The 144,179-nt window shown below is 45.3% G+C and overlaps 1 protein-coding gene across 4 annotated transcripts; it reads left to right on the top strand.

The window, feature by feature from the left end:
• Nucleotides 1–30,608: 30,608 nt before the first annotated feature.
• On the top strand, nucleotides 30,609–114,950 carry LOC146834952 (CXXC motif containing zinc binding protein-like). 4 transcript variants are annotated; one of them, XR_014960673.1, is made up of 9 exons: nucleotides 30,609–30,786; nucleotides 34,218–34,301; nucleotides 51,668–51,724; nucleotides 53,582–53,663; nucleotides 62,410–62,441; nucleotides 69,829–69,906; nucleotides 97,954–98,019; nucleotides 102,262–102,420; nucleotides 114,203–114,950. XR_014960673.1 is itself a non-coding variant. In XM_085602591.1 (8 exons), the coding sequence occupies exons 1-8, from the start codon at nucleotides 30,781–30,783 to the stop codon at nucleotides 114,278–114,280; spliced, it is 483 nt and encodes a 160-aa protein (XP_085458717.1). In that variant the 5' UTR covers nucleotides 30,609–30,780; the 3' UTR covers nucleotides 114,281–114,950. The 4 variants fall into 4 exon arrangements, 3 of the variants coding, with proteins under 3 accessions (XP_085458717.1, XP_085458720.1, XP_085458719.1); XM_085602591.1 differs by lacking the exon at nucleotides 102,262–102,420; XM_085602594.1 differs by lacking the exons at nucleotides 69,829–69,906; nucleotides 102,262–102,420.
• The last annotated feature ends 29,229 nt before the right edge of the window (nucleotides 114,951–144,179 follow it).

A 144,179-nucleotide genomic window follows, 5' to 3' on the forward strand; every position in this document is an offset into this window, starting at 1 on the left:
CAGTGTGCACTGAAGAATTACGCTTGTGCTGCGTGGACTGCTGCTCCGATATCTCTTGGAATTGTAGTCGCCTGTCGTGACAACATGGGGGAGCCTGACAAGACGCAGTCCAAACTCTCCTTTGAATCGAAGAAATCCACTAAGGGTGCAACTGCCACATCGGACGTTGAGCCTGTCCCGGAACCAGAGGCGCCCACTGGCATGGAGGGTGTTCTGCATGCCATACAGAGTAGTCTACAGGATATAAATAATAAACTGGACACTATCACTATCCGGGTTGATAATATGGCGGCCAAGCTGGACAGACACGGTGAACGTCTTGTGGAAGCGGAGACTCGTATCACGGCGGTGGAGATTGAATCACATGGCACCACAAAAAAATGCTCTGAAATGGAGAAGCTGATGGAAGCCCTCAGAAATAAAGCGGACGATTTAGAAGCGCGCTTCCGGCGCAATAACATCCGAGTCGCGGGAATTCCGGAGTCCACGAACACAGGCCGCATGGAAACATATATTGAGGAAATGATTTGTGCTGCATTTGGTGCGGAGTCCCTCTCTCCACTCTTCGTGATAGAGCGGTCACATAGATCCCTTGCTCCGCGACCACAGCCTGGAACACCTCAGCGTCCTATTGTTGCCCGCGTCCTGAATTACAGAGATCGCGACACCATACTGCGGCTGGCTCGCGAGAAGCGACAGATCAGCTACCAGGGTAATGCGCTGGAATTCTATCCGGACTTTATTCTGTCAGTTCAAATGGTGAGAAAAGAATTCAATCCAGCTAAAAAGAAGCTGCGCGAGTTGGGGATCGAATACGCTATGCTATATCCGGCGCAGCTGAGGGTGTCACATGAGGGTCGCCCTATGCTTCTTCAGACGCCAAAGGCAGCGCAGGATTTTATCCAAAAAAATCGTCAGCAAACGTAGGGAGGTGAGGAGAGCGGAACAGCATCCAGACTGAGCCATCATGGGGTAAGGCTGACTGCACATCTTGGCAGTGCGACATGGTAAGCTTATGGCTGTTCCGCTTGACGTGCTTGCTCCGTTGCTATTCTGACCAGCCCGGGTGGCTGTATGACTGGCGTAAGCACAGTATTGTAGCGAACAGGAGTGTGTGGACCTCTCTTTTGTTCAACCTGTGCTGCTCCTGCGCTCTGGACTGATGATGCCACCAACGCTCTCCCTCTGTGGGGGAGACTCGTGTGGGGGAGGAGCGTCTGGTGACGGCCACGCTCCTCTGCACGTTTGCTGTTGTTGGATTTTATGTGGCGCGTAATTAGGTACTTGTGGCTGCGGAGACATGGGGGCTCTAAGAGGTTTGTGCCACTGGGATTGTACTGTACCTCTCGAGCTGCTCTCCTGGCCTGTCCGTTGCTACAATTCATCTGAAAAGATGTCCACTCGGAATGTGCTTTCCTCTATGATATATTGGGCAGGACGTGTAGCGCTACATAGAGGTCACTCCGATATCACTAGGGTGGCAAGTCGGAAGCAGATCGCTTCACACACGTATACCTGGCCACATCCACTATGTTGGATGGAGTCGTGTGCTCCTGGTGGACCCCCCACGTGGGTGTTCCCCATACTAAGTTTGGTTATGTTGTGGTTTTATTGTGGGAAATGTCTTTGGCATGGTTGGGATGCTGTGGTGGGTGGTGGGTGGATGGGGGGATACTGGGACATGTTATATGGGCCAGGGTGCCTGAGAGACATGGCTGAACTCCAGAATTACATACGGTTGCTATATGCTGTTACGCTGTTCATATATCAAACAAGTAGTGCAAGCTGCCAACTTAGAGATATTATGTTCGTGGATTGTTAATGTCTACTGTACGGTTACAACCTCAACACCTAAATTTGTTATTGTGGAATGTACGAGGGCTTAATAACCCCCCAAAAATTAGGTTGGTGCTTACATAGCTAGACCGATTACACATTGATATTGCCCTACTACAGGAAACGCACCTCGCACCCACCTCTAACATTCACATAGGGCATACATGGGCCGAGGCAACCCATGGCTCTAACTATTCCCGAGGGGTCATTATCCTCCTTAATAAGGGTTTGCAATTTGTTCTAGATACTACAGTCCGGGATGACGCTGGGCGTTACGTTCTTATAACAGTGACATTGCCTGGTCAGAGGCTAGCTATCCTGAATATATATGGTCCAAATATTGATGACCCTGACTTTTTCCACAACTTATGGCGTACGATTAATACCTTGCCGGACATCCCTTTAATTTGGGGGGGGGCGATTTTAATATAGCAATGAATGCCACACTTGACAGGTCGGGTACCTCGGTTGAACCTCATAGGCGGGCCCTGAGTAAATTGCAAGGTATTATACAAGATAGAAAACTTGCAGACATTTGGAGAACCCTTAACCCAGGGCGTATGGAGGCTACCCATGTATCTGCTGCGCATAACAGCTGGTCGCGTATTGATTATTGGCTGAGGTCTGACGACCTACTGCTCTGGACGAAGTCTATAAGCCACCTCCCTAGAACACTGTCTGATCACAATCCGGTGTTACTGTCACTGCAGATGCCGTATTATACGCCGCACCCTTATAGTTCGAGGTTCAACGCCAAAGCTCTACTAGATGCCGTATACAAAGACACTATCACTAAAGCTATCAAGGAGTACTTTGATCTCAATGCACCCACCACCGACGACCCTGGTTTGCTATGGGAAGCCTTTAAGGCTACTATTCGGGGTATTTGCCTTCGTACACACGCTGGCATTCTTAAAGACATAAGACGGCAGCTTACTATCAGTGAGGACAAACTGCGCGCCCTGGAAAGTGAGTATGAGCGAACACAGAGCACCACTTTACTGGGTGATATTAGGACTGTATTGACAGAACACCAAACATATGCAGAAGAAGAACTTAAGTTTATGACGAAACGGCAGACAGCAAGAAGTTATGGGGAGAGTGGCAGGTCCGGTAAATGCTTAGCTGCAAAAATCTGCTTTGGTCAAGCGCCGCAGACAGTTCGGGCAATAAGGGACGCCACGGGGGTGCTGAAATATGATGCCCAGGGTATACTGAAAGAATTCATGGGTGCGTATGAGGCATTGTATGAATCGCAGCCTACAGCCCCACCAGAAGCGTTAATGGATTATCTGGCAGATGTTTCCATTGCCTGGCTCTCAGATACACAAAGCCTACCTGTCCCGACCTGTTACTGTGGAGGAGGTAACAGAAGTTATTAAATCCCTGCCGAATGGGAAAGCCCCTGGCCCAGACGGGTTTACGTGTGAATTTTACAAGGCTTTTGTTGATCGACGCACCTTACCTGGTCCAGATGTACGGTAATGCACATGAACGGGTACTGCCGCCAACACTGGGAAGCCATGTTGATTGCATTACTAAAGCCAAACAAGGACCCTGAATATTGTGACTCGTACAGACCATTGTCCCTCATTAACGTAGACAACAAGATCTTGGCAAAACTACTTGCAACTCGGTTGAAACCTTTAATGACTGATTTGATACTGCCAGATCAATCGGGGTTAATCCCCTCCAGATCAACAGCTCATAATACCAGAACATTATTTGCAGTGTCGCATTACCTGCTGCCCACTAATAAAGCCGCTGCTGTACTATTAGATGCGGCTAAAGCATTTGATTCTATTGAATGGTTATACCTCAACACGATTCTACAGCGGATGCGCTTTCCCCTTATCTTTCTCCAATGGGTACAATTATTATATAGAGACCCAATGGCTCGCATAAGGGTAAACAAGTATATATCTGAGCCCATCAATATTGCGAGGGGGACGCGGCAAGGGTGCTTGCTTTTTGCATTGGCATTGGAGCCACTGGCTTGTAAAATTAGACGACAACCATTGCTCAGCGCTTCAATTCCCACAACGTCCCTTACATATATCCTTGTATGAGGACGATATGGTGTTATATGTACGTGACCCTGAGGTACATCTGAACCCTTTGCTGAGAGAATATATTAAATTCGGGCAGCAGTCAGGCCTAAAAAGTAATTGGTCTAAATCGCTGATTATACCATTAACAGACACCACACACCCATGCTCCATAGACTATCCGCTGGTGTGGCAATCAGAGCCGGGGAGGTATCTGGGGGTCTGGTATCACCGTGATCCCGAAATTGTTATCAGAACCAATTATGGGAGAGCAATTGAGAGGCTGGAAGGAAAAATAGGGCGTTGGATTCATTTACCGCTGTCGTTAGCGGATCGGCTAGCCATTGTAAAGATGGTTATCTTGCCCAAACTTCTCTTTTTAGCAATATCCCGATCCGACCGCCGCAGGAAGTTTTCCGTAGGATCTCTACTATGGTCCTTTGGTTAATATGGGCTGGTAAGCATGCTCGCATTGAACTACGCACTCTCACATTGCCCTATGCGCAGGGGGGATTTAAGGTCCCTGATTTTTTACTGTACTTTCTATGTGCGCAAGCGCAATATGCACATTTTTGGTATCACCCAATCCCCTACCTCACACATGCGGCAATCGAGGAGGGGGATGCACATCCGATCCCATTAAATGCTATTATAACTCATCGTAGGCCTCCACTTCATAATCGGAATATTAACACTATAGACGTGACAAATAGTGCCTGGCGCAAAATGGGTAGGAAGGCGCGTAAATTACCGTTGTATGCCCCGGCGTTGCTGATCCATCATCACCCTGAGCTATCTGTTACGCAAGAAGAGGTGGGGATGGGGCTGCTAAAACAAGTGGGTTTTAGTACCATGGGGGATTTATACAGTGATGGCTCTTTTAAACAGCTTGACGAGCTGTCCTTTATTAGTAATCTGAATGATGACGTTTGATTTACGTATTAAAGGCTCCAAAGTGCACTGAAGAACTTATACCCCACTCACCCAGCGGAATCACCGCAGCTATTATCTCTGCAGTTAATGATCACAGCACCCACCACTAAACGACTAATATCTACACTATACGCTAAACTGCAGGAGGACATTGCGGACACGGCACACAAAGCGCTGGCGAAATGGAATAGTGGCCTGGATGTTCCGCTGACGATAGAGGATTGGACTAAAGCGTGCTCTATCACGGGCTTGTTGACATCTAATGGAAACTTGCGTGTATTACACTATAAATATCTTCATCGAACTTATTACACTCCGGCTAGACTTCATAGATATGGGCTGTGTGAAGACTCCACCTGTTGTCGTTGTCATGCAGAACAAGCAGACTTCATGCATATGGCATGGCAGTGTGCTGCAGTGGCAGACTACTGGTTACAGGTAACACAGAGGTTGAACATTATGGTGTGCATTACCATTGAGTGCACTGTTCGTACGTGTTTGCTGGGTCTTTTACCTGAAATTCGTGCCAATAAACGGAAGTTTGTCATGATCGCGTTGCTATTGGCGAAAAGGAGAATTTCAATTTGCTGGGGTGGTGCTACGGTTCCGAAGACTGAGCAATGGATCCACGACTTGACATATTGCAGAGACACATTGCTCACATATGAGGAGGAACTGCCTCAATACTTACATACGTACCAAAATGGTTAACTGTGATTGACAGCTGCATTATGATGATGTGATTTATGGCAACATTGTTAAGTGATAAATACTGGATGACGGATGTTGTGGCACCTTGGCCTATGGGTTATTTACCTGTTAACACTATGTTTTTTGCAAAATGCTAATAAAAATAAAAAAATTTAAAAATTCACGCATTTCAAGTGCCCATTTGTACTCATTAATATATATTATTTCAGTTCTCAGTATTTCTATATCCTGACCTGGGTAGAAGACAAATGTGTAAATAGTTGCAAATGCTATAGTACATACTTTGTTTCTAATCTTCTTGATTCCCTTCATGTGTTTTCTGGCTTCTCTAGTCTCTATCCAAATGCCAGTACAGTCTTCAATTAATTGGTAGAGCTCGGATTCCCAAAACATGGTTAATCTTTCACACTTGGCTCTTTTCCTACACCTGTCCTCATCCCCATTAGCAGCCATCTGTTTCATTTCTGTGAGCTCAGCGTTTAGAGTTCGCACAGCTGTCTTATTGTTGAACCTTGCTACCATACATAAAAACCTGTTCCTAGGTAGTTTGTGCTTTTTGCCCGAAGATTCAGAGTACATTAACAAATCCTGGGCTCCAGGTATCAAGGCTTGCAAATCAGCTTGGTCTTAATTGGCAAGCTGGTGTTTGGAAAATCCATCAATCCCATTTCAGCTGATCTAGTCTACATTGTCAACTTCTTAGTAGCGGAGACTAGTTGAGGCAAGGCTTATCAAACCATAAACTTGTACAGATCAGCTATTTCCATGAAGCATCCGTACATCAATGGAAAACCGATGGGAGAACATCCGATCATATGTCGACTTTTAAAGGGAGTAACATTTTGCAATCTTCCTATCCCAAAATACAGTAAATTGTGGGATATTAATGTTGTTTTGAAATGGTTTTCCTGGCCTGAAAATGCTGATCTTTTCATTAAAAATGTTATCTGTAAAACTTACTATGCTGTTACGTCTTATTTCAATCAAACATTGATCTATTTAGATATTACTTCTCGACAGTTTACTTCCACTGGTGTTCTTTTCTCAGTTCACAAACGTACAAAAACAAATCTAACCACTGTTTTACCTTTATTTTCCTGACCAACCTAAACTTTGTGTTGGACAATGTTTCAAAGTGTACAAACACAAAACAGTTGATCTCCGAACATCCTCACGCTCCCAACTCGTCATTTCCTTCAGAAAACCCCACAGGCCTGTTTCTTCTCCAACCCTTTCTTGTTGGGTCACGTGGGTTATGTCTTCAGTAGGCATTGATACTTCTGTGTTTGTTGCCCACTCTTCCAGGTAAAGATCGTCTTGTGGGACGTTAGGGATATCCGGGATATTATAATCGTCCCATGGGTCTGGGGATCCTGTGGGAGTGGGGTCCCCTGTAGGTGTATCTTGGGGCACATCCCCTATGTCATCATATGGATCCCCTTGATCATCATCATCCGGGGATGGGGTCGGGGAATGATGAGGTGGGGGTGGAGAAGGTGGACGAGGTGGAGGAGGGGAAGGTGGAGGAGGTGGTGGATGTGGGGAAGGTAGTCTGAACGGGGAGGTAGCAGAGTCCTTCCTTTTTGGAGGTGGAGACGGAGCAGGTTTCTCTAACTGTCTCTTTTTGATAGAGAGCATCAAATGTCCAGTTTTGGGATCCTTAGTTAGTGTTTTCTGTAAGGGATCCGGTGCGAATAGTTCTGGAGGGGTTGGCTGGTCCGTCGGCGCCGAAGGCGTCGGAGCCGGTGGTTTCTTAGGTAGGTGACCGCAGCTGGTGGGGTGCCTGGTACCGGCGGGAGTCGTGTATCCAGTGGTAGAGATTTGAATTGGGTCCCCGAGGTGGCTGATAGCCTGGGAGCTGTGGCCAAGCAGGGGTAAGTGATGCGAGCAGGAGTAACAAAAGGAGGGAAAAAAGTGATGTAACGAGAAAAGTGAGGCTACAGAGGACTAGTGGGAGGGCAAGTTAACGTTATAGGCTCAGCAACGGTTTTGACGGGCTTACCGGAGGCTTCTTACGTGTTCTCGATAAAGTGACACAGGATGGCCGTGGGCTTGGAGACATTGGAACTGTAATGTATAGTTTTAGTTCAAGGCACAACATGGGTGGAACTTTCAGGGCGATGCTCTCCTGGACTTATCGCATGAATTGTAGACTGGACTACTACCTCTGTAGCTGTAGATGCATTTTATGGATGATTAGATGGAGACTAGGAGTTTTGCAAGGAATTCACAAGCCTCCGTTAAATTTACGTCCTGCTAGCTCCCCTTTATTCAATAATTCCATTTCTGCATAATATGACTTGGATACCAGCCGTAATCTCTCGGGTCTTTATTACCCATAGGGCATTCTAGACCCTAACCTGTCCTGGTGGGCGTGAATATGGATAGTTTCTCTTTTAATATAGTTTTTTATGTACTATTGTCCCCATAAACGTAGTCTTATCGCTCTCTCTTAATCTCGTTATGGAAGCTATGTTGCTAATTGACCCTTGTGCCCCTCTCTTCTCAACAAACAATCACCACCGTCGGAATGCCACCACTAACTCTGTACTATTGAGGCAGATTTACAGTGTATGAACAACCAGGAGTATGGGCTAGCGGCCACCCACCGTCCTTACCAGTGTTTGCACTCATGAAAACAAAGCGTGGAAAGCCGGAGTTAATAGCAGAAGCCTTTGTTACTTAGTCGTAAAAAATGGATCCCCAAATACTAGCTCTAACGGACATATACACCTATGTAAGGGCTATTTGATAGGTTAATTGGTATTGTGGAGGAAGTGGTCATACTGTGTCAAACGGGTAATTGTAATCGTTCAGCAATTTTATCTAAGCTTGGTGAAGTTCCAGCCACAAGTGAGTCCATCCTAATAGATTGCAGCAAATATCTTGGACACAGCCCGAGAAAACAGGTTCTGGCCAGAACTGTAATCACCAAGACTGTGTCCGTCACAAGTGTATGAAGATCTGAGGCTTAATGAGAACGTGTACTCAATTGATTTTCACCCAAGTTTCTGTTGAATCTGACTATTTGACGGACTCTCATGTGCCAATAAAGCTGAGGAAGAACAAGCTCACTTGCTAAAAACAAGCCGAATTTGGACATATAAGACCGAGAAAACAAAAGTTTACAAAGGATATAAAAAGACTCGCCAGATCCTTCTATTAACACAGCTCCACATATAAAGCTGGCCTGCAAGCCTTGCAAGATCATAGCAATAGAAAGGGTGAGCCTATTGTGTGATATGCTAAATGTGCAAATAAAGAATTCTATAAAAAATACTCCATTAATTTCGCAAACCAAATTGCCTAGAAGGAACTCATCCTGTTTCTCAAGATTTCACAGACAAACTGGCAAATCATTACACTGACAAAGCAGACACGTTGGACTCACTTAAAACAGAGACAAAGTACCAGCACTAACCCTTTGACAAAACAACAATCCAAGAATACTCTAACCCAGCCTCTCCGTTCCTTCCAACACAACTCACACAATGAATTTATGGACTTGGTCAAAGCAAACCGGCCTGCCGGCAGCACTTCTGACCCTTGTCCACGAACTTTCAAGACAATACTTTTAACAGCCTCTGCTGCCACTCCAGTAAGAAGAATCATCAACGATTCCTTAACTACTGGAATATTTCCAGAACTCAAAAAGTTGCACAAACGCCCTTTACTGAAGAAAAAAACGTGGACTCGCTGAACCGCAGACCTGCTACAAATGGAACTTTCCTGGGCAAACTGATAGAAAGAGCAGCGTTTACCCAGATGTCACAATTCATTGAAGAGAATGACATACTTTCAGACTTCCAAACGGGTTTCCGTCCGGGAAGAGGCACAGAATCTTCCCTCCTTGCCGTCTTGGATGACCTGAAGAACACCGGAGACCGCTACGGGGTTGCTGCGCTTCTCCTCTTGAACTTCTCGGCTGCCTTTGACACGCTTGACCATGACACTCTGAAACAAAGACTCTATGAAGCCGGCATAGAGGGGACTGTTCTAGACTGGATCGCGTCCTACCTTCGAAACAGAACTAATGTCATCCATACCCCACCTTTCTCATCCAAACCATACTCCACAAAAGCAGGGGTCCAATCAATTTCACCTCACCTGCTAGAACTATGCAGATGACACACAAATACTCCTTCAACTGGAATGCCCCAAAAAATTTGGAAACTCTCCAATTTTCAGTTGTTTCAAAGCCGTGGATCAGTGGATGACTTGGAAAAACCACAAATTGAATGCTTCCGAAACTGAAATACTCATGTATGGCGATTGGAAACATTATGACGCGCTTGCCGCCTGGTCTGATGAACTGGGATCACCACCTAAAGTATCGAAGGAAGTAAGAAACCTCGGAATGATCATGAACTCCGAGCTATCGATGAATGCCCAAGTGGACAAACTAGCAAGATCAAGCTTTGTCACTATTAAAACGCTGCAACAAATTGTCCCTCATTTGGGATTTCCACACAAGGTCCAAGTTACCATCTCCCTTGTTCCGTCCAAACTCAATTACGCCAATATCCTCTACCACGGATCACCTTTAACGACCATGAAAAGACTACAACGGATTCAGCACTCCGCTACCAGACTACTCTTGCATATCAAACCGCAAGACCACATCTCACCTGCATTGAAAGCCCTGCATTGGTTACCGGTTGCCAGAAGATCCACGTTCAAGCTGCTTTGTATCACCCACAATGCAATACATGGAATGGGACTGCTCTTCATCAGGAATAAAATCACTAAACACATTTAACAAAGGCACCTCCGCTCTAAAATGGCACCTCACCTCAAAATCCCAAGATACAAGAAAAAAAACATGGGTGGCACATCCTTCTCTGTTCAAGTAGTCAAACTATGGAACTCTTTACCCTCCCCTACATAAGATCCACAGACAACCACCATATCTTCAGAAAACTAATCAAGAATTGGCTCTTCCCCACATAAGCACCATACACAAACAGAAATTTACAGCATATCCCTCTGTATATAATAATTTATTTTTACTATAGATATGTACCTATCTTTGTGTGTTGCTTTGTATAAACATGTAGAATAATTATGTTAAAAAAAAAATTAAAGTACAATACCACTTGAAAATCAGAGTTTATCTGGTGCATCTTTGGTCTACGTGTACTTCTTCCATTGTGCCTCTATATATCTTCCATATACTTGGATCTGTGTGTTTAGGTCTCGCCTAGCAGAGTGCGCATGCGCAGCTCTAGGATAGGGCCTCTTGGAATCACTTCAGACTTCCAAGAGACTTCCCTGTGTGGGTCTGCCTCCTCCCACACATCCCATTGGCCTTTGCGTGTGGCTTTTAATAATGAAAGCATGCAAATGGCCAAAGACGGGTGCATGTCCCGCCTTTCCTCAAAACTTTCACTCCCATGGCCTAGGGGTCTCTGGAACGAGCAGCGGCGCGTATTGTACCAGCTACATTCCTCCCTGATCGTTATCTTGGCTTCCTCCCCGTGCCCATTTGCAGGACAGACAATTAGCGCCTCGTCACTAGAAGGCTCCTCTTGTGTTGCTATCTTTTGATCTTCCACCATAGAGTCTGCAACCCGATCCTCTCTGCCCCTTCCTCGTTTGGCTTCTCACGTTCGCTCTGCCCTTTTGTTATTCACACTCGCAGGGACCTTACTGTAGCTTGTGACGCCGCCATTCGCACCTTGGCCATGTCACAGCTCAGGTGTTCTATCTGCTACATCTCTTTAGAGGCTGCGCCTTTTGTTCAGAGTTGCCTATTTCACATCTGGTTTTCAACACTTGGTGCCGCTTGCACCTCGTTTCACCAGCTGCGGGGTGAGTTCACTATGTGTGACCTGAGAGTAGTGAAACATTTTGCACCGTTTTAAGTTTTTGAAACCACATCCTGTGCAAGGAATGTGCACGCCACAAGTACTACTTTCAATGTAAAATGATGTTTAGTTAGCCTGGAAAAAGTATTGTTGAGCGAACTTATGTAGGGCTGTGGCAGACGAAAATAACACAATTAACTTTATTTACATAGCGCAGCATACCATTTTTATTTGGTATCTAGGCACTGATATGTACATTACTACCTAACTCGATGTTACTCTTTTTATTGACGTCTGAAGGATGAAAGACTGAATTTGGAGCCTGTTATTATTATTTTGAGATTTGTATAGCGCTAGAACCCAGTATGAAAACTATAGTAAAACCTGACATAGTTATTCAATGTTTGTGGAGTTTACGACCAGCAAGCATTTTTAACAATCCACGAGGGAGTTTAGGGATCCTTAATATTCAAAGCCTGGTGCGATGACAAGCCGACATTCAAGAGGTTTGCCAAGAGTGCTCAGCGGATTAATGCATTTGCTGCAGAATCAGGCCGCCATACTAAAATAGCTTCGCAATATAAAATGACGCAATATAAAATGCCAAGTCATTTTACCTTCCACTGGAAAAACCAAGAAACTGGCAATAATGTGAAATAGTGTATGAACTTTCAAAGATCAACTAGGCCCGTAGGCTTTCACGCTCTAAAAGTCGATGACATGTGTACCGTCTGGTTGCAATAGTAGCACATGTTAAGTTCCAGCGCCTGGAAGCCGTCAGACTGTCGCAGGAACCGCTACATAGACAAGCTGGCAGAGTAACTGGGAGGGGTTTAGTTCATTTAAAAGGAGAAACTACAATATTTCTCTTACCTAAAAGAAAGGTGCACGCGGTAGTAGCAGATACAAATGTCCGCATACAGTAGAGAGCGTGGCAGATCTGTGCCCTTTACCTGACTTTTGGTTTAATTAAAACTGACGTGTCAAAAAGTCGACCCCCTCCTGGCTTACAAAGAGTCTTTTCTGTCTTTTGTGTTGTAAATTTGGTTTTGCTTGGTTGTTGCGCCTTTCTCTCATCAGGACTCCTGGTGCAGACGTCACGGCGCACCCCTCACTGTCAAGCGAGCTCACGTCTGTGCTATGTGTCTTGTGGCATTCTTTGCAACACAGCTCCAGAGGCCTTTCATCTGCCCCCTCAAACAGGGCTACTGTATTGTGTCAACTTGATCTCAGACCAGTCATTTGAATTAATGTTTACCCACGGGTTGTGTGAACAGACAGGAGTTAAAATAGCTGACCTATTACAGGCTTTTAGTGCCCAAACTGTGATAGCGCGTCATCTGTCTAAAAAAAAAAAAATGAAAATCTACCGCACTGACATCAAAATAAGTGCCATCCATTAGCGAATAAGATAGCTAAAAAGGCAAAATGTTTGCAAACTTCAGCAGGTGTGAATTTGCGAAGACCCACTCAATAAGTGTTGTGCAAGGTATGGAAATTGACATGGAATTGTGCTTGCTGCAGGCAATGCTTTTTTTAATATCTGGGAAATCCACAGTAAAAGCTCATTAGACCATACATTAGGCCCACAAACTGCCAAAAAACGGACCCTTCTCTGACTTGTCAGACCAGTCCTTCGAGTGCTGCCTATTGCCCTTGTAGGCCAGTCTGACCCTGTGCATAACTAAGGTTCAGATTCGGGTTTATTCTTCAGAACGTGACCCTCTTAAGATAAAATACTGGCTCTTTAAAAGCCATGTTTTCTGACATTCCCGACTTGACGGACGATGGCTGGGCAGAGGCCATCGCCAGCCCTCGAGGCGCGGCGGTATCTACACGATTCCGTCTTATACAATTCAAATATTTACACCACGCATACTATACCCGAACCAGACTCCGGGGAATGGGCGTCGTCCAATCCTTTACATGCTTGAGATGCAATAGGGAGGAGGGAACTTTCTTTCATACGGTATGGGGGTGTTCCGCATTGCAGCCCTTCTCCTCATGTCTTAGTAATATCCTATCATTGGAACTTCCATATGATCCACGACTCTTCCTCTTACACAGCACTGATGAGATGGGGAGCAACAGATATAATCAACATTTTCTCTTTTTGGCCCTCACTATTGCTAAACGCGACATTGCACAGCTCTGGAAGGGGACTTTTTTTCATATATAACTTTCGCACTATGGGATGGGGGCTGGCTTTTTTTTCCTACTTGCATGAGGGTCCATGGCACCCTTGCTAGGCCGCGGAATCACTGGTGACCCTAGCTTCACATGTTATAGTTTCAAGGAGGAACGTAGATTATTCTCTTGGTGACTGACTTCTTACATAGTTAAATGAAGAGGTGTTGGACTCACTGCTGCCTTGTAGGTATGGTTTATCCTGGGCTCTTTTGTGATTACAAACAACTCGAGCCATGTGCAATGACAGCACCTGCAGTATACAGAGGGCACCCAGGCCTTGGGCTAGGTCAGATCTCAAGGTAATTGCTTATGTTCCATCGGGGGTTTTCAGCTCATGTCTCATGGGAGCATCAGGTCTATTAGTCTAAAGACTTAAGTTGTGCGTCATAACTTATGACGCACAACTTAAGTCTTTAGACTTAAAAAAAAAAGCGCTTCAAACCCCATCGGTTAACATGGCTATATAAATACAAACCTCTTTCCCTCTTCTATCGTGCTGCTACCCTTCACTATCCAAATAACTGAATAACGTATCCACCACTCAAATTACTTCATATTTTGCTATACTAATTTTCAACACTAATCCTTTATGGGTGCCGGAGTAGCATGCTACTCGCCAGAAAAGCGCTTCAACACCCCTTCAGGGGTAACAAGCGCTATATGAATTCAAACCATTCTCCCCCTTCTATCCCTCCGCAATCCTTTTCACTCCAAATAACTAATATCCACCACTCAAATTACTTTAATATTTCACCATACTAATTCACCACTAATCCTTTATGGGTTTCCGGAGTAGCGTGCTACTACCCCAAAAAAAAAAGCACTTCAACACCTCATCAAGGGTAACAAACGCTATATAAATACAAACCTTTTTTTCCTCTTCTAGCCTTCTGAATCCAAATAACTGACTTACCTATCCACCACTTTAATTACTTTCATATTCGACTATACTAAATCAACACTAATTCTTTATGGTCCCGGAGTAGCGTGCTACTCGCCGAAAAAGCGCTTTGACGCCTCGTTGGGGGAAGTCAGCGCTATATAAATGCAATTACAATACAATCGTGGAGCCGATAACCAAAGTGGGTGACTTCTCGAACTCATCGACACTGCACTGCTGAACGGAACCGATGCCTCAGCGCTTACGCCACCTTACCTCCTGTGCCAGCCCGGACTCGCCGCCTCACCTCCTTGCTGACTCGACGCCTCGCCTCCCGTGGCAGTAAGGAGCTGGCCTCATCATGACCCATCGATGACTCACCTCTGTGATGCTGTGTTTTCTAAGGTACTGTTACATGGGGGTCCGTGTGACTCCGTGGCTGGTCTGTGCATCTCGCGGTCGGCACTGTACTCCCGGTTTGCGCCTGTCACAATGTCGTAATAGCCCCAGTTAGAGCTATATGTTTCCATTAGCTTTATTTTTGCAATAGACATTCTAAAAGTGATATCTTGATATATGCATGTTGGATTTTGGTCTCGTTTTTCGATAGATAATTTATTTTTCTAAACTGGTTTGGCGTCCATTTGTGGTGTTTTCACTGTTATTGTGTGTGTTGTACAAATGCTTTGCACATTGCTTCTAAGATAAGCCTGTCTGCTCGTGCCAAGCTACTATGGAGGTGAGCAGGGGTTATCCAAGTGTGTGATTCTCCCTTACTAGAAGGAAGGGTTCCTACTTGGACAAGGTGCATACGTCTGCCAACTAGAGACCACCATTTCTAAAAAGGCATTCAGAGATTAGCCGATTGGTCTAATGATGATGTTTTTCACACATTTTATTGTAAACCTGTTCACACTGCTTCATCTGTTGCAATTAACATGCTTTGAACAAGCATAATAGGATCCTCCGGACTTGCAATAACATTTTGATTTTCCTAGTAATTTATGACGGAAAGCCTTAATTTTATTAAAGATACGGAGGCGAGTATTATCCCACCTAAACAAATTGTTAACTTGGTGTTTTTTTCCCAACCTGGCAGTTGCTCCAGCGTTACCACCACCTTCCTCCTAAGGACGTTCCAGCACATAATGGCTCTTCACCTACCGGTTCTTCAAAGGCATATTTTCCTGGCGTTCTTCCTTCTGCATCACCGGTTTCCTCTTTGAGTCTCAAATTCAAGGACTTTTGCCAAGAACTCTTTTCATTTACTTTAGCTTTTTCCATTGTGTTATCTCTTTCCTCTGTTTTCTTATTATCAGTTTCTAACATGAGAAAAGAGGGCTGTTCACCGTTAAGCTATGGGTTATACATGTCACTGTTTGGTATGAATTATACTACGTTTTGTTTCCCATTGGCTAGTTTTTCCTATGCCTCTTTGGATTTATAGTTTTTGAAGTGCTTGACTGCTGCTGTTAAATAAATGCAAGATTACAGAATCATAATACTCTCCTTCATGTCTTTAATAAAATTAAGCCTTTCCTTCATAAATTACTAAGAAATCTACATTTAAAGATGATTATTATGGCAATTTAAGAATGGTGGTCAGTCCTGCATTAGGTTTTGATGACACCGATGGGAGTGATGATGTTTCATCAAGCTACTGACCAAAAAACTAAATATATTTCCAAATACTTTTTTGCCAGAGTTGGTATATCATGTCAGAGAGAATGAGTTTCCCTGCAGTTGAAAGACCTAGGACCTCAAAATACTCACTTAGTAGACATTCTAATGCCAGTTTACCCGTTAATTGCTTTGTTACGGAGGTCACTTTGCAGGAATGGAAGGATCCTGATACAGATCTAAAGTATACTCCATCGTTTTACCAGCCCTGAAGACATCCAAAGATTTTCGCCTAGTAAACTTGCTTAAAAACCTGAACACTTTTGTACACGGCTTACAGTTCAAAATGGGGTAATCACTGATTTCAGAGGGTCGTTCCTGCCCCAAAAACTATAACTTAGGGCCAAAGTAAGTGCATTAACGGTGGCATTTGTACCCTTATACAAGTCGTTTAAAGGCCCCTCTCTTACGGTGAAAATTGTTGCTGCAAAACTGTTACCCACGCTTGCCTACGGTTGTGAAGAATTGCTCAGCAGAGATTCATCACTGCTGGACGTCATAGATTCTAAAACTTATAAACGTCTTTGTGGCTTTTCAAAATGCATGGCCATGCACAATTACGTTTAGATTTCGGAATAGTTAAGCAAACCTTAGCAAGATAGTGAGCCTTTATGAAATGCTGTCACAATCTTAGTCACAAAACAAAAATCTCTTAACACAGTGCTATAGTCTGAAGTAGACACTAACCCGAAATGCTGTCCAGTCATACGTTACCTACAACAAAGTTGCACTTGCTTCAGATCAACAACCTCTGGGTATGCCACTTACCAAAGCAACTTTTAAGAACATGCTGAAAAGTGTGATTGGCCAACACACAACTACAGGATAAGGCAACCTGGTCTAAAAGGTCCCAAGCACAGATGCTCCTGAATAATTAAAACACCTTAAAAATGCAACCATACCTTTGGTTAGGTTATTCAATCTACCTAAAGCAAAAATGTATGTCTTTTAGATTCTGTGGTCTACCGTCGCTTGAACATGTTCCACCTTGGGTTAAAATCTCTGGAAGAAGGAACTGAAGATTCTGCTCTATAAAGCAAAGCCTGGTCCATCTGGATTTTATGTCTCCCTCTTTTATGGATAATAGGATAGAACTGCAATGTCATGTTTTTAGTCAAAGGAACATTCAGTCTTGCAGACAACTTTAATGGTCCGTTTTGATCCGATACAATTCTAAACTCATGTTTTATAAAGTTCCTGATCAGGATCAAAAACAGAAACCAAGGCATTTCCATAAATTCTTAGATCGAAATGCTGTAGTCCAATGTCGCTCTTCAGAGATGGAAATGGAAAAATAGAGAACTGTGATGTTGATGTTCCCTTCTCTTTTCAACAATTGCTGTTTTTATTGTTGTTTTACTACTGGTTGAAATTGATGTAATTAATATTCTGGTATTGTGATTTGAATATGCAATGATTTTGATTAATAAACTTGATTTAATTTTATTCAAAATCGAGACCTTTCAGGGGGATCAATCCTTTGATTCCTACCAATCATGTCCTGATAAATTTGCACCTTATGTATGCATATTTAGATATTTCCTATTTCAAGATGCACTACACATTTCTGAGATTTTGCGTGGAACATCAGCATTGGCAGTTTAAAGTCCTGCCTTTCAGCTTGAAGTCAGCCCTAGGGTCTTCACGTAGATGGCGGCTCCAGTAGTAGCGTATCTTCAGTATCAGGAAATCTCAGTTTTTCCATATCTGGATGAATGGTTACTCCATTAGAGAAAGGATCCTTTTGTATTTGTAATCCCAAACGGACAATCATCACTTGGCTAGGACTTCTGCACAGTCCCAAATGCCAACTACATCCTTCCAAAGACTATCTTCATTGGCACATGATTCAGGACCGATCTAGGGATAATGTTTCTTCTCTAGAAACGGATCTTACACCTTCGGACTTGGCTTCTCAAGTTGATGAACAGCCAAGAAGGTCCAGACAGATTATTCTTAGACACCCAAGCTCATATGACAGCATTTGTTATACATGTTTTGATGGAGAAAATGTAATTTGTGCCCACTTTTGTGGCATCTCAACAGGTTCTTTTCTCTAACAGACAAGTTGATTCATCTTTCTCCAGAAACCAGGAAAGACTTGGAATGGTGAGTAAATGAGGAACATCTAACCAAAGGGCTAGTGATGCATCTGGTTCCTGCATTAGTGTTGAGGCCAGTTACATCAGATAGGTAGCAACCTTGGACAACAAACTATGTCAATTTAGTCTACGTTAGAGAGCCAGAGTTCATCGAACTGGAGACAGCTCACAGTGATATTCGGAGCACTGAAGTACTTTCAAAAGGCAATACTTCACAAGAATGTTCTAATCAGGACAGACAACACAATTTCAGTCTCCTGTTTCAACCATCAACGGAGAACTTGATTCAGGTATCTCAATCAAGTAGCCACACAATTGTCTTCTTGGGCAGAGAACAACTGGTTGAATCTTGTAGAAAGTCACATCAGTGGGACAGGCAACAAGCTTGAGGATACTCTAAGCAGGAGGTTCCCTTCATCTCAGGAACATTCCTTGCCCAAAACGACTTTCAAACGGATTGAGAGGTTTGGAAACCAATTTTTTTTAATCTGTTCTTCTCGAACGACAATGCTCCAGGTTACCGGGGAAAAGAGCTTGGGAAGTGGACAGTCTGTTGATGAAATGGCACAAAAGACTTCTTTATACCTTTTCACCATTTTCTCAAACCAAAGTTCGGGAGGAGAAAGCGTAGTTGATCATAGTGGTTTCTTACTGGCCACAGAGCTTGCGATTTCGTCTTTGAAGTCTCTGCCAGTTCATCCTCCATGTGGGTATTTACTTATTACTTCTCCTTTCAGACCTTCCGCTGTATCTCTTCCATTCAAACCAAGTCTGTTGATTTGGAAGTTGAAAGGTTGAAGGTATTAAGTACAGGTTTCACTCCACAATTGATAGAAGCTATTCAAAACTTAGAGGTCTTCTGTCTTAAAATCCTAATCTAAACTCTAGGTGCCTTTTCGCAAATGGTACTCGGGGCGAAATCTTTCTGCTCCATCCTGAAGTAGTTCTGTTCTTCAATTCCTCTTGGATGGGTTCCCTTTAAATCTCTCTCTCATCATTGAAGTTACAATGGTTTGCAATTAAGGCTTTCAGGGAATGTGCTGGGCCTGTTATTGAGTTAGGAAAGCTTTGTGGAAGCTTTTTTGTTGCTAAACCCAATTTGTGCTCCATTTTTCTTGCTAGGCGTCTTTTTTCAGTCTTAAAAAGCTTTGCAGGTTCACCATTCTGTACCTCTGGAGGTTGCTGTGACTTCTGCCCACAGGACTGGAGAGTTTTCCACGTTAACATGCCACCCTACTTTCAGCACGTTTCTGGATGATGGTGTACTCCTTAAACCTCACCCCACTTACATTCCTAGGGTAAATTTTTCTTTTCTAATGCCGCAACGGGTAATTCTTCCTTCTTTATATCCATCATCTTTTTCGATTGAAGAAAAACTGTTGAGTACTTTGGATGTTAAAAGAACTCTCTTGATTTATATTGACAGGTCGCAACGCAAGATAACTGGAAATCAGGTCATTTATTTGTGACATTTGGTCAGTCTGGGAAAGGAAAGAAGGCTACAAAATTGACTGAGCAGATGGTCAGTAATTCTGCTAGAAGGACAACAAGGAACTGTTCAACTTCCAATTCAAGCAAGATGAACTTGAGGGATGGCTGCATCTTGTGCTGAGGTGCCAGGAGTATCTGTTCAGGAGAACTGCAGAGCTGCCACTTGGGCATCTGGCCACACTTTTGTTAGACTTTCGTTTGAATAATGTGACAGACCCACAGTCCTGTTTGATTACTGCAGTTCTCAAATCTGAAATGTTGTGATTTAATACTTAATATTTGGTGATTGGTTTCTTTTAGGCATTACACTTTTTGGTGTTGCATATTTTAGATTTATCTCCAAATGTGTCTTCAAATTCGTCAAAAGCCTGTTGCTTTGTTTTATCTTGAACATAATGACTGGGATGAGGACAAGGGGCACAAAGGTAATGACTCAATTACTGACTAGTAATCTTCATTGCTCTTAGTTCATCTCACAGTCCTTACATATCCTTTTAGTCCTTTTACAGGGCTTGGATATGCACTGGAGGAGTCTGCAAGTGCCAGCACCTTTGTGGCACCCAATATGGGTAGGGTGGCCACTTTTGTTTGAAAAAATTACTGTAAATGCTCGATGTCCCTGTTCTCACTCTTGAATTAAGTGACAGTGAAGTATATTTTGTCTACCATTGGAGTGCACACAAACACGTGTAGACGTTGATAAAATAAAACAGCACTGGCGGGCACTTACCTACTGTAGCCTCTGCACAGCCAGACAGTCTTTACATCAAGACGTGCAGCTAACCTTCTCTAGCCTTTCATAGGAAAATGTCTCTTCCGTTTTCATTCCTTTAGGTTTATACCATTTACCTCTAGTCACATTCAGAGACTCTGATCTGAGATGAGCTTCTTGCATTTAAGTTTCAAAGCGGGCGCAGTAACTTAGCAAAGCGAATACTGATAGATTGGGTTCAGCATGACCCTTTCAAAATTGTTGTTGCTGCTGTCACTTGTATAAAAGCTTAGGTGGTGTGGCATGGCACAACTAGCATACGGTCCATTTAAGCCAAAAAGCTTAGGTGATGTGGCATGGCACAACTAGCGATACGGTCCATTTAAGCCAAAATTGCTTTATTTTAGCTATATCCCACATAAAACTGCCTTTGCTTCAATATACATCAACAAGGAAAATGAAGTCTTCTGATTTGCTTTGCCCCAAAATCTCCCTCTTTCTTATGTCTAAATGTTAGCACGTGTGCTGTTCTGGGAAAAAGCTGACAAATTTTAACCTATATTTATTTATAGATTGTTTCTCAAACCATATCCTTGTCCCGAAAAGGGATGAGGGCCCCAGGCCTATCTTGGACCTCCGACTCCAGAATGCCATCCTGCCGAAAGACCCAATCAAAATGCTCACATTGTCTCAGATCATATCTGCTCTATACCCAGGAGACAGGATGTTGTCCTTGGGCTTGCTTGGTATTTCCATATAGCTCTCCTCCAGTCCCATAGACATTAGCCTGGGGTTCAAGGTGGACCAGGAACATTTTCAGTTTGCTGTTCTCTCTTTCGGCCTCACCATCGCCTTACATGTGTTCACAAAAGTGAGTGCTGAAGTTTGGAGCTCCTGTATCTCGACGACTGGCTGCTGAATCTGGGCTTGCTGCAGTTAGTCTTGGACCATCTCCAGATGATGGTGGTACTACTGGCATCTCTGGGATTACTATAAATTAGCTGAAGTACCACCTGGTTCCATCACAAAGGCTTCCGTTCACTGAGGCAATTCTGGGCACACTAGAGTGCATTATGTTTCCTTCGCAGTGAAGGGTCCTAGAAATTCAGGCTAGAAACCTATTATTTCAGACTCGATCCTAGATCAAGGTGAGGGTGGCTCTGAGGCTTCTTGGTCTTGTGCATCCGCCTTCTCAACTATACCAGGTGGCATATCCAAACCCTTTAGTGGAACCTGAAATTCCAGTGGGCCCAGCATCATGGCTGCCTTCCTGACACCATCCAGGTCTAGGAGGATATGGATCAAGATTTGCAGTGGTGGCTGACTGGTCAGTTTGTTCTGCGACAGACTGTTCTCCCTTTTCCACCCAGAGCCGACAGTGATGATGAACTCATCACTGTTGGGTTGCAGGAGGAGAGGTATCATGGGGGGAGATCAGTAGACTCTGGTCTCCAGTGAAGGACCAGCTCCAGCAACCCACTGGAGCTACGGGCCATTTGTCTCGCCATGGAGACCTTCCTACCATCCATTAATAAAAAGGTCTGGCGCAGGTTCTCACACAACACACCTTTGCCATGTAGTATTTAATCAAACGGGGCAAAGTGGGGTCCTAGTCCTGGGCTAGGAGGTGGCTAGAGCAAAAGGGCATTTTTAATGTTACCTCCTGGCAGAGTCCCTGAATGTCAGTCAGGTGGCACAGGGCACATTCCACCCATGGGAGGAATTTTAGCTAGGTCTTTTCCCTTCCGTTGAGAATGCAAAGTGTCACTAGTTTTATGCATTAAAGTATCAAGAACACTTGTTGGGAGATGCATTACAACTGGAATGGAGCAAGGGATCCTTGTCTTGATTCTGAAGAAGATCAAGAATCTTCAGGCCCATGTCATCCTGGTTGCTCCAGATTGGGCCGGGAAAGTGTGGTACCTGGTGCTCCTGAACATGAGCATCTGCCCTACAAGCAGGCTTCCACTTTGGGAGGAGCTCCTGTCTCATCAGCAAGGCAGACTCCTCCAACGGAATCTGCACAATTTACACCTCCCTGCTTGCAGATTGAGCAGGGACAGAATCTTACTGTCAACTCTACCATTCTTTCTTGTGTTGTGCGTACTTTCTTCCTAAAAACTAGAAATGGCTCACATTATCCTAATGCAGTTTCACTAGTAGCCGGTGGAAGCGTCTATTAACCCTTTATGCTGCTGGCAGAAACAACAGAGATGTGTGCGAGGAACTGATTGGTGGAAGGAGGAGGAGGTTCGGGCACGAACAACAAAGCATACTAGCATTGTATTCTAATTATGGTTTGTCTCCGACTAGTGACCTGAAAACATTGGGGACCATGTGCATCGCTCTGCTACTGTTGTTGCAATTGTCTACTTACCGTTAACTCATTAGAAGACGTGTTCTTTTGATGACCACAGCATTTTTTGTTTGAGATCGCATATGCACAGATGCATGAAAGCACACAAAAACGTGATGAGTTAATAGTAAAGAAGTGTTATAGCTGCTTTTGTTCTTGGGTAACATGACTATAACGCCAATGAGTATGTAAGTCTAGCTAGACAGACTCTCTTAGTAATATTAGTAACTGGTTGTTCATAACGTGATTTTTTTAAATCGGGTATAACATGTTATCTTGTGATTAACACGTTACCTAAATGGGTAACAAGCAGCTGAACAGAAGAAAGCTTCAGCTAGCAAATGCAGGCGTGAACATTAATTCACATTTGCAACAGTGCAGGCATATATAAAGATGAATTCCTACTTAAGATAGCATGTGCCCTTATAAATATTTAATTTCTATTTCACAAATGAGAATTAGTATCTAAAACAGTATGTGTACAGATAAACATGATTATATTTTAGATGCACAAAACTGGTTTGGGGTGTCTTTCTTTTTCAAGTGCCTCTCAGCTGTTCTGCAGGCCCACCTTTGTGCAAAGTGACACTCCTCACAGCAGGGTTGCCTCCAATTGGAGTACCCACAACAAAGGCAAAAAGAGGTATGAACTATCTGCACCTGTCTATGAACAGCCACAGGAAAAAGAGACAAGAAAATACACTTCTCACTGAAAAACAGAGACTGCAGCCCTGCCCTTTACCCCACCATCTACCAGGGCAGTGCTGCAGGAAGACTGAATGACAGACCCTCTCAACAGAAGGATCTAATTGAGTTTCTATTGGAGCTCTTTCTCCTTTGTCTCTACTTCAGTGTCTAGGTCTCCTACCTCTTACTTCTCTCCTGGTACTCTTCTAGTGTCTGGGAAAACAACCTCACTCCTGTCTTGTGCTGCCAAAAAGGACCCCATAGGCCTTTATTACTGTACTTCACTTATACACAAGATACATATATCACACTGGCCACAAACAACCTAGAATGGGACTAGGTAACAAAGCAAAGTATAAATCTGACTGTGCATTGGTGAGATGCTCTCAGCCAGTGTCGAATAACTCTTTTCTTAGTGAATGCGTGAAACTGTCTTTAAAACCAAGAATAGCAGATCATTAAATGAGACTTTTCTTAAAGAACTGGTCGGCGTCACTTCTTTGTGTGCATTGTACAGAACCTGTACCAAGCTTAGGACTATTTTATAAAGGGCTGCCATGGGCTTGGCACACAGCAAGCTCAGGCTCTAAATGATGAGCACACTCAAACTTGTGAAACACTATCCATATTGTTGTTTCTTTCTACAGTTTACATCCTCAAATTGCTTTTTTATGTCATGGAACCTTCGCCCACAATACTCCTAAACCCACCTCTTTCTTTCTTCAGAGTGGCTGTCTTCTTATCTTTCATCCTCTGCATTTCAATTTCTGATTATAGGATCCTTTCATGCATGTCTGCCTTAATGTCTCTTGTAATTCTGGAAAAGGATGCCACCTCATTTCATAGGTCACTACTTCTTCCTTAAAACCTTATTCCTCCAACCTAACACTACCTAATCTCAGCCAGTCTGTCTATCTCACCAACCATTCACCTGAAACTACCTAGCCCCTTCTAATGATCACTCGTAACTGGTTTTAAAAGTTATTACTTTGATCAATCTCATCCTTGTCATAATTACTTTTGAGGTGGCTTCCCCCTCAAGACAGGATCAAACCGGTAGGATGCAAAAAATGTAGGCCCCAATCACCCATACTTAAGGTTGCCATCCATTGCGCTGGCCCTACTGGTCAGTAAGGCTGGTGCTGGAATTTAAGAAATGCTGCAATATATTGGGCGGAGTAGTGAAGCGTTTAGGGGAGGGCGTTGGAGATTTGAACCAGGGAATTTATATCTTTGAATAATGGTAGTTTTGCGTGTTACAAGGCAGGATTTGAATCCATAATTGTAACTGTAATTGTGTGCGATTATTAGCCCTGAGAAGGCATTGAAGCGCTTTACAGTGAGTAGCACGCTACTCCATAATCCAAGTTAAATAGTTAATCCAGTGTTTATTTTTGGATATTGAAATTTTTATTGCGATTATCCATATGCTCACAAGAAAAATTCACAAATTTACTCCAGTTGCTTTGTGTGAGATGACGATTACAAGTAAATTAGTCGGCCAATCGCCGATGAACAAGTTCCATGGGTTAGTATTCACGGGGAGAAGCGTCTAAAATTGTTCCCCGTCTGCCAAATTTGAGGACACGGAGATGAAAGCAAGATATTATCGGTGCTGCATGGGAATGCCACGGGTATTTTGTAGCGTTAGACTCATAATTAACTGCAAAATATCGCGACAGATCCTGGAACATTGGGAACAAATATTTTAAACGCAAATCCTCCCGTTTACAAACCACAAAGTATTGAATGGTCCGATAATGACTACACTGTTATAAATTATGTGTGCACCGTGCCCTCGCTAAATTTTTCCATAACATATATGTAGCGGTCTAGTTGTTATCGCGTCACACTGACGTGACGCCTGCAGGCACGTAGGCGCGAGGATGCGCGCGCAGGTGGAGCGCGGAGAGAGAGGGAGTTAGCGCGCTGCAGCGAGTGCAGGAGTGTTGGCCGGCGCTCCTCGGAGTAACTGCTCTTGTGATGTAAATAAAGATAGCAAGGAGATCACACGTGCCTCGAGTGTTCATTAGACTACTTTACAGTGGCGACGAGGTCGGGACAGGAACCAGACCTACGGGAAGCACAGTAGAGGAAAAAAAAAAAAAGACTCTCCACGTGGCCCCACGAGTCAGAGGAAGACAGGCCACCAGGCCCCAAGCAGAACACCGCACAGGCCGCCTGGAGTGGGGGAGTCACGGGGTACGCCCCAGCCGACCGAGTTGGTCGACCCAAGGCACAGAGCAACCGAGGAGCGTGGCAGGGCCACGGTACAGTACCCGAACCACATACAGGCCACAGGGACGACGCCGCCCACAACCGCCAAAAGCACACGAGCCGCCTTCGCACGTAAGCAAGCACAGAGAGCGCTGCACTGGCTACCAAAGAGGAGGAAGAGGGGTCCAGTGATAAGAGCCCCCAGAGGATCAAGCACACAAGAAACAACGACAACACACCAGGCAGTCCCCCGAGCAAGGCCACCGACGGAACAAGCACCAAGGAAGCAAAGATGAGTACCCCGGCAGGGTATGCGATTGCACCGGTGCAATTCCTAACGAAACCCGGTGAACCAATGATGAAATGGGAGGACTGGAAGGAATACATAGACAATTTCATTGGGGTCTTGGAGGACGAGAACGAAGAAAAATTCACTCCTCAGAGGAAAAAACGCATCCTGTTACTAAATCTAGGGCCTGAAGGACTGAGAATATACAAGAGTTTAGTACCCACGAAGAGAGAAGACACGGACGATGATGTGTATGCGCACGCGGTGGAGGACCTAGATGAGCGATACCGCCCCACCGTCTGTGTCTCAGTAGACAGATACAATTTCCAGCAAAGGAAACAAAAGGTGGGGGAATCCATCGAAGAGTATGTAGCGGCACTGAGGAAGCTAGCAGCCCCGTGCAGGTACGCACTGTGGGAAGACGAATTTATAAAAGACCAGGTGATCATGCACACCACCAGTGCAAACGTGCAAGACAAGCTGTGGGCGAGCGGGGACACCACACTCAAAGAAGTAATGGTCATAGTGAAGAGGGCAGAACTCTCAAAAAGGTGCGCCGATGCTACCAGGAAAGAGACGGTCAACCCAACCATGGTGAACAGAGTACAGGAGGTAGATCACCGCAGGGACCAGAAAACTAAGCCACCCCTAGCCAAAGGGACCAGCAGATGGCAAGGGAAACAAGCGGACAGCGAGAATAAGAAAACGTGCTACAGGTGTGGAAGTTGGTCCCACGAAGCCCATGACAGACGTTGCCCGGCCTTCAGAGCCAAATGCATGCACTGCGGTATCATGGGTCACTACGAGAAGGTGTGTCGGAAGAAACAGCACAAAGGAGTGGTGAAATACATGGACCAAAGCACAGAGGACCAGGAAGAGGCCACGGAAGAAGAGGTGGTCACTGTTTTGTGCATATACGACCAGGTACTGAGTGTGGATGCCAAGAGATCAACCAAACCGGTCCTAGAGATGGCCATGGGCGGCATAACCATTTCAGTCGTGGCAGACACCGGATCCCCATTTACCATCATACAGAGAGCAGTGTGGGTAGAACAGTTCCAAACCAAGTTGGGCCCGGGGCTGGAGAAACTAGACATACGACCGGTAACATATAATGGTGATCGCATTCCCATGCTTGGCTTCCGACGTCTACTGTTCGAGTTCAGAGGCCGATCAGCGTGGTGCAAACTGTATGTGGCCGAGAAAGGACCCTCCGTCCTGGGATGGTTGGACCAGGGCGACCTGGGCATAAAGCTTGACCCAGGGGGGAAGGAACAGATCCTGCTCACAGACCAGGAGGAATGGCCGGACATGGATAGATGGAAGAAGAACTACCCTAAGGTGTTTGGGGGCACAGTAGGGAAAATGGAGAAATTTCAGCACAAAATAGTACTAAAGGAAGGAGCCACTCCAGTAGCACATAAAGTGAGGAATGTGCCCATTGCAGTAAGGGAAGCGGTCCAGACAGAACTCCAAGAGCTGGAGAAGAAGGGCATCATAGAACCCATAACCTGCGCCGAATGGCTGGCGCCCTTGGTGGTCGTGATGAAACCCAACGGGAAGGTCAGGCTCTGTGTGGACTTGAGAGAACTCAATAAGAACATAGTGGTGGAGAAATTTCCCCTTCCCAAGATAGAGGAGATGCTGGCGAGAACCAGAGGAGTCCAGTGGTACTCCACCATCGACCTCACATCGGCTTACCACCAGGTAGCCCTACACCCGGACAGCAAAAGTCTCACGTCGTTCATTACCCCGTTTGGGTGCTATAGATATTGTCGCATGCCGTTCGGGCTAGCCTCGGCGGCGGCCGTCTTCCAGAAGATGATGCACCAACTGTTCAGAGACTGCAAGGACGTACAGTACTTCCAGGACGATATACTAGTGATGGGCAGAGACAGGAGAGACCATGACCGGACACTAGAAATGGTATTACGGACACTGGAAGCCAAAGGTCTCACGGCGGAATGGTCGAAATGCCGGTTGGGACTGCAGTCGGTGACCTATTTAGGCCACGAAATAGGGCGACAAGGGATCACACCCAAGATGGAGAATGTGAAAGCCATCGTTGAAGCACCGCCCCCCAAGAACAAAGAGGAGGTCAGATCATTCCTGGGGATGGCGGAGTACTACAGCAAGTTCGTGGTACAATTCGCATCCAAGACCTACAACTTGAGGAGGCTGACCAGAGAAAGCACGATGTTTCAATGGACACCGGAAGCCCAAGCAGAATTTGAAGTCATCAAAAAGGGGATCCTAGAAGCAATACCACTCAAGGGGTACGACCCACAAGGCACCACCATACTCATCACGGACGCCAGCGACAAGGGGTTAGGCGCTGTACTCATGCAAGACCGAGGACGTGGGGACATGGAGACAATAAGCTTCGCCTCCAGAGCACTGACGGAGACAGAAGGCAAGTACAGCGTCATTGAGAAGGAGATGTTGGCAGTAGTGTGGGCCATGACGAGGTTCCGGCAGTTCCTATGGGGTACCCGATTCCTGCTCAAAACGGACCACAAGCCGTTAGTGAAGGTCTTAACATCGTGCGGACACGCCAGTGCCACACCCAGGATATCGAAGATGTCCCTAAAATTGTTGGAATTCAGATATGACGTGGAGTACATCCCTGGGAACAAGAACCGAGTGGCGGACTACCTGAGTCGTGCGGCGGCCATGGAGCCGGGAGAAGAAGACCCAGCGGACAGAGGAGAGATGGTGGCTCTCATGGAGGACCAAGAGAAGATCATCGGCATACAAGAGTGGACTGAAGCGTATGAAGAAGACGCTGACCTGATGGAAGCAAAAGTGCACATCACCCAAGGATGGCCGGATAAGAAAAAGGTGAAACCCAGCCTCAAACCGTTGTATGAAGTGAGAGAAGAACTGACAGTGGGAGACGAGGGCATATTCATCTACCGGGGAGACAGAGTAATCCCCCCCATGAACCTCATCAACAAATTGCTGGACTTATTACATGAAGGCCACCTTGGCATCGGGAACTCAAAGCCAGAGCGAAACAGAACTACTGGTGGCCAGGCATGGACATGAGAGCAGAGAGACACGTCAGGGAGTGTCCCCAATGCCAAGGGGCCGACAAAACGCTGAGGCCATTACGCCCGGCACTGGGAAAGTTCGACACTCCCTTAAACCCATGGGAAGAGTTGTCGATAGACATTTTAGGGCCGGTGCTGGATGACCAGAGCGTACAGAAATATGTGTGTGTCCTCATCGACCGTTATTCCAAATGGCCAGAGATAAAAGTGAGTGAATCCATGGACACGGAGAACATCCTGGAGTTCCTATCGGAGACATTCACCCGAGAGGGAATTCCCAAGTCCATCTTAAGTGACAATGGGCCCCAGTTCACATCAGAAAAATGGAAACAGTTCATGGGGAGAAATGGCATCTCGGTAAAGCACACGGCCATATACCATCCGGCAGGCAACGGGCTTGTGGAACGATTTAACAGGGTGGTGATGGGGGCCATACAAGCGGCCATCAACTGTAACCAAGACTGGAAGAAAGCGGTGGAGAATATGGTGTGGGCCTACAGAATAACGCCCACAAGTACGGGGTACAGCCCGTTTCAGATATTGAGAGGACGCGAGCCCTTCACGCACGACAACAGAATCTGGAAGGAGAAGGTAGTGACCAGTGAATGGTCTCCGGCGGTAGTAAGAGCAAATCTGGAGAGGGCACAAGCCATCTACACCAACAACTACAATAAGAGGAGGAGTGTGAAGGACACTCGGTTAGTGAGAGGAGAATGGGTGAGAGTAAAGTTGGCTACCCTACAAAGGAAAGGAGACAGCAAGTACAGCAAGCCCATGCAGGTCAAGGAAGTGTATGACAGAGCGGCCCTGCTCAGCGATGGGAACGTGTGGTCGCAGGACCGCACGGCCCGGTGCAACAAGATATTGAGCTGGGAACAGTGGGAACCGGAAGGTGAAGGAATGGGAGACGTGGATGAAGGGAACAAGGTGAGCGGAAGTGAAGAAAGGGAAGAAGCAGATGTAGGAGAGGAGCAAGTAGGAGAGCAAGGGGGGGAGACCCCAGTGGCAGAGAAGGACAGGCCGAGAAGTAATGTGAACAGCGGAGGAGCGATGACTGAAGGAACAGAACGTGAGGAAACACAGAGCCAAGTGGCTCGAGGGTACAGTGGTAAGGTGACCAGGAGCGGAAGGCAAGTCGTAAGGCCTTCCAGGTTCCAAGACTTTGAACTGGACGGCGAATTGTAAGTGACTGATCTTTGGGTTGGTAAAAGGGGGAGATATGTAGCGGTCTAGTTGTTATCGCGTCACACTGACGTGACGCCTGCAGGCACGTAGGCGCGAGGATGCGCGCGCAGGTGGAGCGCGGAGAGAGAGGGAGTTAGCGCGCTGCAGCGAGTGCAGGAGTGTTGGCCGGCGCTCCTCGGAGTAACTGCTCTTGTGATGTAAATAAAGATAGCAAGGAGATCACACGTGCCTCGAGTGTTCATTAGACTACTTTACAATATATCTGACCATTTCTCTCCTGTAAAAAAGAAATATCAGAACAAACATTTCCTTAATCGCACCGCTGTATTTGAATGGCCATAGAAGAACTCCACTTCAAGATGGCTGCCAAAGAGAGGGATTCGATTGCTTGGTTCTAACGTGAACCTCCCAGTCCCGGCAGCGCACTGGTTGATTGACAAGCGGAGTCTGGCGAAGTAGCCACAGACAGCTCGTGAATCAGAGAAGTGGTGTGCGGAGGTGCAGCATAGCCACAGTGCCCACATCAGTATTTCTAACAGGAAGGTTACAACTGCCCGAGGGTAGAGTAGGATCACTTAAAAGGCTGAAAACAGTCATCCGGCAATGGTGGTAAGAACTGGTGCACGCCCTCTTCAAGTTATTTTTGTGGTTTTACGTCGTGACCGCGTAGCTTGTATTACATTTTAAGCTGCTTTTTAGTAACAGCACATTGCGTGCTAGGATGTTGCGCCCGTACTGAAATTTCCCTGAATGCAACGTGCAGCAATGTTGGCTACAAAACACGGAGTGGTGGAGCTGTCACACATCACATGTTGCCGCATGGGCGGTGTTGTGCTGATAACAGCTGCTTGTGTGTTGCATTTAGTAAAATACTTTGCTTTGTGCGATGTGTGACCTTTAGATGTGCATCCCCTGTTGAAATCATTGCCCGTGTATGCCAGTATTGGTAAATGCTTTTTTCGTTGAGACCATGCTTCGTAGTGCTAACAGTTCTGTCACTCGCTATGGTTGTAATTTGGCAACTATTTTTAGCGTATTTGCCATGATGGATTTTGACCAGGTGGCTCGAATGGTGGAAATAGTTTTTGCCTCTGAGTTGTGGTGGTTGCTCTTAAATTTGCCAAGGGTTAATAGCTCTTGAATTTGAGTGTAGTGACAGCTCTTCCGGCCGTGTATTTTTTTTATTGTAGTGGCTGTTCTGCATATGCGTTATGTTTATGCTAGTTCTCTGTGTGCATTGTAGTTACAACTCTTGTGTGTTTTTTCTGAACACTTTCTTGTTTGGACGATAACGCATATACGAATTTGTCAAGGTGTCCGTCTACTTTTTCCTCAGCGCACTATGAAGAGAGCACTGTACTGTTTGTCTTTTGTTGATAGCTCTAACCAGTGTGGTGTTGTGACAGGTCTTGCCAGTGAGTGTACAGTGTGGTGACAGGTGTTACCTTCTTGTTGTATCAGCACCATTAGTATGGCCTCATAGTGCGGACCGTGCGGGCAGTATGTTTCACGATCCTATGTTTTCATACCACAAGGAGTCATGATCACAGCATATAGCTTTATCTGGTGAGCTGCAGTTTTTGAGTATTGTTTAGTGTGATGGCTGAGTAGGTCCAGATACGTGTATTTTTGTATGTGAGTCATCACTCCTAGGCCTGAGACCAAAATCTAGCAGTATGCTACTTTGTGTAAAAAAAAGAAATGGGACAAATACCTACATCTTGCTCGCTTGTTGTTTGGGATCTGTACCTTGTGCACCAAGAGTGATGTGGGCCCTAATGCTTGCAAGGAAACTGGCTCCCCACCCACCTTTGTGGTAGTAACACAAACTAAATTGGAGTGCTGTGCCCCACACCACCCCACACCGTTGCCCCAGTATCGCTGCACTAATAGTACTTATGGCCCCTTTGATAACTATGAGTCTCCATTTCAGTGGAAAGAATGTGGCCAAACGGCTAGGGCGGTTGACCTTGGTGCTGGGGAGCCGGGTTCAAGTTTCGGCAGGAACGCTCAACATTCTGTGATTCTGGGCAAATCACTTAATTTCCCCGTGCCTAACAAAAATGAATGTGTCTGTAACATAACTAGTGCTCATGTAAAGCGCTCTTACCTTCGGGTCTAGTTCATGGTATATAACTCCACAAAAAAAAGTTACAAATTCTCAACACCTTCTTCAGGCCATTTCTCTGAGGATGTGGGGAAGTTGTCTCTGTCCATTTGTAAACGAAATAATGAGAGCCCACATAGCACCCCCTTCTCAGGGCCATCTTTTTGACACTATGGATGGATTTCACTCATTTCCGCTTTTCCTGGTTTATTACCCTTAGACCCCAGGAGTCTGAATGATCAGGGCTCAGAATATGACCATTTTGGCCACCTCCCGACCACCCCCACAGCTCACCGGAAAGGAAATCTGCATGTAAACAGAGGTCGAAGTTGGCTTTGTGTATGGGTACTAAGGTCCCAATGTGTTTTTTAATTTTACAAAAAAGTTCCCATACTTTACCATTACTAATGTATTCTTTAAACAGAATTTTTTTTAATCATATACACGAAATCATTGTGTGGTAGCCTATGTTATACTGTGTCTAATACAATTTTAAAATAATGACTTGCATAGTCACAATGCTTTCTGTTACATGTTGGGACCCCATTGCACTATAGGTACACTAGTCGGTATTCCACACTGCGCCAACCAGGATTCAATTCTGTGACTCTGGTCTTACAAGCGGACATCTGCAGTTATTACTTAACCAATTGACATTTCATAATGTAAAATAGTGCATTTCTCACCAATTAGTTTAATTTGCAGTTATTTTTAATTTAAGGTGTGTGCATTGTTTTAAATGTAGTTGTTTTGTAAGTGAAAAAACAACAAAATACTTATAGAATATTTTGTTGGTTTAGCCATGTCTTTGACCCTGATACCAAAGGCCTCAGGATCACAGTTGCCATACTTTTATATGCCCTTCAACCACTTCATGTAAATAAAGATGGCCTGGAAACGCGAAATATAAACAGTTGTGCTAATAGGCCATCTTTAGTTACAATACTTTCTGAGGTATTTGCGCACCCCCCGGAATCCCGCATGAACCCCCAGAGGGGCGTGCCCCCAGTTTGAAGACCTCTGGTCTAGTGTGTTATGCTGGTGAGCCATAGGACTTTGCGATTTGATTTTCTGAACACTCTTTGTCTATCTTTTGTCTTTGTATATGTTGTGTTGATATCACACAATCAAGGTTTACTTAAAATAAATTGGGACTTTATCTCATGTTAAGGGGGTGACATGTTTATATGTGCGCCAACACACTCTGATCAGGAATAGAAAGATGACTACACCTACATGCTAACTATATTCCTTTATCCTCATAGCTCCTATTCTCTTCCTAATGACAGTCTCAAATATGTTAATCCCCTCACAGCACTTTATTCACAGTCGTGTGGTTTCCTTGGTCCTCCACACTCAGTAGCTTTCAACTCACTCATACTAACTTGGTCTTTGCACTCATCTACACCACTCGGGCCTCCCTCACTCATCTACAAGCTTTTACCATCACCAAGGTCATTCTTACTAATCTACATGCTTCTACCTTGACCATCACTTAGCCAGCTCTCATTGGTTATCTCATTATCACTAGTTCGCTTCTACATAGGCCTCGCTCCGTTCATTTATACACTCTCCAACCTCCCCCTGCTTTCAGTATTCCACATCATCACGCGTCTCCATGGTTTTTCACATCAGACATATGCATCATTCTACCTTCTGTCACCTATCCCCACAACCACATCGTTATGACTTTACCTTTTATTTTTACTCTTGTACAGTACCACCTCATCAGCTCATTTCAGTCCCCTCCACTTAAACACCATCATTTTGGTGACACCTTATAGATACTCACCCAGCTACCACTCCCATCACCGCTCATTTTATCTTGGTTCCTTTCTTCAGCTACACTATAAGCACCTCTTGTTATTCTCACTTGTTCCCATGCTCTGCGCTATCCCTTGTGCATTAAAAATTACTTCTCTTTTATTTGCAGAAAATCGGGTTGCAGTTTAAGGCAACATTGGAACATGTCACAAATGTACGACCCCTTGGAGACGATTTTCGCTGGTTCCTAAAGGTAGGCACGGTCTGTTAAAAAAATTAAAAAAAATTGCACAGTGTGAAAACACACGGAGGATGGTACAAGGGACATTTACAAAAACATATTCAGAACATATATTTTTGGCAGAAGAAAGAGTGGTAAAGATGAGTGACTCTGAGGACAAACAGTTTATTGAGTTTTGTACTAAAGTTTTCTGAAAATAAATTAGCCAGGTAAAGCTAACTGTCCCTGAAGACAGTCTGTTCATTGCTTAGTCTTATTTTTATATCACACCCTTGAAATTGCATGAAAAACATTAGGTACGCGTATACAGTTTCCCGTTTCACTCTGGAGAAATTTTACAATGTCTTTCATTGTCACGAAGTAGAAGCCAAAAATTGATGTACATGATATTCTACTGAACAAAAGTAATGTTGCAGTCTTTAATTTTGTTGTGTACAAAAAGTGACGGATGGTGTGCTTGGAATAATCCCAGCCACTGAGAATCATAATTTACTTCTTGGGCAGCAGCAACGCGGGACCACGGACCCTAAGCAAGTTTTCTGCATTTTTAATCTAGGGTGCAAGCCCAGTATGTAGTGCTTAAATGAGAAGATAACTATATTCCTGCTGTGGTTAACCACAAAGATGGTAAGCCCCCAGCTGAATGTTCCTCATATCGACCAATATCGCTCCTAAAGACGGAGGTCAAACTCCTTGCCAAAGTTATGGCTTCATGCCCAATGAAAGTATTTACGACGTTGGTCCGTCCAGAGCAATCCGGCTTTATGTCCAGCAGAAGTAACCTCACTTAACTTGTGACCCCTGCATGGTGTGCTGAGCCATCCAAGAAAGTGCCCTAGTGCTTTCACTTGATGCCAAGATGGCATTTGACACTATAGAGTGGCCCTTTATGTTTGAAGTCCTAGAAAAATTTGGCTTTGGTCCACTCTTTTTACAGTGGATACTCTTGCTACACTCTAAACCACTGGCTCACATTCAGGTCGATGGGGCACAATCTCATGTCTTCGAGCTTATCAGTGGCACACGACAAGGGTACTCCACTGTCGCCACAGATTTCTACATTAGTGTTGGATTCTCTTGCAGCCTGGATTATTCAGGATCCACTGATTCGTGGACTCTGTTGGACAGATGATTGGGAGAACAGAATATCGCTGTACGTAGACTATATTCTGCCATACATTGGTGACCCATATTTTACACTGGATAGTCTAATGCATTGACTTTTCCTGTTTGGCCAGTATTCAGCTTACATGATCAACTGGCATAAATCCCTAATCTACATTTTTGCAGGGTCCTACATGAAAAGTGCCAGGTGGCTGCAAAGCCACTATAGCTGCGGAGGGATTACGATCGCTCAGAATTTGTGTCACAACCAACCCCAACTTGTTTTTCATCTAAAAGTTGCTCCTCCTGCTGCAAAGACTAAAAGATGATGTTAAACATTGGAGATCCTTACCGCTGTCACTTCTTGGAAGGGCCTCCTTTTTCAAAATGATGTTCCTGCCCAGCTTCTTGTATGCCTTGCATAACACAACTTACCTGGTGCCAGACTCCTAGTTTAAATCCCCATAAAGCGAACTCCAAATGCTGTTGTAGGACGGAGGTCAAGGCGAGAATAGCGCTGCGAAATATTACGAGGGGGTGGTATGATGGTGCTATTGCCCTCCCTGATATTCAGAAATACTACTGGAAGGCCCAGTTCACTACTGTGAAGGGCTGGGTCTTTCGGCCCCCTGAATGAACCTTTGAATTGTATGCGCACTTGAGGATGCACCCGAGGGGACATCTGTACGTGCTATTTATTACTAGCCAAAAACATAAAGCCCACAATCCGTAAGTGGTGGCACGTGTTAGGCACTCGTCAATGAAGCCGATGGGCTGTAAGGGCAAAATTACACAAGCTACACCCCTTTGGGACTCGCCAGGATTTGGCTCCCTAGGACCACAAGGAGGATTTGGTTAAGGACCTTGCTCCCAGCTTGGCGATCTACTGACTTGAGGGGATGTCATCCCTTTTGCAGACCTGCAGTGAAAATACGAATTGGCTCCCTGTGAAGCTGGATGGTATTTGCAAATGCAACACACACTCAGAGCAGCACTCCCAAGAGGGGCGGAACTCCTGGTGTCTTCACCGTTAAAAGACAGATTGTTGGACGAGTTCATGCCACGCAAGGCCATATCTCTAACATACAATAAGCTGATTAACAACGTTCCGGATGCCTTGACGTACCTGCGAGATAGATGGACTCACGACCTAGGCGGCCTGAAAGACAATGAGTGACTGGAGGCCTTAGCATCTCCCAGCAAGATAGCTATAAGGGTGGGGTTTTGCCTCATCCAATAAAAAAGTTTGCATTGTTCCTACTACGCACAACTCACTATATTCAAAATGGGGAGCCAATTGATGAAAAATGTAGACGTGGGTTTGGGCATACTGGTGCCTTCTATTACAATCTGCGGGACTGGCCGTACATACGTTTCTGGGACTCAGTAGGGAGCTGTGGGGGCTCCCTCTGTACCCACAGTATTGCTATCTCTGCTAAATGGTGCCTACTAAATGTCTACGGGTAGACTGACCTAGATTGTACAGACAGAATATCTGTCACACTGGGGCTAGAAGTGGTTAAAAGGAACATTGCACGCCAGTGTGGGGTGGAGCATGAATCGTAATTGTTGGAGTGGAAGACAGACATGGATTGGTGCATGTTAGCAGAGAAGGTGGTGTATGAGGGTCGGGATGTCCCTAGAAATGAACCAAAATTTGGGGACACTGGAATGCATATAGGGGTTATATTTGTGATAAGAGTGCTTCAGTAACTAGGGAAAGGTCAGTGTGGGATTTGGTTTGCACATCGTTCACGCAGCAGGTGAGAGAGGTGGGAATGCTTCTTTCGACAAGTGCCCGGATGATGATATCTTGTCTACATGTCTCAGTGTGTAAGCAGAGCTACATTGTGCTTTGTCTCTTATAATACTATGTCACACAGGAGAGGATGGAGTTCTTCCTGGAGATGTATTCTTTGATGCTAATGTCATTTTTATATATGTCAAGCCATGACCAAATGTGTTCAGTGTTTTTCACTGCTTTCAATAAAAAAAAGAAAAAAAAAGAAAATAGTATTAAGCTTAATTATGGGGCGGGCACTGGCTCAAACAAGAGTGTTTAAAATGCCACTAGTTAGCAGAGGCTTGCACCCTGTCCAAAAAGGGACCCTTCCTTCTTGTCAGGATAAGGGAGTTACACAGCTAAGATAACCCCTGCTCACCCCCTTGGTAGCTTGCCACGAGCTGTCAGGCTTATCTCAGAGGCAATGTGTATTTGTACATAACACACACAGTAGCACAATAAAAACACTACAAATGAACACCACACCTGTTTAGAAGAATAACGTATCTTTATCCAAACCAAACAAGTCCAAAAGGACTAAAATCCAACATGCATATATCAAAATATCACTTTTAAAAGGAAAAAACAGTTCAGTCCGTATACAACTATGGATGCGTCACTTTTTGTACAAAGTGCCTGGGATGCGTCAAAATCACAAAGCAAAAACAGGTGCAGAGGAGGTGAGGTGCCGGAAAGTACAGAGAAATGTCGGTTCCTTACATTCAGGGAAGGTGATGCGTCGGTTCCTTATACGCAGGGAAGGTAATGCGTCGGTTCCTTACACGCAGGGAAGGTGATGCGTCGGTTCCTTACACGCAGGGAAGGTGATGCGTCGGTTCCTTACACGCTGGGAAGGTGTTGCTTTGGTTCCTTGCTCACAGGGAAGGTGATGCGTCGCTTCCTTGCTCACAGGAAAGGTGATGCGCCGGTTCCTTGCTCACAGGGAAGGTGATGCGCCGGTTCCATGCTCCAGGGGAGGTGATGCGTTGGCTCCTTACTCACAGGGAAGGTGAGGTGCTGGTTCCTTGCTCTAGGGAAGGTGATGCGGTGCCTCCTTAATGCTATGCAGGGGCGGGTTGCGTTGGTTTCTTACTGCGAGGGGAGGTGATGCATCGGTTTACTTCTGTGTGTGGGGGTGACGCGTCGATTCTCCAGACGCACGGCTTTTGTTCCTCACTGAAGCCCAGCGTCGATGCAGACATGGCACACGTGCGATGCATGGAAAATTTAGACGCTGCGGGTCGATGCGGCAGCAAAACAAGCTCTGTAGATTCCCACAGCTGCAGACGGGTGAGGTCGATTCCTTCAGATGCACAGCAGAGCCTGCGTCGGAATCAGGGCGGTGGTCTCGGACTTGGGTTCACGGTACGCTTAACTCAGACTGCAGTGGTTTTGTTTGGTCGATGGCAGGTGCTGCATCTATTTCTTCAGCCGCACGGTGGCAGTGTGTGGAAACCTCTCCCACACAGCATTGCCCCGCTGGAAAAACAGGTGCTGGAAGGGCGATGTCAGAACTCCCAGCAGTGGAGTTCAGGGATGCTGCAGATGAAGTCTTTGATGGTCCTGAGACTTCTTAACATGAGGCAAGCACACACAAGCCCTTGGAGAAACTTCACAAGCAGGACACACAGCAAAGTTCAGTCATTAACCTCTCCAAAGCAGAAGCAGAAACTGCAGGCCAACCCAGTAATGCAACACACAGCAAAGGGGCAGTTTTCCTCCTCACAGCTCTTCAGCTCTTCTACTTGGCAGAGGTTCCTCTTGATCCAGAAGTGTTCTAAAAGTCTGGGGTTTAAGCTCCAATACTTCTACCTCTTTTGGCCTTTTGAAGTAGGCATACTTCTAAAGAAAGTCTTTGTTGTTTGCAAGTTCCTGCCGTGCCTGGCCTTGGTTCCAGACTCACTCCAGGGGGTTGGAGACAGCTGTGTTAGAGGACAGACACAGGCCTATTCAGGTGTCATTGAAAACTCCTCCCACCACTCTAGCTCAGGAAGACTCATCACCCTGGTGATGGCCCATCAGGATATGCAACACACACCTCTGCTCCCTTTGTGTGACTGTCTAGAGTGCGTGCACAAACAGCCCCTGTCAGTCTAAACTGGACGTTGATTCCACAGGCAGGCAGAGAAACAGAATGGTAAAGCAAGAAGATTCCCACTTTCTAAAAGTGGCATTTTAAAACGCACAATTTAAAAACCAACTTCACTACAAGATGTATTTTTACATTCTGCGCTAGGGAGCCCGAACTCCAAATCTCTATAACTTCCCAATTTAAAGTTTCACTTGTATAATGTTACAAGGCGGCTCCAGTGATGACCTATGAGAGAGACATGCCTTGCAATAGCGAAAAAACGAAATTGGCAGTATTTCACTTTCAAGACATGCAAAATACACCAGCACATGTCCTACCTTTCACATACACTGCACCCTGGCCATGGGGCTACCTTGGGCCTACCTTAGAGGTACCTTACATGTAGAAAAAGGTAAGGTTTGGCTTGGCAAGTGGGTTCAATTGCTTGGTCAACATGGCAGTTAAAAAACTGCACTGCAGTGGAAGGCCTGGGACACGTTTACAGGGTTACTCGGGTGGGTGGCACAACCAGTGCTGTAGGCCCATTGTAGGCATTTGATTAACAGGCCCTTGGCGCACCCAGTGCACTTTACTAGGGACTTACCGTTAAATCTGCCAATCCTGGCTAACCAATCAGAATCCCAATTTAATCTGAGAGCACTTGCACTGATCAGCATTGCAAAGTGTCCTAAGTACCTAAACCAGCAAAAACGAAGTTCAGCACACTAACAAAAAATACAGGAGGTAAGGGCAAAAAGACAAGGAGAAACCACTCCAAAGATGCCAGGTCTAACAGTCACTTTTTGAAATATTGACTAAAGCAGCAAGAACATCAATCCCTGAAAGATATGCAAGCACCCGGGTAGTAGTAGCATTTTTGTAGCCACTATGCGGCTCATTATTGATAATGGAAGCCTCTTCCAAAAAAATATTTGACCGGTTTATGCCTTGAATGACCGTGTATACATCTTGTTCAGTATTGTGTCCTTGACCATGGGTGTCACGAACCCCTAATTAAGACTTGGATTGCCATGCTAGTTTAGCTCTGGTAGGAATTCCACAGCTCAGAATATGTGGATAATTGTTTTTGCTACTGAGCACAGTATGGTATAGTTTTGGTGTCCTTAGCCGTCTAGCAAGTTCATAACCAAAGAAAAGTATACCAGTGTTAAAGCTGCCAGGTTTAAACAAAGTGATAGCTAAATAGGGAGTATAAAATAGAATTTCAGCATCATAATAAATTCTTCCAACCACTCTGTAGTTAGGGCCGCCACTAGGGTTATGCAACAAGTTACTAAATTATGTAGCAAAATATATAACAAATGTTTTAAAAATCCATAATTATGTGTTGGAGCAGCAGCCACAGAATTGCATAAATCCACTGGACCTCATAATTGCCTATTGTTTTATCAACAAGTTTTTCGTGTAAAACCTATAAAAAAATTCTTTATTGACATGATACATTCTGAACATGATATGCATGTCATCATTGAAAAGTATCTGCAGCTTCCATAACAGTAACATTACATGGGGTGTTTCCGGCAGTAATTAGATCAGATATTTCAACCATAACATAAGCGATATAAACAATTGAAAGTGAGGCGAGAATACCACATTATCTCATGCTTACGCTTTTGAGAAGATTGTGCCCCTGATTGCATACACATACCCAAGTGTGTTAGGGCCCAACTAACGTGTTATTTTGTTTTGCTTTGAATGTTTCCATTCCTTCTGATATGAGTCTGGCAGCCAAGCAGTTCATGGGGGATTGTCATTTGGTAGCTCGCAGCAAGGGTTTCCAAGTGAACACTGCTCTTAGTCTAGACATTGTGCATGATTGGTGGCTGCTAGCAGCCATCTATGCTTGAGCACAACTCCTATGGTCTTTCTTCCATCAACTCCAGTCTGATGGCAGTGTGGATCTCCAATTGATCGAGATTAACCTCTTTGCAAGAACCTGATGCTAGATCAATGATTTTACTGTAAGACTTGTCATTTTTAGGTCGTGGCTTTATCTTGGAATTGCCTGTGTCTCGCTTGCTTGCCCAGTCCATAATCTCTGTCCACCATTGTCTGATTACCTCACACCAGGCAGCCAAATGTGACCAACTCTGATTTGCCCCAGCGGCAAACAAGTGTCACAGCCAGATACATAGTCTGTAACTGTGCTGGAGTCAGGTACATCCTTTGGACATAATTTAACTGCAGGATCTTAAGAACGAACGTTCTGGGACACTTTATGAATGTACTGTCTCACGCATGTTCAATTCAGCATCCAACAGGTCCTCTTCCAAACCTATAATCTATTTCATTCACAGGGCATCTACGTTCTTTCTCTTAGTGTTCTTGATGGACATGTAAGCTGTGTAGCAAAGTGCTGTTCCTTTCCCCCAAGTGTAGAGGATTTGTGTAAATGTACCTACCTATGGCTACGCACCTCCCTTACCCCTTCGTTTACTAAAAACATGGGATTATTCATGCAAGGTACTTGAATTAGGTGCTTACCTTTTTGATTTGCATCTTTTTTTAGCCACTGCACAGTTGTCCCTTCTGTGTTTGGAACGTCTAGCTGTTTTATTGACATACAGAGTAGTTTCACGAAGAAGGGAACGGCAACTGGCAAACATGCAAAACACCCCATTTTGTCATGAAGCTTCTAGCATGAAGTGACTGCAATATCTGTGCCAGGCATAAGTAATTCAATTGGTTAATATGTCCAATAAATGCAACAAACTGGCTGTTGAAAAACAGTTCTGTCAAATGAAGAAAGAAATGGGAAAGGAGTGATACCAAATGCATACGTTGGCAAAGCAAAGGATAATATCATCTGTTGCCTTCTTGTCTCAGAAGAGTTGACAGAAAATAGGGAAGTTGCGTCTTGTGGGATCCCTGATGCTGCACTATATTGAAGAATTGTATGGAAATGGAGGACCTTTGCCCTTCTGATAGCCTTGGAGAGGGTGTGACTTTGACTGGTTTAAGGTTTAAATGAACACAAATGCCTGTGGTTTGGACAGGTTTACTAATGTTGACATCTTGGGTTTAGTCAGTGTTGGCATACATTTCTTATTTCACTGTTTGTACTCCTAAAAAGATCAGTTATCTTGCCTTGAGATTGTGATCCCTAGTTTGGCACTTGTTCCAGACATTCCAGAACTGGCCCTACAAACTGATTCCTTCTCTCAATGCTGAACTTAACTGGGTTGATCTTTGCTATAAGCTTATTGGCACATCTTAAGGAATTTGCTGCAGAGACCAGTGGGATCTGGCAATTCTAGACTGATTTTAGGAAGCATGCATCCAGCATGTAGAATGTGGTGGTCTTGGCTAGTAAATCTACTTTGAAAGGTGCCTTGCCTCTGCTGTTTGCATTTGTGGAGTTTCAAATTGATTTTAATCTGATTGATGGCGGGTGCATTAGGCAAAAGCTTCTGTCACAGGAGAGTCTTATCCCATTCCTCAAGCTATAAATAGTGCGGGATACCTTTTTGTTTTTCTTTTCTTTACAAGAAGCAGCAAAAAGACCACCAAAATCGTAAAAAGACTACACATCCAAATGAACAACGATAGAAAGACTCCGCTGTTTCATGAATTGTCCATCTTTTTCAACTTATCCACTTCCCCCTCGCTAAAGATCATGAAATCCAATAACCCCCATCTTCTCGTCAGAATAACCAAACCCGTCCATACACAAAAATATAAGCTCTCATCCTAATTGTTCAGCAAAGAAGTTCAAACTCAAGGTTCTGAGAACTTCCGGAAGCATTAATTTGCTGATAAATACCACTGTGCCTTAAAAGGTTGTCTCAAAACTGACGTTCTTTTCTTCTTTCATCACTCCTCCCATTAAAAGACATCCTGAGGAAGGATCTTGAGTCATAGGAGGAAATTATTTGGATTCAACTCGCCACACTTCAGTTTATATCCATCAAAAAAATGGCAAAATATTGATCTGGCAGATGGTTTCCTGTTCAATACGCTTCTTAACTCTTTGAAGATGCTCTACATCAAACTCTCACCACGTATTCTGGACTCCAGCATTGCCCATCCCTTCAGTCCTTTTCATCCCCTCCCAAGCCCTGCACTATCTCTGCTCTTCAATCGTCTCTCATCTCTGAGTACAATGTGCTTAACCACTCGTTTCATCCTTTCAGAATGTGAAGAGACCGCTAGCTCCAAGCTTGATCATGGCATCCTCAGCCTCAACTCATAAATTGGTCACCCCCTCCATGTAGCATCTCCTTATCAACTACATTCCCTTCCGTAAAGGACTTTCCACAAACACTGGTTCAGTCGCAACCACTGTCCCTGCTTTGGCTCTCTAAATAGGAAACTCTAGAAGCCACTAATCAGACTTCTACCTATCGCAGTGAACACACACCGCCCTCAAAATCTTCGCCATGTATGAAAAACTAAGCTCTCTTCTATCAGAAGAAAAATCGTTTTTGTTCTCTTGTCTACTCCTGAATGGTACTGTAAATGCACTTTAAGGCAGTTTCGCCTCTCACCTACATTCTCTGTCATTTTCTTATTCTGTTACCAAACACAGCTTAATCCCTTGAGGTAAAAAAGATATTCCGGTCCCTCAAAATCTCCTCAGGTGCTATCTAACAATGAGCTAAAAGATCAGATTCTTTCTCCTTCACCACTCTAGACTCACTTGAACTTTCGGAAACTCTGTCCTACATCCCAGTCATCAAAAGAAAGAGCTGCTTTACAGATTGACCCACTTAGAAATAACACTAAATTTAGCACCCTTGTACAGATTCTGATTGCTTTTACCCAATTACTAGAATTGATTATTCTTCTATTCAACTGATATCTGCTCAATCATAGACCAGCGGGCAAACAATAAATTGAAATTGCAGAAACCATCCAGATTTATAACCTTCAACTTTCCTCATCTAGACAAACATTTTCAACACGTTAAATTCCGCACTTTTTTACTTTTACATTTCTCACTTCTCACCTAGAGATCTTTGCTCGATGACGATTATTAACCTGGGGTCCGCGACTGGTTAGAAATTTTAAATATTAGCAGATTAATAAAGTATTTATACATCAGTAAGGAAGGAACGTTTTTAATTGAAAATATTAAAACGCTCTGTAAATGTGAATTAACTTGATTCATGAGTATCTCAAGTACAGCATCTGGTATGGACAATTCGTGGCCTCAACTGAAGCATTGGTTGGTGGCGACAAAAAAATAGCATGCATTAAGAGTAAAAACAGACAGCGATATACTAGACTCTAGAATATTTTGTCTTTTAGAAATTAAATTAAGTTTTGAATAGCTCCGAACCGCCCATTCAAATTTTAATATTTATATATTTATTGTTGCTTAACTAGGTTTAATATTTCATAATTTCAGTATTCATTTGATGTATTCTTGTTTCTGTATTTTTGTTTGGTTTTGAGTTTCAAATGGTAGAAAATGCTTACGTCAGGTTAACTGAGGGCGGGAGGAGGAGCTAAGGCGGCACCCAGACATTTAATGCCGGCTGTATCGCGAGAGCCCAGCAGACGCGCCAAAGGCAAGCCCATCTGCGCCCGTCCGGGCCAGGGGCGTGTCATTATGCCCAATTTTTTATCTTACACCTCGTCTGAATTAAAACTCCTACATACTGAAAACTACCCACTTAATCCCTCTATCGGCCCTAGACTGATTAGGCATGGGATTATGGAAGCAAGGGCCTCCTTCCCCAAATTCTCTCATTCTCCCCAAGAAACAGGACACACCCAGAAATAGGATAAATATAGGCTCTCTGAGCTAACAATTCTCTATTTATACACTCTCTCCCTGGCAAACATAAGCTAGACATATTTCACCTACTGGACTCAAATCAACCAGATGTTCTCTTTCTATTGGAAACTTGGCTCTGACAGGAGTCCGCATCCGATATTTTGGCTTCACTTCCCAATAATTAGTACATCCTCCAGGCAAATCGCCCACCATGAAAAAGTGGTGGAGGTGTAGCTGCCACCATACGCCAGGAACTAAAATTTACTTCACTAACCCTGTTAGATTTAACTTTGGTGGACAATCTTGTCATCAAACTGGAGTCGGTCTCAGCTCCCCTAATCTGTCTACTACTATACAGGCCCCCCCCCAGAACATGCCCCTGTTCCCCCATTCCCTGGGTGAACAGATAGCCCACCTAATAACCAACCATGCAAATATCCTGCTGATTGGCGACTTCAATTATTGAGCCAGTGACACACTGGGTGAACCCCACTCTGCACAATTAAACGACCTACTTAATGGGTTAAATCTTATTCAGCAGGTAACCTCTGCCACACATATTAAGGGATTCACATTGGATCATGTCTGGACAGCCAATCTTGCAGTGTCTGTACTGACAGTCTCTTCTTGCACATGGTCTTACAACTACTTATTAAAGTTTGCCATCAACAACATAACTACGGTTAAACCCCCAGCTATTGAAGGGGCCATGGCAGAGAACTGGAATAGCATCAACAGAAATACTCTCTGTAACACGCTGGCTAACACAGTCCTAATTAACCAACCATCTATCGACCTCGGTGAGGAAAATCTCACCACATGGCTAACAGCAGCCAGCAACGAACATGCCTCCCTCAGGACAAAAGGGTTCAGCTAGGAGCCATGAGGCTCAGAGATGGTTCTCTACTGATCTAAAAACCCCAAAACTAGCCCTACGCCAACCTGAAAGGAAATGGAGACGCAATTATTCCCCTGATAAAAGAGAGACTTATTTAGTGTCACTGAAGGAATACAAAAAATCCATTTTAACAACCAAGGCTACCTATTTTTCTTCAAAAATCCTGAGCTCCACTGATAGATCAAAGGAAATATTCTCTATTGTCAATGAACTGTCCAACCCTGACAGTCACAATAAAACCTATACTCTCTCAAGCACTATGCAACTCCCTGAACACCTTTTTTATCAATAAAATTATCACGATTAAAGCCTGTATTCCTACCTACTGCACCCTCGAGGCACCACCATCAATGCCGAAAAATCCCTGTTCCCATGATCAATTCCCGCCAATAAGCAATTGAGCATTCTTGGACCTTCTGACCATAGTAAAATCTGTGTCCCTCATTGACAGCCTTCAACCTCACATTTTAAAATAAGTTTTTTCTGCACTCCCCATGCCTGCCCTCTCCCTCTTGAACAAGTCACTATCTCAGGGCTGTGTCCCAAGAGCTTTCAAATAAGCGATCATTGTCCCTCTTCTAAAAAAAAAAAAAAAAAATCAGGGGCCGACCCCCAGACTGACCAACTACCGTCCAATGTCTTTGCTCCCATACTTGGCTAAGGTACTGGAGTTCCATGTGGCCAAATGCCTTTGTGCCTTTATCGAGCAGTCTTAATACCTCGACAACCACCAAGCAGGGTTTCGTCCAGCCCACTCGACAGAGGCAGTGATACTTACAGTGCTAGACACACAGCGGAAGGAGACAGAAAAGGCTGTCCTCAGGCCCTGGTGCTGCTGGATCTTTCCGCGGCCTTAGACACAGTCGACCACAGTATCTTGGTTGACCGGGTCAGGGATGTGGGCCTCCAGGGATCGGCTCTTAGCTGGATTAGATAATTCCTGGAGGATCGCTTCCAGTCGGTCCGCTTATCCCAGTTCACGGCACCTAAAATGAGAACAACATGTGGAGTACCTCAGAGTTCCTCATTATCCCCGCACTTGTTCAACCTTTACCTCCTTCCACGGATTCGGTCCTTGAAAGAAAGGAAGGTGTGTACATTCAACTATGCAGACGACTTACAATTAATGTTTACCATTAATAACACACCTGACTCGGTGTCCGAATTCCAGGCTACTATGCTGCACATCCGCAATTGGATGAACAGCAACCATTCAAAACGTAACTAGGACAAGACTAAACTTATTCTGACAGGGGGTACTCATCACCCATGGAGTTCACACTTCTGGCCAGTTGAGCTGGGCTCTTCTCCCCCTCCCCCCCCCACTACTCCATCCCCCTACCGCAAGAGTCTTGGGGTGACAATCAATTGTGACCTTACTATGAAAACTCAAATTGGATCAGTAATCTCTACTTGCTTCTTCCAGGTAAGGAAGATTAGCAGACTCCTCACTAGGAAAGCTTTGATACAAGTTGTTTTAGCCATGGTTATATCTCACAGTGACTATGCCAACTCCCTATACTTTGGCATACCACTATATCTAACTAAAAGACTGCAACTGGTACAGAACCAGGCTGCTAGACTGATCTTCCAGCAGCCTAGATGGCTACACGTCTCCCCTCTCATGGGGAAGTTGCATTGGCTTCCCATACTACGACGATGCACCTTTAAAGTTGGCTGCCTTACTTTTAAGTCCCTGCATGGCACAAGTCCAAAATTTATCTCTAGCCTTATTCAAAGGCATATACCTACCCGCAATCTGCGCTCAGCCCACATGAACCTTTTGGTCACACACTCCTACAAATTGAAGTGACAGGGCGGATGTAGGTTTGCAGTGCTGGCACACATATTCTGGAACACCCTTCCACTTGACATCAGATCCTACACAGACCTTTTGAGATTCAGAATACTTCTCAAGACATGGTTATTCACCCAAGCATACGATTAAATCAATAGGGCTCCGGCATCTCCAAAAACAGCGGCAAGAAACCAATTGGTGTACGTTCGCTCTATAAGAAATTTTAACATACCATAACAGGCCTTCCGTAGTTATTCAGGGGGCATCTACAGAATTCAAAAGTTTAAGAACCACTGCCCTAAAGTCTTACTTGGATACTTGAGGAAGGTAGAGACCAAACAAATCAATTCTCATTACACATTTGGATATTTCTTTTAAGTCTCTAATGGTACACATTCCTAGAAGGTTGGAAGGCTGAGTTGGCAGCAAACATTTGGGTGTCCCCAGATTGCTGACGTTTGACCTTAACCTACGGAGCCATTTTACCAATCTATATATGCTGACTAAATGTATCTGCTATTAAAATTAGCTTTGAAAGTTACAGTGGCTGCTGCAGGGACTTGTTTGCAACATGCAGATCCTAGGTTACAGTGCTAGTCCTTGGTCTGGTGGCATCCTCTGCAGAAATCTGTGTTTGACCTCTTGGTCACTGGTTTGAATGCTGAAGCTCACTCTGCTTTGTATTCTTCTGAGGTTGATAAGATCAGTATGACTGAGTCGGAGAGCAAACATTTATTGTTCAATGCCAAGATGCCCCCCCGGTGAATCTGGGATCTGCAAATACATATGTCAGTTTATGATGTTACAATAGTCAATCAATCAGGACATTTATCAAGCGCACTACTCACCCGTGAGGGTCTCAAGGTGCTGGGAGGGGGGGGGAAAGGTGGGGGGGTTTGCTGCTACTGCTCGAATATCCAGGTCTTGAGTAGCCTCCTGAAGGTTAGTAGTCAGGTGGTTAATGCACTTACAGCCGAGACCTTGAAGTAGTTGATACGTCGAATCTTTATATCATCAAAAAACAGTTAATGTGCCTGCTGCGGAGCACATGCAGATCTGACCGTAGTAAGTTAGGTCAACGGTTTCATGTTTCTTGAGGAGGTCCTAGTATAACGTTTAGATCATATGTTTAGTGGGTTATATGCTAACTGCAAATCTTTTCACACCCCTTACAAGGCAATGTGCCTTTGCATCTCAACCTTTCATTCTTTCAATTTCAGTAAAATTAGCACCATTCAATGGAGTTGTGCATAACACCTAATAAGGCATACTAAACCAAATCAGAAAGTGGTGTGCAATATAGTTGACCATTTCTGAACCTCATACCTGCCCCGCCTCCTTCGTCAGGGGTTCGGACTGGCAGGGTTAAGGCACATGCCTACAATGCTATATGTACTCCGTATGTCACCTGCTCCTGAAATGAGTAAGGGGAAAAAGTATCCTTGGTTGGGGACAGACAAAAGGGAGAGCTTTCCTCCCCCAAGGTCAGAATTGTCAGTTAGCCAACTCAACCCAATGAGGATGCACTGTCTCCCTGCAAAAGGAATACCCGCAGACTTCAGCCTCGTGGCAGTTGTTAATTATTTCCAATTACAGTTGTAGAGACGGCTGTAAAGTACCTTTTCAGTGACCACGAAGCATGAGTGCCCTCACACAGGGAGGGGCAAGTGAGTCCATTAAAATATTTTTTTTATTACCAGCTGTGGTGGTGGGGCTCAAGGGGGCTGGCAAGGTCCCCTTGACCACCACCATTGGGATGCCACTGTCCCACACACTGTTCCTGTCAGTTGGATCTTGCAGTCATCTTTCCCGTTTGGGCCTTGCTCCTGTACTTTTTTGGCATTTCAGATTCCTGAAGTTCTGGTTATTAACAACGGACGGGGGTTTCCATCATCCAAAGCTTAGTTTCACCCCTTAATGAGGACAGCCTTCATGGAATGTCGTGTCACCGAAACACGTCTCTCCCTCCCCTCTCCCCACACACCCCACCCCCCAATGGTGTGAGATGTCTTCTCAAAGGTCAAGCAACAATGCTAGTTACTGGAATGATGTGGCCCTTATTTATCGTGGTTAGGAGGTATAGATTGCAAGCTTGTGTCAACCACAGTGCACCTTTATTCAAAAGTACACAATTCTCCAAGAAAATACAATTTGACCTTTGTCCTTGTCTTAGCAGGATTTTTACAGCAGCACTCATGGGTCAGAGCAGGGCAGAGCTGGTCCTGTTCAGGATGTGTATACAAGTCAGGCTGGTGCAGCCAGAGAGCCTCCTGCCTCTCACCTGTTTAAAAGAGAGACTGAAAAAGTCCTGTCAGGGTAGAGCCAGAAGTATGGCTCCCCAACAGACTTTCTGGACAAAAAGGCTTGTATCCGTGAGTGTAATTCACCGCCATCACCACCAGTCACCGCCTGATACAGAAGGCTGTTGCCATCTCCACTGTGGTTGGGAGGGCACTTATTATACACTCTGAAATGACGCTCCAGAGACCAATGTCAGCATGAAATGGTCTTTAAGATTAATCCGTGGCTGTAACCACAGCCTTTTCTGCAATGAAGGAGAAGATAGTTTTCAGTGTGAAAACTGCATGTGATTAGTAAATTGGTGCAGCCACCTGCTTAATGCTGCTTGCAATGTTCAACACTCCGTCCATCATCCCCTTTGGTTTTGCGCTGCTTAATAGATGTCATTTTCAATAGCCACAGCTGCCCAGCGGTTCTTTGCAAGGCTTCTCTCCATCTTGCAGCCGGTCTTTGGCAGCAGTCATCTGCAGGCTACCATTCCCTTCTGCTTTGAGAGCCTCAGTCTTACTTCTGTGATAGCGAGACGCGAATCAACCCAGATATTTAGAATGGACTGACTGTGGCGTCCACATGCCAGATGATGTTCCACATGTAAGGTTACCGCAAGTAATCATTCTGTCAATGTCTTGGCATGCAGCAAGTGTTATTCAGTTTTCCAGCTTAGGGTCTAAATGTTTGATTTAAAAAACGGTGCCATTGAGCTTGAAGCCTTCACAAAGTGTTTGTCGAAACCGAAATAGCGGCAATAATTTTTTGTTGTTTGTTTTATGTAAGAACGTTGCTGAACCACAAATATACACAGTTCTACTGCTGGCTGGGTTTGATTGCTTTGCGTCTGTATTGCTTCATATCTTTTCTACATTTAAACATTGGCGGGTCTCCTGTCCCATCAGCTAGTATTATTGCTCAATTGCCCCCTACATATTTTTTCTGATTTTAATGAAAAGTTTCTCCTTAACTAACATAGTTAATTTTTTTATAATACAAACTTTATAATACCTGCTTGTAGAGGAGATTCTCTTATGGAAACAGATTGCCTGCCCAGACGACGGAGCTAGGTACTGCCCTGAATACTGATTTGGGGCGGTGTATTGCACCACTTTGTTTAAACAGATGCTCTCCTCTGACTACCTGTAAACTACAGAACCGAGCCCCCAACACCTTCCGCTCTGGAATCTACTCCTATTCTAAATTCTATCGACTCGAGCACATTCATCACTAAACTGCTGGGATCTGTATATTCGATGAATGCATTAGTAGGGTAGTTGTATTGTTTAGAGTGAGTCATTCCTAAATATTGAGTTACGTCACTTTTTTCAATATCTAAATATGCAATATATACTTAAATATTCAACTTTTCCTGGAGTGGCATTTAGATTTTTAATCTGGTCTCCTAGTATGTGGGTGACTGTCTTCCTTTTGTGGCAGCCCAAAAGTAATTGATGGTAAGAAAGTGGCTCATCTGAAACAATCTTCTTTTATCTTAACCCCCAAAAAATGTTATTTGTTTGAACACAGGAAAGGATTCAGCCACTTCTTTTTTTGTAAATTGTTCAATGTTCATCTTGCTTGCTGTCTTTTCACAATGTTTCACATCATTCCTATGAAGATTCTTATGCTAACACCTATTAAAGTCTTCATTTCACTTTGTTCAAAGGATTGTGTTGGTTTTTATTCTAGTTCAAATGTGGAAATTGTAACGAGGTCTCTGAAAGATGGCAATATATTACCTTAATGGTAAGTGTCGACCGCTTTATCACTTTTACCGCTGCATATTTTGCAAGTATACATTTTGTTTAGTTCTGCTTATATGTTCTAACAGCACACATGTCTGATAGATCTGGGCTTTCGCTCTGCCCCCATCAGTCATCTGCTTTCTTCAAGCAGCCTCTTTCAGCCATTGTCTTTGTCATTCGCATCTTGGATCAGCATACAGGTCACAGCCTAGAGGAGAACTCCGTTTTTAGGTCTCGCCTGACCCAGCGCATGCGCTGGTCTGGCGAGACTTATTAAAAGGGCTCCAAAAAGTGCTACCAGGCCAGCCTAGAGCTACAGTGCATGTGCGCGGGCGCCGCTTTTACCGCGATTACTTTCACTGTCGCACGGCCGCTTTAATGTTTGATCGTGTTCACTTTCGCAGCCGCACGGCCGCTTGGCATAGCCAATAGGTCTCGCTTTAGGGACCTTATAAGTATTTATTTATGCAACTGTTGCATGGCTAAACACTTATAAGGTCCCAAAGGCGAGACCTATTGGCTATGCCAATGCGTGTTAACTAATGCCCTTAGCTTTATGGGTGACTCCCGTCTGCCTCCAGCGGCTTGCATTGCAGTGCACGAGAGATGACTCCTTGTTGATGCCCCTATCTTTTTCTTCCCATATGTCTGCTCTTTCTGCTCCATCCCTCTTCCCCTGTGTGTAAGCTCCTTGTTGCTCTCTCCCAGTTCTTCTCTTTTGTCCCGAATGGCAGCTCCTCATTTCTCTTGTTCTCCCTCTTCTGGCACCACCGATCCCTCCCTATTTCCTTTGTGGAACCTTCTGGCAGCTTCTCTTTCTCTCCACCAGGATTGGGGGTTTTTCTTCACTCCATGGCAAGGGAGCCATCACAGCTTCTTTTCTCATAGAAGCAGAATTAGAACTGTATTGAAATCTCACTTGCCTTCAGTAAACTTCTGTTTTTGTATCTAGATGAAATTATAGTTTGGTTGAAAGAGAGCCTTGGACATAGTCCTTTGTTTCTTTCTATGTCATAGAAGCGAAACAATAATTGTATAATGAAGGCTCCCTTGTCATCCAACCTTCATTTCATATAAAAATAAAAACACTGTTAAAGAAGGCAAGAGAGCTATCAAAGTATTCTGACTTTTGCTTCTTAACTTTGTCTTAACCCCTTGAGTGCCCATGACGAGATGGTCTCGTCATGGGCCGCGGTTGCGCTGTGCCCATGACGAGACTATCTCGTCATGAACCCCGCCCGCTAATGAAACGCCCGGCACAGGGCGTGGAAAGGGCGGGGCACTCAAGGGGTTAATGTGCTTACATTGTGTTTACATGTGGTAGCGCTTTAACTCAGACCAGTTGGCTACTGGACAGATAGCAGTCCAACACTTGTGCCACCACTACATCCCTTGCTGTCACTATCGTGCCTTTTCTCCAGTTTGAGATCGAAGGCCAACAATAGTTGCCATCCTCAAATAGTCTTAAATCCACACTTGCGCTGAGCTCAGGGATAAGCTTTTCACTTGGGTGCTTGTAAGACTGTCCCTTTCTTATCGTTCATTATAATTCAAATTCACATTAATGTGGGTCATAAACAGCTCTCCCTATCAGACTGCTCTGTCTACCTCTTACTGAAGAGAAATCGCTGTGGCCAAAAACTCCAAACCTGCATTAACTCGTCCTCCTCTCTTGAAATGGCGTGCTTGAAAGAAGAAAAAAACAGGATAACATAAAAGAGAGCAAAATGTAATATCTTTCCTAAATGGCAAACTTTGCTCTTCTGCTAATACATTGTATCCTTTATCGGTCAGCCTTTTCAGTATTTGTATTTTAAAAAATATGATGTGCATAACATGACTGTGTTTTTGTTGTTAGGACAGCGTCCCTCTCAAGGGAGGTAGAGGAAGTGCGAGCATGGTGCAGAAGTGCAAGCTGTGTGCTAGAGAAAATTCCATAGGTAGGTCATTGATTTATTTTGAGATTTATTTGAAACGATGAAAGCTGGAGTTAAAATAATTGTGTGCAGTGTGGATTGCCTCTGGCGGCAAGCTCTTTATCATTGTGGCTACAAGCCTTAGCTAGCGAAATAGAACTCAACATGGTACCATAAGCTGACAACTGTTAGGGGTGATTGCTTTGTCCACTAGCCATTGTTGTCTTCATTTATGTTCTATACGGAAGCTCAAGTAAAAACACAAAAAGAAGAGTATTGTTACACATCTTTTTGTTCTTTCCGCACTCCAGTTCAACATTCATTTTTAGATCTCGCCTAGCGACGCAGTGCGAAAGCGCTGTCGCTAGCGAGATATATTGTTACTGAGTTGCTTCGGAAGGGAGACCGGAGATGTGCACACGCAGGACGGACTGCAATTGTGAACGCGCCCGTGAACACACACGTACAGACACGCGATGTGCACATCTCCTGCCCCCCTTCCGTCCTCGCAAGCCTCATGCAATTTTACTTTCTTTTTTTTAATGCGCACGCACGCTCCAAGTGCGGCGCGCTTTACACCTACAGCATGCCTCCCCCCACTTACCGGCTCTTGTGGGGACCCTGCACTGCTCCTCGGCTGGTCTCGCGTCTTCAGCCGGTCATTCAAGTACGGCAAAGTCCGCACGTGCCGCCACTGAGCACGAACCGCAGGCAACGCGCCGCCAGGCTGACTCGATACGTTAGAATGCGGGCGAAAAGTTCTAGGTACCGCGCATGCGCAGGCAGCCCTCGCCCTCCCAGGTCTCCTCCCCGGCCCAGATGTGGAGCTGCTTTTAAAAGAGGTGCAGGGCGCGTGCGGCTCTGGCAGTGCTCGTCACCTCACAGCTCTCTCTGACAGCCCCACCGAGCCGCAGCCATGTCAGACCAGGCCCCCTTGGGTGGGTGTGGCGTGTTTCCCCTCTTGGGTGGGTGTGGAGTGTTTCCCCTCTTGGGTGGGTGTGGCGTGTTTCCCCTCTTGGGTGGGTGTGGCGTGTTTCCCGTCCTGGGTGGGTGTGGCGTGTTTCCCGTCCTGGGTGGGTGTGGCGTGTTCCCCTCCTGGGTGGGTGTGGCGTATTTCCCCTCTCCGCCCACTCTCCGCCCATATTTTTCATTGGCTTGTGTCATTGTCCACTGTAGACTGTGGCTGTTCTTTGCTAAATAGGCTTAGTAGTCCCTCCTTAGCACCACCTTGTCTCAATTTGTAACTTCCCATGGCGACACCACCTGTTACGAGTGTTTTTACTTGGTAGGCTTTGCTTTAATTACAGCCTCCCAGCACAGCAGGCAGGACATGTTCTCTCCTAATGCTTTTTAATTTTTTTTATAGCATGGGCGCTGGCATTTGCAATACAATCAGCCTCACATTTGCGAGAGTTTAAGCTATTGGCGTTGTAAATGACAATGCCTTTTATTTATCTGTTTAAAAAACAACACTTAAATAAAAGGCATTGTCATTTACAATGCCAATAGCTCAAACTCTCATAAATGCGAGACCTATTGCATTGCAAATGCTTGTTATTCTTTGATTTCTCCAACCTCTATAAAACTGCTGAACTAAGGAGTGTTTTGGGTGAATATAGTATTTTACCATGCTGCCATGGCCTTCAAAATAGTTCAGTAAGTAATACTGCCAGTCAATGGAATATCCCTTTTACCGAACTTGATCTATTTGTTTGCTAAATCAGGAGTTTCTAATTAGCCACTCACTGATCATATCAAGCCATTGTACAAGAAGTACAAGCATTTGTAAATCTAAAATACAATAATTTATTTTTCTATGTTGACTGCACCTGTGCATCATACTTCTTGCCTATAATCATCAAGAAATGCATTACTGCATGCAGCTAAGAAATATTTATTCACGTCCCGATGAACTCTTTAGTGACTCTCTAAGAATTTGCCTCTATGAAAGCTTTTTGCACAAACGTTTTTTTGGAGTCAGTACTGCTGCTCCTCTTTCTTCACATCATTTATGCATATGGACTAGTCTTTGCTTGCAACTCTGCTTCCCAGGGCATAGTGGACAAAGCTCTCTAATGGTACCCCTTGAGATATAATTTCCTATTTTGGCTTTTACTGCCACCTTTATGCCAATAATACAAAGATATTGTTCTCTTCTCCGCCTTTTATGCTTTCACAGCCCACTTTCAAAACAAAATACCCGGCTGCCTTATGATCTTCCAGCACCGGAGGGTACTCCGATCCCTGTTGCTTAAATCGTAAAAACACAGTTGATTTGCTTCCCTGCAAACGTTTTTGATATGTAATAAAAGTAGGAATCAGAATGCTAACTCTGTCCTGTGACTTAGGCATGTGCATCTCAATCCAGAAATACTGAGTCTAACTCACCGTAAAGTAAAACTCTTCAGTGTATTTTGTTTGGTATTGATGACACTCTTCAGGTGGATAATGTATGAAAATCAGTTGTAAGGCTTTTTCGAGACTCACTTTAGCTATATCGTGGATTTAACTGGCCTCACTACCCCAAATTAATTGAGCGGTACAGTTATTGACTATTATTAGCTAAGAAAACAGTTTTTGGGTATGGCTAAGTTCGGAATTATCTGTGTGTTTATGTTTTTAGACCTTGAGGTCATTTTGACTTGCTTTTCTTTCTTCCAGTCTCTGGTGATTTCAAAATAAACTACCTTAATGTCTTGCATTGCGCTGACCATGTATTGGCCTCAATTAAAAAAAGTTGAATCTCAGGACTGGAATACTTTCACATCTTGCAATGGCTGTACATTCAGAAATCTGTCCACTGCTTCTGTTCCACACTGTCAGATCATAAACACCCTGGTAATAAGTGGACCTGATTTGAACAAAGTCTTTAACTTGGCCACCAAGACTCTCATCAACCTTCAGAGACATACATCTACCTTGTCCCTAGACACTAAGCTGGATGTCTCTTGGCCCTACACATGCCCAGCCCAGCAGGGCCCTGCTAATACCCACTCCGACATCCTTCCCTACCATGTCACTGTTGTAAAAATGTATATACAAGAGACATTGCAACATTCAAATTGGAAATGTCTAATCTATCATCCCACCTCTCATTTATGACGCAGAATATATTTGTTTGACTTAACGACTCCTTTCCAATTGTTTTTTGTGCCGCTTTATAATTATGTTCAGCAGTTCTATAGAAAGGCTGATCAAGTGAAAAAATACAAATCCAATTGAAATTCCAATTCCATTTTTTTTTTTAAAGGATCTGCATAAATAATTACTGCACAATGAGCAGTCATGGACAGCGGGTGCAGTGAGGATTCCATTTTAGAGGGATGACTGCTCCATGGAGATGCATGTTCGTAGTCATTGTATCCTTAAGCGTGTTAGCAGCCCCTGTACTACCGCATCACATACCGCTTCATTTGTCCAGAGTAGCATTCAAAGCTACTGTGATGATGTATTTTATTGCAAGGAGTCCTGCAGTGTTGACATTCCCCTCCGAGGAACACATGGTCAAATTTAGGAGCGTCCTTACTGACCAGAATAGATACATTTTTACAAAACCCTTTCTTTGCCCATCAGCCGCACAGTGTGACGTTAGATTACCACAGTTCTGTGAAGTTGTAATTCTTCTCTAGAGTTGCTTTAGTAGGAGTGGAAATTGACAGGCCCCAGGAGCTACCAAACCGAGTGACCTTAGTCCTACAAGGGACATGCCTAATGATCTTAATAATGGGGCGCTATCCTTAAACATGCTGCTATAACTTTGCAAGGTTATCAGACTTGCCTGTGACTTTCAAAGAGAGGACCAATATGTCTTGTATAACTCCAGTTGGCGGGCCAGTGATATGCTAACAGGACGAGACAGTCTATATGGTTATTACCCCTTTCATTTATCCACCACTGCTTATGCCTCCATCTTTTGAACTACGGCATGACCTATATTCACCACGAACATGTTTACGAGTCTTGATACATATGTACTCTATATAATGCCAGAGTAGACAAGTGTCTGCCTAAAACGTACCCGATTTATATATTGTTACTTATGTACCTATTTGAAGCCATTGTCTGGTCGTACTGTATATGTCTCCTGCCAGCCAATCCCAAACCACTATGATGTTTATACTCATCCAACATTTCAGCTCCCTAGTGTTAAGCATCACAGGTATTGTAAAGCAAGAGTTAACACAATCGTAACCTGTGGCGCCCATCTATGGCACACTCCTACTACACATACCAGCAGCATGACGTTACAGCAGGCATAATCATTAACCTGTCGTATAGAGCAACTCGTAGACCTTAACAACATATTTTTTATTAATATTTGTGCAGTTATTAAGTATTGAGAAGCCATCTATCATTTTAAAGCATTCCAGAGAGACTGTGAAGGCCATACAAAACCCAGAAATAACATAGTAAAAACAAGCATGCAATATCTATAAACTTATAACCATACATTATTAAACTGAATTAGGTCACTCTCCACATTCCTGCTCAGAAATTGCAGCCATGCATGTGTAGAAAAAAGACAAATTGCAGGATTCGTATGTTTCCATGCACATGTAAGATGTGTCTAAAGTATGCAAGGAAATCGTTTTCAGTTACTGAAATGCATCCTTTGCACTCACTCGCAAGCGTAATGTGTGCCTGTCGCAACAAAAAACATTTTTCTTTGTACATCAACAACATTGGCTTTGGTTTGTTTTTTACAAACCTATATCTCTGAGCGTTCAGTCTGTTCCAGTAGTTTGGTGGTTTTTAAAACTGTAAAATGTTCGGCTGGTCTCCAGTCGTCTTTTCCATATCCACCAAAAGACAGAGTAGTGGAAGCCTCAAATCAGTACCAATGTATGGGTAAATGTGCCCTCTCTATTAAGCTGTAAGCCTATTCATTTGCTGTCTCAGTAGCAGTGGCTTTGTATAGAGACCAACTGCAATATACAAAGCAATATTGTAATGGTAGTTGGTTTATTTTTTTGATCAAATACACCTCCTTCTTAAAGGTATGTCTCCTCATAGTCCAGTGAGTCTAAGCTAGCCAAAACATCAATGAACATTGAAGAACTGGGTTAGGATCAAATGTCCAGTGGCCCTTTCCCAAAGAGCAAATCCCTCTGTAGCAACTGCACCAACTCTAGCCACAATACAGCTAGCCACATGGCTGTTAAATCAACCGTTGTGCAAGAAAGGTACTAGCGCCATTTGCTTAACACTAGTGAGCCTTTTTTGAGCAGTACAGCAGCCATAGATCACTTGTCATTTTCAGAGGCCACTGCCAACTCTGGTCTTGCTGTCACATCTTCTCACTCTTAAAAGCTCATTAGCACTCGCAGAGGAAGAGTGGTCACAATACAATGCCACATATACCCCGCAGGATTGACTCAAGAACATTGGCCACAGCAGAGTGTCATTGAAAGAGGAAGCCTGGACTAGTGAACGAGTCCTTAATGGATTAATACATTCACTATACAAACCTGCGTTTGGCATCATGTTACCAGCTTTGAATTCTTCTGGCTTCACTCAGCCTTTCATCCCTAGAAGATCCATAAAATGAGTGCAATTGAACTGGTAACAATAAACCTCTATCATTCAGTACAAAGTGCCACATGGGGTGAACATACACTTTATAAATACATGTTATGTTTATATTGTGCCTGAGCTACAGTGACAGAGAGTACCTATCAGGCACACCAAATCTTACAGCTGGGGAAACACAGACATGGCCACAATGCAAATAGTTCATCAGCCCCACTTGAGCCGTCCAAAGTGCCAAGGGTTGGGGGATTAGAGGGCAATCATAAAAAAGGGCGACACATACCACTTACATCAAAGCCTTGCAAGTACACAGGAACAGGGAAAGTAGGCTGCATCATTACCTCAATACTTGCATTGAAATGTGTTTTTTTTTTTTCTTCTTATGAGCAAGGAAGCGGCAAGATCCTGTTGGATATTGAGGAGCTTTCTTAGATTGTAGCCATCTTTTTATTGGCTCATCAGTACTTTCTATTTACTTAGTTTGAATTCTGCCAGTCACCGCGTTTATAAAGTGTCTTTGATTTTAGAGCACTCTTGTTGTACATTTGCAGAATTACACACATTACGCCTATAAAGCACTCTAAGGCTGAAGGCGAATTCACAAGATGGCGTCTTGCCGAAAATACCAGTTGAATGATATAGACCTTTTAGAGTCGCATTATAAAAGTTGAAAGTCGGTTTACTCCACCAGGATGACTGAATAAGTTGTGTTTATTGTGGTATAGTTTGCCATAATGAAAGCACAAAATAATCATTAAAACAACGGTACATTTGTATTCTGTTGTTTATTTAAATGCCAAGGCACTAGATAGCCAACTTTGTTTTATCTAGATGAGTGCTGTGTGTATGCTGCAATTAACTTGGGAGTGATACCCAGAAGAGTGTCTTAGAGATTGTGACTAGAACAAAACTGAGTTTATTATGAATGCGTACAAACTGTTATGCCAGGGAGCATCCTGGCAATAGGATCCAAAAAATGGATGAGAAGCACAGAAGGGTTAAAGCTAAAAAGCCAGGGTTTGAGGCGAGTCCAGGGTGTTTTGGAGTGCTTTTCATGTTTTTCTGGCTAAAAGCTGGAAGGAGCGACCACCCAGGTGACTCTTCTCAATAGATGGAATGTGGAGAAGGTGCATAGAATCTGAGCCGAGAGTGTGTTGTGGGGCATACAGCTGGAATTTGGATTGAAGTTAGCGGGTCCTTTCCTGTGGAGGACTTTGTGAACAAAGCAGAGAGACTTTGGGAGATGATCCTGTTCTTAACCAGCAAACAATTAAAATGTTTGAGCATGTCAGAGACCGAAGCTATGAAGCAGCCCGACTTCAGCAATTTTCATGACTGGGAGTGCACGGATCAAGTAGTCCTGGGTTCCTGTGAATAAAGAGTTCCCATAGTCCAGTCTGGTGTTAATGAGTGCATGGATGATTGTGTGCTTGGCGTTCTCCAGAAGGAAAGACTGAATTTTCTTCATCATCCCGAGTAGAGCAAAGAAGATGGCCACTACTTGCCCCATTTGTTTGGGAAAGAGGTGCTGTTGGTCAACTATGAAGCTGAGATTTTTGGCTGAACATGCAGGAGTAGAATTGAGGCAACTTCCTATGGCCTCCAACCCAGAGACCAATAGATCGAGTTTTTGACAAAGAAAAGAATCCCGGGTTTTATCTTTGTTGGGAGTGAGGCAGCTAGGCAACAACCAGTCTGCCACAGCTTGCACACATTGATAAGAAGGTAGCTGTAAGTGCAGGGTTCTTGGCGGCAGAGAAATAGATATGTCTCATCTGCATATAACCTCACTACTGTACCGAATGACCAGATGATGGAGATCAGGGGTCTGATGTAAATATTAAATCGAGTGGGGCTTAATGAAGATCCTTGAGGTACCCCGCAGTTAGATGCAGGGAATCAGAATGGTAAGGAGGATGGGATACAGTTTGAGTTTTTCCAGACAAAAAAATAACCTATGCACTTCTGGGAGCTCTTACAGATACCTTTGTTGAAGAGGCTGGAGGGGATGACGTACATTCTCCCAGGAAAAGGGGGTGGAGCAAGTTCTAATAAAATATTTACACAAATCTCTTAAAATAGGGTTGATGGTCTCTTTGCCAAGAGAGATGATGTTGGCAGGGCAGGAGTTTAAGAGAGATCCCGAACTGATAGTTCACATCGGGTCCAGAGTCTCATGTAAGGATAGTTCAGTGAAATGCACAGATGTCACCAACTCCTAGTTGTCATTGAGTACAGAGACGGAGTCTAAAGATGGTTGAGAGAAGGAGTCCTAAATTATCTACATTTTATTCCGAAAGAAAGAGTTTAGATTGTGACATAACTCTATGATGAGAGAGGAATCTTATTGGAGTAGGCTAACAGAGCAAAGCAATATGGTATCTTCCAAATGCAAAAATCCGTTTCAGTGCTTTAGATGATTTGATGATTTTTTTTATTTTGTACTAAAAAATCTTTTTTAGTAGATCCGATAAGGTGTAACTCTTAATCGTAGATCTAATAACATAGCAAGACTTTTCATCATAGGATTGTCTTTATAGCCATTATAACCGTTTAAATTTACGCGTGGCCTCCATTAATGCCTCTGTAAAGCATAGTGCAAGTGCAAATGGAGTCAAGTTGCTACAGGTGCAAGCAGGTGGATGGAGTAAGGGGGGGCTAGTTTTGGAAACATTCTTAGTGGCAAAGGACTTATCTTGGCCAAAGGTGAATAATTCCCATCAAGAGGGTAGAGAAGTTTCTCTTGTTTGATGAGCAACCAAACTGTAAAAGGCTTTGGTGAAGCTCATCGTAGGGAGAAATGGGACCTCTGAGCCTTCGTGCACTGAAAGACGTATACTTGGGTTTTTATGCTCTGTTATTCATTTGTATGCACTACTTTGGGCATAAAAGCATCATCCTTTTGATCCTGTCTGATAATAGTCTAATATGTGTATCTGCAATTGATTTAGGAAATTAATTCAATCCAGTTGAAGAGCTGTGGTCGTTGTGACCATTTGGGAATCAAGTCTTGGTGTTATGAGACCCAACAAGTGTAGCGAGTGGGCTCTTAACGCACAATGGGACTCAGCCATTAACTACTAGAGCTCTGCAAACCCCCTTCTCAGGATCTTGTAGGAATGAAACTCCCTAAGGAATGATATGAGCAGAGGATGGAAGTGTAGAAGAGGCATCTTCTGTTATATGGGCATATCTGTTTGTGATCAACATACTTACTTGTGTGTGTCTTTTTTTCTTATAGATATCTTAAGACAGACCATGAAGCCCTACAATGTAAGTCACTTTTGAAAGCATAAACGCAGTGCTTCAGTAGTATCAAAACGGTATTGCTTTAGATTAGCGTTTTACATGGATCATTTTAATAGGTGATTTGGGAACATAGATGCTGTTCAGTGAGAGAAAAGTGTAAAATATTTGTCTTTGTACATTACTTTTGCATTAATAATAAGCTCATTTGCATACAAGGTTAAATAGAAGGGGCTTATGTAGAGAACATCTGCGTAGCTGATTGCTTATTTATTTTTTTTGAGTTTAAAGAAAAGTTTATTGGATATAAATAAGAAACATAACAGTTCAAAATACATCATATACCATAATATAAATCAAAAATTGGTTATAGAACAAGAGAGATGAAAGAAAGAAAAGGAGAGAAAGAAAAGAAAAATAGAGAGGGAAAAGTGGGAAAGAGAGGGGAAATCAGAAGATAAACAGCGATATCGTAACTAGGATACAGTATGTAAACATTTCGGTGAATGATAAAATTAGTATGAGTAACAAACGCGCAATGTACATTAAAATATTAACATTAGATAAAGTAAATTTTCTGATTAAAATTCATGGAGGCTTGGGTACTTCTTCATTACAGGGAGTATGCAACGGTATAACACGAGCAGAAGCATTTAGGAAATTGGTGACTGGTAACCACAACAGATCTCGTTTAATGGCCAAAGCAATTGGATAAACATAAGCTCGGTCTAATCTGTGATTATAGCAGACACCATACCACCAGGCTTGGAATGAAATATTAGAGGCATTTTTCCACGATTTTGTAATTTGTTGAAATGCAACGGCTAAAAGTAAGTCCACAATAGAGGTGGAGGTTCCGAGAGAAGACCATTCCTCTGAGACACTACCTAGGAAAATATGAACATAAGAAAAAGGGATATGTGTGTGAAAGATTTTGTTGATTTGCTGCCAAACTCTGATCCAAAAGGCATGAACAGGAGGGCAAGTAAAGAGCATGTGGTAAAGGTCTGCATTGGGGGTAGGGCATGACCAGCAAGTAGAAGGAACAGTAGGATCTATACGATGTAGTTTGGTCGGGGTAATTAGGAGTCTATTGTAAAGAAAAAATAAAGTTTGTGTGATATTAGCTGCTCTAGACGACTTCCTTATTTTATTCCAGATCTTTTCCCATGTTAAGACTGAAAAAGATATACCCAAATCTACCTCCCAACTGCATTCTGTTGTAGACTTAGTACGGGAAAGAGATGTAGATCTTAATTTTTTATAAATAGTGGATGCCGAGGATGTGGTATGTATAGAAGAAAGTGTGAGAGGAGAAGCTATTGTATGGGTAGGGACTGAGGATAAATTATTGAAAGAATTTAAAGCAGTAGAAGTCAACAGTCGATATTTCGATAGGTAGGACGGAGGGAGAGAAAAGCGGGTGCGAAGTACAGAGAAGGGAATACAAGCGTCTTCTTGAAATAGTTGGTGGGTCCACTTAAGGTCAAGTGCCAGCCAATCTTTCCAAAAAAGTGTCCTATTTTTGATTTTAATATGTTTATTGTACCAAATTGGGGAATATAGAAAACGGGAACGATCATCAAGACCTCCAAACAAAAGAGGCTGAAAAGTTTTTCTGGCATTCTTAAGAATAGGGAGTGACATTTTCAATGGGACGAGAGTTAAAGACAAAAATTCTTCAAAGGAAAATGGATGGAAAAAGGAAGATTCTAATTCTACCCATAAGGGACGAGGATTAAAAGTGTCTAGATCTGTAGATAGTAGAAACGCAGAGTGTTTGAGAAAAAACGATGTGTGATAGGAAGAAAAGTCAGGGAAATTGACTCCACCCATATGCTTAGGTTGCTTAAGCTTGGAGAGAGACATCCGAGGATGTTTATTGTGCCATAAAAATTTTGATAAAATACCATAGATTTTTTTGAAGCAAGATTTAGGGATATTAACAGGTAGATTGGCTAAGTAAAATAAAATTATCGGAACTAACATCATTTTAATCGAATCTAATCTGCCCCACCAAGATAAGAATAAAGGGTGCCATCTTGATGTAGAGTTACTTAAGGTGAGTTGTAAATTTTTTAAGTTTAGAGCCACCGTATCTTTAAGGGAGGGAGTGAACCATAGACCCAGATATTTAATTTTAGAAGTGTTCCAGTGAAAGGAAGAATCTATAAAATCAGCGTGAAAACAGTATTTGTTTAGAGGGAGAATTTCGCATTTGTCAATGTTGAGTTTGTATCCTGAGACTAGAGCAAAAGCAGAAACTTCTGATAAAAAGGCTGGAATAGATGATTGAGGTTTTGAGATAAATAAAAGAATGTCATCAGCATAAGCTGAAAGTTTTAAATTGCTGTCTGCATAAGGAAAGCCTGTAATGTTAGAATTCAAACGGATTTTTGTTAAAAAGGGTTCTAACGCTAAAATAAATAAAAGTGGAGAGAGGGGACAACCTTGTCGAACCCCTCTATGGAGGGGAAAAGAAGAGGATATAAGGCCGTTGGCTAAAATAAACGATCTAGGAAAAGAATATAATAATGAGATATATGCAATAAATTTGGGACCAAAACCAAACCAACGGAGTGTGGAAAAAATAAATTGCCAGTTGACTCTGTCAAAAGCTTTTTCAGCGTCTAATGCAATGGCTGCTAAAGAACCTGGATGAGAATGGGATTTACTAAGAACATTAAAAAAGAGACGAGTATTATCTGATAAATAACGCCCTTTAATAAAACCAGATTGTTCTCTGCCAATTAACCGTGGTAAGATATTGTCTAGGCGAAGGGCTAAAATCTTTGCAAAAATTTTATAATCCAAATTTATCAAAGAAATGGGTCTATAGTTTTTGCACAGAGTGGGGTCTTTGTTGTCCTTAGGAAGAAGACATATTAGAGCCTCTTGAAAAGAGCCTTCAGATTTTCCAGAAGAAATGAAAGATAAAAACAATTGGTGTAATTTAGGAACAAGGAACGAAGCAAAGTGTGCGTAGAATTCCATGGTAAAGCCATCTGGCCCAGGAGCTTTACCCTTTTTGAGTGAATGAATAGCTTTAAGAATATCACTGGGGAGAATATCTGAGTCCAAAGCGGAGAAATCAACATCCGGGGGAGACGGGGAGGGGATAGAGGATAAGTAATGAGAAATGTCCGTCAAAGAGGGCGAAAACTCAGGAGTATAGAGCGTTTGATAGAAATTGACAAATTCTGAGAGAATATCTTTATCTATATGGACAGTTGTGTTATTAGAGGTTACAATAGAATCGATCTTTGTGCGCTCTTTTTTGACCTTAAGATAATTGGCAAGTAAATTGCCAGATTTATTCTGAGCGTTATAGTATTTAGCACTGGATTTTAAAAGAATTAGGTTTGCAAATTCTGTAGAGAGTTTATTAAAAGAGAGTTTGGCTTTAATAAGATCATTCAGCGTAGATTGATTTTCTGTTATATAATAAGAATGCTCCAATTTCTTAATTTGTGAATTAAGTGTTTGAATAGATTGCATAGATGCTCGACGCTTACGGGACACGAATGAAATAATGAAGTCTCTTGAGGCAGCTTTAAAAGTGTCCCAAATGAGTTGGGGGGATGTAAGGGGAGTGTCATTTTCAGCAAAGAATATGGTTGCAAATTCCAAAAATGATGATGAAAATTTGGGGTCTAATAATAGAGAGTTATTAAATCTCCAACGTTTAGTGCCTTTGTTGGGGGGAAGTAGATCTAAGCTTAAAATAACTGGTGCATGGTCTGAAATTAGAATGGATCCTATGTCCGAATGGGAAATATGTTGTGTGAGAGATTTGGAAATAAAAATATAATCAATTCGGGATTGGGAGGAGTGTGCCGGGGAAAAGTATGTGTATTCCTGGGTTGTAGGATGACAAAGTCTCCAGGAGTCTACTAGAGATCTTTGTTGAATAGTGGACGTGAACTGGTTGTGCATGGAAGAAGGAGAAAATCGGGATTTGGATCGCCTGTCTAAAAAGGGGTCTAAAATCATATTACAATCTCCGCCCAATATCAAGTAATCATCCGTATATTGCATTAAAGACGAAAGAAGGTGAGGCCAAAACGTTTTGTCCAAAGTTGTGGGGGCATAAATATTGAAAATAGTTAAGGGAATTTTGTTAATCAATAATGATACAACAACCCACCTACCCTCAGAGTCATTTTCTTGCTTCACAAGTTGAATGTCTAAACGTTTGTGACATAGTATAGTCACACCATTTCGTTTCCCTGAGCCAGGCGAAGCATATACATGGCCTACCCATTGACGACGCAGTTTAGATAATTCACCTTCAGTTATATGAGTTTCTTGCAATAACGCAATATCTCCTTTTAGAGTAGCAATATGAGATAACACCCTTTGGCGTTTAATGGGAGAACCCAAGCCTTTGACATTCCACGATACAATATTCAAAGTCATCTAAAATATAAATAATAACTCTTCAATTATCGTAGAGACAATCATATGTAATGTGTACTAACTGTACAATGCACGTTAAATTAATACCAAAAGGAAGTATCATAAAAAACTGTTGATAAAAGCTAGACATATTTAAACAAGAAAAAGAGAAGTTATAACACCAAAGAAAGAGGTAAATGTATAAGATAGAAACTGAGAAGTTAAGGAATAAAGTAGAATGAGGAAAGGAAGAACAAGAGAGGAAGTTATAGATTATTACGAGAATGCCAGTAGAAAAAAGAAAGAAGGAGAAGAGGCAGGACTGAGGTAAGAGATACAAGATATGAAAGAAATAACAGAGAGCCCAACATAGAGAACAGGATAGGGAAGCGAGGGCAAAAACAAAAGAGAAAGGGGGAAAGACAAGGAGGATAAAACTAGAGAAGAACAAGATAAAAGAATAAATAAAACACATACCACAAAAAGACATGGACAAATGGGGATGGTGGAAGCCCATGAGGAAAACAGCACACCAAACGCGGGGTACCCCGATACAGAACGGAAAACGAAGACATCATCCAGGCATTGGAGATACGATCACGGAAGGACGACGATACCTTGCTGCTTCTACAATAAAGAAAAAGGGGGAGAGGAAGACCAATTACAAAGGATATACGAGACTTATGATCACATACAATGACAAGAAACAGAAGAACAAAAATTAATATAAGCCACCAGCATTTAGAAAAGATAAAGCATTTAAAAAAAAAAAAAAAAAGATAAAACAATCGCTTAGTTATAAAGGCATAAGATATAAGCCTTGAATATCTTCAGGTCTTTGAAGTACAAGGAATTTCCATGTTGCCTTCAATACAAGAGTCAAGAAAGGCTTGTAGACGTGCTGGGTCTTCATAGGACGTGGTTTTGTTGTTAAGGGTGACTTTCATAAGACATGGGTGAAACAGGCCATAACGCGCATTGAGATTCCGTAGTGCAGGTCTCATATCCAAAAATTGTTTCCGACGGTCAGCAGTTGCTTTCGCATAGTCCTGAGCAAAAAATAAGTTGTTACCCTGCCAGGACACTCTCCCTTTACTTTTGGCTGCATGAAGAACTTTAAGTAAGTCTGTGTATTCTAAAAAATAAAGAATGACACCACGAGGCTTGGAAGTAGAGGAAGCAAACTTAGAGTTTGGGCCTAGTCGATGAGCTCTTTGAATGTTCAATTTTGGAGATTCAGGAATGTCCAGCAGGGTTGGTAAAAAAGACTGAAAGAATGAAGGCGCATCGGATCCCTCAATTCCTTCCACAAGGCCATAAATGCGTAGGTTGTTACGCCTATTTCGATTTTCCAAATTCTCAATCTGAGTCTTGAGATGAGCGACCTCTAGCTGTAATGGAGGTATTTGAGACGTGACAGACTGAATAGAATCAACCCGTTGAGAAAGCAGAGAGGACTGTTGCTCCATTTGAAACCATTTATCCTCAAGGTTTTGGAGACGAATGTTGGTCTCTTCCATATGAGGTTTAAGTGCGCGAATTTCCTGAAGAAGAAGTTCCATGGATAACATCGTTGTAGAGCCTGTTGGAGACGGTGGATCTTTTTTAACACGTTTTGTAGAAGTGGTAGATGAATTTTTAGGCAATTGTTTAGTGTTACCACGAGGTAAGTTGGGCTGAGTAGTAGCGGCATTGAACTGCGTAGGCTCAGGGTCTTCCGTACTGTCTTGTAATACACTGAAGGGATTAGAATCACTCATTGTAGCGTTGTCACCCAGAGTAGAGCTAGTACGGAGTGCACGTGCTTTTGCCATATTAAAACCACACAATAAGATGCAAACGTGTGGAGAAATGTGGATACACAAATGTTTAAATGCAGAAGTCCAGCCAAAAATGATGAAAGTCAGTGTAAAAAAGGAAAGAAATGAGGCAAAAAGGGCTTGGAAAAGTATGTTGCACAGGTTGTTTATAAACAGCAAATGCTCAGAAAAGCAAAGAGAGCGACCTTGCATAGGTAGAAAATAAAAAAGCCATGACCTCGAGTCAAATCTGAGGTGATAACATTCTGCGCCGAGATAAAAAACAAAATGGCGGCCACAGAAACGAGCGCGAACGAAAGTGCGCTGAAAGAGAGTGAAACAGCTCACCCTGAAGGTCGAAAATGAGTTCACATGAAAGCGCTATGATTCATATCATCTTGCCAGCGTCAGCATCATCCCGAGGTTAGAGAAAGGATGCCTGGTGAAAGCTCCGGTCTTCACGTCAGTGAGGAGCTCCGCGATCCGGCGGCCATCTTCTTTGGCGTCCAAGCCACGCCCCCCCTGATTGCTTATTTATGCATCATGTGAATATTTTATTTGTAATATAAAATGGTCATTGCCTCCTAGAATTTTCCCATTAAAATGTAAGTGGACTGAAATGGAGTAGGAGACCCGATTTTGCCAATATCACAAGTTGTCTTTCAAATGTGAACTAACATGGAAGAAACATTTTTATTTATAATCTATGGTTTCAAGTTACCAAAGGAGAGCAGATGAGGCATGTTCTGCACTAGCCAAAATCCCCTATTTTCTCTCTTAAGTCTGCGTGGGAATGATAGAACTAAGAAAGCCTTAGAAATGTATTGCTAGAGAATTTAAAAGGTAATTCTTTTGAGTAGTAGAATAATTTATGAAGGATAAAACCTGGGTATTTTCAAGAGCTCCCCACTCCCCACCCCACCCCCCCCCCGCCCCCACTTGTGGTAAAGTGGAACTGATCTTAATCATTTGCAAACAATCTGTGTTTATTCATTCTTGTGGATCATGATATAGGCTAAAGAATTGAATTTACACTTGAAATTTTATTTCTATGACAAATAGGGTTGTTTTGGCTGATGAGTCATAATATTTGATGATACACTGTTTTTTGGCAAGAACAGCATATTGATTGTTTTGCTTTGAATAGCAGTGTCTCATGCCAGGGATCGTTATCTGATATGTAAACATTTCAATAAAATCTCAATGTTACTTTTTAGGCTGAAGACAATGAAAGATTTAAGACTATTGTCGAGTTTGAATGTCGGGGCCTAGAACCAATTGACTTCCAGCCACAGGTAGGTTCTTCTTGGTAGCATAAACGTTAGTGAGGGTGCCGCCTCATTTTGGAATGGACAGTTGTGCTATAGTAATGTTTTTAATTCATTACTCTCTTGAACTAGATTTGAACCGCAAGACCTCATAGTTAAATGTATCTGAGGGGCACATGTACGACCGTTTTTAATTGTCGCAAACAGAGAATATGCCCGTTTGTGACCACTAAAATGGCTTTTGCAATATCCCAACCCAATTTTGTGAGTCGGTAATAGGGTTTGTGAGTGGCTATTAGGAAGGGGCGTACCAAGGGCATCCCTTCCTAATAGCGAGTCGCAAGGGCAAGTAAGATTGTTTTTTGTCCCACGGACCACTGCCTACTCTTCAAAAATGAAACCAAAAGGTTTTATTTTTATTTTTGAAACGCATTCTGTTTTCGTTTAAGGAAAATGGGCTGCATTTTCTTTTAAGTTGCTTTATTTAAAAGCAAACACAAATATGGTTGTTTGCTGACCCCAGCAGGCCACCATCCATATGTTATTGCCCCTTCCCAATGGGTAGCAAATTGCGACCTGCCTCATGAATATTGATGAGGCAGGTCATATGCGACCCAGTTAGGAATCGCTAATGTGTCTGAGACACATTAGTGAATTTCATTTTGCGACTCGCAGCTTGGTGTCGCAAAATGAAAGGGTCGTGCATGTGCCCCAAAGCCTCTGCCAAACTATAGAGCCACCAAATCCTTTGCTAAAGAGAATATTTTGATACAAACGTATTTGTACTTTAAATTATATATTCCAAGATTGGTTACCCACTAAATATGAGTAGTAATTCTCCCTACCCAAATGTTTTATTGTACCACTACTCTAATAAGAAACATACTTTTTACTATATGCACTATCATGAGAAATTATTTACTTAACACATTTTATTAGTACTGTGCAAGTTGCAAACAAATCATGCTTCTTATTCAAGTGCAAGGGCATATCTTGCTTCCTAAAATCACTAGTGTCACAAAGATTTATTTTATGGGAGAAGAATGGGGAGCACCATAGTGATAAGGACAATGGCCCTAGTAATTTTAAGAATTGCTTAAAGGACAGTTGTTAAGAGAGGGTTAGCTTACCTTCCAGATAGAGGTTGTCAACAAGGATGTGGAAGATGCACTTTAATGCACTGTTTTATCATTGTTTTTTAAAGTATTTGATCATATAATTAGAAAGTGCATTAAAAAAAATATATATATCTTTATTACATTTTATATATTGTTGATACATGGGTACAAACACATATGGCTTACAGTAACTTCACACTGTTGTTGAGGCAGGAGGTCCTAGATAGCACAGTCACATGAGACCAATCAGCCACCGGATCCATGTTCATTGGAAATATCCCCCATATTCGGCAAAACCCCACGGTCAGATGGGCCAAAATGCTTGATCCAGCAAAGACAAAGCATTTGCCAGCAGAGGCTTGAAAGTATGATGTTTGTTCCTGTGTGCCGTGTCTGTGTACATTGCAACAGATGCCGCAAGTGCATTCACATTCGAACTCAAGCTTTATCAAGTACCCATAACAATGAGATAACACCCCCCACCTCAACCCATGTATGTCCGATCAGTGCCCTATCCAAGAGTAAACCAGTTCCAGTGAATATCTGAATATTTAGTACTGTGCCTCACAACAGATGCCAAAATCTCTATCATCATACCCCCAAGGACATCCTAGAAGCGGGGTCCAACCCCTGCCCATCTAGTTTACCAACCGTGGTAAGGGGCCCAGCGGAGATTACCAAGAGGGGAAAACCCCTGCCTAAGCATTATCTCTCAGAGTAAAGGTTAATCGCTCAAGTTGTTCCATTCCAGTGGATCCATCCCCTCTCCCCTTGTGCACCGATATTCATTCAGCAAGCGCCCAACGGAGCATGTCTGCCCACCAACATTTCAGTGGGGGCGCCACAGTTGACTTCCAAGCCATAGTAATACACTGTTTAGCTAAAATGAGTGTTAAGTTCTGGAATCTCAACAAACCCTTGTTCTTCTTGGTGATAAGTCCCATGTCAAGGAAGTATCTAAGCGGGTCCAGCGGAAACAAATTATTTATCACCGCTGATAATCACCTGATACACCCGTTCCCAAAAGAGGCGAATTAATATGCAGAACTGCACCGTGTGACGGAAGTCCACATCAGTGGATCTGCACCTCGGACATACGTTACAAGCACCACATGTTGCTAATCCTATGTGGGGTGCGATTTGCATGATGCAGGAAGTGAAATTGTATTAGTCAAAACTGTGCGTTTCATGTCCCCTGTTTGACCGATTGCAAGCTTTGGTCCCACTGTTTGTCTGTGATATCAGTCTCAAGCGCCAATTTACACTAATCTCGTAACCGTGCTTGTTCTGCAGTTGGTCTACTCCGCAACGCATAGTATAGATGTGTGATGGCCCTTGTAGTGTTCCCCCCTGTTAAAGCCACTTCATCGAGTGACCTCGTGGGGGGTTGCTCTCGATCGGATCCCCAGGTCTTACGCATCACATTCTGCACGGCCAAATACAGTAAGAACTGCTCGGGACCTAGTCCATGATCTAACGCCAAAACATCGAAAGCACAGAAACCCTCCTTGGTCACCACATCAGCCCAAATTATGATTCCTGCTGCTTCCCAATCCCAAACCAGATGCGTGGTCCTCAAGCCTGTGCATTCTGGTATGACCCAAATCGGTAGACTGGGCGCATAAGGCAAATGGCGCTGCCCATCTCTGACATATCGTTTCCAGACGTATAGCCCTGTACGTAGCAGCACACTATCCGTGTACCGAGGAGGGGTAGTGTCAAAAAGCCTATGAAACAGTGGTCTCCCCGCCAGCTTATCCAAAATGCCAGAACATTCTAGAGACTGTTCTTCTGCAATCCGCATCAGCCACTGCAGTTGTGCTGCAGTATTGTACGATTCGTAATCCGGGGCTCTGATGCCACCTTCATCCAAGAAAGCAAATAGTTTATGTAGAGCAACCCATCTCCTGCCATTGCCCCAAATCAAATTCCGTCAACACCGTTCTTAGATCCAGGAAGAAGGCTTTATGGATAGTCAATGGTAGGGCTGCTAAAAAAAATAGCATTTTGGCAATGCCAATTGAAGACAAGGGTAGTTTGGCCCAAAAATGGAGGGAGAAGCGAATAGAAGTCACCGCCTTCCCTAGGTTCCCCGCTAGCAAATCATGTGGATCATTGTACACCTGCACTCTCAGATATTTAGTATGTAGGAGGCTGGTTTAGTATATGGTGCACACTTATTTAAGTGATGCATCTTGCACTAATCCAGACAACCCTTATGGTGATTTTAGTGGTCTTTGATAACTTTGGCAGCTGTGGAGAGCAGCCTTCAGGCTTATCTTGAAGGAGCGTAAAGCAGCTTGTTTTACCAGTTTAATCTGTAGTGTAGATTAGATGAAAAAGAGACCACACATTGTTTAGCAAAAATAAGCCTATTTATTACAACACACTGTCACATTGGTATATCTCCTATCCGGAGATATCAGCACAATGCACAAGAATACTTCAAAAGCAATCAGGTAAGCAGCACAAAATACAGTGGTCTCCAGGGGGAGACCCAACCATATATTAAGAAAGTGCAAAACGAACTGCAACGGAGGACAGTACTTGGACCAGAAGACCCAGAGGAGCTGGGGGACACAAAGAACCACCCAAAGTGCTGAGGAACCCCACTGAGGCGGTTTGCAGAGTGGAAACACAGCAACGTGCTCAATAGAAGTCAATGAAGAAGTTGCGGTTGCAGTTTTAGAGAAGGACCCTTCCCGGAGGACCCTGAGGAAAGCCTTTGAAAGACAGAAGGTTGGAGAGCCACCCCACCAGTGGATGCCCCAGGAACCAGGTTACCTGCACCAGGGAAGCTGGGTGCATAGGGGTGAAGTGACGTCGGAACCTGGCGTAGACAGCAATAGGAGACTCCGGAGAAGCTGCCTCTGGAGAAGACTGCGAAGGAGTCCGGTGGAACCCAAGAGTGGATTATGGAAGTAAAGAACCTGCAAGCAGAGGGAACAGATTCTATACCACTTGGACGTGAACAGGAGGCACAGAGACACAACGCTCACTGATGTCCGGAGGTTCTGAGGAGTCGACGGTGACCTTGTCGCTGCAGCTGTGAGGACCAGGCGACTTTGAGGAAGACTAGGAGCCGTGCACGAGCTGTCCCACGTCGGATGTCGATGTCTAGGTGGTTGGTGCCAGGCAGGATCACCAACAAGCCTTGGTAGCTTAGCTGCAACCGGTGTTGCAGATGAAAAAGGAGCAAGGTTGGGACCAGCACGGTCCAAGAGACTTACTCAACAGCAGGAGAGTCGGAGCAGGCCCAAGCAAGCAGGGGAGCCCACTGAAGCAAGAGAAGATCCTCGAGATTCATGACTGAATAATACTTGTTCACATCAAGCCGGATCGAGGGAGGGATAACCCTGACCAGAAGATGACTAACATTGTATATGTTTTATTGTCTAATTGTGCATTGCTGCATGTGGATCCTACTCTCATTTTGTAAACAATAAATATCTGTTTGAAAGAAAAAACAAAGCACAGGAGTTGCAAGAAGACCTTGAGCAGCTCACCAAAGATGGAGGTCCACGGTGCAGAGGATGCCGTGAGGGCGCTGATCTTGGAGGGAAGATGTGCTGGAGCTTCTTGAATCCCAAAGATGTCTGGAGTGCAGAGCCAACACGCCTTGGCAATGTCAAGTCAACGCAGTGCACAGGGATTTCGTCCCAGTGACTCCGAGGGATACTGGCCTCGAAATTGCAGAGAGGACTGGTAAGGCCTTGAGGGAGGTGCAGAATCGCCACCTGTGTTGCTGAGCCTTGGGAAGTCCATAGGCCGACAAGTGCAGCAGACCAGTCAGCTTTGTTGCGGTGCCTGCAGATGCAGGGGAGTGACTCCATCACTCCAAGGGAGATTTCTTAGGGTGTCCTTGATGCCCACAGGTCTGTTGAGGAAGCAGAGACACAGACGATGAAGACTACTTGAACAGCGAGACCAGGAGCTGCAGTCTCGGTTCCAGTCAAAGTCCAACGAAGTCCAAGTGTCCAGACAAGTAAAGAGCGATGTAGTTTCAGGGTTGAGTCTTGTCCCACAACGAATCTAAGGACCCACCCACAGGTAGGCCCTTAAGAACCCTAAGGGAAGGGTTGGAACAACTCCAGAGTCCCTCCCAGAGGAGGGGCTGGACTTGAGGGGACGATACTCCCATGTCCTTTGTCCATTTTCACGCCAGAGCGGGAACCAAGGGTTCCTAACTGGTCCAAAGTGGATTATGCAAGGATGGCACCAAATGTGCCCTTCAAAGCAGTCTGGTGGTGCTGGCATGCGCCCCCACCCCAGCCCAATATATTAAGCCCTGTCTGGGAGGTGGTCACACCTCCCTTATGATAGGAAACCTATTGTTCTACCTTACCCTACTCTAGCTCAGCTCAGCAGCAGGAGGGCAGAATCGTGTCTGTGGTCGGCAGCAGCACTAGCTTGCTGACAGACCCTGAAAGGCTGTTACTGGGAGTGCTGGGGGGCCCTAAGGAACCCCCAGTACATGGGATCATACTTTCAACACTGGAATCGGTGTTTCAGTATGATTCCAACACGTTTGAAACCAAACTTCACCAGGTTCAGTGCAGCCACTATATAGTTAGACATCTCGTAATGTCTGATGTCCACTATATGTCTAAAAATGGCTGACTGCACTTTCAAAGCCTGGAGAATCAACTCTGGGTTTGTAGGGGTGTCCTGCTCATGCAGGGGCACCCTCACACTTATAACCAAGCACCCTGCTCTCAGGACTGGAGAGCCTTCCATAAGGGTGAGTTACAGGGTTTAAGCGTAGTGACCTCCGATATAAGGAAACATATCTGTTGTGAGAGGTGCAAGCACCAACTCACACAGGCTGCAAGGGTATGCCTGTAGTCACAGTTTAAGTGGACTCCCATGGATGCAAAATACATGCTCCAGCCCATGGAAAACCCCTGGTGTAGCTATGCCCTGGGTATATTAGTACCATATACTAGGGACTTACAAGGGTACACCAGTAGCCAATTGTGAAGGAACAAAAGTACTTACCATGTCAATTTAGGGGAGAAAGCACCGTTGCTGGTGTCCTGATTAGCAGGATCCCAGCAGACTAGGTCAAAAACACACTGACACCAGGCATAAAGTGGGGGTAACTATGCTAGAAGGATCCTACCTTCCTACAGAGTCAAACTGCCAGTTCAGTTCTGTACGTTTCATTGTATCCAGACGGTCCTCAGGAATAGGCAACAGCAGGAATGAACAGGATTTATCCCCGTTAACATGGAGGCAAGGCATAGCTCCAAATGTAGTCAGCAGAGCCATGACGTCTGGCAGTATCGTAGGGCCAGGTCTCAAATAAATCAATCAGTCGTCTGCATAATATTTGGGGCTGTTGAAGCCCCAGTAGACCCAACTATTGCACCTAATCCCAAAGCTTGCATGCCAAGGGCTCCACTACCAAGGCGAACAGTAGCGGTGAGAGGGGGCAGCTCTGTCGTGTACCTCTAGCCACCAGGAATGAAGCAGTTCTTACGTCCCCTGTTCGCACCCTGGCAATTGGAGTATTGTACAGTAACGCTACCCAGCTCAAGAGTGGAGGACCATGAACTGCCATAAAGTAAGGCCAACCCAAGGTGTCAAATGCCTTCTCTATGTCAAGTGAGGTGGCCCAGTGCATCTTGCCCAGTTCATAAAATGGAACAGCTTCTGCAAGTTAATGAAAGCATTGCGCCCGGGTATAAAACCTTTTTGGTCAGAATGCAGTAAGGAGGGGACTATTGTAGTGAGATGGGTAGCCGGGACCTTACCAAGAACCTTGTAATCCGGATTCAGGAGAGACAGGGGTTGATAGAATGTCACAATTAGGGGATATTGCCCTGGTTTGTGAGGGACTTCAATCACCGCTTCCCTCACAGAAGTCGGCAAGGTCCCACTAGCCAACGCACATTCATACACCTGAAGGAGGCACGGGACCAATCGAGTACTGTAATGGGCATAAAATTAAATCGGAACCCGTCGATACCTGGAACCTTCCCTCGGGCAATCTGGGTGATCGCCTCTTCCAATATGAGTGAACTATCTAATTCCTTGGCCTAGAGGGGATCAACGTGAGAGATATAAACATGTATCATATATGTAGTAAGCACATCTGGATGTATCTCAGAGGGCTCTCTGTACAGACCCCGGTAATAATTCTCAAAATTCCCCATTGATAGCCTCCTGCGTGTTTATTAACCCCCCTGACTGCTGTTGGGTAGCGGTGATAGGAAATCTGGGCAATTCTGAACGTAGCAGCCATGTCAGTAGGCGACTCACCTGATCTCTGTTTGTGTTGTTGCTGGGAGATTTCTTACATCGGTCGGTAGGCCCCCCCTTTCAGTGTGGACAGTAGGGCGAGGCATTTCCAGGCACTGCAGGGTGACGGAAGAGACTGTGACTCAGTCATTGCTTTATCACCTACCCTCCCCCCCTTTCTTTAATATAGAAGACACATCTCGTCCTACGAGACTGAGGAGGTACCAGCCCACCCCACAGACGGCTGGAAGTCTGTGCCCAACTACACCATAGGCGAGGTCTCCTTCTCTGGGGAGCCGCTTGTGGGAGGTGCACTTGTTTATTACTGGACTGCATTTGACAGGGCACGCCTGAGACACCCGTTTCGCATTGCTACCACGGTGTGGAGGGGGTTACCAATGCACACCACCACCTTTTCTGTCATTATGGTGCACCCTAAAGGATCCATCCTGGGGATGCCCAGCAGGTTCCCACCTTATCCGAGATGGGGACACCCCTGATGGGGCAGCCCCCCAGTGCTGATCATGGGTTACAGGACACTAATGCCAAGTTTGTAGAACTGTTAGCAGCTGCGCAAGGCTTAAATGCAGCAATGGAACCTAAACTAGACACTTTGATTGCCGACATGGGTCACATGCGTGAGGAACATAATATAATGATGACCAGATAAACCACCCACGATGTGACCATAAAGGAGGTGCAACCCGTTGTATCGGACACGCAGGCTGAGCTGGCCGCTTTGCAGCGACAGTTGGACATATTGAAGCGAAGGGCCAAAGATGCAGAGGGGTGATTGAGATGGAACAACATCTGGGTGGTCGGCCTACCCGATAAGATTGAAGGCCTGAGCATTAACATGTATCTAGAACAATGGCCGACTCACACAGTCCTGGGAGGTAGGACGTCTACATTCTTTTCAGCTGAGCGGGCTCATCGAGTACCAGCCCGGACACCGGATCAAACCTGTCCCAGGGCTGTAAGGGGTGGGGGGTGTTGGCCTGCAAATCCTCCATGCAGTGCTAGTCTCTCAGGTCCGGCCCTTGTAGATGAAGGGGTGGGAGGGGTCGCTTACTGCACCAGAGCGTGGCCTGCTTTGCCCCCGAGATGTGCAGCTGGGTCTCACAGCAGCAATGTGTTCAGTGTCTGTGCCTTTCTTTCACAGTACAAGTGCAGTGCACACAGCTCAACAGGCGCAGGCAATGGCAACAGTAATCATAATAGTGGGCATTGAAGAGTGGGGAGGGGCTGGGCAGCACTACTCTGTCGATTAAACAGCACTCGCTGGGGGTCCCTGTTCCCTGGGGTGTGTCTACACTCAAACTCCCCTGAGCTGTCGATCCGGGAGTAGACATTCACTCGCTCATTGCAGCCTGCTGGGCCCAGACAGGCCCCTTGCCCCACTGGTGGCAGCGTCAGTCTGATCAAAAACCAGGGGGGGGGGGGTGGAGGGAGCCAATTGCGCTGCCTAGATCATGATACTTCTTCTAGGGGCAATCTGGTTTTGCAGGCGTCTCCATACTCCAGACCTCAGCTCCACAGGTCTCTCTGTAGCTCGAAGCCACCCCTGGAAGTCTGGGCCTCCGATAGTCAGTCCTGCTAAGTACCACGCATCAGGCATCAGGCTAACGCATTTCATTGTGGTGCTCAACATCACCCTGCTGAAATGCATTGTCACGCATAATGCATAGTCTCACAGCTGTCACACGATGCAAACAGTTTGTGGCGGCTGGCAGCACGCGTCAGTGCTTGTGCGGGCTGCACTCGTAGGCTTGGGCGCCCTCCTAGCATCTCAGGGTCAGCCTCACAATGGCTGACAGTGCTGCTACAATATATCTTTTTTGATACACGCGCACAGCAGGGCTATGAGTCACTAGACAGCCTAAGGGATGTCATAGGCCAACCCAGGTTCAGTGAGGGACACAGTCTCAGACTGGCCGTAGCGCCGCAGGAGGTTGTGCTGACACGTCCTGCTTCCAGAGAGCACGGGGAGTTTATTAAATGTTACGAGGACTCACTCTGCTGCGGACTGGCACTGCTGCTCAGTCTCACTCACTGGTTTGCGGGCAGCCGCGAAATCGTGGTGATCGGCCCCGCAGCACACTGCAGTTCGCACCTCACTAAAACCTGTTCTGCCAAGCCAGGCCAATCGCGCTGTGGGGCCGGCACAGGAACTAAATGGTCACGCCACCCGCTGGCGAATTATTTCCCCTGAAAACAAGAACAAGGGAGACCCTACTTGCTAGGAACCAGGGTAATTAGGTTTGTAACAGAAACAGCGGTCTTGCGGGGCAATGAAAACGGTCTTGATAATATGCACAATCGCAGTTTTTAAAGGGTTACGGGGACGTCCGAAAGAGAGGCTAGCCAGGACACAGATAGCTGTATATCCAATATTGCTTTTATATGTCAAAAAATATATAAATTTATACATAAAAGAAAAGACATAATAGTGCTAGGTGTCCCATGTGAAACTGGAACCAAAAGTAAAGCATAAAACTTATAAATTGGTGACAGATGTGACTTGGTTTCCATAAAAAACGACCATAAGCAATTATACAATGATCACAGCCACTGTGTACAATGATCGGGACTGATTAAATTGGTTTGTTTTGCTAGGTTGTTGATGACGTTTTGACCCTTCAACGCAGTACAGGGTCTCTTCAGGACCTATGGATGTAGGGACATCTGAAATGTGATTGTGCAGCCACGTGAAGAATGTGATACACTGGTTGAGTGAAAGAAGAAATAAAAGATACTCACAAGGGTCCCGGCCAGGTGCCCTTTGTGTGTATCGGGGTGAGGGGCTGGCAAGCAATTGGATGCAGAGCGCAGTCAATGCTGCAGGATAAGGAAGATGATGTATTCCGCCTGTGATTGGAGCGGAGAGATCTAGGGAGGTGACTGCACGCGCAGTGCAGTGGCTGCTATTTATGAAATTCGGTAAGTAAACACGGGTACTGGATCGAGACTCCGTGTCCAGGGATTTTCTTATAATTGAATGAAGGAGATCTTTGGTGTGTGCCCCTGCATCGCAAGGAGGTAGATCTGAAAAATCCGTCTACCCAGGTTCAATGACCAACCAACCAAAAAAAGGCAAATTATTTCCGGCAGCCGAGCCGGCCGAAACGAGGAAACATGCAGTCAAGAGATGGCGGTGAGGGCTGGCCATCTCCGGTGCAGAGTCACGCTGCCTCAGCCGGGGGGCAGAATAAGGCCAGAACGAACACTGTAAGGTACCAGCCACTAGTTGTGAGTCTGAATAACACAATGAAATTCATTTAATCTTAGGAGAGCGCACAACGTATTTGCAATTGTTGTTGTCTTGGTTGTCCCCCTGCTGCCTCCTGCTCCCTGCCTGATAGCGCCCAGCAGCGGTCCTAACGCTGAGAGCTTGCGGGAGTCTTGGCAGGCGCCATCGGCCTCGCCGTAGCGAGGGACACGCCCCCCTCGAGGCCACGCCCCCCTGCACTGGGTATATTTGACCGCTGACTTACGAGCGCGTCAGTTTACCGTATTCCTCCTGAGGCTCAGCCGGGAGTTAGTTCTAGCGCTATTTTGCACATGCTTGATTTTAAAATTTTTACCTGCAATTGTTGTTGTCTTGGTTGTCCCCCTGCTGCCTCCTGCTCCCTGCCTGATAGTGTCCAGCAGCGGTCCTAACGCTGAGAGCTTGTGGGAGTCTGGGCAGGCGCCATCGGCCACGCTGTAGCGAGGGACACGCCCCCCTCGAGGCCACGCCCCCCTGCACTGGGTATATTTGACCGCTGACTTACGAGCGCGTCAGTTTACCGTATTCCTCCTGAGGCTCAGCCGGGAGTTAGTTCTAGCGCTATTTTTCACATGCTTGATTTTAAAAAATTTACCTGCAATTGTTGTTGTCTTGGTTGTCCCCCTGCTGCCTCCTGCTCCCTGCCTGATAGCGCCCAGCAGCGGTCCTAACGCTGAGAGCTTGAGGGAGTCTTGGCAGGCGCCATCGGCCACGCCGTAGCGAGGGACACGCCCCCCTCGAGGCCATACCCCCCTCCCGGCCTTATAATAATGTGTATGCACCGGAGGCGCAGCGGACGAGCGCAGCGGGCGCGACGATTGCGCGCCGAAGGCGCGCATAAGGCAAGCTCGTCTGCGCTCGTCCGCGCCGAGTCCGGGCCTAGGGCCAGTCCTCCTGCCTCTCAGTCCTCAGGTCCCATCACCTATAGTGCTGACACTCTTCACAGTCTTAGGATACTCAACAGGAACTGTAGTCGAAACGGCTACCAAGCTGATACCTTGCCGACCACATGCCCGGATTGCTCCCACTCCTTCAGACCCACATGTAATTCGGAACCTCTCCACAACTTTTGTATGATGTTATTGAACTGTCGTTCCCTCCCAAAACATGCGACCGAAATTGCGTTGCTAATAGAGGAACACACACCAGACATATTGTTCCTCACAGAAACCTGGCTATCTCCTGAGGCCGATCACGCGGTCATAGCAGCCATTCCACCAGGTTTTCGAATCTCCCGCCAAGACCGCCCCAAAGGGAAAGGAGGAGGTGTGGCGATAATCTACAAAGAACAACTCCACTGCCGAGTGGTCTCGGAAACCATTACGGACTGTGAGAGTCTTACTTTCAACATCGAATTAACACCTAATAGTTGCCTTTCTGGCACTCTTATTTATCGCCCCCCCGAAACAATTCCATGTCAGCTTACCTTCTAGTGTGGCGGAACGTCTGAATACCACCTCTAACTATATCCTGTTGGGAGACTTCAATTTTCATTTTGAATCATCCTCAGACCCTGTAGCATTGACTTTAGCAGAGGATCTAGCAGCCCTGCAACTCTCCCAACGGGTTCCCACGGCCACCCACGTGAAGGGCCACCTGTTGGATCCGGTCTTCACTAACTGCCCCGGCCTTTCAATCACGCCACCGATTCCCTTGCCATGGACAGATCATTTTTTGATCCCTATTAACTGGACTGTTTTCAAAAACCCTGAGCCAACACCCACCACGAGATTCATGAGAGCGTGGTCCCGCTTAGCGGCGGACAAGTGGTCCAGCAAACTCACTGAAAATCCACCTAGGAGTTATGCCAACCCCGACCTTGCCTACCAGGCATACGCCAGCTGGATCACTCAATCCCTTGACGTTGTCTTACCAAAAATGGTAATTACGCTCAAACGCTCCCACAAATCCTCCCCATGGTATTCTGAGACCCTGAGAGACAAGAAACGTCTCTGCAGGCGATTGGAGAGACGTTGGCGTTCTGATTACTCCACAGACAATAAAACTCTTTACCGAAATGCCATCAGCGAATATAAAACTATGATAAAAGCAGCACAAGCCTCATACTTTTCCGCGAATATTTTATCTGCCAAATCAAAGCCTAAGGAAATTTTCCGGATCATCAACACTCTCACTAAACGGGCCCCCTGCCGGCAGGTGGACACGTCCACTACCCACTGTGACGATATTGCAGAGTTTTTCTATCAGAAAATTAGTTCTATCTACTCTGCCTTCCCTCCTAGGAACCCTAATTCCTCTATCCCTTTTACAGATCTCGCCACCCCCTCATCCACGTATCAGCAACCTTTGCTCACCCACTTCCCCCCTCTGGATCTCGCCACTCTGGACTCCCTGGCACGGAAAGTTCATTCCGGATCCTCAGAAGACCCAGCTCCTCCTGACATAATAATGGCAGCCTTACAGGTCACTCTACCCATTATTAGGGAGGTTTAAATGCCTCCATCTCCTCTGGCACGGTTCCCACCATATGGAAACAGGCGATGGTTAGAGCCCTATTGAAGAAGCCTACCTTGGACTCTACCAACCTGAGTAACTACCGCCCCATCTCCCTGCTCCCTTGGACAGGTAAGATCCTGGAGAAATATATTAATTCACAGTTAATAAATTTCCTGGAAGATAACCATCTACTGGACCCCACCCAGACGGGCTTTAGGCCAAAGCATGGGACCGAAACCGCCCTCCTCATGGTCACAGAGGAAGCCAGGAAAATCCTTGATCATGGAGGATCAGTGGCAGTGATCCTCCTTGATCTCAGCGCGGCCTTTGATACGGTCAGCCATATCACCCTGATGGAACGCCTATCCCAAGCCGGGATTAAGGACAAAGCCTGGTCGTGGTTCCAGTCCTTCCTAGAGAATAGGTCTTTCCGTGTCTTTGAAGGCGAATCGGTATCCACCAGGAGACCTCTGAATTGTGGAGTCCCCCAGGGCTCCTCTTTGAGTCTTGCTCTCTTCAACCTGTACATGAGGCCACTGGCTGATGTCGTCCGCCCATTCGGTATAAAGATCATCTCCTATGCGGACGACACGCAGCTGGTGGTCTCCATGACACAGGCTGCCAATCCATCTGCTTGTGGTGGACTGAGAGAGTGTTTAGAGGCAGTAAAGACCTGGATGTCCCTGTCCTGTTTAAAATTGAATGGGGACAAAACCGAGCTCATGCTCCTAGGCTCCTCAGATCTCAGCCTCCCCACCTCCCTGTGGCCGCCCAGTCTAGGACCTCCCCCAACTCCTAAAAATAGCATTAAGAGTCTTGGAGTCTGGCTGGACAGTTCTTTGTCTTTTAACATACAGTCCACAAAACTTTCAGCTACCTGTTTTGGCATCATGAGGATGCTAAAGAAAATTCTCCCTCTCCTCCCCCTGGAAGCCAAACAAGTGGCCGTACAAGGTCTTATCCAGGCACGCCTTGATTTTAATAATGTATTATACCTTGGTGCCCCTGAAGCCACTCTGAGAAGGCTGCAGACAGTTCAGAACTGCGCAGCACGCATTCTATTAGACATCCCCCGCAGACAGTCAGTGAGGGCGGGCCTGGTCTCCCTCCACTGGCTACCGGTGCGACAGAGAGTTATGTTTAAAGCTATGTGTATAGCTCACCAGGCCTTCTGGAATACCGGCCCCAGGATTACTCGGGACCTAATCTCCCATTACATGCCCACAAGAAGCCTACGTTCTAGTCAGACCTTCCTGGCGACGGCCCCCAGAATTAAAAGATCCAGATCCGGAGGCAGAACATTCTCCTACAACGCAGCTAGGGCCTGGAATGCCCTGCCACCGCATCTTAGAGCCAACCCCAAGCTGACGGCCTTCCGCAAACAGCTGAAAACCTTTTTATTTCACTCAGTCTAACTTGCTCCCCTCCTACTTCTGGATCCACTGGTTGGATTACTGATATTCTTAGCGCTTGGACGCCTCCTGGCAGCAATTCGCGCTCTACAAATGTAATTCCAATTCCAATTCTAGTACTGCTACAACAAGCGGAGAGTGCATTCATTATGGCTCCCATGAGGTCGAACATGGAGGACAGAAGCAATCGGGTGTGGCTCCCCAGCACAGGCACAGACAACATTCAGTTGTGTACAGTCAGGAGTGTGTGCAGCTTAGAGCATGATTGTATGGGTTATTCCCAACTAGGGATACAGCCAGGTGTAGAGAGGGGGTCTGGCTGGGGCATCATAGCAGGCATATTTAATTTTGGTGGTCACGTGGTAGAGTTGAAGAGCAGTACTACAGCACAACCATGGCAAGTCTAGCCAGGGGCTCAGGTGGCAAGGCAAGTTCACAAGGAGCTCCGCAAATAGCGTGGGTCCTAGGCAGCTGCAGCCAGGAAAGCTAGCAGATGGTGGTATCCAGTGGGCAGAAGCAAGCAGTTTGAGGACACAAGCATGATCTCTAACAAAGCAACAGACACCGCAGCTGGTTCAGGCAGAGGAGCTCCCTGGGAGTGCTCCAATGGTAGTAAGGATGCACTTCCAGCCGGTTGCGTGGGTTACTGGCCTAGGCTGGTGGCAGTTGGACATGCTTCTGCTAAATAGCTAGAATGTATTAAAGTAAACAATTCTGTGCCGTATGTGTTTTTTAGACTAGTCTTACAGCCTGCTGCATGACACACTGGTACAAGTACTCATAGGTCATAGCATGGGCAACACACTGGAACCTGGCCAGGGCAGTCGGACGCTCAGCTTTCGGATTATTACTTCTAGTCGGTGTCTCAGTGTATTTTTGTAATAATACAGCCTACATAGCTAGGCTATGTGTACCTCAATCAGCCTCTTGTCCTGACCCCCATCATGCCTCATTGTATTGTAATGTTAATTGCTTAGACTAGCCATGCAACTTACTCTGAGCCTCAGGTTAACAATAGAGGTGGCGCTGTGCTATAATCGGCAAATTGCTCAAATGAGTCGGATCCAGAGCTTGTTTCACCATCTAGCTCCCCCTCCTCCGAAGTGTCGTTGCTTGTCTGGGATATATCCGTGTCCTCATTGAGAGAAAAAAAGCATTCCCCATCGACTGAGGCCCCCTCTCTCTTTTCCGACCCAGTAGTCTTGCTATCTGCGACCGAAGCGGAGCATTTTCCTTCTAAATTAAGGTTGGTGGCATCGGTCTTTGTTTCTTTCTCCTTTTTGCTGCTCATTTCGGCTTCTAGCTGTATGAGCGCTTCCATCATTCCCATGGTTTCACCTACCCCGGGTGTATGTGGACTCCCAACTTTATCCGGATTTAAGCTCTTGCTAGGGCCCTTTATTATTTTCCAAACCTCTGTCGTTAGGTAATGTGGGCTGAGTTACCTTAGACGCTGTAACTCCTGCGTTACCTTCTGTGTTAACTCCTCCATCACCCTGGCTACTAGCGAATGCCGCTGCAGAGAGACGGGGTTGCCTAGCGACGGATGCGTCCTCGCCGGTAGCGTCTACCTTTGCGTCCTCGAGGACGTTCAGATTCCCGGGTTGCTCCGTGTCCGGCTGAGGATTTTTCCTGGATATGAACACCTCCTTGAGGGTAGGCTGCCTTAATGTCGCTTCCTTTCCTTTGTTTGTATCTTGATTTGTTCCTGTAGCGATGCCTTTAGTGGGATGATCTGTAGCTAGTCCGGAGCACGAACGCTCAATGCTTTCTGTTAGCGCTGAGTCCGAATTCAAGCATAGCTCAGTGCTCTCCGGTGCCTCTGGTTTTGGCAATTTCTCGGGTCTCCTCGTCTTCTGTGCGGGTATTATCTTCCGTGTAGCCCCAAGACTCCGCTGTTTTAATCCCGAGGGTGGATCATTGCTAGATCTTTTGGTGTCAGCATGGGTGCCTCTGTCACCCGACTCTCGCCGATTTGCCGGTATATCCTGCGGCACTTTTGTTTTATCCCTCTCCTTTTCCTTGTTGGTTTTCGTTAGCCGCGCCGGCATCCTCGACAGATGTGCCCGGACCAGAGCCCCCCACTTGGTTAATCTTTTGAAAAACTGGGTGATTTGAGCTTTAGGGCTCGGATATTTTGTGCGAATCCTGGTCAGACCTTCGTGTATCCAGATGGCCAAATCCATGGAGAAGTATATATTCCTTAGACAGCAACCATCAGGTATCTTTGGGAGAGAGGTCTGGAGCGACTGCTCACCACAACCTCACGGCGGCCATCTTGCCTTCCTAGACTAGTCTTTCAGCCTGCTGCATGACACACTGGTACAAGTATGTAATCAAGGAGGGGGGACACGAGAGCTGGATATTTAGAGAGGTCCTGTTCTAATGCTCCCAGTGGTCTACGTAGGAAAAGACAGGTAAGAGCAGTTCCTCTAATTGGCCAATTTGGAAGTATAGTAGTAGTTACTATGATCTGAGAAGGGAAATTTCAAATTCAGATCTTGTTGCCCTCACACACCTGTTAGGGTGTCATGCTTCATCATTGGGCGTGCTCCTCGTCGGACCGGCGGTGCAATGTCCGACGGGCCTGGTGGCTTCTTTTTCGGAGGTCTTTTGATCTGAGTACGCCGTTTTGTATGAAGACCATGTGAATGATTATGGAGGGTAATAGCTCCTAAGAATGTGGGGATTCAAGAGAAATTAAAATAGGCCCTGGCCCCTCAATAGTTTTAGATCTCCCACACCGTATATTGCTGCGGTGTTCCATAATTCTTGTATTTTTGTAATAATACAGCCTACATAGCTAGGCTATGTGTACCTCAATCAGCCTCTTGTCCTGACCCCCATCATGCCTCATTGTATTGTAATGTTAATTGCTTAGACTAGCCATGCAACTTACTCTGAGCCTCAGGTTAACAATAGCAGGTGGCGCTGTGCTATAATCGGCAAATTGCTCAAATGGGTGTAAGTTCTGATATGTATATGTTTCACTCATCTTCATTGCTTGATTTTGCTTGTGAGAAAGTGTCACTGATAGTTGTTGAAATGTCACTCATAATTACACTGAAATTATAAAAATGTCACACATTGCAATCTGAAACCTTGCCAGCTATGGATAGTACGCCCGGTGAAGCCTGTAAATTGCAGGCCGTGTCCTGCAGCTCCTGGTCTCCGGTGTCGCTGCTGCCTCACTTTGGCGTGGACCGTCTCCCCTAAGGGCTCAAGGCGATCCAGCAACCCTGTGGGAGTCAAAAGCAGTGCAGCGGGGTGTAGGATGCCAGCTATTTCCCAGGAGAAAGAAGGAGCAGGACGGAGCTCACGTTTATGCGACCACTCCTGCTGCCATCTTGGCCACGCCCCTTAATTGGAAAATGCATTTGAAGGTTTTCCTACAAAAAAACCTTTCAAAAGAAGTAAATTAGTATTTGGTTAACAGCACTTTTTGGATACACCTTTGTAAGTTGGATTTGGGGTTCTACTACCAGAAATATGTCCTAAAATAGAATGAATAACTCATCTGTTGGAACCAGCTGCAAGACAAACCATATGAAAAGCCACAGTTAAAAACCACCAAAGCTTCATAATCTCCATACAGCAGTACGCATGTAGGCAACTTCAGCTTTCCTTAGGCCCTCTTTTGTGCATTTTGTCTCTTCTTTAGCTGGACCTTAGTGGGGTTTCAACTTGTACACCATCTTTGCAGCCGTTGCTTCCTTAGCGTAGTTTCTTTCCCAAACCTTCTCTAGTCGTTGTGGTCACCCTCTATTCTTATATACCAGTCTCTCCAAGTTCATGCAGTTTTTGATACACCTCTTACAGTGTCACAGTTGGTGTCTTATCTTCCCAATAAAAAAGTCACTACTAGGAAAAGCATTAAGAAATATTTGGCTGCAATATCTGCCCTGATTACCAAAATATTTTTTATAGTATGAGTCTACTGACCTCTCTTATCACCTTAGAAGTGTTTGAAATAATTTACTTCTAGTATTCTCTAATATTGGCTCAAATCCGGACCATCTGATATAATTGTACCCTTTTTAATATCTGGTCTAGTAAATCAGTCAAAGTAGTATAAGAGGGGCAGTGAACCGGATGGCGCAGAATAAAACCCCGGGCCTAGACGGCCTGCCGATAGAATTTTATGGTAGATACTTGGACCTGGTTGGCTAGAGGTTGTGACTCAGTGGCTCCCCTGCGCCGCATCTCCGTCCGGCGACCAACGGAGTCTAACAGGTGGTTTAATGACCACCTAAAAGATGTAAAGCTGTCCGCTCGACAGGCAGAAAGGCACTGGAGGAAAAATTATTGTCCCTCACTCAAATCCCTTTATTTGAAATCACTCGCCGACTATAAGATCGCAATCATTTCCGCCAAAACCTCCTATTTCTCAACCAAAATAATGTCTGCCGTAAACAAACCAAGGGAGATCTTCAGCATAGTGCAGGACTTGGCTTACTCCGACAAGGCTTCACCTCAAATCCCCCATCCCAGCCCCTTTGTAATCAACTAAACACTTACTTCCTCGATAAGATCGCTACCATCAAAGCCAACATCCCCCCCCCCTCATCAGCCTATGTCGACCCCTCTCCTCCTACTGTTCAAAGCCTTCTCACCTCCATCCCCCCCATCACTGAAGAGGTATTCCTAGACTTACTCCCCAAAGTAAAGTCAGGCTCTCCGGCAGACATCTGTCCGGCGCGAATTCTCCAACGAATCTACTCCTCTTGTCCTGAACCCCCCATTACCTTTCTTAACAGCTCCCTAGCGCAGGGAGTAGTGACCCCTACGCTCAAATCAGCCACCATAGTGCCCATCCTAAAAAAAACTGGCGCTGACCCATCCATCTCAGCCAACTACCGCCCCATCTCCCTGCTGCCCTACTTGGGCAAGGTGCTGGAACGTTATGTCACCACGGTACTCAGCACCCATGTAGAGGCCAATGGGGGATTGGCTTCCCGCCAGGCTGGCTTTCGACCTAGGCACTCGACTGAATCAGTCGTGGTATCAGTCCTGGACAACCTCAGGAAGGGCATGGATTATAACAAACACCAGGCCCTGGTACTCCTCGATCTCTCGGCCGCATTTGACACGGTAGACCACACCATCTTACTGTCCCGTGTCAAGGCGGCTGGAATTGAGGGAGCAGCCCTGGTGTGGCTTTCCTCCTTCCTGAGGGACCGCACTCAGGCGGTCCGGCTCGGAGATTTTACAACCATCCCACTCCCCGTCACGTGTGGTGTCCCCCAGGGTTCTTCCTTGTCCCCCCTACTATTCAATCTCTACATCTTCCCCCTCATCTTCGCTCTTCAACAGCTGGAGGTCACCGTGTTGAACTACGCGGATGACCTCCAGCTCATCTTTGATCTATCCTCTTCTCCCCTCTCTGTTTCCAGCTTCCAGTACACCATGACATTTATCAGGGACTGGATGAACCATAACCATCTCAAGTTGAATCCGGACAAAACCGAGTTGGTTCTTACCGGAGGTTCTTCCAGTCCCTGGAATTCTCTCTTCTGGCCCCCTACCCTTGGTCCTGCCCCCACTCCTTCTACCACGGTCAAAACTCTGGGGGTTAAAATGAATAATCAACTTACCCTCCACTCTCAAATCAGCTCCGTAGTCTCCTCCTGCTTCCTCACTCTCCGAACTATCCGCACTGTCGCTCGCTTCTTCTCCCCCCAGACACTCAAAATGATTATGGCCGCTCTAGTCATATCACGACTGGACTACGCCAACGCCCTCTACAACGGCATACCAGCATACAGCCTAAGGAGGCTACAGGTGGTCCAAAACCAAGCCGCCCGACTGGTCTTTGGTCTCCCACGCTACCACCACTCCACACCCCTCCTCAGGGAGCTTCATTGGCTCCCGATAAAGGAACGTTCTCTGTTCAAAACCGCCTGCATGGTTTTCCAGGCTCGTCAAGGCACCGCACCTGCTTTCATCTCCTCACTAATAACAGAATACGTTCCCTCTAGACAACTTCGTTCCTCTTCCAAGTCCCTTCTCCAAATCCCACCCTTCAGACGCAAAAAGTGGGGTGGGTCCAACTTTTCCACCTTGGCCCCCACTTTCTGGAACTCCCTTCCAGACCACCTACGTGCGTCTACCCACTATCTATCCTTCCGTAAGGATCTAAAAACGTTTCTTTTTAATCAGGCATTCCCTGTGTAAACCCCCTCTCCGGCCCAATCCCGGGCTCCCTTCTGTCTCTGTAGCCAATCCCCTCCACTAGCGCCAAGAAACCGTTCGGTGCACGCTGCGCTTTATAAATGTTTTAAATTAGAAATTAGTTGGCCCTGCGGCTTCAGGAGGTGTATAGGGAGGCCAAGACGAGGGGTAGGCTGCCCCAATCTATATGTGAGGCCCTGATGATCCCACTACTGAAGCCAGGAAGGGAAGGACAGGACCCCGCTTCTTATAGGCCGCTGTCGATGTTGACGACCGACTATAAAATACTGAGCACCATACTGGCGACCAGGTTGCTGAGGCACATGCCGCGACTGGTTCACAGGGACCAGTCGGGGTTCATCCCCGCGCGGAGCACCACTGCCAACATCAGACGACTTGTTCGCCTGATGGGGGATCCGCAGGAGAATGCACGAACGCCGCTCGTTTTATCCGTAGATATAGAGAAGGCTTTCGATAGCCTGGAGTGGGGTTACCTGTACAAAGCCATGCGGCGTTTCGGCCTTGGGGAGGGGTACATCGGTTGGACGAAGGTCCTATACGCCTCGGCGGTGGCAAGGGTGCGGGTGCGACCCCTGGTATCGCGCCAGTACTGCGTGGGTCGGGGCACCAGGCAGGGATGCTCGCTTTCCCCACTCTTATTTGCACTGTGTATTTTTGTAATAATACAGCCTACATAGCTAGGCTATGTGTACCTCAATCAGCCTCTTGTCCTGACCCCCATCATGCCTCATTGTATTGTAATGTTAATTGCTTAGACTAGCCATGCAACTTACTCTGAGCCTCAGGTTAACAATAGCAGGTGGCGCTGTGCTATAATCGGCAAATTGCTCAAATGGGTGTAAGTTCTGATATGTATATGTTTCACTCATCTTCATTGCTTGATTTTGCTTGTGAGAAAGTGTCACTGATAGTTGTTGAAATGTCACTCATAATTACACTGAAATTATAAAAATGTCACACATTGCAATCTGAAACCTTGCCAGCTATGGATAGTACGCCCGGTGAAGCCTGTAAATTGCAGGCCGTGTCCTGCAGCTCCTGGTCTCCGGTGTCGCTGCTGCCTCACTTTGGCGTGGACCGTCTCCCCTAAGGGCTCAAGGCGATCCAGCAACCCTGTGGGAGTCAAAAGCAGTGCAGCGGGGTGTAGGATGCCAGCTATTTCCCAGGAGAAAGAAGGAGCAGGACGGAGCTCACGTTTATGCGACCACTCCTGCTGCCATCTTGGCCACGCCCCTTAATTGGAAAATGCATTTGAAGGTTTTCCTACAAAAAAACCTTTCAAAAGAAGTAAATTAGTATTTGGTTAACAGCACTTTTTGGATACACCTTTGTAAGTTGGATTTGGGGTTCTACTACCAGAAATATGTCCTAAAATAGAATGAATAACTCATCTGTTGGAACCAGCTGCAAGACAAACCATATGAAAAGCCACAGTTAAAAACCACCAAAGCTTCATAATCTCCATACAGCAGTACGCATGTAGGCAACTTCAGCTTTCCTTAGGCCCTCTTTTGTGCATTTTGTCTCTTCTTTAGCTGGACCTTAGTGGGGTTTCAACTTGTACACCATCTTTGCAGCCGTTGCTTCCTTAGCGTAGTTTCTTTCCCAAACCTTCTCTAGTCGTTGTGGTCACCCTCTATTCTTATATACCAGTCTCTCCAAGTTCATGCAGTTTTTGATACACCTCTTACAGTGTCACAGTTGGTGTCTTATCTTCCCAATAAAAAAGTCACTACTAGGAAAAGCATTAAGAAATATTTGGCTGCAATATCTGCCCTGATTACCAAAATATTTTTTATAGTATGAGTCTACTGACCTCTCTTGTCACCTTAGAAGTGTTTGAAATAATTTACTTCTAGTATTCTCTAATATTGGCTCAAATCCGGACCATCTGATATAATTGTACCCTTTTTAATATCTGGTCTAGTAAATCAGTCAAAGTAGTATAAGAGGGGCAGTGAACCGGATGGCGCAGAATAAAACCCCGGGCCTAGACGGCCTGCCGATAGAATTTTATGGTAGATACTTGGACCTGGTTGGCTAGAGGTTGTGACTCAGTGGCTCCCCTGCGCCGCATCTCCGTCCGGCGACCAACGGAGTCTAACAGGTGGTTTAATGACCACCTAAAAGATGTAAAGCTGTCCGCTCGACAGGCAGAAAGGCACTGGAGGAAAAATTATTGTCCCTCACTCAAATCCCTTTATTTGAAATCACTCGCCGACTATAAGATCGCAATCATTTCCGCCAAAACCTCCTATTTCTCAACCAAAATAATGTCTGCCGTAAACAAACCAAGGGAGATCTTCAGCATAGTGCAGGACTTGGCTTACTCCGACAAGGCTTCACCTCAAATCCCCCCATCCCAGCCCCTTTGTAATCAACTAAACACTTACTTCCTCGATAAGATCGCTACCATCAAAGCCAACATCCCCCCCCCCTCATCAGCCTATGTCGACCCCTCTCCTCCTACTGTTCAAAGCCTTCTCACCTCCATCCCCCCCATCACTGAAGAGGTATTCCTAGACTTACTCCCCAAAGTAAAGTCAGGCTCTCCGGCAGACATCTGTCCGGCGCGAATTCTCCAACGAATCTACTCCTCTTGTCCTGAACCCCCCATTACCTTTCTTAACAGCTCCCTAGCGCAGGGAGTAGTGACCCCTACGCTCAAATCAGCCACCATAGTGCCCATCCTAAAAAAACCTGGCGCTGACCCATCCATCTCAGCCAACTACCGCCCCATCTCCCTGCTGCCCTACTTGGGCAAGGTGCTGGAACGTTATGTCACCACGGTACTCAGCACCCATGTAGAGGCCAATGGGGGATTGGCTTCCCGCCAGGCTGGCTTTCGACCTAGGCACTCGACTGAATCAGTCGTGGTATCAGTCCTGGACAACCTCAGGAAGGGCATGGATTATAACAAACACCAGGCCCTGGTACTCCTCGATCTCTCGGCCGCATTTGACACGGTAGACCACACCATCTTACTGTCCCGTGTCAAGGCGGCTGGAATTGAGGGAGCAGCCCTGGTGTGGCTTTCCTCCTTCCTGAGGGACCGCACTCAGGCGGTCCGGCTCGGAGATTTTACAACCATCCCACTCCCCGTCACGTGTGGTGTCCCCCAGGGTTCTTCCTTGTCCCCCCTACTATTCAATCTCTACATCTTCCCCCTCATCTTCGCTCTTCAACAGCTGGAGGTCACCGTGTTGAACTACGCGGATGACCTCCAGCTTATCTTTGATCTATCCTCTTCTCCCCTCTCTGTTTCCAGCTTCCAGTACACCATGACATTTATCAGGGACTGGATGAACCATAACCATCTCAAGTTGAATCCGGACAAAACCGAGTTGGTTCTTACCGGAGGTTCTTCCAGTCCCTGGAATTCTCTCTTCTGGCCCCCTACCCTTGGTCCTGCCCCCACTCCTTCTACCACGGTCAAAACTCTGGGGGTTAAAATGAATAATCAACTTACCCTCCACTCTCAAATCAGCTCCGTAGTCTCCTCCTGCTTCCTCACTCTCCGAACTATCCGCACTGTCGCTCGCTTCTTCTCCCCCCAGACACTCAAAATGATTATGGCCGCTCTAGTCATATCACGACTGGACTACGCCAACGCCCTCTACAACGGCATACCAGCATACAGCCTAAGGAGGCTACAGGTGGTCCAAAACCAAGCCGCCCGACTGGTCTTTGGTCTCCCACGCTACCACCACTCCACACCCCTCCTCAGGGAGCTTCATTGGCTCCCGATAAAGGAACGTTCTCTGTTCAAAACCGCCTGCATGGTTTTCCAGGCTCGTCAAGGCACCGCACCTGCTTTCATCTCCTCACTAATAACAGAATACGTTCCCTCTAGACAACTTCGTTCCTCTTCCAAGTCCCTTCTCCAAATCCCACCCTTCAGACGCAAAAAGTGGGGTGGGTCCAACTTTTCCACCTTGGCCCCCACTTTCTGGAACTCCCTTCCAGACCACCTACGTGCGTCTACCCACTATCTATCCTTCCGTAAGGATCTAAAAACGTTTCTTTTTAATCAGGCATTCCCTGTGTAAACCCCCTCTCCGGCCCAATCCCGGGCTCCCTTCTGTCTCTGTAGCCAATCCCCTCCACTAGCGCCAAGAAACCGTTCGGTGCACGCTGCGCTTTATAAATGTTTTAAATTAGAAATTAGTTGGCCCTGCGGCTTCAGGAGGTGTATAGGGAGGCCAAGACGAGGGGTAGGCTGCCCCAATCTATATGTGAGGCCCTGATGATCCCACTACTGAAGCCAGGAAGGGAAGGACAGGACCCCGCTTCTTATAGGCCGCTGTCGATGTTGACGACCGACTATAAAATACTGAGCACCATACTGGCGACCAGGTTGCTGAGGCACATGCCGCGACTGGTTCACAGGGACCAGTCGGGGTTCATCCCCGCGCGGAGCACCACTGCCAACATCAGACGACTTGTTCGCCTGATGGGGGATCCGCAGGAGAATGCACGAACGCCGCTCGTTTTATCCGTAGATATAGAGAAGGCTTTCGATAGCCTGGAGTGGGGTTACCTGTACAAAGCCATGCGGCGTTTCGGCCTTGGGGAGGGGTACATCGGTTGGACGAAGGTCCTATACGCCTCGGCGGTGGCAAGGGTGCGGGTGCGACCCCTGGTATCGCGCCAGTACTGCGTGGGTCGGGGCACCAGGCAGGGATGCTCGCTTTCCCCACTCTTATTTGCACTGGCAGTGGAGCCCCTCGCGGCGGAGGCCAGAATAGGCTGCTACTACAGGGGGTTGGATTATAGAGGGGCCCCGCGACTCATCTCATTATACGCAGATGATCTGCTCCTGTTCCTGGAGAATGCGGCGCAGGCACTAGACGGAGCGGAGCGGCTTCTTGCGCGATTTGGCAGGCTCTTTGGACTGCGGGTGAACTGGTCCAAGACCTGCTTGTTCCCGTTGCGACAGGGCGAGCCGCGACCGGCGGTCCGGCCGTTGCTCAATTGGGAGCCTGACTGCCTTAAATACCTCGGAGTACATATATACCACACGGCCGCGGATATGCTGGAAGGCAACGTGGGGCGCTGTATCCGAGCACTGAAGGGCAGCATGTCCTTCTGGTCCACACTCCCGCTCTCGGTAACGGGGCGTATCTCGCTGCTGAAAATGATTGCATTACCGCGTCTTCTGTATTATTTCCGCACGTTGCCAGTGTGGATACCGGGCACTGTTTTTCGTCAGTTGCGATCGTTATTGGTCTCTTTCTTATGGGGCACAGGACGGCGCAGAGTTGCAATGGCGACCCTGACCCGGCCAAAAGACGAAGGGGGCCTGGCGGTGCCTAACTTTGAACTTTATTATCTGGCAGCGCAGTTGCAGATCTTTACGCAAGAAGTGGCGCGAGTGTACCGGGGGCCGGAGCAGGACAGGGAGGGGGGCACCCCCAGACATGTACTGGCGTATGTTACACTACAGCAGAGGCTGGTTATCAGAGACTTATCTCTGGAGGAGCAGACGTTCCGGCAGTGCTGGAATCGTTCGCAGCGTCGGGCTGGGGTGAGGCGACCATATGCGCCGGAGATCCTGCTGGGAATGGTAACGGCGCTCCCGCACGGCGGGGACTGGTCGGGATTGCAGGTGTGGGAGGAGGCGGGCCTCCTAATGTTGGGTGACTTATATGAAGAGGGAGCGCTGATCCCCTACCAAACGCTGCAGGAGCGCTTCGACCTTCCGAGAGGAGACTACCTGATGCACGCGGGGGTGACGAGTGCGATGCAGGCGCATTGGGGAGAGGGGCTCTCGGAACCCGCTACATCCGCAGCCTGCCAGTACACCATGATGTCTGCTGGCACTTATAAGGCGGTGACCTGTCTGTACTCCAGAATGTTGCGCGAAACCCTACGGCCGCTGGTGGCGCTAAAGCCAAAATGGGAGTGCAGACTGAGATCCCTGACACTACGTGGGCGGGGCTAGTGCGGAGGGCTAGGAAAAGTACCAGGAACGCGCGCTTCCAGCTGATACATTTTTATATCCTCCACAGGGCCTACCTTACACCGAGTAATCTTGGGAAGTATTTCGGGGTGGCAGACGCGGCGTGCCCTAGGTGCGGAACGGTGGGAGCGGAGCTAGGGCATATGTTGTGGGACTGCCCTCACCTGCGAGAATACTGGAGGGCAGTGGGCGAAACACTGACCGAGGTGATGGACAGGGACTTGCAATACACCAAGGCGGTTTGTGTCCTACACTGGTTTCCTCACACACCCAAAAACAAGAATACTAGTAAATTTATCGACATGGGCCTCCTTTTAGCCAAAAGGGAGGTGACGAGACTCTGGAAGTCAAAAGCGGGCCCCACACACGAGAGGTGGGCCAAGGAGCTACAGAAATGAGCGGCGAGTGAAAGCACGCTTAGATACCAACTAGCGACTCACAGGGCTGATGACAGGGCGCTAGCGGCGGCCACGGCATGGGAGGGGTTGGTGCAGGCCCTGCGCAATAGCATGATGGAGGAGGACGAGATGCCATCCGAGCCCGAGGGAGTCCCCCAGAGCATTCCACCCACACAAACACAGTGAATGGTTATGTACTTCTGACATGTACCCCAGACCAAACACCAAGACCGGGAACAGTCGCAGTCGCGGGCGTGGGCACGGGTGGCGGGGAGGGAGGGAGGGGGGTAGGGGATAGCGATGGGGGACGGGCAGTGTTGGGGCGGGGGACGGGGGGGAGAAAAACTCTAAAGCGGAACGCAGACACCCTACCATGTTAGCGGCAAAAGTACAGTTTAAAATATAGTTCAGTAAAATGGTACCCTGAACGTCGCTGCCCGGCCTCTGGGATGTGGGCTCATGAGCTGTGTATGGCTGTCTAAATGACCACGAGACATATGGCGCTGGTAAAAGCGATGCAGGAAAAGTAAGAATGTACTCTGCTGATAATGCTGTTCTGCAATAAAAACGGTTTTACAAAAAAAAAAAATCAGTCAAAGTAGTTATGACTTCCACTGAAACGGCTCGTCAAAAAATTATTCCAAACAATAAAATTGACCTCCTTCCCAGCCCAGTGATAAGCTGCTTCCATTATCAAGTAAATGTTTAAATTTCATTAATAACGTGTCCTTCAGATAGTATGCTGTCGCTAAGATGAACTTCTAATACCAAACGTAATATTAGCCACAAAATGCTATGCATTTCTCATAATAAGTATGACTACCCATGGCCCCAAAATATGTATCACATTGTAAAACAGGTAGGGACATAGTCTTCTCCGAATACAAATCTGAATGTGTACAAACTAAACAGGAGGTCTCCCTTGATAAATCTGATGTTCTGCGCCTTTCTTCCCAGGAGCATTTTAGTTTAATAATGATAAACAGAACTACACTTCTAATTAATTTATCACCATCTTTTTCAGGCCGGTTTTGCAGCTGAAGGTGCTGAATCTGCTACGCCTTTCCATGAAATTAATTTGGAGGAGAAGGTACTGTGCTATTTTGGCATTGTTTATTCTAATTTGAGCAGGTCTAATTTTCCACAGTGCAGTTGTATGTGTTTTCAATGGAAAATATATCTGAAGAAAGTAGTTCTCACAATTTTTGTTTTGTTTTCGTCAAGCCCTTATTAATTTTTCTTCAAGGATGGCTTTTATCAGGTTGATGAAAATAACTTTGTTAAAGTCTTTATTTTGGAAAAATGCATCTCTTCTGGTTTGATTTCAGTTTAGTTGTTTTTAAATGGGAGGGGTTGGAACCCGCTTAACCTTCTCCCTTTTCTCCCCATCATGATTTTTTCACCAACCCTCTTCCATTTAAGTGCCTTGCGCTTCTCCACTTGTTCCTTTCCCCTCCACTTTTTTCTAAACCCTACAATTAATTCTCCTTTTTGTATTTAATAAAATACAGGTCTACTTTTCCCATGAAAAGAGTACACTGTCTTTGTGCCAAAGGTATTCTGTCATTTTGCAATTTCTCCAAATTCATGTTTCATTAGCCTAATTTCGACAGGATGACTTTCTTCATTTTGGAAAATCATCATAATGAAAGAATACCTCACAAATCATCTTTAATGCAGAACCATTTTTTCGATGCAACTGTTGTTCTGTTTGACTCTTTTAATAGCTAAGCGCTCTTAGTTATGTTGTTCACTTTTAAGCTAAGGCAAAAATTAGACCTCATCTTTGGCTAGCAGAAAAAGCCTTCACAAATATGGATGCAATTTGTTTAAGAATCATCAGTCATAAATGTATGTTTATTGTAAATTATTAAAAGGTTAGATGTAGGTAGTAGGTATAGTTTCAAGGTGAGTATAACTTAGTTTTAGGTTAAGAATAATTATTAAAATTAATTTTGCACAATGGATTATGGTTAGTATAAAGGGCAAGGTTAGAATATTTAAGTTTAAAAAAAAAAAAAATGTGTTAGTGTTAGGTCTAAATGAATATCTGAATTAATTTAAATACCTTTGCCAATAAGGATTATGGTTCGTATTAAAGTTAGGTTAAAGATAATAGCTGACCCTGTGTAGTGTGCCATAGGGCAGGCAGGGCTATTGGGGCCCCAACCACATTGGTTGCAGTTTGCATTTCATATCCTGGGTACTGCCCCGCTATGCAAACTCAGGCAAGTACAGCCTGTCTGCACTTAACTCTTAGGGTGGTGAGGGCAAGCAGTCACAGGCTACTCAAGCAGTGTAATATAGGGAGCAGAGACTCTGAACACAACAGTTAAACAACAGACACACTAACATACTATAAAGCCCAGTGTTTGTCTTAGAAAAAGATAAACCATTTAATAGCACAGGAAAACAAAAGATTCACACAGTAATCGGGGTTGAGCTGCAGGGTTCTACAACACTACGAGCTCAAGACGTTCCTGTAGCTCCCGCAATAACCTCAGTGGCTACAACCTCCACCCCGCTACTGCATTCCAGCAGTCTCTCCATTGCTCAACATGGCCTTGTGCTTCCATTCCATACGAACGTAGCTCATGGACAGGCAGTATCTCTGTCAGCAGATAAGGGTTGCAGTGGTAGTGGCTCCGCCTCTTGGTTCTCATCGCTTAAGCAAGCAGCATGGCAAACCTCTGTCGGCAGTCACCCATTTTCAGCAGTTGCTTAATCAGGCAACGGTGGGTCTTCTGCTTCTGTGGTGATGACAGTTGCAGTGTTGGCAGTGGCACTATAGGTCTCTGGGGTTGCAGCAGCGATGCCAGATGGCGCACTTACTTAGGGGTTATTTTCACTTCATGCAGTTCACCACATGAACTATGCAGGGAGGCTGGGTGACTGCTCTCAGCTTGGGTCGGTGCTGGTCGCACTCCAGAACACAAGCTGCCTTCTTCTCCGTGCTCTACACAATGGGAACACGGCTGGGCTTTCCTCCTGGACAGTCACTCCTGCAGAGCCAGGCACTCTCCATCCCTCTAGAATAGACAGGCTTCTAGGTGCTAGGCAGACTTACAGCTTTAGTTGATGCCCAGAGTGACATGTCGCTGAGTGAAAGTTTGTGTTTGAATCTGTCCAGGTCTGAGTTGCTGTGCCAGGGCTTTTGTTCTTGTTCACTAGCAGGAATTGTATTTTGGTGGGTTTCAGTTTCAGGTATCTGTTGGACACATCTGGATGAAGTTCTGACAGGGTTTGAGGTGTTGGATGTCTGAAGCAGAGGAGGCTTTAAAGTAAAGTTGTGTGCCATTGGCTTATTGTGGACTTTTGATGCTGTTATCAGTGAGAAGAGTCCCAGGGGTACCCTGTAGAGGTTGAGGATGACGGGGGACAGGATCGAACCCTGAGAGACTCTGCAGGTAATAGGTAGTTTGAGGTGCTCATGTGAATGAACTGTTGTTGGTTGAATAGGTAAGAGGGAAACGGTGAAAGACTTTGCTATAGAATCCCATGTGAGACTTCAGGATGTGGATGAGAGTGGGATAGCCAAGAATGTCTAAGGTGTTACAGTGGTATGGCAATATCTAAAAACAGAGGTGTTCTGTCACAGGACAAAGAGGAGTTGTCTACAATTTGTAAGGTAGCTGTCTCCGTGCTGCATCATGATTTGTAGTTTGATTGATGGTGCTTCAGGAGACAGATGGTTTGGTGTGTTCTTGGAGTTAGGCTTTTACAATGATGAGGCCTAGTGTGTATTTTTCAGGAGTGGGTCTGTTTTTAAACGATTCAGAGTGTAGAGGCACTCTGAATCCTGCCTTGGCCATGTAGCTGTCATCGATGTAATGACCAAGCAATGTGCTGCCATCAAAGAAGTGCTGCTTTAAACAAAATATGTGCCTCCAGTTTATGCTTTTCCAAGGTGCTGCAAAACTTGGGAAATGGGCATAGAGTGCATGGAGTTTGGGAGCTGAAATGGCAACTATGCACATCATGCAGGATAGCACACTGAGGTGCCTAGTGGTGTATCAAAGCCAGTTTATGGTTGAGCCCTTAGTGATGGCAGGATAATTTTGTTTTAGGTAAGCTAAAGAGCATTTGGCATTGGGAAGAATAGCAAAGAGATCCAGATTTGTCCTCCTGGGTGCTTGCATTTAAAAGCAAGATGTGTAAATAAATGAGTGATAGAATGTAAAAATAATAATTGTGTGAGAGAACAAAACAGCCTTAACTTAACAAAAAAGAACTTCCTATATTACAGGCCCTCAAGGTTATAACTCTTTCCCATTTGCCTCTGGCAACACATTTTATTTATGCCATCCCTGAATGTAACTTTTACAAATATATAATAAATATATACAAAGTGGATACCAAAGACAGAACAGAAACACACATGCGAAACCTAAACCACAATCAAAAGCAAATCTACTCCCAATGCCAACCCCTTTGAATGTGATAACACCCTATTTCCAATGACTGTTCATTCTACATCTGTATTTACCAAACACTACCCTCAGCGTTTAGATTCAAGGTTCTAGTCCTAAGAGAGAGTCATACCAGTTTTCAGAAGGGAAGGGAGAGAGATGTAATGCCAACACTCTGACATCAGTTCCTTTTTTTCTGCACCCTTCAGAAGGCATCCTAAGTTCCTCTCCATTCCAATTCACGACAAACAATTATTTTGCAGTGGTTTTAGGGCTGTGTCACTGAAGCTAAGGCCAGGCTTTCATAAATCTTGCTCCTGTTGCTCTTGAGGTTCCTCTTCAGGCGCCCACTACATCTGCCCTTGGAGTTTGAATCTTGTGCATGCCCCTAAGTCTGCTTCCTATTGTGGTGCCCTACCTTCAACATCTTTTGAGAACCTAGATGGATCTTCTTCATGCCTGAAGGCTGCAAAGGAAGATTATGTTGATGCCTCATCAGGTCCCTTTTCCGGGATAGGGGTAGAGGGCTGACTTAATTTTGGAGGAATTCTTGCAGCTCCAGGTTCAAAACATATTCAACGGAGGACTGCTCCTCATTGCGACCTCAATTCAGGTTGCAGTACATGCCTTTTGGTTAGTGAAGCTGTACCCCAATGCTGACCTCCTCCTCAGAACCATGTCCTGTTTGGTGGATATGACCATGATGCCTTTGCCTGGCTCTGTTCCAGCCCTGAAATTGGGCTGCAGGATCCAGCCCTGGTTCGGATCCTGCTCAAGTGGTGGCTTTTAACCAGGCTTTGCCGACTGTGTTCCACCCATTTCTGCCAATAGCCCTCACCCCAGCACTGGCCCAGCTGATACTACTGGCACAACTTCAGCAATCTTTGGCATGCCGTTGAAAGCCTTTGCGTTTGTTTTGGCAGTGTTTTCGACACCAAACTCCTTTATGGCTCTGACTTCGTTTTTGGAATTTTCTGGGTTCGGACCAATTTTGGACAAAGCGGAACCCATGGAGAAGATTATCTTGGACCTCTTGTGAACGATGCTCGGCTTCAGGCATAGTCTGTTTTCATGTCCAGAAGGTAAGGAGTCAGGTAGACCTCTTTTGAAGTTGTCTCTTCAGATGATTTTCTTTTTTTTAAGGCATTCTTGGGCAAAATGGCTTAATTCATTGACTTGACTTTGCCAGTTGCAGAATTTAAATCAAACACTTTAACAGAAATCCTCCAGTCTGGCACTTCCATGTTAGAATCGCTGTTGGTGTTAATTGAGGCATGGTTAAAACTCCGGTCTGTTTACTTGGGTTAGGCCAGCTTCTCAGCAGGCGGTCCACTGTCAATTTGCTTGTTGTCATCACCTGGCTCCAGAAACCTGACATTTCTGTCTTCTCTTCTATGCTTGTGGGTTCTTGTTTTCTGCAGGAATTAATGCATGCCTTTCCTCTCCTCGTCAGCAGACAGAGTCTCGGATTGAGATGGTAGGAAGAAGTTGTTTTCTTCAGGGAGCCTGACTCTTTGTTCATTCAACACCATGTGCCTGTTTAATCCCATACCCTTTGTAAGATGTCACAGATGGTGGTTCCCCTTTTACTTCACTGTGATAAGACACTTTGCAGGAATAGTTTGAGGTGGGCTTGGGGTTGCTAAACTGTTTTTTATGTATGGTCCTGACACCATGGACTTGGTGGCCAGGTTTATGAGTTCTCCTGTGTCCTTTAGTAGGTATCCATGGATGCACTCCTTGGAGATTCCGGTTAGGCTATTCAGTCAAATGTGCTGGATAAGGCCTTTGACAGTTCCCACCTCTTTCACATACAGATTTCTTTAGGCTTAGATGGCATTACACAGAGCTATGCCCATACCTGGTCTTGGAGCTTGGAGCATTCCATGCATACGTTCCATTGGGAGCATGTGAGATTCAAACCTTTACAGGACTACTGCCTTAAAGCATCTTTACTGTTTTCTTGTGTCTATGCAAGGTGTGTTCCATTAGGGGTGGATACTGAGATCTAAAGTAGATGTTTTTTCTTTATCCTCCCCAACTGTAAGGGCATTTTAATCCCTCCTTGTGAAGGGTATGTCCCTGCAGAGAGGGAGGTTCCCTTTTTCTGATGCTGTGCTAATATGGGCCCCTGGGCCTGTGTATAGGTATTTGTCCTTTCTTGTAGGAGCCCATTTGCAAAGTGAATTTCCCTTATAGCTGCATGGGGACCTGTGGCTACAAGTGGCCGTTTTGAAATGGAGCCCTTCTCTCTGAGGGATGGTCTTGCATAGTTCCTGAGACATGTGCTTGCCTTTGGCTGGTGTTTTTTGTCTGTGCTTTTGAATATATGCTTGGCTTCAGTCTTCCTTGTGGATGACAACATTTTGGTTCTGTTCTAAGTTTTGATTTTGCTTTTCTTTAGGACAGAGACGTGTTAAATGATAGAACAACGGAGAAGTGCCTCTTTTAGGCCTCAAAACCTTCAACTTGCTCCAAAACAAGACTAGGAAACTCTTAAAGATAAAGAACAAAAGTATTCATGATACAATTTCATGAGATCTGCAGGTGAAAAATATCCCATTCATACACACAGAAGACCCCCATCTATAGAAAAGACTTTAGCTGAAACCAAGTGCAGTCATGACTGGATAATCCTTGTAATCGAGAGTGCATCATCCTCGAAATCGAAAGTGCACAGGGAATCTGCCAGAAGGAGTTCTCTGAGATCCTGAAATTTGAAGATAAATAAAGGAAAACATTCTCACAGAAGAAAAATAACTACTAGCCAAGATTGAAAAGCAAATTGGGCAATTCAGATAGTTCATGTAAAACCAGAAACTCCTGAAATTTGAGACGGATAAACAAAACTTTAAAATGTATTTACTATATACAAAAACTTTGTGAACACTAGCATAAAAACTTGGGAGAGCTGGAAGACGAGGATTGGCAGGAAGCCCTTAGCTCCTCGAAAGAAGTGGCCATCTCCTCGAAACTACGACTAATCCAACTTAGAATTCTACATAGCTTCTCACTTTCTAGAGCTACGTTGGTTAAAATGGGCAGCGAGACTACCACACTATGTCAACGTCTATGTGGACAGGAAGGCACATTTTATCACCTCTTATGGGAATATCTGGCGATCAGGTTATACTGGGAGGCTGTGGTGAACGTCATGACGCGGGTGTGCGGGGTGGACTTCCCGCCAGAGCCAAAATGGTGCCTCCTTAACATATGGGAGGTGAATGATTTGAGTTGCAAAGACCGAATATCGATAACACTAGGAATGATGATCATGAAATGCAAAATAGCTAGACATTGGGGGGCACAAGCTGCACCAACTGCTGAGGAGTGAGGGAGAGAAAATTTTGATAAGAAACTGAACAACATAGCTCATAATTTGGTAATACATCAAATCTACAGCCAGAAAAATTACATTACGATACAACCAATACCATCCAGGAAATCTCCTGGATAATCTCCCACATCAGCAATTCCTAAGAATATCTCAATTGCACAACTAAAGAGGATTATTTTGACATGCCACACACTATATTTTACTGGAAGCCAGATGCTGTCCGCATATGTAACTAAACAAATCATCCAAAGGAACATGATTCTAACATAAAAATCTCCCATTGAGAAAAGAACAAATAAGAAACAACTCTGCATTACCATACACAGTCCAAGTACCAACCAATAAGAAAAAATATTAACAAAAACTGGCACATATTGTCTACCCTCAACTGCCAATTGGAGACGCCACTCTACCGTGGAAAAATAAAACATTGTCTTAAGAATCATCTACTGAAACCTTGCATCGAACCTGAGGTGGCAACTCAGAATGATTTAAGAGAAATTTGAAAGCAGCAACCTTTTCAAAGACTTCATAGATGTGGAGAATGCACTGTTTTGTCAGTAGACATTGAGCGCACACAAATCACACGTGACCCAAGAATGTACAGCACAAGTTTTCGAATTGCAAAACTAAGAATGTTGTCTGCAGTATATTTGTCCTGCAGTAAATTATACATTGAGAAAACCAATCGAGAAGTCTGCAAACGGATCAGTCAGTCCAAGTCCAGAATACGTTGCTCAAAGATGTCATCCCTTCTGGTTAAATGCTTCAGAGTATTCACACGAGTTTCAACTCAAATTAATGGTACTTGACGTTAAAATCATAGGTGAATGTGTGGAAAACATACTTTTGAAGAGAGAGGTCACCCTCATCCTCCTATGTGACACAAAAACACAGAACTGAACAAGATGTCTGAATAACAGAACAAATGACCAAACACTTTCATGACAGGATTCAACATTTTGGGCTCTCAAAGGCCTCTATCCTGACAAATATGTGGCCACCACAGTTGTTCCTCCAAAGGACCATACTTTTCCACCTCTCCATCATCATGCATTTTTTTTTACGGTTTTAATATTTCTATGTTGGTGTCCCCTCTCAACTCTCTAACCCACCCCCTCCACCCCCAACACACCAAAATATTTTTCCCCACTAGGTAAACACTGAATTTGCCAAACCTTAAGAAGAGGCTCTGTATGCCAGATCTGTACCCCTACCTTATCTCAGCCATTCAACCATAGCACAATTTGAGCACAGTATTCATTCATCCACTTTAGCTCAGTACTATAACGTTTAAGAATCTGCTGCCAAATGTATTCAGAGAACAATGCATTTATTTTTCTGCTGCTTTTCCAATTACTTAGTTGTACTGGTCTGCCCATCCTTTTGCATTGCATACGTTTATTTATTTATTTATTTTAAAGGTTTTATATAGCGCTGGCTAGACCCGGAAGTATCAGAGCGCTTTACATGAGTATCAAACCACAGTTGCAGGTTACATAGTTATAAAGGTTACACAGTTATTAGAGCATGGCAACATAGTTATATGTAAGGTCGAAACAAACAATAAGGACATATACATAAGGGAAAAAGCAGGCAAGGGGAGAGATTCAGTGGGGGGTAGGAGATGGGGAAGTAGACAGAGAACTATTGAGGGAAAGAGGAGGGGAGTGTGAGAGACACAGCATGGAAAGAGGAGGGAGGTGACAGGGACACAAACCGGTAGACGAGTCATAGCTGCGTCCAAAGTCCAGTAAGCTGTGGTCCCAGTGGAAGTGGTTCATTTCCCCATCTCTGTAGCGAGAGGTTCCCTTTACACAGTGGACTCTCTCAGATGGGTCTCTGAGACTCCAAGGCCTACACACTGGATCCTTCCCCAAAAAGGGGAGAGGGAGTGCTTTGGCAAGGGGGGCCATACCATACCTCAACTGTGAGTGGCTCCCCTGGCGCTGTGGACTCTCTCAGCGGGTTCGCTGAGACTCCAGAGTATAAATATTGGATCTTTCCCCAACAAGGGGAGAAGGAGTGCATAGTAAAAGGGCACAAAGGACAGGGGGCTAGGCAGTGTAGCAGGCAAGGGGAGAGATTATGGGGAGAGGGGATAGGATCAAAGGAAGTAGATAAAGAAAGAAAGAGTACTATGAATTATGAGCGCTTTACATGAGGAGAGTTGCGTATCTTACAAATTCTACATTGTTACATCAGGCACAACAGTTACAAGTTAAATTTTTTAGAAAAATGGCATATAGAGGGGTAAGGGGTAAAGTTAAAGGGTGAGGGGGGGAGAATTTAACGGAGCATAGGAAAAAGGATAGACAAAGCAAGCAGGTGGAGAGGAATTTTGGGGAGAGAGGAAGGGAAAGGAGAAGTAGCCAAAGGATGAAGGAGGGAAGCGGAGGTGGAGGGGGTAGGGGAAACACCGTGGTGAACAAGGAGAGTAACTGTGTTTGAGCGTCCGGTAGGGTGGGGCAGGGATCATTTTTCTGTCCTCAGTTTTGTGTGATTCACAAATTCACGGTGGACTCTCTCAGCGGTGAGACTCCATGGCATAAGAATGCAGGATCCTTCCCCCAACAAGGGGAGAGGAGTACTTTGGTCACGGGCACACTCTGATGTATGAAGGAGGGAAGAGGTGGGGGAGTGGGAGGGAAAACCCAGCAGGGACGCAGTGTCTGACGTCCGGCAGGGTAGAAGACGGTTCCCATTGTAAGGGGATCAGTGACCCAGGGACTGGCACAGGGGCTCTCACCCAGTCTCTCATACCTCGGGTCTGTACTGTGATCACTGTCTCTGCCTCCCTGGACGGCTCACCACTTCTTCAGTCGCAGCTCCCTCGTTATTCACCGGCCTCTCGCGGGTGCTGCCATGGGTTTCCTATGGTCCATGCACCGGTGATCTCACCACAGGGCTGCATTACTGGGCCGTCGGGGGGGCCTCCCCCGGCCGTGCGGGTACAAATTAGGCCGAGATCCAGCACAGCCGCAATATCAGGACGCCGCCTGACTGTAGGGCCCCGGGACAGCTTCCTGTTTGTTCCGACCTCACCCGAGCCGGCGCTTTGCCGTCAGGCTCTTGGGGGAGAGCAAGCACTCCGCCTCAGCTCCCTCACCTCGGGTGAAGAGTTCTTTCCATGGGCCGCTCCTGATTAGACACGTCCTCAATCCTTGTGGCAGGCAGCCGAGGAAAATTCAAAAGCACCGCCGGCTCCAAGCTCCACTCCTCAATGGCGATATCAGTGCGATCGCCGATCCGCCATCTTGTGGCGTATTCACCTCTGCAGCCTCCTCACTTCTTATCCTGATTTTCGCGCCATCAGTCATTAGATCCGTGGGCATCGGGTACTCACCACTGCCAGGGCATGCCTGGCAGTGGCGCCCTCAGTGACTGACCACACTCAGAGGCAGCCTCTCTCAGGGACAGACTGCCTTCAGTGACCCAGCAGCACCCCTAGCCAGGGCTCCCTCCCTCGTTCTTCAGCAACGAAGATTTCACCAAGCTCGTTTAAAGATGGCAATGGATTTGTTATTACGTTTCTTATTTTAACATATTTTTGTAGTTGTTATAATTAGTCAGTTAATTTAACTTCATGTGATAAACTGATTGGAAACTACATCTCCCAACTGCTCTACGCGATGCAGGATACTATGGCGCTTCCTGAGCGGTGCAAGACATGGCACCATTGATTCACAGAAGACTGCCTTGTTTCAGCTTCCATGACTATGACGATACACCCCAGGCATAGCTGCCCCAATGCACAATCTGGAAGGCCCAATGCCTCTTTCTACCAGTGAGCACTACTGAGGACAGACACTCTATGCCTGTGATATTTTCTCTTGTACATTTCATACAAAAGTGTTTTAAGTTCAAATATTTTTGCTTCTTGTAAGCTTGTACCATTGTAAGTAATAATGGTGATGAATTACTTGGACAATTTTTATTTTTTTAAACCCTGTCCTGCAGAACAACTGAATTTTCTTTTTAGTTCTCTTACTAAAATCAATACCAACTCATTCTAGAGAGGTATCACGTCTGTTACTTTAGGAGCACTGGTGTCCAACATTCCCTGGCCTCAGTGACCCAACCCCTTATTGTGACTGAGCCCCGGAGGAATGACTCCCATGTCCACCTTATGCATCCCCCATTGGTATTTGTTACTCATTGGTTCATGTTCTCTTTTGATCGATTGTGCATCTATGCTGGTTTCATGGCCCTCTCACATCTAATGGTTTGTTGGGATGTTAATTGCCTTGCCGAACTGGTGATTTCAGCTTCAGCATCCTCCTTCCTTCCTCTACAGGTATAGTATGGGTGAGATTATATGCAAGTCCAAAGGACAGCCATAATGGAAATGCACATTCGGGTTGGTTAGATGCTCAGTAATATGGCCTGTCTTGTCAGTGATCCATCTTGCATCAGTGGAATCTTTTTTGCTAAAACTCGGTCTTTGTGAAGGGCGTTCCAAAATCAGAGTCTTCCCTTCACTGTAAAAGAGTGCATCTTTGCAAGTATGTCTCTTATTCTGTCAGTTTTCTCTTTCTCCTCCCAGTCACTGCACTCATTCTATCTTTTTTTGACCAAGGCATTTCTTCTTCGACCATCTGGGATATTGTTTTTACATATCCATCCAGGTCGTCTGTCTCATCCATGTTTTGTACGTCTTGAGGTTTTTTGTTCCTGCGTCACTGCTTTCTTCTCCAGTTTTAGGATGGCTTGGTCTGTGCTTGATGGTTTTTGTATAATATCATAAACTGCTACTTTGCTAACCTCTGTTCTCTCTCTCCTATGGACTATATGTTGCATTTCACTTCCATGACGGCCTTTTTCAGCCCCTACATTTTGCTCTATGCCTTGCCTCAGATTTTTGGGCATGACTTTTATAAAGTCCAACAAATCAGGTTTTGTTAGCAGGACACTATTTTTTGTTGGTTAGCCTTCTCAGCTTGTTCTGCTCATTGAATGTATCCTTCTCCATATTTCTTTCTATGAACATTCTTATTCTTCCTCCTCGTTGAGCAGACTGGATAGGGTCCTTTCTTGTCTATTACCAACTCTTTTTAGTTACCCCTGTCAACCTTTGAAATCGCAGAACTGAACCCTGCCATTTCAGATCTCATTGAGGCCTGCCTTCATCTTGCCTCCCACTGCTAGCTTATGTGGACCAGGTCAATTTCAGTCCTGCCACTGATTCTAAACTGCCAATCTGTCTGATGGCACTTTTTGTTGACCTGCAAACAAGGACTTCAATGGCTCGTCAACAACCAGTTCTGTCACTGGCTTTACAGAATAGTATGTCACTGTACGATTCTTCCTCGCACATGCTGGGTTTCACCACATCTCTCCTGGGGATCTCTGGGGTTATGCTTCATATAGGTATCCCAATATAGGCTCAGATAGTCCCCTAACCGTTCACCTATATTCTCCCCTACCATTACACTGCATAACGGTTCTTAGTACTGACCTTTTAACTAGTTACGGTAATGCCTGAAGATGACATGGGGTTTTCTCCGAAAAGCTTAAGCCACATTCATTATGCTTTAGGATTCTTGGAATCACAGCAGGAAAGCAGGCCTAACATCTCATGCATAATAACTATGTACAAGGGTCATTCCTTCCGACATCCTAGTTTGACATGACACCGCAAGGTATATCCCCAGGGGGTACCAATTTGGGTATATATGCATCATCTCTTGCTGAGATAGAGGACTAAAGGACTTCCATGCCGCCACACTGACGTGAGACGCTGACGCTCCTGCATGCAGACACTCCAGCTCGCAGTGGTCTGACATCCCTTGCGGGGTGTCTATCTCGAGACCAAGATGGAGTCCCACAGTCCCTCACTTCAGGTAATGGGGTTGACTTAATCCTAGAGGGATTCTTGGCTTTACACCCACATACACGCTAGGTACACTTGGGTACATCTAGTTAGGGTCGCATTGTAGGAGTACGCATTTTACTGTCATGTATTTTATATACTTGTCTGTATTCATTGTTTTAGCACGATGGTAGAAATCTACCATCACTTTACTCTGTTAGTGCTTATTATCATTTATATCTGTTACTGTTCAATGGTTGTTTCAGCACACCTATTTTACACTAGAATGACGCTGGTTTATTAAATGCTTATTGAGAAACGTCCCCACCGTTCATTCTGTGTATCTCTCTGAGACAAAGCGAGCACGAGTGACTGAGCGACAAGTAGCACTGTTTCCACAGCCCTGAGGGATCAGGGTTGTCATGTTCGATAGTTGCCTAGAACTATTCTCTCCTTGGTAAGAGGGGTTTCTAGTGGCACTGTGAGCTAGCTGGTATACAGGCTAACATACCCGGTAGGTGTGTCTTGAATCCGGCTGGATACTAATCCTGCAGTATATGTTGTCTTACACGCGCAGATCGTATATAGGTTATTAGGAACTACACAACACTGGCATTCAACTGCCTCCCTGGGCTCTCTGTCGACTCTCTCCTCCTAACTCCTAGGGGACCATGTGTGCCACTTAACAAGTGGAATCTTTCTGAGCCAGCGTGCACCTGTATTTCAGATCTTGCAGCTATCTCCCTAAGTCTATGGCCCAGCAACTCTGGATGTATCCTACTCCCTGCCCCACCCACTTTGTTATGCGGCAGAGGCCATATTCTGGCAAGGAAAAGTTGTTGTAGTGACATTCATCCAATGAAGACGTAGTAGGCATGAATATTCAGAGTCCACGTTTAATTTTAGGCAGGAACTCCATACCAGGAAGACACATCAACTCTAACCACAAGTAACTGAAACAGAACCCCAGTATGTCATAGGCCCCACATTCACAGCATAACATAACACAAAAGGTGGAAGGTAAAGACTAAGAACACAGTATAACAAAAGTCCTTCTGATTAAGTGACCCTCACTCACTAGTGTGGCATGCTTCATCATCCGGTCGCACCCTGGTGATGTTCATCCATGGTGCGCTGTACCTCTAAGGAGGGAGCTCTTAATATTGTGCATAGGGGAAAAAAAAAGAAATTAGACTTGCCTACAGGAATATTTATATAATAATTGTTTGTTTGCAACTCCTTGAACAAGATTCGGGGTCTCAAAAGCACACAAAGTCATGTCTGTAGTACACCCCACCGGTTAAACCCATCGATGGAGCATGCAGAGAAAGAAACACAATGATTTTTTCTTCCCCTTTTTTCTGTTCAAAACCCTGACCTTTGACTGGTTTTGATTGGCCTTTGAAATTTTATTATGGGATTATGTTGACCACGGAGGAGGTCTTATTGGAAACCATTTACTTTCATTCTCTTAATACATGTGCTACATGGTCACATGCAGCAGCAGGCAGACAACCAATGCACACCTCTGGTATGTGCTACCAACCCTCCTTGTCTTTTCTGAGCCCAAAGCTGTGCCAGACTCGGCACACTTCTGACACCATCTTAGCAGCTTCTTGAGGCATCCTTCCTCTCCACTCCTGACTTCTTTGCTTTTTTTCACTAATCAGAGGGAGTCCCTTCCGCTCCAGCCCCCTGGACAGAGAGGGCACTTAGGGTGCAACTCTAGGCGTAGGAGGGAAGTAGGGCCTTTTGATCAGGTTGCCAGTCGATACTGCCCTGAAACTTCCAAGTTCAGTCATTGTTTCCCTCATTTAGCTGTATTTTATTTTAAATATAATTTCATTTATATGGTACCCGGATAGACACTTCTGAATTGTCAAATACAATATATATTAAATACTGTCTACCATTTTGGTTACTTTCAAAAGAGATGCTTGCCTAGCAGTAGTAGTCCTGGCCATGTTCTAGTAAGATTCACCGCTTATATGAAGCACCCTTGTATGGAAAAAAGGACCTTTTCCAAAGTGGCATTATAGTTCTAACACTACTTCTGTTATCAACTGCTGGGATGTAGTTAATGATGTAAACTATTTTTTTTTTTTTAACTTATTTTTATTGCCATTTTCACATTTCATACATTGTACATCATTCATATTCTTCAAGTGGTCGTGTTCGATCACACAGCATGTAAGGATACTTAACAATTGTATTGATTGATGATTCGTTACCAAGAGGCATAAACAGTGTATACAGTTTAGTTAATGATGTAAACTATAACTACATTTGACTACTTCATAACTTTAGTTGGCAAAATGAGGCTCAAATCAAATATTTCATGCATATATATATATATATATATATATATATATATATATATATATATATATATATATATATATATATATACATATATTGATAAAACCTCCTATCTATATATGTATCTTGATAAGAGGTTTTGTTTTCTCAAAAACTGCAGGAATGGGCAGAATTGTTGTCACTACCTCGTCGTCACAGACACTGATATGAGTTCCCTATAGGCTATAGGCCCCACTGTAGTTCTCACCTGTTAGCCTAACTGCGCACAGGTCTAATTTCTTTGCACACATTACACACAGCATGTTTGTTTTTGTGCCACGATATTATTCTAGAAATACATTGCACATGTTTTATTATTCAGTACGCCTTCCTGGGACTCAGTCTGAACATTTCATACAAGGTCGAACAACACAAGCCCTGCTTTTCTCTGTGGCCGGTCACTAACACATAGACATAACAAGGAAACCCAGCTGCTGTTTTCGAGCATGGCATTTCTTATCACATAAACCAAGACTTGCCATTTTGAAAACAGAGAGGAGAGATTTCTTGCAGAGAAAAGGTCCCGTAACAGACGTGCTGCGCATTCTGAGAAGTAGACCAACTAACTACAATTGCCAGGTATGGGGTCCGCTAATAATCCCAGAGATCTTTGATATATCACTGTGCTCACATAGTGAGGGTAGGCTTAGGCAGATTTGTCATTCGCCATGAGAGGGCTTTTCGTTGTATGCAGTTTATTAGTCATGCTACTCACACTGCTAACTTGCATATGTTTTCTAATTGCAGCACAGTTGCTTTATGATAAAGCAATATAGTTTCAATAAATATTGTAACCTTCCTTCGTGTCTCTTTTCTGTTTATTTTGGACGTGCATGAGTGAGGGAACGAAAGGTGATGATCCGTTACCACGGCTCCCTGGGAGGGGCTAGAGTGTTAAGTTCTGGGGTGCCAATGTACCTGTTACTCTAGGAAGGTTGGGCAGGTGTGGCAGTATGAGCTAGTCGGATGTTGGCCCATAGGTACTGATGTGGTATGGTGACTAACCTCCTACATACTGACATTCTGTGATCCCAGGCATAGTTCTGTTCCTAAACAGAATCCCTGCACATGAAAGTATTTTTTAAGAATCCCTTTGTACTCAAGTAGCAAAGAACTGTTTGCCAGTGATACATTTGTGAAGTGTATGACATTTTGTAGGATTCATTGCTGTGTTCATGATCTGTGTTCTTTAAACTAGTAAGGTCTGAAAATTAAGCCTTGTGTTGAATTCAGAGTAATTCATCCGTTTTGTAACCTTCGACTGTTAGTTTTATTTGTCTAATTACCAAATATGTTCAAATATGAATCTGTTGTAGTTAATCCATTTACATTTCTAATGGTGCCTTTTTCCTTGCAGGATTGGATGGACTACGATGAAAAAATAAAGGAATCTGTTGGCATATACGATGTAACCCATCAGTTTGTGAAATGCTGACATTTCTATTTTTTTTGTTCATATTCTGTCTGAGTTTCATGTGTTACAGAACATGTACAGCGTTTTTGACCAATGGCGACACATCAACAAAAATACTATCTAACAAACTTTTGCAATCATCTGTACACTAGGTTTTACCTTTCCCCTATAAATCAGTATGACCACCTTCCTGAAGAATGCAGTTCATATCTTAGACCATCAGGATTTTATCTCTACACCTACTGCCATTTTTGAATTATAGCAACATTGACTTTAAGGCATTAAGTGCCATTGTACTTTTCGTTTTGTGCCTGGTAGTGTGTGCCTTAAAGCCATGTTTTTGGTGAAAGAGTATAAAATAACTTTTAATTCTGATTAGGCATTCACAATAACTCTCACCCTCAAAATTGTTAACTTATTGAGAACTACCTGAAAAGACTTCCATGTTGCTCGTATTCCTGTAACTGATATAGTACTTTTTACCCGTGGTGCTATTCACTACGTCCACTCATACCTCAAACTGAGCAACACCTGTCTCCTTTTATCATAAATTCCCCCATGAACGCCAAAGGAATGAATTGCATTGAATATATGTGGAGAATAACTTCACAGTTGTATACAGAGGAAATATAATATTAACATGTGTTGTCCTTATGTAGCATAAAATAAACATGTTCATTTTTCAAAAGTGTATTTTGTTTGGAGATTGTAAATTGGTTTTTGCACCACTCCCCAGTGATTTTTGGTCAAAGTATGAAAACATTTTAATTTTGAAAAAAGACAGAACCAGGTACTGGCAACATTTTGCACAGCATTATTTCCACATTTCCGAAAATGCTTTCCAAAACTCGTAAAGGAGGAGAAAGAATAATATGCTTAATATTTTACAGATTGTAGGGGAGAGTTAAACAGTAGATTAGAAGAGGAAATCTTTAGAGTATGTAGGAAATGTAGAGTTGATCATAACATTTTGTAGAATAGGGGTAGCACCTCAGGTAGAGGGAAACTTATCTAGGGAACAGTAGCAATTTTCCAGTGCTTCATGAGAGCAGTGAATTGTCTGCAGTGCCTCTTGGCAGGTCAGCTCTTTTGCGGCACCTTGTGGATGAGTGGGGTACCGACCGCTTCACTTTCTGGAATTCTTGACATATTTCAGACATATTTTGAATACTGTATTAGTTCAACCTGTTCTTGATGAAAAAACTTTGATTATACTGGAAAACTCAAATCTTTGAATATTCCAGTATTGTCTGTCTATTCTTTGTGGTTGTAAAAGACTCCGCCATAGCCATTTTACTTTGGGCCTGTAATATGGGTTGTGTCATTTAATTTAATCAACAAATTCCCACAGAGAAAAGATTGCATGCAAAAGGTTAAAACAGATATGACTTTTGTGTACATACAGTTTTGTCACACATGGCTAAAATTATTTCTGATGGGTACTTCCAATTGGAGAGTCCTCATCTTTCGAATTTACCCCAGGCACCTGACTGGATCCGGAAATGTTTCCAGCAATTGCTCCAGCGTGACAGTAGGCGGTGCCATCAGGTTCCACGATTACCTCGCCCCACCTCCAGAAGTGACTGGGCAGAGCCATGACTTACACCACCCCAGCACTTGATGTGGGTTCCTTTTTTCCATGCCTCTTGATATGGATCCCCCTTTTTTGACAGTGTTTTACCAGCCTCTAAAACTATTTTGCTGACAGTGTGGTAGCGATGTCTGCCACAAAAACTAAAGGCTTCAAACAATGCAAAACCTGAAGGAAGCCGATTTCAGTCTCGGACCACATGATATCTGTCTTTGGTGTCTGGGATCCAAGCATGATTCAAAGTCATGTGACAAATGCTCCCTGATGCATCCAAAGGCCATCGGAGAGTGGGAGAAGAAGCTTTACATCGCTGAGTATAAGAAGCTGCATAATCACGCTCAAAACCGCAGCCTCGATCCAGGTTCCCGTCCTTAGGTAAGTCTAAGACCAAGTCCAGATGGGAGTCCCATTTCAGGAGAGGTTTGCACAGTAAGCTCTTAAATGCCCTGACTCCACACCAGCCATCTGATTTCCACCCCATTCCACAGTTGGAGCTGATGCCCCCTGACGTTACCATATCATCTGCGACTCTGCAGCAAGTAGAGGCCTTCAAGGAAGCTATGCTGCAGCTCTGCTAGACTGTTCCTGGTCCCGCTGCAGCACCTTTGGGCCCCTCAGATCTGATCGACCTCCTCCAGACTTTTGCTGACTGGGCATTCCCCGGTGCCATAGGGCCCAGTTGGGCTGCTGCCGCTGGTGTCATGCCATCCCTCCATTTCCTTGCCCGAGGCCACGTTGGTCCCAATGGGCCAACACCAGCTCTCACTTTAGAAACGCTGGTCTAGCTCCAGCCCCAATCGTGGTTCCTAATCTGAAGTAGAGTTCTGCTGAATCACGGCTAGTGTCTTGCGATGAGATCACGAAGACACAGCCAGCGGTATTGGAGGGTTGTTTGTCTGGCAGTGCCTCTGCATCGATGCCGGTACCTTTAGCACCTAAAGGCCTTGTTTAGCTCAGAGATTATATATATATATATATATATATATATATATATATATATATATATTAAAATCAAGTGATATTGCACCCCATGCATGTGATTTCAAAAGTGTACATTATCTACGCCTATTTAGTCAACAAGGCTTCATAGGGTTAATCTGTGGGGGGGAAGCTCCTTATAGTCACACTGTGATGGACAAATTGAGAAAATAAACTCAAGCATAGCATGTATATTAGGCGCTCTGAAAAAGGATTTTTAAACAGAAGGTGCATCAGGGTCTCTCCTTCTTTTATATTACTCACTTCGTCAAGACAGCGCCTGCATCTTTACCTATTTAGCTGCCCGCACCTTGTATCAAGGGGCGTGAGTCAACTATCTCCAGTTTTATCCCCTTTCTTGTCATGTGACCATCACATGATCGGGAGGTCTGTGAGAGAACTACACATTTTTGGGGAATTGTAGTTCTAGGTTTTTTCTTCCTTGGTGGGATGTGAATCAGTGTCTTCTTGGTCTTTGTCATGTAGATAAATAGCCAGTATTTTAGGCTCTGATACATAGTTGCAATTACATCGTAAGTTACAGGTTTGTTTCTTGAACAGAAAATGGCTTCCTTTTCTTTGTCATGTGATCTCCTTATGAACTACTACATTTGTGGGGATTGTAGTTCTTTCTCGGATATGGTGTAAATCCATCCTATTGAGTACTGTGCCCGGGTGATGTAGTTCTACACTTAAGAACCATCTGTGTTGTCATGCATGATCTATTGTATATCTTATAGGATGCACCCCCCCCCCCACACACAGTATTTCATCATTCAGTCCTTTATGCTGTGTGGATAATTTATAAATCCATTGCCGTTCTTTTTCAAAAAGAACTGGATCTTCCATTTGACAACACATTTGATTGGCCTGAACAATGACATCCCCTGGGGTGAAGTGGGCAACTGACAACCCCTGTCTTTCTTCAACCTGGGTGTCCATGCTCAGCATAAGCCTTGTTTGGGGTACGCCCCTTAGCTTCCTGCCCCATTAGAAAGTGGCGCCTCTGTCGGCATGTACGGAGTCAGCACCTGTCAACTTCCTGTGCGCCACCTTCTCACCCCCCCCCGCCTGCATTCAGCTACATTGAGAATCAGCATCTCTGACGCCGTTCCAAGATGGCAGCCACTTTTGTCTCTCCTCTATGAGAGCACTCAGCACACTGCTACCTGCCCCTGTGCGGTCCCCCCACTCGCACTCCTCCTGCTCCCCTTTTAATGCAGTCTTTCACCAGCGCTCTCTGTAGCGAATACCACTGATACCCGGCCTTTATAACTGACATCAAATTCCACCTCAAGATGGCGGCCGCCTTGTTTCACAGCTCGCATGTGAGTTTACATCCCTTCCCTTGCTGGGCTATCCCAGCGCAGCACCTACAGCCAATTTTCAGTTTTTGCTCCAGTATAAAGCCAGCCCTTACAAGTCGTGATTATTGCATTACTTGATCTGTGTGTCACCTGCTTGATTTGGATGTGTGCCTTTCATGCTACTTTGCACCAACAAGGATATGCGCTGTGGCATGAATTTATCCCACCACTTGTTTTCATTAAGGGTGTAAACAGAAAACATCCTTCTTGTATCTCCATTGCATAATTTCTGTACTTCTGTCATTTTCTTTGTTGTTCTTTTGTAGGTCGTGTTTTAGATATCTTGAGGCGTAATTTACTGTGAGGATTTGGTTGTATGATTGGCGTACATTTTGCTAATGCTACATACGTTTTCCCCAACCACAAGTAGATTAGGTTTCATTTTTCGGTCCTGAAGAATTGTTAAGATTGATAGCGACACTTGAGGCAAGAAACATGTTGACCTACTCTCTCTCACACACACACATACACACACACACACACACACACTATTTTATGAGCTGGATAGGACCATTACTTCCACATTCAGCCTCCCATTGCCTTTTAATCATAACAAGACAACCCAGCTATTAAATGTAATAGGGTATCTCTTAGCCATTTTTAAAACCACAATTTCACATTACACCATTCTACAACTAGAGCACCCCCACCCTGCACCTCATATTGGCATCTCTTGCTCAAAAGATATCTGGCAAAGATCCCCCTCGAGGGGTCCATTGGGTATTGCAGCCCCGGCCTAACGGGTAGCTGCCCGATGATGAAACATGACACCCACACGGATGAGTGAGGTTTATGGCTTCTGAGCGATCAGATCCCCTGATCTGTTGTCCCAGTTTACCTGACCTATATCTTCCCTTCCTCTATGACTGTATACCTTTTGTATTGCATAGTTTCCTATGGAGCCTGTATGGTGGAACTTTAAGCGCTCCTAGTTCCCCTCTACATTTATCTGCGTGAAATATCTACAGATTGCTTGTATTCTCCCCCCAAAAAAAGAAACGATCCAGTTTAGGTTGAGACCCGAGATATCAATGTCAACAAGTCTAGAGACCAAAATAGTGAGAGTTGGACTAATATATGTTTCGCTAGGATTTTTGCCTTGAAATGGAGGAAGTGATGTAGGATAATTGCCCAAGACTACAGGATCTAAAAAGCTTTGTTTTTTTTTGGTAGCAGTTTGACTTTGACTAGTGCAACTTCTCTAATGTAGCAACACATGGAAAATCTAATGATTTATTGAATATTCAAATAAAGCTATTGGGAATCAAGGTGGTCAGCCTCTTCAGTCACTACGTAGGATAAATATAGTCAGGGAAGCCCAGTGCTCAAATGAATTCACAGTTGCTAAAAATGATTCCTCCGGTACCGGTTGAAGGCAGTCAAATCTCCTGGTTTGAACTGTCAAAGAAGTATCTGGATTCAGGCCGGTGAGGAGACCGAAATTAGCCAATTTAAAATCTCTAAACAGAGTTTTAGATTTCATAATCTAGGAAGATATTGTGAATGGTGAAATTCTTGAACTGGCTATATCCAGACTGTAAAGTTCCTATCTGAAAGAGACAAGTAGTTATAGATTCCTTACCTTGTGAATTACCCCCAGGCATCAGACTGGATCCGGAGAATTTTTTCGTCCGTAGTACCCCTGCGTGTCGAAAGATGGCGTTGGTCGGCTCCGCGTTTGTGGCCGGGATGATGTTGCGGCAGCTACTTAGATGCCGCCCTCGCATGTGGACGTCAGTTCTTTCTATTTCCGCGCCAGCCAGCGCAGATCCGGAGAGAGCGGTACCTCAAGTCACTTTTTGATCGACTTTTGTCTACACCGTTTTGAGTCCTCGACTCCTGGTGCGCCTAGGGATGCCCGTTTCAAGGTTTGCGGCTCCTGCCAACAGTTGATGTAGTTGGTGGATCCCCACGGCGTGTGCCTGTTCTGCCTGGACCACGGCTCCAAGTCGTTTTCCGACTGCTGGACCATGAATCTGAAGTCTTTGCAGGAGAAGTCCTGAAAGCTTCTCGAGGCCCAGCAGTTGGCTCCGCGCCGTTCGAGGTCCCGGTCACTAGTCCTCTTCAAAGTCTTCACACTCTTCAGGTAAGTCGAAGCACAAGAAGAAGAAGCATCGTCGCTCTTCGACCTCTCCCCGTCCGTCAGCCGATGCGACGTGGGTGGTGCCCCTCCCGCGGCTCCGTGTGCGGAGCCTGAAGGGTCGACTCAGAGTTTCCCTCCCTTTCCAGGACCCAGAGGGACCCCTGCCCAGCTTTAGAGTTTCTACAAAGCGATGCATGCCATCTTTGGGCATCCCGACTCCGCCGGTGCGCCTTCGGCCCCGCGGACTCGGCTGGGGGCCCTAGACCTTCCATGCCGGCGGCTTTGGCCCAGGTGCCACAGAGTCCCCTTGGATTCAGGCTTGAATCCGGATCGGTACAGTTCGACTTCATAACACCTCCACCGGCGCTGATTCCACCAGCACCACGTCCGCAGCCGACGCCGGTTGTGTCCCCAGCCGGCGTCAACCCCAGCCTCCACCCCAACGTAGACACTGGGCCGAACTGATGTCGACCAGCACCGGATCCGGCGGACACTTTTGTGCCCTTGTTCTACCCTGGTTCTGTCAGGCCGGATTGGCAACCAGGGGAGGGTGAGGACTGGGAGGGGTCTACGGACCATTCGACTGACCAGTTGGATTACGACCCGGGCTGAAGAGAGGAGCTGGGGGAAGCCGGTTGTCTGGATACCTTCCCAGACCCTGGCATGTTGTCTCCTCCTACCGTGACTACGGAGGAGGGAGCGTCTTAAGCAGTGGTGTTGCGTAGAGCGGCCGAGGCTCCTAACCTTGAGCTACCTACGGTGGCAGTCAGGACTAACATCCTGAAAGAGGTGCTTCAACCGGCAGCAAGCTCCTCGGAGCCCCTGCTGCCGTTTAATGAAGCCCTAACCAACATCCTTTTGGACACCTGGTCCAACACAGGGGCTCCTGTGGATAGGATGATTGCCCGACGCCACTGCCTGGCCACAGGCGACCCCACTTTCCTCTCCCAACACCTCACCCCTGAGAGCTTGGTGGTCCAAGCCTTAACGTCCAAAGGCGCATTCCCTAGCACACCACCTGAGGGGGAATCCAAAAAGCTGGACCACCTTGGGAAGAAGATGTATTCTTCCTCCAGCTTGGGACTGCGGTTGGTAAACACCGTATGTCTGTTGGGCCGTTACACCCACTCTGTGTGGAATACGGTAGCGCAGGTGCTCCCCAGTGCCTCGAGGAGGTCCGGGCTGTGCTCTCCCATGCAGTCACCGAGGGGAGAGACGCAGCCAAGTTTACCATCCAATGTGGGCTGAACACTGCTGACTCGCTAGGCACGACTATTTCAACATCGGTAGCCCTTCGACGCTACGCCTGGCTGAGGTCGACTGGCTTTTCTGGGGGATGTCCAAGCTACCCTTACGGAAAGGACCTTTAATGGCCGTCGCCTATTCGGCAACAAAGCAGACAACGCGCTAGAGCGCTTCAAGGACTCTCTGGCTACGGCCAAGTCCCTGGGTCTCTCCACCCACCCTGCGCAGTCTGCTTTTTGTTCCTTTCGTGGCTTCAGAAGGGGTGCCCTGCCACGTTCCACTCCGAGCCACAGGCCAGCGCAAGCTGTTCAGCCTCTATGCGGCCGGTGACGTGGGACCCACTGTCGTGGGTCTGGGGGCCAGCAAGCGGGCCAGTCCACCACTGCCCACTCTGCAGCAGTCTCCAAACCCTCCTAGTCTGACCTTTCAGGGCCACCAACTGCCAGTGGGCGGCAGGGTTCGCCATCACATCCCCCACTGGCGCACCCTCACGTCGGACAGGTGGGTTTTGCAAATAGTCTGAAGAGGCTACCCACTCCCCTTCAAGACTATCCCCCCGGCCATGCCACCTCAGTACCATCGCATGTCGGAGAATCATCTGGCCCTTCTCCAACAGGAAGTTACGTCTCTCTTGGCCAAGGGAGCCATCGAGCGAAGTTCAAAATGTTGACGCTAGCTCAGGTCTTTTCTGCCCTCGACCCTGGAGACTGGATGGTAGCGTTGGACTTGCAAGACGCCTATTTTCACATTCCCGTCCTGCCAGCCCACCAGTGCTACTTGCAGTTCACGGTAGGCCATGAGCACTTTTAGTTTACCGTGCTCTCCTTTGGTCTAACCAGCGCCCCTCGGGTGTTCACAAAGGTGATGGCAATGGTCGCAGCTCATCTCCGCAGTTCAGGGGTTCCAGTCTTCCCCTATTTTGACGACTGGCTGTTGGCAGCAAGTTCAGGGTATTCGGGCTATGATTCTGATCTTTCAGCCTCTATCCCGGGTTTCGGTCAGGGTGACTCTGTGGCTACTGGGCCTGATGGCCTCCTGCATCATGCTGGTGGATCATGCCAGATGGCATATGTGGGATCTGCAGTGGGACCAGAATTTTCAGTGGGCACAGCATCAGGGGAACCTGTCCGATTGCGTACAGATATTGGAGGGCACTGCAGTGGTGGCTAACGAACCGGGATTGGGTCAACGGCAGATACCTCTCCCTTCCCCAACCAGAGTTCACAGTGGTGACCAATGCATCGCTTCTCCGATGGGCTAGCCACATGAGGGAGGCGGAGATCAGAGGCCTCTGGTCTCTGACGGTATCCGGACTCCACATCAACCTTCTGGAGCTTCGGGTGATTCATCTTCCACTCAAAGCATTCCTTCCCTCTGTCCGGGGAAGAGTAGGGCAGGTGTTCACGGACAACACCACCTCCATGTGGTACTGCAACAAACAGGGCGGGGTGGGGTCATGGACCCTATGTCAAGAGACTCTCCGTCTCTGGACATGGCTGGAACATCAGGGCATATCCCTGATGGTTCAACACCTGGTAGGTTCTCTGAACGCCAGGGCGGGCAAACTCAGCCGCAGGTGCATGATGGATCATGAATGGCGTCTTCACTCTGAGGTAGCGCAAGGTCTCTTTCAGCAGTGGGGAGAGCCTTAGTTAGATCAATTTGCCACCGAAGAGAACGCGCAATGTCAGCACGTTAGAATTTCCAAGTCTAGACTCGCTCGGCGACGCTTTTCGTCGCAAGTGGAGTTGTGGTCTTCAATATGCCTTTCTGCCTATACGACTTCTGTCCAGAGTGCTGAAGAAGATCAGGCGCGACCGGGCCCAAGTCATCCTGGTGGCTGCTGATTGGGTACGAAGAGTTTGGTATCCCGAGCTGCTACACATGGCCATCGATCTTCCGATCCGACTGCCTCTTCTGGAGGATCTTCTGTCGCAGCAGCAGGGTACGATCCTCTACCCGAACCTGTCTAGTCTCCACCTCCTTGCTTGGAGATTGAGCGGCGAGAGTTGACGGCCTTTGACCTTCCTCCTGAAATCTGTGATGTTATCTTGGCAGCCAGGTGTCTCTCCACTAAGACGCTATAAGCCTGGAGATGGAACCAATTTGGGGCATTAAGCACAGCAAAGGCTGTCCCTCTTTCTGAGGTTCTCTTGTTCCTCCTTTCTTTGGCCCCGCAGGGCTCTGCTCTGGGCACTCTAAAGAGGTACTATTCACCATTTCAGCCTTCCTTAGGCTCCTGATCAGCCCTCTCTTTTCAAGTCCCCTGTTGTAAATCGCTTCCTTAAAGGCATTACTCATCTTTTTCCTCCTGTTCCCTTTGTAATGCCCCATTGGGACTTGAACCTAGTTCTAACCTATCTTATGTGCGCTCCCTTTGAGCGGCTACATAACTGTCCTCTTAGGCTTCTGACCTTAAAGACTGCTTTTCTGGTTGCCATCACCTCTGCGCGCAGGGTGAGTGAGCTCCAAGCTCTTTCTTCAAAACCTCCTTTTCATGCTGTTCTTCCGTACAAGGTTGTCCTTCAAACTCATCCATCCTTTCTTCTCAAAGTGATTACTTCTTTCCACATTGGTCAAACCATCACTTTACCCACCTTCCTTCCGCATCCTTCTAAGTAAGAAGAGGGGCTCCACCGTCTAGATCCAAAACGTGATCCATTCCGGGTGGATGACCAACTCTCTGGCTACGTGGGTGCTCAAAAAGGTCTGGCCTTACACTAACGGACCATCTCTAGATGGGTTGTTTTGTTTATTAAAGCTTGCTATTCTTTGGCAAGGAAGGAGCCTCCTGTAGGGCTACGTGCCCATTCCACCAGGGCGACAGCAGCTACCACTGCTTTGAGACCGGGTGTCCCCCTCAACGACATCTGTCAGGCAGCGACGTAGGCATCTCTGCACTCGTTCACGAAGCACTACTGCCTGGACAACCAAGTCCGAGGAGACTGCTTTTTTGGCATTTCTGTTCTCCAGGACTTTCTGGTGTGAACTTGGTTTGCAGACCCACCTCCGGGGTTGGTATTACTGGGGTATCTATTCACAAGGTAAGGAATCTATAACTAATTGTCTCTTTCAGATGAACAAGTTACTTACCTTCGGTAACGATATATCTGTAAGAGACATAGATTAGTTATAGATTCCTTACCGCCCCACCCATCCTCCCCGTTCTGCGAACTGACTTCTATGGTTACGGATTTTCTTTCAGGGTCCTAGTTTTGCACACCAGTGGTCAGTGTCTTGCATGGCTCTGTGCTTCTGGTGCAGAAGGTCGTATACAGAACTGACATCAGCGCGCAAGGGCAGCGTCTAAGTAGCTTCCGCGACGTTATCCCGGTGACAACGACGAACGCGGAGCCGACCAACGCCACCTTTCGAAGCGCAGGGGTACTGCTGATGAAAAAATTCTCTGGATCCAGTCTGACGCCTGGGGGTAATTCACAAGGTAAGGAATCTATAACTAATCAATGTCTCTTACAGATATATTGTTACCAAAGGTAAGTAACTTGTTCTCTAAAATATGAAACAGATCCTTGGAAAAAAATGTGGGATTTCATTTTGTACCACAACCATCAATCACTTCACCTGGTTGCTATAGAATTGGGTTCCCTCAACATCTTGTGTGAGTGTTGAATCATCCTGTCAGTGGTGAGAGCAACTTCAACAATCAAGGCATACTCCTTTAAACTGAAAAGAAGGCATTTCGGAAGTTGTATTCTTGCATCAAGCGTCTGCATGAAATTGTGCCTGGTTACCACAAATGGGATTGAATTATACCTCCAACCTTGTTCACTTGGCCACAGTCTCGACATATCTTAGAACTCCAATGTGCTCCCTTTCCTCCACCAGGGTAGTGAAGGAGTTTATTTCAATCCTTCTAAACAATATCTAAAAAAAAAAAAAAAAATTACCTATCTGGGGAATAAATAAGATTCCTGGTTTGCATGTAAAATTTCCTTTGATCCCATTCACCGATCCACTCATCAAATGTCATGAGAAACATCCACTTTATTCGCCATCACTTCGAGAAGCAGGGTGGGCAGATTCAAGCTCTATCTATTCAGCCCTCTGATCTTGAAATTACAATCACAACAAACCTTTGGTTGATGTAAAAAAAATACCCTTAATTTCATTTAATTTAATTTTTTTTTAAACTGCATCTTTCAACTTTTTATCCCTACAACCCAAAGTTTTCGCTGAGAGAACTGGAGATGGTTGATATTGGCATAACAGACTTCAGATCATCTTTTTGACAATCATTACAAATTCCCTGTTAGCTCTACGAGGAGATACCTGCTGGAATTGTTTAATGCACCAAAATCGATATGGTTTTCCTCCGTTAAATTTTGCAGGTTTGATCCGCTAAAATTTAAATAAATTTGAGTTTAACGCATCCGATAATTACTGGGTGTATTACATATCTACCAACTGGTAATTCCAACCTGTGCATAAATAGGAGTTTACACACTGGATGGAAATTAACAAGCAAATTATAGTCGGGCCCTTAGTGTGATACAGTAGTGCCAATGAAGGCTCGGCTTTCCTAAGCAGGGCATAGCCAATTGGATTTCAGCATGCATCCCTTTCTCACACATCTGAGGCCAGACCTTGTGGCTTTGCCACACATATGGATATGACCTTTTTAAGCCGATCTGGCTCTGCACTACATTGGTCACTTTTCCGACTTCTGGGGCTAATCTACTAAATTGGAGGGAATTCATTTATCAGTTGCCTTTAGTGAGTACTTCAACCATAATGCTTTGGGCCTCATGACAATTAGAGGCAGGTCCCATTTTCTGAAGCACACATAGAAAGAGGAAAAAGCCTCAAAAGATTGTTTTTGTGCAAGAAGTCATCCGTTCCTGCACAAAAACAATCCTGCCTGCAGTGCAGACACCCTTGTAACATGGCGCAAGGGTGCCTGCGTTGGCACTAGGCAGCACATATTGTGCTAGTGCAAGGAGTTGACAGGAATGCACCATATCTTGTTTAATATGGAGCATTTCTGCCCTTTGCCTGTCACGGAACGCAGCGCAGCAAGGTGTCTTGCTGCACTGGGTTGCATGACATTTTGATAAATCTTTCCCTTGATCTTTAATCATTGTGAAACACACAATATTATGAGGAGCATTATTTGAATCATGCTACTCAAAACGTCTAGCTTTGTTAGCTTTCCAAGCTGATTCAGACCACATTTCTTCTATTGGACCAATACAGTATGGAAGCTATATTTTTTAAATATACATTCTCGCAAAATCCTTCATTAAATCCTTCAAATTGTGTCATCAAAAGTTGCAAAAAGAACATAAATGTGCCCTCACAGTCCTAAAACGAAGAGGCATGACCATCAAAAGCTGTTGTAAAAATATTTGCCCACCCTTGACCTAAAGTAGGTCATGCTTGAGCAAAAGTAGCTATTTTTAGTGCACCTGATAACTCAGCCAACAAATATTTATGAATCGTATCAGGAAATAATTGTGCAAGAATATAAGGTAGTTCAGTGATGCCTACTCCACACTTAAATGATCCACAGACGTCCTTTTTAAGGGGCAACATTGCTTTGCTCTGAGGCAATCTTTCCCAGTCATCCATTTCTATACAAGATAACAGTGTTGACTACCCCCTTGTGGACAAAATATCACCAGTTTTAGAAGAAAAGACCAACAAGAAAAACAATTACCTTAAACCCCTCTGCTGTCCTTTGGCATATTTTCAGTGTGATGAAAATTTAAATGTTTAAACTTTGCTAGCCTGAAAATATTATAATAATTACTAGAGTGGTGTAATAAATTGGGTTTCTGGTTGACTAGGGTGAACCCGCAACCCAATTTCCTTATAAATATGGTCCTTAATGTATACTCCCAGTGTGGTTTTCTTAAGGCGAACCTCAAAAGTGCACAGATACTTTCATTCGACAGCTCTAAATCTGGCCCTATTTTGTGCCAGTGCTACACGATGTAAAGTGCTACACGATGTAAAGTGCCACAAATGGCAGTGCTGATTAAATCTTTGATGCAAGTCATTTGGCTCCCTAGATTGATGCTGTGGTGGGGGGTTCTGTTATTTGGCGCTGCTATCGCATTCAAAGCAATCTGTCTGAAACTGCCTATTAATGCACCCTGGAGTGCTGCCTTGGTCTAGCACTATAGTTTCCGTGTAACACAAAGGATGTGTCTAGTGACTTGTGGTGTATGTTAGAGAATCGTAGGTGGCCACAACTCAACTACACCTGTGGGGACTAAAGGTATCCTAGACGGCACCTCTTGCCATTTAAAGATGTTGTATTCATGCACACTATCATGGCACACGTGTCTCAAAGCCAACTTTCAAGAGCAACTAATGGGGCAGTCAAGCAGGCACTACATACAAGGACAGAATCCAGAACATCCAGGGGCTTATTTACAAGCCCCTTTCACCAAAAGAGGTCACTAAAAGTGACGTTCTGTGGTGATATGTGCTTTGCCTTATTTAGAAGGCAGTGTTATGCCGCTTAACGCTGCTTTGTAAATAAGGCCCCCTTTCACACCATACTTAGCGCAAGAGGGGTGGGCAATGGGTGTTATGGTGGGTGTTCCACTGCAACATCCATTGATTATGACTCTGCCCCATATTTACAAGGGCAGCGTAAATCTGGGGCAGCGCCAAAATTAAGATCAGGGAAAACCTGGTCTTAAACAGTCGCAATGAGGAAAAATGTTTCATTTACTTTACACATTACCTATAGGTTATGCCTGACTGCTCTGTGCCAAGCTACCAGAGGGTTGAGCACAGGTTGATTTAGGGTCGGCTTGCACCTCTCCCTGACCAGGATTGTAGTTGCTTCTTGACCAGGGATATCACACCAGTCCCCCCGCAACATGGGAACAGCAGGAAAGTGCTTTATTTACCCCACTACGATGTATTCCAGTCCTTTCCCCAGCGCAGGCGCACAATGGGCTGCCTAGGGCCAACTCGGGCACCTGTGCACCAGGGTGCAAGGGTCCCTCCGATGCATGCAGGATTGTTTTTGTGCTGGAAGGGGCACCTTCCTGCACAAAAAGAATCCCTGAGGCATATTCCTCTATCTGTGTACTGCAGAATGCAGCACACATAGAAAGAGGAAGTAATGATAATAAAGATATTTCTCCTCATTACGCCTTCCCTAACACTTGCTTGTAAATAAGGCCTCTTTTCATGCTTCACTTAGCATGAAAGGGGCGTGCAATGGGTGTTGAAGTGGGCATTCTACCGCAACACCCATTGCTTTTTGACGCTGCCTCATATTTATATTTTAGTTATATTTATAAGAAAGTGGCACAGCACAGCGAGGGTGCCTGCGCTGGCACTAGGCAGCTTTTTTAGTGGGGGTGTGCTGAATTTTTGTAAATACGGCACATCTCTGGGGGTGCTAGAAGGCGGCCAGCAAGATAGCCGCCCCTTAGGGAGCATCCCGCAGTCTAGGACCAAAAAACAACAATATCCTGCCCCGTAAGCCTTTTCTAAACGTGCAGCGGTGAGCCTCCTGCAACACAAGGACCACACAAACAAGGGCTTTGTCGTTTTTATTGCCTACTCACCTACTGCACTCAGAACCGTAGCAGTGAGCAGAGTGCCGCAGCTGCACAGGCCATCTCCGCTCTGGAGTGGCTTAGGGCTTGGCTGGTGAGGAAGTTAGGCCACATCAGCTGGACCTGTCTGTTTGGCCAGGTGCAATCTAGAGGTAAAGGACCGCTCCCGCCAAAGAGCTGCTGTGGAGTGCTGCCGTGCTATGGAAGAGCATGGTCGGAAGGCTGGAGTTCCCGAGGACAGCGTCTACCGGTGTGTCAGGACGAGGCTGACACCACAGCCCAATGGTGAGGTAAGGCGGAGCTGCGGGAGGTCGTTATAAAGAGAGACAGATTCTGGGCCCTCCTGGCCCAACTTTAGTTTTGGATATAGAGCGATGACCTTGCTGCCCCTGCCCCCTCCTTCCCTCTCCCCTAGGCAGCTCACATGGATCTCTCCTGGGCTACCAATTGCCAAGCAGTGCTGACACATGGAGGGAAGGCTACCGACTGCTGCTGATGCTGGATATTTCACCAAAAGCTGACTTGTCTCTGCATCGCCGACTTGACCCCTGTCACAACGGTAAAATGCCATATTTTCCTCCAGCCTTTTAGAGATGGGCAGAACAAATAGGAGGCAATCAAAATTGCCATCTGAACACCGAAAATCTGCTCAAAGTCACAATCAAGAAGACAGCTGCACTATGGCAATGGGAATATGAAAAGAACAACCAAGCGGAGAAGATGACGGGAAGACACAATTCTTAACAATGAAACAGAGCCTCACCTCAATAGTCTAAAATGGCCTCCATGCGCACTTGCATGGACTTTGTAGCACAAAAAACTAGCCTAACATGATGGGCGATTGGGGGAAGCTGAGCGCAGAATATCCGACCTAGAAGACTTCTCCACACAGAAGGTAGATCAAATCTGCAACATGGAACGCCTGCTAAGAATTATTGCAACTAAGAATGAAGATTTAGAGGCGAAATCCAGGATAAACAACTTAAGAACACTGGGTTACCAGAAACCACAAACACTGGGAAAATTGAGGAATATGTGGAGTGTCTACTGACCTCTACCTTTGGAAAGGATGCTTTCTCCCTACTACTGGTGGTGGAGAAGGCATATCGATCACTCCCTGCACGTCCTCGCCCGGGGACTACCCCCAGAACCATAGTGGCCACTCTTATACTACTGCGACTCAGACACAACCCTCCAGATGGCCAGGGAGCAACGTACACTCTCTTTTGAAGGAAACAACATAGCGATTTATCCAGATTTTACAATGGCAGTCCAGGAGGCTCAGAAAATTTCCTCCCAGTCAAGAGAAAGCACCAGCAGGCCAACATCACCCAGGCCATGTTATACCCGGCCAAGCTTAGAGTTATGCACCAGGGGAAGCAACATTTCTTCAGCAACCCACAGCAGGTCTTAGAATTTCTCAAGTGGATGTCCCGCATCTCGTCTCCAGCTACAGGAGTATCACCCGGAAGCAGATCATCATCTCCTATGTCAGAATCCGGAGAAGTGACTCATCTGCCTCACTTCTAGTCATTGGACTCTCAACGGCAGCCTCTAACCCCATGGGCTGAATGTTTGCACAAACATTTGTCGGTCCGGTGTTGCAATTTAAGGATTGATTATATACTTTTGATGCTTGTGCCAGACCTTGTCACTTTTGCATTTTAGTGGAAACAAGGGAACACTGCAAACGTGCAGAAAAGACTGATATAACCTTAGTTGTTTATTCAGGGCCACCCCAGGAGATGTCCTGGACGCCCTCGTTAACTCAAGGAGAACCAGCCTTCCCCTCAGCCGATACCTCGGAAGGATATCCCCGTTACAACCTACCTAAATGTTTCTATTCTTTCTTATCTTCTCCTCTATGCTTCTTCCTGCTCCTCCCTCTCTTCCTTTCCCCCTTCTATATGGCTTATCTATGCTGTACTGACCACCACAGCCTAACATTTATCCCCTACTTTTCCTTTCTCTCCCACTTCCCCTCTCATCTCTTGTTTTATACTCTGTTACTGAACTCATTGTTCGAGTTAGGGGCACACCACCCTCTTTGGCGTGGCTGGGGGAAGGACTGTTGCCAGTGACATTGGGTCGCCACTGTCGGAGGGGGGAGGGATGGGTAGGGAGTTATTGAACTACGAGAGGCATTTCACACTATCTATTACCACACACCATCGACCCAAAGATGAAATCGGAGTTCTCTGGTTACCCAGACACCACAGATGATCACAGATGCAAGATACCCTAAAACATCTAGATAGAACTTCCTGACGCGAAATGTAAGGAGCCTGGGGGACCCCAGTAAGCACAGGCATATCCTTGCCTGCTTAGATAGCCATAACATACATGTTGCCATGCTCCAGGAGACGCACATAAACCCTACTACTCACAAAACTGTCACCACTGGTATGGGCATCCCATAGTAGCTTTTCTTCATATTTCACATATGCAAGAGGCACTGCCATAATAATTAGAAGAAACACCCCATACATAGTGGAGGGGTCCTTGCAGGATTCCCAAGGACGATATTGCAGAATGTGGGGTAGGCTGCCGGCCCAATCAGTAACACTTGTCAACTGTTAATGGACCTAACATGGACGATGTGAATTTCTTTATCCGATTATGGGGACTTGTGATGAACATTGGATCCACTCATGTTATTTCGGGTGGGAACATAAACCTTACACTAGAACCGAGCTTAGATCACTCTCATCCCCAACCACACCACTACACCAGCATGCAGCAAGTGAAAGAGGAGCACCAGCTCTTAGATGCCTGGAGGACAATACACCCATCAGGAGGGAGGGCACTTATTTCTTGGCACTATAATACAGCTGGTCCAGGATAGACTGCTGGCTCATCTTCACGGGTCTCGGCTGGTACACACACAGCACTTACCGTGTACGTACTCAGACCACTCCCCCGTTCCAACGCACCTATTCCTGCCGAACCCCCCAATGCCATTTCTGGCTTGGCGACTAACCCAAAAAGCGATGTTAGATACTCCGTTCAGGGAAGAACTTCAGCAGGAAATCAAAGATTTCTTCCAGTACAATGTTGACTCTGTCCCGAGGTTGGCCATAGGGTGGGAGGCCTTTAAATTTACTATTCAAGGTCTCAGCATCGCTAAAAGTGGAGGTATATTACGTTATATACATAAGACTCTGGCAAAATTGGAAACCAGGCTAAAAAATCTGGAATTACAACTACATCATTCTTAAGGGACCAATCCATGCACTAAATTCTGGGACACACTCACTGAATACCAAAACAGATCCGAATGGCTATGTTTGTTCCTAAGTAGATATCAGTCTAGAGATGGTATGGGGAAGGTGACCGTCCCGGAAGGCCACTTGCCGAAATGACCCACAAATTCCGGTTCTCAAATTCTATTCTGGAGATCAAGGACTCCTGTGGACACCCACAATGAGATATTGAAGACATACTTTGTATCTTCCTTTCTTTTATACCTCTCTATATGCCATACCTCTCTATATGCCACTCACAGGTCTCAACCCCCAGACATAGATGCATATTTGGAAAATGGATCAGTACTGCTTATAGGGAATTCGTCTCAGCTGCCTTTGAAGAAAACAAAATTAAACTCACGATCATGCAGCTACGGTCAGGACAAGCACCTGGCCCAGATAGCCTATTGGCCGAATTTTATAAGACATACACGGATAGTTTGGTACCCTTTCTATAAACACTCTACAAGGAGGCTTGGAAGTCAGGAGTTCTCCCACCCTCCATGCTTGAAGCTTTAATTATTTCCCTTTTAAAACCTGTTAATGCCTGTGTATCATACAGACCCTTGTCCCTGATTAACAGCGACGCAAAACTTCTAGCTAAGCTTTTAGCAGATAGACTTAGCCTCCTAATGGAATCTCAGGTGCTGCCAGATCAATCTGGTTTTACACCAGGAAGAGCAACCTCCCATAACCTGTGCACCCTATTATCTGTACTTCAAGATATTGATCCAGACCTTGCTACGGTGGCAGTTTTTTTGGACACCACGAAAGCATTCCATTCCCTCAATTAGGACTTCCTCATGAGAGTGCTGGGGCCCACCCGTTTCTATCCTGGGTGAAGCTATTATATCACCAGCCCCAAGCATGTATTTATATAAATGGCGTATGCTCTTATCCGTTCGTCATTTCCAGAGGAACTAGGCAGGGGTGCCCGCTATCGCCCCTCCTGTTTGCCTTAGTGATAGAACCACTAGCAGCTAAGCTCAGAGAGCACCATCGAGAGTATGCACTCAGGTACCCTAACAGCCATGTATTGGTGTCTCTTTACACCAAAGACATTATATTGTACATCAGGGATCCGCAGGTCAGTTTTAACACCAGACTTTGGGAATTTATACATTTCGGGGGGGGGGGGGGTTCTGGAATACTGATCAACTGGGAAAAGTCCCAGATCTTATACCCTATCACCTCTCAATATACCCCAGACTATCCACTGAAATGGTGCGACTAAGAGATGAAATACTTGGCAATGGTTATCTCTAGAGACAGGGGCGAATTAATGCGCACTAACTTAGGCAGTACACTTGATGCAGTAACGGATTCCATTACCTCATGGATTTCTATGCCTTTGTCCATAGCCAGCCACATATCATTGGTGAAGATGATAATATTGCCTAAGCTACTATACCTCTTCCTTAATATTCCGTATTTCCCTGGCCACCAGTTCTTTGAAACTAAGAGCTCATCTAATTCGCTTGGCCTAGTGAGGAAAGCAACCGAGATTACGATGGACTAAATTGGTACAACCATTCTCGAAAGGGGGTTTGAAGCCCCAGATTTGGAAATATATTTCTTATGTGTCCGAGTGCATTTTGAGACTTAATGGTTTCACCCACCCCCTTATATGCGCCACTTGGCGATAGAGCAGGGGTATATGGCACCAATCCCAGCTGATGCTTATCTTGGGACGTGCTCTCAGAGCACGAAACTGGACACAACGGTGGTCTGTACCATGGCGGCGTAGCAGGGGCTGACAAGGCAGCTCCGGGTACCTGTGTTTTACTCCCCGCTGCTGTGACTTTCCCGCCACCCCCTTCTTCCAGTCACACAAGAGGCGATGTGCTGCCAGATGCTGCACAGATTCGGCATGCACACCTGGGGGGACCTCTATAAGGAAGGCTACCTCCTAAACAGGGAGGAATTCTTTGGAAATAATACTCCAACCACAATGGAGACATTCCGATACATTAGATTGAAACAGGATATCAAGACAGCCACGCCCGATTTCCAAAGTGAGCCCCCTATGCTTGCCCCCCCCCCCCCCTTGCATATCCTTCGCATGTAGTCTCACAGCTATATCGCTGCACCCAGACAGAACAGGCTGGCGTGGTGGGTGATTCGGTGCCAATCTGGATGACAGGCAGAACTGGGGACTCCCCTGTGACAAACAGTGGACCTACTGCTGCCAACAGACAGTATATATTTTGGCTAGTAGTCACTATAAATTCTTACATTGTGTCTACTACACTCCAGCTAGGTTACACCAATATCGCTTGTGAGCGAATGCCAACTGTGACAGGCGTAGGGCAGAAGACGCTGAGGGGCATAAGTACAAAGAAGTGGTGGAGTGAGGAGTTAGCCGCCGTGGCTTAATGCCTCACTCCGCCACTGCAGAAACGCAAGCTTGCACCATATTTACAAGAATATGGTGCAGCCTTGAGTTTCCACCTGCGCTGGCGCTACGCTTAGCAGCCTAGCGCCAAAGCAGGCACCCTTGCACCATAGTGAAAGAGTGTCTGGGTTCAGGGAAAGATTGTTTATGTTCAGGAAGGTGTCCCTTCCTGCACATAAACAATCTTTAAATGCTGTTTTGTCACTTCTAGGTGTGCTGCTTAATGTCAAGGCTTAATGTCAAGCCAGCGGAACGTCATACGGAGCACTACCCGTCTCTTTTTCAGACAAATAATTGGAAACGCTGGAATTGGATCTGTCTGGTCCGTGAGGACCATTATAGGATCGCGATAACTCTGCTGAACCCTTCTTGGGACCTCCTTGAAACAACAGTATCTATTCAGTAGCTTTCTTCTTGATGTCGGACAGACCATTTTAATGAACTTGACTACATTCTGAAATCGTTCATGTAGTCCTCTAAGGGTCATTCAACATTTGAATTTACCGTCCTGAAGATGGTCTAACAGATGTCTTCACCATCTAGACCGAAACGTCGACAACTATACCCATTTCTTTGTGATTTATTCACCTGAGAATTTGTTTCCCGTTTGATCAGTTACAATTTCCTGTTGTATATATTGTTTGGAATAGGTGTCCACATTAGTGATAATGAGATACTTGTAACAACAAATCACTTGTAAATCTCAGTCACTATGTGTTGATTTATATTGTTTTATGTAATAGTTTTTTGTACCCTCTGAAAGGTTTTTTATTATAAATTTACGTCTTTAAAAATCTACACCTGTGTAAAATTACCTTTGGCAGAGTTGTTTAAAGTGGAATAAGTTAATTTAATTTTTTTAATAACTCAATGTGAGCTACTAGCTAGAGCTTGCGACCATTGTTTGCTTATTAGATATTAAATTGTTATCTCCCTTTTCTCTCTTCTTCCCTCTTTCCTTTTTAAGGCTATTCAGCTTAAACTGTACAGGCATAATCAATGTTGTTCTGATGAAGATCCTAATATTTCGTTTATAGGATCGAAACGCCGTCGAAACTTGTAAACACCCTATATGGTCTTAGCAATACTAAGTATGATACATAAGGGTGTCCCATGTAATGTTAGTTGGTTAATTTTCTATTCCTGCCATTTGCAACAAACGTTTTTTGCCTGAACGTTTGTTTTTTCTGTTCTTCTCCTTGTTATTTGTACGGGACACAGGCTTGTGTCCCACTTTGTGTATTTTTTCGATATTTTGCTTCATTACTATATCAGTAAAATCTATGACCGCTGTCCGGCTGGACAAGTCTTTAAAAATAAGCACTGATTGGGTCCTTTTTCATAATTGTTTCCATTCATTCCTTCCTAGGGACTTTTTGTTGTTTATAAATACGTAATTCCCAGGGTCCCTGGTCGACCTTATATGGGTGCTCTTGTTGTTATTTAAATATATATAGATATCACACTGGGACATTTCCTAGAGAAAAGGTAAGTAAAGCAGTTTTTAGTTATTTGCAGTTTTTTAAGTTCGGATTCCAAACCAACTCCACACAACATTTTCAAGAAAAAACAGTCAATGTATTCCTATGGAAAAAATGTGGTTATTGGTTAACAGGTAAGTACTTGGTTGTGGGAGTTGGTATTCTGGGGTAAGAACCAGGGTTACCCCGGTGTCAAGGATGCACTCAAAGCACCCTCAGCTGCACTAGGGCGGCCGGGTGCACAATGCTGAGGCCCAATGTTATCCAATGGGGGATAAGGGGCGGTTGGTGGGAGCATAGCTCCTGGAGTTAGGCTCAGAGCAAAAAGGGATCCGAGTTAGCACCCAAAGTACACCCACAGCGGCGGCTTGGTGCAAGGTGCTGTTTTGGCATCGGGAGCAAAATGTTTTCACTGGGGGTTCTCCGGTTGCAACAAAGACTGCAGGCTCGGGGACGAAGATCTTCTGGAGGTGTGCACATATGGAGCACATACATGCCCTCAGGGCATGTATGAGAGTCACATGGCACTTTAAAAAAGCAAAAAAGTGCTTTTTTAAAGGAAATCGCAAAATACCACCAACTTTAAGTTGGTGGTTATTTGCGATTTGTTAAGGCAAAATCGGAATTTGCGATGCTTACTAGCATAGCATTTAGGGAATCGCAAATTTCGATTCTCTAAATGCTTGCGCACAATAAGGAATCACAATTTTAACGATATCATATTTTGCAAGAGGGTATTTGCCTACCTACATTGCACACAGCCAAATTGCGATCACAAACGCTGAGATACAGCGAATTTCTGCGTTTGCGATCGCAATTTGGCTTCCTACATCTGGCCCATAGTCTTTGGTTTGGAAGGCAGAGCAGGTCCTTTGGGTTCTTGAAGCTGCAGGACACACTGGGATTTTGCTGGAGCAGGTTCGATGTGGGGACAGTCCAGTAGGGCTGGGGCCAAGTCACTCGGCGGCGTCCTCTTAGTTTCAGTACAGCTTCTTCGGTCCTTCTTCTGGTCAATTCTTGTCTGAGGAGGCAAGGTTCAGGGTTGCCCCTAAATCCTAGACTTAGGGGTGTTACAGGTAGGTAAAGGTTGTGACCAATGGGTCCCTTACTTGGAGAGGGTAAACCCCCTTCCCTTCAGTGCCTCACTCTGGTTGGCTGGGTCCCCCATCCCCAACATGGCGGGGACTGAGTGTAGTGCTTCACCTCGCCTCCCCCACCTCTGAGGGGTGGGGTTGGCAAACGTGGGCACACCTCCCTTCCTCACTTGGTTTTCCCAACGATTCTCCTGCCCAAAGTGGGGGATCAGAACCGGTGGAGGCCAGTTGCTGGAAGCAGCGAAAGGCCTGGGGAAGCTCACAAAGGTGGCAAGCCTTTGAAGCTTCCCCTTCATGGACCCTGCCCATCCTGGGGGAGGAGGTTTGGCACCTCGTTCCAGGATGTGCCTTGTTTCAGACCCCAAGTGCAGCAGGCTCTCGACCCAGGGGTCCAGAAGCATGTCTGGTGGTGGCAGCTGGCGAGCAGCCACTCAGCCTGGCCACTAGTGTTAGGTCGTTTTTCAGGGGGCATCTCTAAGATGCCCTCTGAGTGCATTTTTCATTAAATCCCACACAGGCATCAGTGTTAGTTTAATGTGCTGAGACATTTGATACCAAACTTCCCAGTTAAGCCAATATGGTGCTGAGGAGCTCGTAATGACAAACTCCCAGCATGATATACTCTTAATAGCAGTACTGCACTTAGTGTCTAAGAATTGGCTTAGACACAGTAGGTGTACAGGGCTCATGCACCCTCACTACTGGTATACTGCAACCAAGCTAGAGAGGTGGCTGACCTATTGGGGGGGTGGTGATAGGTGTGTGTGTAGGTAGGTGTGTGTGTAGGTAGATGTGTGTAGGTAGGTAGGTGTGTGTAGGTAGGTAGGTGTGTGTGTGTAGGTGTGTGTGTGTGTGTGTGTGTAGGTACGGGGCCTCTAAGGGTGGCACAATAAGTGCTGCAGCCCTTAGAGGCCTTCCCTGGCCATAGTGACTGTGGTACCATTTACCAGGGACTGACCTGTGGCCAAAGAATGCCAATTGGGTTTTGTCCTAATGCAGTTTTAAGGAAAGAACATAAGCCCTGGGTACTTGTTTGGGAGGAACATAGGGCACACTAAGTCAAAGTACATCAGCAGTTTAGCAAAAAGTGGGGGCAACCATGCAAAAAGAGGGCACTTTCTTACGCATACCCTTTCAGGGTCACAATATGTGGATGTGCTTTTCATAGTGACCCTCCTGCTGATGTCTGCACGTTAAAGCAGAAACAAGAACAACTGACTTAAAAAAGGATATGAACTAGTAAAACTGACAAAATTATGTCAAACGGATACATTCCACACCTCTGAAATAGACATTTAGGGAACTTATGAGGTCATCCTGACATTAGGACACCTCAATAACAAGCATTTGCAATGCAATAGGTCTCGCATTTAAGTGAGTTTAAGCTATTGGCATTGTAAATGACAAAGCATTTTATTTATTTTTTCAAAGCCAAAACATAAATAAAAGGCAGTCATTTTCAATGCCAATAGCTCAAACTCGCGTACGTGCGAGACCTATTGCATTGCAAATGCTTGTTCAATTAGTTACCGGAATTTTGGAGAGTACCGACTCAATCTTGAGGAAAAGATAAACATTCTTGTTGGTGTTAAGTACCCAATAGTCCAGAAACTGCAAGCCTCCATGAGGGATGCAGTCTTACTCCTAATACTGTAACTTGCCATTTGTAGTTGTCTGGGAGTTTTTTTTCAAGAGGTGAGTAGGGTTGTGTTGTATGCATGTCTTGTCTGAGAGTTATGTTATGAGGTGAGAAGTTTGTCCCTCTGAGTTTTGTGAACCTAACACCCTCCGCCTCCCCTTTCCTCATCCCAAACCCCTCCTACTACTATGATCTACAAAAATATTAAAAGAAAAAAAACTCTAGATCCTTCCCTCTTCTATCCCTTCACTTTTCCATTTCCATCCAAATAACAGACTAACATGTCTTCCACTCAAAATAATTTCACGGTTCCCTATACTAATTCACCAGTAACCGTTTATGAGTTCCAGAATAGAATGCTACTTGCCGAAAAAGCGTTTTGATGCCTCACATGGTGTAGTAAGCACTATATTAATGCAATTACACAACAATTAACATTAATTGGACTGTACTCTTGCAGGTTTGCATTTTTTTGGAGATCACAGTGCACACAGGAAATCTACCAAGCTGACGACCAGTAAACGCATACGATATGCTTGGATAACTCACTAGAAGCAAAGTTTACAACTCGAGTACAGAGCTTTAAGGAGAATACAAATGAGACGGTTCCTAAAACTGTAATCATTTGAAATGTATATTGCCAATTATTTGCAAAGCTAAGAGGCCTATTCAATTTATTTTGCGCTACTGCCAAAGACTTCACAAACATGTAGTAGGGAGGTTATTTCTGAGCTCCAACTTTTTCTTAAACATGATCTTGTGCAGTGTGACATTTTACTTTTAGTGTGCAATTTGGGTAACGAAGCGCTCTCGCTGCAATGACCAAAACTCCAGAAGCTACGAAGGAAATAACAGACTAGCATTAGCCTCAAACACTAACTCGTCAAATTACTTATTAGCAGTTTAATGTAAACGGAGACTAGACCAGTGGCAAGGCTCTTTACCTAGCCAGAGGACATAATACGTAGCAAGAAAAACGGATTACAAAAAATTAGGGCATGCACAGGTTACAAAGGGGATTGTTACTCGATTACACGATATGTACGATTGTAAACAGATGTTTCACAAAGAGTAACGTTGTAATGTAAATCAATGTAGGATAATCAATGTATAGACCTACTGTCCAAAGGCATAATGCTGACTGGCAAGAAGTCCAGTACATACTTTAATAACTAGATAAGATGAATGTGAGCTTGTGACTTCTGTTATGACCTATGTGGTGTCACTGGAAACAGGCAACTTCCACTGCGTCAAACACCAACATATTAATGTTGTGCAATGTTAACCGCAAGTAAAGGCCTGCAGTGTCTGAGGAATGCTTTGACAGAGTACACGGCTTACTGATACTTGTAACGTGAGCTTGGGTTCCCATTTAACAAGTCTAAGCTGCAGCTGCTCCCAGGGGGCTTGCGGTTGACTTACAACACCCCCTTCGTAGCCGACACAAGACGTCGCGGGATGCTGTCAGTGAATGTATTATTTTAGATTTGCACAATTAAATCCAGAGGAAAACAGCACACAACATGAGAGTTATATTACAAACAGATAAGATAGGTAGGGTTTCATGCAAATGAAGCCATGTCAGAGCAAATGCAAAAATTTAGAAGGCAAGTTTCAACTTACCCAAGTAAAAACCTCATTTAAAAAAAACATAAGCGCGCGCGCGCCTCGTGCTAAAAGTGGGAGGGGTGGGGGGGAGTGCGACAGCACACAAAGCGTTTCCCTTGCGGGAGCGAGCCAAGGGCACCATGTGTTTGTAAGTTAATTACAAACATATGGTGTCAAGCTCGCTCCCGCAAGGCAATCGCCACACGTGCACGCATTGCCATTGAAGGCAATGGAACGCGTGCACGTTTTCGGCTGAAAAGCCGAAGCGATTGCAAAAGGTCTTTTTGCCTATGAAGTGCAGGCGAGACCTAAAAACCATCATTGTTGCATGAAATTCAATACATCTGGGGCCATATTTAAGGCAAAGTAATACAATGCAGCAAGTCACCCTGCTGTGCTTTGCTGCATCACAGGGAAAGGGCAGGATTGCACCATATTTAAAAGAATACGCCGCATTTCTGCCTTTGTCCCAGCCTGGTCCTTTTGGCTGCCTAGCGCCAAAGAAAGCACCCTTGCATTATTGCGCAAGGGTGCCTATGTTGCATGCAGAATTGTTTTTGTGCAGGAAGGGGGGAGAACGCAGCCCACATAGAAAGAGGTAGTAACGAGGAGCAATAAAGATATTTCTCCTTGTTACGCTTCCCCTGGGAAGGCGTATCTTTTTTGGAACATTCCCAGATCTACTACTTTTGGTAAATCTGGGAATGTGTCAAAAACCATTGGAGTTGTGTTGAAACACCCACGCAAAGCCAGGGCCGAGTAAAGCAACGCAGTGATTTGCGCTGCATTATTCCAGATTTATGAAGCCACTCAAATCACATTTTTGGCTTGCATCACCCATGCACCATGCTGCAAGCTTGACGCAAATCCCTTCAACAGTATGCCCCCAATGGCCCCCAACTAAAAGCCCCTCTCTCAAAGAATCGAAAGCGTCCTCCACCCCCGAAGCCACCCCCCACCTCTATTCCTCTGCCCATCTCTTTCTCTGTTGGCATCAGAGTACCCTCTTCCTACAGTAGTTCTTTCTCTCCAGGTGCTCCCACTTTGCATGTTTGGCCAAGGGTGGGGTGAGTTGAGTGGCAGCGATGCATGTCCGGGAAGAAGGCAGAGGCATGCCAGCATGTTACTGAGGATCGTCCGTTCACCCCCATGCTGAATGGAATGCAACCGAAGCCAGGGATTGTGAGGAAAGTAGTGGGCTTGGAGAGTAGAAGATATACCAGAGGAGCACTAGACCATACATAAGCACTCCCACAGCCTTCCTAGTGGCATGGAAGGCCACCTTCTTCACTTGATCAGCATGGACTTTTAGGAAAGTGGGGGCTGGCGGATATCCATGCCTCAGAAAGGCTGCAATCACAGTAAGCACCCTAGGCTTTTCCCTGGAATGCTGCCTCAAAGGTTGGGATATGTGTGCCCTTTGTCACCCCCGGGACTGCACATGAAACAGAATGTCATTGGCAAAGTGCTTTTCAAGGCTTCAGGCTTTATTTCTGACAAGTGAATCCTGTTCCAGATAGGCAGCAACACGGCTTTTTAAGAGGTATCATTTAGCAGAAGAGATGATCAGTGCAACATTCCTACAGCAATGCGTGCTAGAAGAATCCATTTTTGCAAAAGACACAACATGTGATACAGTGTCACTGCAGCCCATTACAAACAAAAACTTGCCTTAGTGGTGGTAATGTACCATTATATCAAAAATAAAAGTTTAACATCTGGCTATCTTTAACAGCTTTACCTAATGAAAGAAGGTTGATTGACGTGTTTTGACTATACATAACTAAAAATAGTTTTTTAACACAAGAGTAGGAGGACACTGCTCAGCATTCATTTTATGATTTGCCGTTCCTTTACTTTCCAAAGCAGGAGGCGCAGGAGGGAATCAACATTGTCTTGAGTGAGGTATCAGACCAGAGGAGAGGGTAAACTACGTTCAGTCGCTACTTCTTATCGTCACTGGGCGACCCTTGTGATGTAGCAAGAGCTGTACTCCAGGCTTGGCTTCAGTAGTTATGAACAAGTCAAAAGCGAAAATGTCAGCACCATTAAAAATAAAGAATGCAAAAGCAGAATTGTTACTTTAAAAAGAAAAGAAAATATATATTATCTTAAAGGGGTTTAGGGGCAACGAGGATTACTAAGGCCTGGCATGGAGCAGAAAGAGAACAAAGTATTTCAACAGTTAAGGAACTTGGGACCATATCTATGAAGGCTGTTTTGCGATCGCAAATCAGCAGTGTCCAATGTATGACACAAAACACCCCTCGCAAAATAAGGGATTGCAAATTTTGCGATTGCATTTAAGGAATCGCAAATTGCAATTCCTTAAATGCAATGTAAGAAGCACAATAAAAGTGCAATTTAGCCATTAGGAATCGCATATTACCACCAACTTCAAGTTGGTGGAAATTTGCGATTTCTTTGAAAAATGCAATTTTTTTGCATTTTTCAAAGTGCCATGTGACTCACATACATGCCCTTAGGGCATGTATGTGTGCCACATGTGCACACATGCACATTTCAGGGGTGCAACAGGGTGTCCTTTTGACACCCTGGCACCCTTGAAATTACAATCTCAATTTGCAATTCTCTAATTGCGAATCGCAAAATTGAGAATGTCTTCCCATTCATTCCTACGGGCCACTAGGCCCATAGGAATGAATGGGAGGTATTCCTTAATTGCAAATCGCAATTTGCAATGCCCAATTAAGGAATATGAAGGATTCGCAAAATTAATTGCAAATCCTAAATACATAGCGTTTTGAGATTCTCAAATAGTGATTCACAAAAAAATAAAATCGCTATTTGAGAATCGCAAATGGACTTTTTCATACATATGGCCCTTGCTTCTTTAGCCTACTGCACTAGATGCCTCTTTGGGAAAATGTATTGCGCCAGGTTTTCCAACAAAACCTCGGCCCTCATTTACTAAATATACTAAGTATTACGTTGGACGTGCAAAACTCTAGGAAATGTTGGCCCTAGTGTTAGGGAAATGATAAGTCCCATGCGCCTTTTTGAAGACTGTACCTTGGATGATGAAAGGTTTCAGGTGTTTGTGCATTGTTCGATTTTCCGACTTGGCTATCAGAAGACTTGTTATTTCATCGCAGCAAAAGAAGAAGGAATTCTGCAGCAACAGAAAGGGCAAGAAAGAAGGCACGTAGAACCATAAGTTGCAACAAGTAAACATTGGGGCTGACAGAGACGACCTCCATACGAGACAAGGATGCCAGCGAATGAGTGCGTGCATCCAACCCATCTCCCCCACCCCCCTAAATGGACAGGACATAAGGTTGGAGAAGCAACCAGTACAGGGAACCACCTAAACAGGGCTACCATACCACTGCAACAAAAAAGCCGGGAGCCATGAAGCAAGAGCTGCTGAGGAAATAAGGGTCAACAAAAGCAACTCACCACACAGAAAACCCGCTCACCCAAAGCATTAAATACTACAGTGGACCCACACCTCCAAATAACCCAGTGAGCAGCCACCTCACAACTGAAGCATTGCAAAAAGGATGAAAAGAAATCAATTTCCCCAATATAGCAGGGATGAGAATCTGTTTCACACAACAGATGCAGACACTGCTGGATCTCCAACCCTGGTGACAGTGCAACTTCAAACTAGTCGATGCAAACAAGAG

Source organism: Triturus cristatus, chromosome 4_2 (assembly GCF_964204655.1).
Source record: "Triturus cristatus chromosome 4_2, aTriCri1.1, whole genome shotgun sequence".
NCBI classification, from domain to species: domain Eukaryota; kingdom Metazoa; phylum Chordata; class Amphibia; order Caudata; family Salamandridae; genus Triturus; species Triturus cristatus.

Excerpts from the sequence above, each read along its gene's own strand:
- LOC146834952 (XM_085602591.1), top strand. Across the intron at positions 53,664-62,409 it reads TGCTAGAGAAAATTCCATAG|ATATCTTAAGACAGACCATG; the intron begins GTAGGTCATTGA and ends TTTTTCTTATAG. Across the intron at positions 98,020-114,202 it reads AAATTAATTTGGAGGAGAAG|GATTGGATGGACTACGATGA; the intron begins GTACTGTGCTAT and ends TTTTCCTTGCAG.